General features: G+C 42.2%; 6 protein-coding genes across 11 annotated transcripts in view; 4 read left to right on the top strand and 2 right to left on the bottom strand.

Annotated features, from left to right (window-relative positions):
- LOC133549388 (IQ motif and SEC7 domain-containing protein 3-like) overlaps positions 1 to 41863 on the bottom strand; it is a 147135-nt gene extending 105272 nt beyond the window's left edge. For all 3 annotated transcript variants that reach the window (XM_061894752.1, XM_061894753.1, XM_061894754.1), the window contains exons 1-2: positions 41129 to 41863; positions 9927 to 10001 (exon numbers count right to left, since the gene is read on the bottom strand). In XM_061894752.1, coding sequence (XP_061750736.1) covers positions 9927 to 10001; positions 41129 to 41661 — 608 coding nt within the window. In that variant the 5' untranslated portion in view covers positions 41662 to 41863. The remainder of the gene's footprint in view (positions 1 to 9926; positions 10002 to 41128) is intronic.
- Positions 41864 to 51925: 10062 nt separating this feature from the next.
- LOC133549387 (uncharacterized) lies at positions 51926 to 57762 on the top strand. 3 transcript variants are annotated; one of them, XM_061894751.1, is made up of 6 exons: positions 51926 to 52409; positions 52495 to 52560; positions 52715 to 52786; positions 52845 to 52895; positions 52974 to 53141; positions 53385 to 57762. In XM_061894751.1, exons 1-6 carry the CDS (start codon positions 52403 to 52405, stop codon positions 53510 to 53512), a joined length of 492 nt encoding a protein of 163 aa, XP_061750735.1. In that variant the 5' UTR covers positions 51926 to 52402; the 3' UTR covers positions 53513 to 57762. The 3 variants fall into 3 exon arrangements, with proteins under 3 accessions (XP_061750735.1, XP_061750733.1, XP_061750734.1); XM_061894749.1 differs by having other exon boundaries at positions 51939 to 52409; XM_061894750.1 differs by having other exon boundaries at positions 51939 to 52560; positions 53021 to 53141.
- Positions 57763 to 74635: 16873 nt separating this feature from the next.
- Positions 74636 to 103321, bottom strand: spg11 (SPG11 vesicle trafficking associated, spatacsin). The gene is made up of 40 exons (XM_061894745.1): positions 102946 to 103321; positions 98553 to 98737; positions 98255 to 98476; positions 97983 to 98181; positions 97776 to 97916; positions 97341 to 97705; positions 97114 to 97259; positions 96957 to 97053; positions 96733 to 96888; positions 96484 to 96647; positions 93838 to 94014; positions 93661 to 93732; positions 93461 to 93588; positions 93193 to 93377; positions 92936 to 93131; positions 92667 to 92870; positions 92493 to 92599; positions 92274 to 92419; positions 92051 to 92203; positions 91917 to 91983; positions 89997 to 90159; positions 89719 to 89927; positions 89549 to 89657; positions 89321 to 89480; positions 89014 to 89244; positions 88733 to 88933; positions 88560 to 88667; positions 88325 to 88490; positions 88035 to 88249; positions 87217 to 87955; positions 85721 to 85866; positions 82655 to 82859; positions 82442 to 82576; positions 82229 to 82362; positions 75871 to 75990; positions 75624 to 75792; positions 75478 to 75554; positions 75257 to 75412; positions 75042 to 75193; positions 74636 to 74976 (listed from the first exon to the last, which is right to left on the bottom strand). Exons 1-40 carry the CDS (start codon positions 103140 to 103142, stop codon positions 74802 to 74804), a joined length of 7077 nt encoding a protein of 2358 aa, XP_061750729.1. The 5' UTR covers positions 103143 to 103321; the 3' UTR covers positions 74636 to 74801.
- A 245-nt stretch (positions 103322 to 103566) lies between these two features.
- On the top strand, positions 103567 to 107559 carry ciao2a (cytosolic iron-sulfur assembly component 2A). 2 transcript variants are annotated; one of them, XM_061894748.1, is made up of 5 exons: positions 103567 to 103880; positions 105441 to 105605; positions 105676 to 105725; positions 105801 to 105846; positions 107151 to 107559. In XM_061894748.1, exons 1-5 carry the CDS (start codon positions 103853 to 103855, stop codon positions 107249 to 107251), a joined length of 390 nt encoding a protein of 129 aa, XP_061750732.1. In that variant the 5' UTR covers positions 103567 to 103852; the 3' UTR covers positions 107252 to 107559. The 2 variants fall into 2 exon arrangements, with proteins under 2 accessions (XP_061750732.1, XP_061750731.1); XM_061894747.1 differs by having other exon boundaries at positions 103570 to 103791.
- Positions 107560 to 130659: 23100 nt separating this feature from the next.
- rxfp3.3b (relaxin family peptide receptor 3.3b) lies at positions 130660 to 134207 on the top strand. Its single transcript, XM_061893704.1, has one exon. It carries the CDS (start codon positions 130731 to 130733, stop codon positions 131949 to 131951), a length of 1221 nt encoding a protein of 406 aa, XP_061749688.1. The 5' UTR covers positions 130660 to 130730; the 3' UTR covers positions 131952 to 134207.
- A 3177-nt stretch (positions 134208 to 137384) lies between these two features.
- Positions 137385 to 142500, top strand: part of fem1b (fem-1 homolog b) — a 6553-nt gene continuing 1437 nt past the window's right edge. Inside the window, exons 1-2 of the mRNA XM_061894744.1 lie at positions 137385 to 138096; positions 141347 to 142500. The exon at positions 141347 to 142500 is cut by the window's right edge and continues 1437 nt beyond it. Of these exons, the coding sequence (XP_061750728.1) occupies positions 137849 to 138096; positions 141347 to 142500 (1402 nt within the window). The 5' untranslated portion in view covers positions 137385 to 137848. The remainder of the gene's footprint in view (positions 138097 to 141346) is intronic.

Raw genomic sequence — 142500 nt, 5'->3', positions numbered from 1 at the left:
TATAACTGAATACATTTACATATGCATAAAAATTTGTTTTGTTGTGTATTATTTTTTTTAATGAATTAAGAAACATTTATGATAACCTTTTTTCCAAAACACAATATAGAATGTGAAATATAACAGGATAATTCAATCATTTATCCTTTGTTTTCAAAACGGATACAAAAAAGTGGGACCCCAAAAATTTACAGTGGGACCCCATTTTTATGACTTGATGGGGGTCCCTGGGACACCATCTCGAAAATTCCTAGCGCCAACACTGATAGAGTATTGGTGCATGCAAAACAGCTGGTTGTAATACTAATCAAATAACATCACAGGGGGGCCATAGATAATTCATTCCTTGGGCCTTGACTTTGACAGTGTGGGGTTATTAATAGTCCATAGTGGTGTCATGACCTTAAGAAACTCGGAACTACCAAAAGCGACCCTTTCTCGTCTTTTAAAAACGGAGCAACCAAGCGAGGGAGAGGATGTTTAGTGGTTGTAAACTGTCTCTGGGGACATATAACTGTTATAACATCATGAAAAAAGTCCATTTTGCAGGATAGAAGAGAGCATTAAATTTGCTCATCTGTAAAGATTTTGACAAAATTATGATGGCCGTTCTCACTGACACAAACCATTTTTGAGTTTGTGGAGAATGTTCAACATGAATCAGTTGCCCTTGAGCTTCCTCCCGCTCAATACTCACGCTGTAAGATTTCTACAGACAGAAGGAAGGTTCAAAAACCCGTTCAAGAGTCTACCCTTCAAGTTTCCTTTCATCACCGGTGTAAATATACAATGTTGCGCTCGCGGAATGCGGACCTGGTGGAGCACTGCCTTGTATTTTATAAATGTGGACAGTAACTGGAAAAACACAAAAAAAAAATCTACGTCACGAAACACTAGCACGGCCTCAGAATACATTACAGTACATTATTAGAGGATTTAAATACAGGAGTTGAGCGGTGAGTGCATCTGGACTAGCATCTGTAAGGATATCCGTGCCCCCGCTACACACTGTGCACATGGGACATGATGCACAAATGTACATCTGTCAGATTGCATCACTCAATTACAGTGAGACTTATATACGGTGTGTGTATGTGTGTGTATATATATATATATATATATATATATATATATATATATAGTGCTTCACATGCAGTGAACACAGACTAGGATGCATGGGACGCGGGTAGGGTTCCAGAAAAAAGCGAGTGTGATCAGCTGCGCTGTAGCGGACTCATGAAACATGTAGTCGACCTAAGGTCGCAGCCGCCGTGCAAAGTTAAGCCACGTGATGGAATTTAAAGGGTTACTCGCTTCTTTTCATCCCAGGGTTGCTGCGTGGGCACAGGGATTAGGTCATTACACTGCAAGAAGCAGAACAACCCCACACAGACAGATGGTCGCGTCCCCGGCAAGTTATCATGACGTAAACAGAGACAGTACAAAAGGTGACATCCAATGCAAAATTCCCACTTAATCCAAAGGAAGAGAATGTAATAAGAATGTAACTACAAACCCCGTTTCCATATGAGTTGGGAAATTGTGTTAGATGTAAAAAAATAAACGGAATACAATGATTTGCAAATCATGTTCAACCCATATTCAGTTGAATATGCTACAAAGACAACATATTTGATGTTCAAACAGATAAACTTTTTTTTCATGCAAATAATCATTAACTTTAGAATTTGATGCCAGCAACACGTGAAAAAGAAGTTGGGAAAGGTGGCAATAAATACTGATAAAGTTGAGGAATGCTCATCAAACACTTATATGGAACATCCCACAGGTGTGCAGGCTAATTGAGAACAGTTGGGTGCCATTATTGGGTATAAAAGCAGCTTCCATAAAATGCTAAGTAATTCACAAACAAGGATGGGGTGAGGGTCATCACTTTGTAAGCAAATTGTCGAACAGTCTTAGAACAACATTTCTCAACGAGCTATTGCAAGGAATTTAGGGATTTTACCGTCTACGGTACGTAAAATCATCAAAAAGTTCAGAGAATTTGGAGAAATCACTGCACGTAGGCGATGATATTACGGACTTTTGATCCCTCAGGCAGTACCGCATCAAAAAACGACATCAGCGTGTAAAGGATATCACCACATGGGCTCAGGAAGACTTCATAAAACCACTGTCAATAACTGCAGTTGGTCGCTACATCCGTAAGTGCAAGTAAAACTATACTATGGAAAGCCAAACCTATTTATCAACAATATCCTGAAACGCCGGCAACTTAGCTGGGCCCGAGCTCACCTAAGATGGACTAATGCAAAGTGGAAAGGTGTTCTGTGGTCTGACGAGTCCACATTTTAAATTATGTTTGCAAAATAGAGGACGTGGTGTCCTCCAGAACAAAGAGGAAAATAACCATTCGGATTGTTATAGGCGCAAAGTTCAAAAGCCAGCATCTGTGATGGTATGGGGGTGTATTAGTGCCCAAGGCATGGGTAACTTACACATCTGTGAAGGCCCCATTAATGCTGAATGGTCCATACAGGTTTTGGAGCAACATATGTTGTCATCCAAGCAACGTTATCATGGACGCCCCTGCTTATTTTTAGCAAGACAAGTGTTACAACAACGTGGCTTCGTAAAAAAGCAGTGCAGGTACTTTCCTGGCCCGCCTGCAGTCCAGACCTGTCTCCCATCAAAAATGTGTGGCGCATTATGAAGCGTAAAATACGACAGCGGAGACCCTGGACTGTTGAACGACTAAATCTCTACATAAAACAAGAATGGGAAAGAATTCCACTTCAACAATTACTTTCCTCAGTTCCCAAACGTTTATTGAGTGTTGTTGACAGAAAAGGTGATGTAACACAGTGGTGAACATGCCCTTTACCAACTACTTTGGCACGTATTGCAGCCATGAAATTCAAAGTTAATTATTATTTGCAAAAAAAAATAACGTTTATGAGTTTGAACATCAAATATCTTGTCTTTGTAGTGCATTCAATTGAATATGGGTTGAAAATGATTTGCAGATCATTGTATTCCGTTTGTATTTACATCTTACACATTTTCCCAACTCGAAAGGAAACAGGGTTTGTAAAATAATTACCATTTTAACACTTTGCAGGGCTCAACAAAAGAAAATACTGGCACATTCAACTTAATGGAAAAGAATACTTCCTGTCTAAGGCAACACACTATAGTCTACTGCCATCTAACGTCTGGGAATTGCAATTGCATGCAGATTCTACTAAATAATATGTACAATATAGTACTTGCAAATTACACAAAAGTGTAAGAAAACAAGATAACAACAGACAGCACACGTTACAGTTAAATGTTAAATATTTATCTATTTATATTAACAGATTTCAACACACTAAAATACTGAAAATTGATACTGTTGAGTACCGGTATCAATTCCCACTGGTACCAAATTGATTAAAATGTGAAAGGTAGCCATCCCTGGCTAGGCCCCTTTCATACACCCGCACACACCAAGAGGATAATGTTATTATATGAAAGCAGTGTTTGGAAAAGATTATGTTTTACTCATTAGTTCAACAAGGATATAACAACAGTCAAAGTGTTTGTGTTTAAATGCTTTAATTCTTGAAGATCTCTTTTGTGAACGTGCTCATGCATTTACAGCCAGGATGGACAGCCTGAAAACTACGCATCGTATCTGGCTGGAACGGCAATTTTTCTTCTTTTTCTTGGATATTTATTTGTAGATTTGTTCTCTTAAACCATGAATAAACAGGTCAGTCATTAGTGGTCTTCTAATATATAATATATTTGTTTGAAAAAATAATAATAATGATTTTGACATAATGTGCTGTATGTATGTAAGTACAGTACAGTATTTCCATTTTGCCCATTTTTCATCCCTTTTTATGATATTGATTCTTTTTACACAATTTACTTTAAAAATTAACTCTAGAATAACTACCAATAAATAAATAAAATATATTTGAGTTAAAAATTCAGAATACAAAGTTGTTACGTCCCAGAATCAAAAATGTAAAAAATTATAATGCTGTTTTCAAATTAAAAGCTTGTATTTCCACATTTTGAACAGAAAGTTACTTTTTATAAAATATATATTATATCTACATTACAAGAAAAGAAAAAAGGTCCCAAAAATAACCCTTGCAGGCTACGTTTATGCCTATAATTGGTATAATATATAAATTGTAAAATGTTTGTCATCCTTTTATTACAGCTTTTTTTCATACAAGTATGACTTTCTTCTTGTGACATTTCACTTTCACCCTTATAAACACATATTTATACTTTATTTTCTTTAAAAATGTACTCTCAATAGGGCAACACTTTCCTGAAACTATTGTATTAATAAGAACATGTTTTAAATAATTGTTTTCTTATATTTATTTTTAATTTAATCATGTAAAACACCCCTTGTTTCAATATTCCTTTTCTTGTCAAATTAAGTTTTTTTCTCTTAATATGTCTCCCCGTGCCATTAATATTAATAATAATAATAATAGTGATAATACAAATATTATAATAAGAATAATAATAATAACAATAATAGAAATACTAATAACAATAACCATAATAACAATAGTAATAATAATAGTACATTTAACTAATAAGTGCCTTTCAAAAAACCCAAGGTTATTTTGCAATATACAGATAAAATCATGAACCATTCAACATTATCCTCAAAAAATGAATGCGTTTTCCATAAAATCTAAAACTACAGTATATTTATCATTACAAATAAATTCTGATAACCTGACGTGTTTATTATTGTGTTGCCCCACTGCTATACTTCGCAGAAACATGCTTTTTATTGGACAGTGACCAAAAATATTTCCATCTAAATGAATGAAAAGGAACTGATCTTTTGAATACAACACACATGAATCAACAACCCTTTGCACAGAAAATGTGTATGGCAGTTATTAAAATAAATGGGACACATCAACAGGCAAGCCAATGAAAAATAATGCATGTTGTTTTGTGTTAACTACTGGCAGTAAATCAAGTTTCCTTCAAGGCATAATAAAAATAGCTGAAATGTCCTTCTTGGAGGGGAAAAAAAAGAAAAAAATCAACAGCAAGGTGACATTGTGCTGATGATGAAGGTACGAGGCCAATGACAGGATTGCAATACGGACTTCTATCCTGCTGCAGTGAGACGTTTACGCACAAAATCATTCCGCACAACAAACACAATCTGCCCACGCGCAAACGCAGAAGCCAACGTGGCTCCAGTGGCCTGTGGAATTTCTTGTTCCCTTGTTACTATGGTAGTTGCGTCATCACGCCGTTGCTATGGGCGTTTGTGTATTAATGATATCGGTACTGAACTCTCCAGCTCATTGCTTTGACTCAAGCCTGTGTTCAATACCCTTGAGGCCCTCAGAGCTATTTGTTACACAGTGTTTAATGTGACCACACAAGTACACTTATAGACACACACACATTATTTGTGCGGTCAGCATCATGTATCTCAAACACACACAGAAAATGTATCATATTGAACCATGTCATGGCCATTTTGGAGAATTTTTTGTAGTCCATACTACAACTAGATGATGCAATTCCTGAAGGAGTTGCGTGTGAAAGCGCCGATGCTGAAGTTGAACTGAAATGCTGACAGAATGTGGTAGAACCTTTATTTAAAGGCCTACTGAAATGAGATTTTCTTATTTAAACGGGGATAGCAGGTCCATTCTATGTGTCATACTTGATCATTTCGCGATATTGCCATATTTTTGCGGAAAGGATTTAGTAGAGAACATCCACGATAAACTTCACAACTTTCGGTGCTAAGAGAAATGCCCTGCCTCTACCGGAAGTCGCAGACGATGACGATTGCATTGGGACGGGTTCCGATGTTTTTAGACACATTTAGTAGGATCATTTTAGGAAATCCCTTATCTTTCTATTGTGTTGCTAATGTTTTAGTGAGTTAAATATTACCTGATAGTAGGAAGGGTGTCTCCACGGGTGCCTTGACGCGCAGTGTCTAACGGGAGTCGACGACAGCTATGGACGGCACAAGCTCAGCTTTTCTCCGGTAAAAACTGACTTTTTAACCACAATTTTGTTACCGAAACCTGCTGGTTGACATTCCGTCGTGTTTCATGTTCGCTTGACCACGCTCTGACCCATAGTAAATTTTCACCTCCATGAATTTTAAACAAGGAATCACCGTGTGTTTGTGTGGCTAAAGGCTAAGCTTCCCAACTCCATCTTGCTACTTTGACTTCTCCAATATTAATTGAACAAATTGCAAAAGATTCAGCAAAACAGTTCTCCAAAATACTGTGTAATTATGCCGTTAAAGCAGATGACATTTAGCTGTGTGTGTGCGTAGCGCTCATACTTCCTAAAAACCTGTGACGTCTTGCGTACACGTCACCATTACGCGACGTTTTCAAGACGAAACTCCCGGGAAATTTAAAATTGCAATTTAGTAAACTAAAAAGGCCGTATTGGCATGTGTTGCAATGTTAATATTTCATCATTGATATATAAACTATCAGACTGCGGTGTGGGTAGTAGTGAATTTCAGTAGGCCTTTAACCAGAAAAGAAACCCATTGAGATCAAGATCTCTTTCACAAGGGTGACCTGGCCAAGAGGTCAACAGCACATGTCACAGAGCAGTTTCAAAAAAAGTAATACGTTAAGACATACATTTAAAAATACATAGAATGTAGGATATACATGTAAGAGTAGTTTGAATGGTTTTAATGTTGAAGAGTTTAAATATCCAAGAAAACCAAATTTGGTTTGGAAATTGGGAACATGTGAGTTTAAATGTCCAGGATGAGTGGAATGCGTTGATGTTGCGGAACGGTTCAAATAAGTTGAAAAATATAGGAAATGTGCAACTTAGAAAAATGTCCCATTCGTTTCAATGGGAATTTCATTGAAATTTCGGAATTTCATTGAAATTTCGGAATTTCGGGAAAAGCGGGAATTGTTTTGAAAATACTAACAAATGTGAATGTTATAAATTGGTGTTGGAATTTTTCAAATTGGTCGAGAAATGTTGAAGTAGTAACATTTTTCATTGACAAATGGTATTACGGAATACCTGGAATTTTGGGAAAACCGGGAATTTTTGCAATTAAAATTTGTTTTTTTGTTTTTTTCGTGATTAAGAGGAATGTTTTGACGGTGGAACCGTTGATGTGGAAAATGTGGAATGAGTAGTTAACAGAAAAAGAGTGGAAAAAGGTGTTAAAAAAAGTTAATTCTGGGAATTCCTGGAATTTTTAAAAAATTGGATCGTTTGAATGTCCAGGATGAGTGGAATATGGAAAAAGGTAGAAATGGTGGAAGTTTGAAAAATGGCCAATTCATTTTGAATGCGAAAAATGTCCCTTAAAACCTAAAATGCTGGGAAATCTGGAAATGTGTTAAATTTATCAGGTGACAGACCGTAATTCCCAAATAGGCTGAAAAGTTTTAAGTTGGAACGGTTTGAATAGGATTAAAAATGTGGAAGGTAGAGCGCGCCAAAATCTGGAGAAGAAGGAGAAGAATACTTTGGAGCATTCACACATGATTGTTATATATTTTAACAAGAGTTGCAATGTAATCCATGATTTTTTTATTCTGTTACTTCAATTAAACGTTTAGGTTGCGACTTTTCCAGGGTGTACTCCGCCTTCTGCCTAAATGCAGCTGAGATAGGCTCCCGCGACCCCGAACGGGACAAGCGGTAGAAAATGGATGGATGGATGGAATTAAAATTGATACATTATGAACTGCGCGGAGTGCCCAGAACTTTAAATAAGCTGACATATATTTTTCGCACAGCCATTGCAATAAAGCTCACACTGTTGTTCTTACGTAATAATGCACACGTTAGCGGTGCAGTTTCAATGTTGATGATATGCATTAGTTAGAAAAAAAAAAGAATGAAGGTTATGACAAGCTGAGAAATTCGATTTTCTCTTAACTATGCATTAATGAAATTAAACAATGGATGTCCGCTAACTTTTTGCAACTTAATCCCAAAAACACGGAAATGCTGATTATCGGTCCTGCTAGACACCGACCTCTATTTAATAATACAACTTTAACATTTGACAACCAAATAATAAAACAAGGTGACTCTGTAAAAAATCTGGGTATTATCTTCGACCCAACTCTCTCCTTTGAGTCACACATTAAAAGCGTTACTAAAACGGCCTTCTTTCATCTCCGTAACATCGCTAAAATTCGCGCCATTTTGTCCACTAAAGACGCTGAGATCATTATCCATGCGTTTGTTACGTCTCGTCTCGATTACTGTAACGTATTATTTTCGGGTCTCCCCATGTCTAGCATTAAAAGATTACATTTGGTACAAAATGCGGCTGCTAGACTTTTGACAAGAACAAGAAAGTTTGATCATATTACGCCTGTACTGGCTCACCTGCACTGGCTTCCTGTGCACTTAAGATGTGACTTTAAGGTTTTACTAATTACGTATAAAATACTACACGGTCTAGCTCCAGCCTATCTTGCCGATTGTATTGTACCGTATGTCCCGGCAAGAAATCTGCGTTCAAAAGACTCCGGCTTATTAGTGATTCCTAGAGCCCAAAAAAAGTCTGCGTGCTATAGAGCGTTTTCCGTTCGGGCTCCAGTACTCTGGAATGCCCTCCCGGTAACAGTTCGAGATGCTACCTCAGTAGAAGCATTTAAGTCTCACCTTAAAACTCATCTGTATACTCTAGCCTTTAAATAGACCTCCTTTTTAGACCAGTTGATCTGCCGCTTCTTTTCTTTCTCCTATGTCCCCCCCTCCCTTGTGGAGGGGGTCCGGTCCGATGACCATGGATGAAGTACTGGCTGTCCAGAGTCGAGACCCAGAATGGACCGCTCGTCGGGACCCAGGATGGACCGCTCGCCTGTATCGGTTGGGGACGTCTCTACGCTGCTGATCCGCTTGAGATGGTTTCCTGTGGACGGGACTCTCGCTGCTGTCTTGGATCCGCTTGAACTGAACTCTCGCGGCTGTGTTGGAGCCACTATGGATTGAACTTTCACAGTATCATGTTAGACCCGCTCGACATCCCTTGCTTTCGGTCCCCTAGAGAGGTGGGGTTGCCCACATCTGAGGTCCTCTCCAAGGTTTCTCATAGTCAGCATTGTCACTGGCGTCCCACTGGATGTGAATTCTCTCTGCCCACTGGGTGTGAGTTTTCCTTGCCCTTTTGTGGGTTCTTCCGAGGATGTTGTAGTCGTAATGATTTGTGCAGTCCTTTGAGACATTTGTGATTTGGGGCTATATAAATAAACATTGATTGATTGATTGATAAGGCTATCAAGCGTGTTTTATTCGATTACACAAACAAACTGAGCTGCGATCTGGCCCGTCATATCATTTTATGGGGTCAAAAAATGTGTCAGTAAAATACTTCTTTATCTTTTACTTAATTTCAACAAAAAAAAATACTCTTATCTGATCATGGCAAATATAATATCCTGTACTGTTTAAAAAAAAAAAAAAAGTAGTTATAAATCTGCTTGTGATTTCAAAGCAACAGAAAAAAAAATCTTAATGCAGTAATTAAATGCATCGGTAATTGTGCAATAATATCTTAACATCAGTGTTGTCAAAAGATACTTTTTTTTAATCACCTTTGGAATTCCATTAATCATGATTATTACTTGTTATTTCCTGCATGCATGATTTATTTTAAAAATTAAATAAAATTTAAGCGTCACTCTGAAGGTGGTCATTGTTACTATGACGTGGCCCTCAATGAAAACAATCCTGACACCCCTGATTTGAATTAACTAAATGCTGTCGTTAGTTAATATCTTATTTTTGACATCCTGCAAAAAAAATGTCAAAGCAGCACACCTGCATCATTTGATATTTTTTTTTTTTGTATGCAGTTCTCTGTGGAAGAGGTTAGGACAGCTCTGCATGCACGTCACTCTTATTTTGAAGTTGGAGTGCATGTTTTCGATGGGTGTGGGTCTTACCTGGAAGAGTTGCCCGTATCTACATCAGGATGCTCGGGGGCGGGGCAGCAGAACTGATGCAGCACCGTCTCGTTTCTGTATACGAGAGGGAAAACAACAACGTGACTTGTTTGCCTGCTTTCCCAGGATCCTGTCAACATTGCCCGAAGAACCGGAAAGAGACTTTCATTAAACTCTGGATTATTTGGCACTGATCCCTTGGTAAATACCCGATGTGGGTCAAATCTGGGCTGAGAACACTTTGAGTGCACTGATAGCAGTGTCCAGATGTACTTGTTTATCACTCACGCTGGTGCTGGCGATTTAGCCATTATTCCAAGTGAGAGTGACAGATGGTCGCTGGCAAGTATTACCCTCCTCATACAAACAAACACTTTCATTCATATTTTAGCAGTGAATGAAGAGATCCAAGGGATGAAAAAGACTTAGGAAGACATCCTATTGACGCCCACCTTTTGGATGCTCCATTGGAGTTGAAAAGTGTATGCTGGAAAGGACAGAAGTATAAGGACAGAAGGAAAATGCTTCACACAAGATCTCAACAAACCCTGCAGGATTTGTTTTGCTACACGTGCATAGCTCTAATGAGGCGAGATGACCCGTACTGTGCTGTCGGTTGGATGGGTAACAAATTCACAATTGAACTAATATGGTACCTGGGAATTGATACAAAATGGTCCACATAGTGTGTTTTTTTATGTGATAATAAATGTTAATTGTTAAAAATGAAATATATATAGTAAATGCCAAAAGTTTGGACACGCCTTCTCATTCAAATCGTTTTTCTTTATTTCCATGATTATTTACATTGTGGATTGTCACTGAAGGCATCACAACTATGAATTAACACATGTGGAGTTATGTACTTTACAAAAAAAAAGGTGAAATAACTGAAAACATGTTTTATATTCTAGTTTATTAAAAAATAGCCACCCTTTGTTCTGATTACCGCTTTGCACACTCTTGGCATTCTCTCAATGAGCTTCAAGCACACTTGTGAAGATAAAAACCATTTCAGGTGACTATACCTCTTGAAGCTCATCGGGAGAATGCCAAGAGTGTGCAAAGCGGTAATCAGAGCAAAGGGTTGCTATTTTAAGAAACTAGAATATAAAACATGATTTCAGTTATTTCACCTGTTTTGTTAAGTCCATAACTCCACATGTGTTCATTAATAGTTGTGATGCCTTTAACAACAATCTACAATGGACATATATATATGCAGTATACATATATATGTATATACAGTATATATATACAGTATTTATATATATATTATATGTATATTATATATGTATATACAGTATATATATACAGTATTTATATATATATATTATATATATATTATATATATACGGTGTATATATATACTGTATATATATATATAATATATATATATATATATATATATATATATATATATATGTCCAGTTCTTGTTTCCTAGACTTCTGAGTCTCCTTTGCAAGTGCTACAGTAATAAACTTTGTATTCAATTGCAATTCCAAGACGTTGGTGTCAGGCTTGCCACTGACAGTTTGTTTGTGTTTTAGTTTATCCTCTGTGTGTTTAGTATTTCCTGTCCTTAGTTCCTGTCAAGTGCTCTTATTTTGTCAGCTCCCTGTCTTGTTCCCTGAGTGCTGTGTTCCCACTCAGCTGCGGCTGATTGGCACCTGGCCACACCCGTTGCCAATCAGCCCGCTCCTATTTGTACCTGCTTTGTAATGTGTCAGTTGCTGCATCATTGTATTGTCTTGTCGTTGTCACATTTCGTTCTTGTGTCTTTGCTACCTGTCTTGTCTGGCATCGTTACAGCTACTACTTGTCGTGCTACATTTTGTCCTGGTCGTCGTAGCGGTAAGCTGTTTTTGTTAGCCATTAGCCGTTTTCAGTTTTTCTGTTTGCTACCCACTAGCTTCCATGCTAAAGTTCCTTTTTGTTTTCTAGCTCCCAGTGCTAGCTCCCTTAGTTTGTTATTCCGCCCGCGTGCATGCTTTTTGTTTGTTCTTGTTTAGTTTAATTAAATCATGTTTTCTTGCTCAATGCCTGCCTCCTTCTCTGCATCTTGGGGTTCATCATCAACTAACTTTGACAGTTGGATGGCAGTAGTACATAGACTATGTTGTGCTGCTGTAGTAAGGAAGTAGTCTTTGGGGAACTACCTGTATTAAGCAAAACCAACTTCTTAACTCTTGGTACCCGTTTTTGTATATTGAAATTTTTAATAAAATAATCTTGCCTTTCTTCATACTTCCCCCAAATGAGCCGTTTGGAATGTGCCCCAATTGTGACGTTTTTTTAAAAATGTGAGGTCAGCGTATTTTGTTATTGGACTTTTGTGCTCGTCACGGATTGTCCATAACAAACACCATGTTCAAACATAAGGGTGTCCATATGTGCACTTGGCACCAGGACACCCTTGGCCGCAGTTCCATGATCGACTTTGTAGTTGTGTCATCGGATTTGCGGCCTCATGTTTTGGACACTCTGGTGAAGAGAGGGGCGGAGCTTTCTACCGATCACCACCTGGTGGTCAGTTGGCTGCGATGGTGGTGGAGGAGGCCGGACAGACCTGGCAAGCCCAAGCGCATTGTGAGGGTCTGCTGGGAACGTCTGGCAGAGTCTCCTGTCAGAGAAAGTTTCAATTCCCACCTCCGGAAGAACTTTAAACATGTCACGAGGGAGGTGCGAGACATTGAGTTTGAGTGGACCATGTTCCGAACCTCTATTGTCGAGGTGGCTGACTGCAGCTGTGGCCGCAAGGGTGTTGGTGCCTGTCGAAGCGGTAATCCCAGAACCCGTTGGTTGACACCAGCAGTGAGGGATGCCGTCAAGCTGAAGAAAGAGTCCTATCGGGTTCTTTTGGCTCATAGGACTCCGGAGGCAGTGGACGGGTACCGACGGGCCAAGCGGTGTGCAGCTTTAGCGGTCGCGGAGGCAAAAACTCGGACATGGGAAGAGTTCGGGGAAGACATGGAAAACGACTTCCGGACGGCTTCGAAGCGATTCTGCACCACCATATGCCGCCTAAGGAAGGGGAAGCAGTGCACTATCAACACCGTGTATGGGGCGGATGGTGTTCTGCTGACTTCGACTGCGGACGTTGTGGATCGGTGGAGGGAATACTTCAAAGACCTCCTCAATCCCATCAACACGTCTTCCTTTGAGGAAGAGGTGCCTGGGGTATCTGTGGTGGGCTCTCCTATTTCTGGAGCTGAGGTTGCTGAGGTAGTTAAAAAGCTCCTCGGCGGCAAGGCCCCGGGGATAGATGAGATCTGCCCGGAGTTCCTTAAGGCTCTAGATGCTGTGGGGCTGTCTTGGTTGACAAGACTCTGCAGCATCGCGTGGACATCAGGGGCGGTACCTCTGGATTGGCAGACCGGGGTGGTGGTCCCTCTCTTTAAGAAGGGGTACCGGAGGGTGTGTTCCAACTATCGTGGGATCACATTTCTCAGCCTTCCCGGTAAGGTTTATTCAGGTGTACTGGAGAGGAGGAACAGTGTGGTTTTCGTCCTGGTCGTAGAACTGTGGACCAGCTCTATACTCTTGGCAGGGTTCTTGAGGGTACATGGGAGTTATCCCAACCAGTCTACATGTGCTTTGTGGACTTGGAGAAGGCATTCGACCGTGTCCCTCGGGAAGTCCTGTGGGGAGTGCTCAGAGAGTATGGGGTACCGGACTGTCTTATTGTCGCGGTCCGCTCCCTGTATGATCGGTGTCAGAGCTTGGTCTGCATTGCTGGCAGTAAGTCGGACACGTTTCCAGTGAAGGTTGGACTCCGCCAAGGCTGTCCTTTGTCACCGATTCTGTTCATAACTTTTATGGAAAGATTTTCTAGGCGCAGTCAAGGCGTTGAGGGGTTCCGGTTTGGTGGCCGCGGGATTAGGTCTCTGCTTTTTGCAGATGATGTGGTCCTGATGGCTTCATCTGGCCGGGATCTTCAGCTCTCACTGGATCGGTTCGCAGCCGAGTGTGAAGCGACCGGAATGAGAATCAGCACCTCCAAGTACGAGTCCATGGTTCTCGCCCGGAAAAGGGCGGAGTGCCATCTCCGGGTTGGGAAGGAGACCCTGCCCCAAGTGGACTGGACTCTCGCGACTGTGTTGGATCCATTATGGATTGAACTTTCACAGTATCATGTTAGACCCGCTCGACATCCATTGCTTTCCTCCTCTCCAAGGTTCTCATAGTCATTATTGTCACCGACGTCCCACTGGGTGTGAGTTTTCCTTGCCCTTATGTGGGCCTACCGAGGATGTCGTAGTGGTTTGTGTTGTGGTTTGTGCAGCCCTTTGAGACACTAGTGATTTAGGGCTATACAAGTAAACATTGATTGATTGATGATTGATGTAAATACATTTACATAATAAATTAAATATTGTACTTATTAGACACCAGTTGTTTGATTGTAACATGCATCTTAATTGTAGTTTTCATTACCTCATCCGTAGCTGTTAAAATCGCCATGTAAAATCAATTATGTGCATCTGTTGCATGTATAATCATGCATTATGAAAAGTAGAACCTTACATATTTTATGCATGCTTTCTTTGACGAAATGGAAACTTGCAACCTTCCTTGGAGGCAGTCCGCTACAAATACAAACTATTTTCCCTAAATCCGTGCAACTGGATGTGACATCTCGCAGTACAAAGATATCAAAAAAGGTTCCGTTTGATTTTACGTGACTCAGTAGTAGTAGTATTGACGAAATTTGGTCGGTACCTATAAAACTACAAATGTTGTAATCTGATGGTCGGATCATCACATATTGTAGCTTTGTTCTTTTTTTCACACTCTGTTGTTTGGATTTCCTTATTTCCTGTCTGCTTTGTCACCATGGCTGCATATTGTTTCCACCTGCTACTCTCGGTTCCCGGACACCTATTTCTAGTGATCACTGCCTTATATAAGCCTGCCCCTTTTTGTTCTTCTGTCTCGGATCCTAGTTCGCTTTCACGCATCAGTTGATGACTTGCTTTCTATGCTATTACTCGGTAGCTCTCACGCTACGCTTTATTTTACTCCTAGATTTCATGCTAGTTGTTTTGTTTTCCCTTTTTGTGCCTTCGTGCCAAGTATTAGTGTATCTGTTTGTTTTCCTAGCATCCATGCTAGCGCTTTTTGTTTGCCTTATCTGCTTAGCTCCAGTATTTTTGTTCCTTGCCTTTTTATTAGTTTAATAAATACTTTATATCTTACCTTTACTGTGTTCTTGCCCGACGCATCCACGGAGGAAAAAATCCGGCATCGCAATGCCACATAAGTCTCACAGTAGGATCCGAGCATTGAAAGGTTCTTCCGCGTCAGGCAGCAACGAGGTCTTCGGCGAAGAAACGTGGATGGTGCTCCGAGCGTTGGAAGCAGAGACTCTCCGCTGCGACCCAGGTGATATGATGTGGGGCCTGGATGGTTACCTAGTCCCAATCAATTCCACCTGGTACGGAGATGTCCACTCCCAAGCCGCTCGCGCTCATCGGCGAAGGCGGAAGCCGCAAGAGAAGGGTTCGTCTCGCGACAGCGAATCTCCCGCTCCTCAACATCCCCCTCTAGAACTCAGCCAGGAACAACCAGCCCAATATTCCCCTCAGTTGTCAGGTAATCCAATTTTTTCTTTTTCCAAACTTTCCTCAGGCTGGCCTGTCTCTCTCACAGACAGTAACGGTGACATCAGTTCGGTAACGCCCCCCGGTGATGTCACCAAATCTTTTTTTTTTTTTTTGAAGACTATTTCTATCAGCCTGTTTCTAATGATTTTAACATTAACAATACTTCCAAACACTATCAGGACATTTGTATTAATTCTAGTCATCCTCAATTTATTGTTGACTTTCAAGATCAGCCTCCCATTACTTTGGCCCCACCTCCTATAGCTCAAGCCCCGCCCACTCCTCAACCTATTTCACGTCCTTCCCCTATTTCACCTGATTTTGAGACTGAACGTGAAAAATATAGTCCTGCTTGGATAGACGAGTGGTACAGGAGAGCACTAATTGAACTGGAGCTGGAGGAGCAATTTCTTGCCACTCAGAACAATCATCTCCTTGTCCAAACTAATGGGGTGGAGTTTACCCCCCTCGTGATCTCCCACCACCAACGCCTGACCATAAGGAGGGCGTCTGGGATCCGCCTCTTGAGGGGGGGGCTAGCGCTGGTAACTGTGCTATGGAGGTAGCACAGCTGCGCTCGGCTAGGCCGCAACCTCCATGTAGGCCACCTTTACCTGTTCTTCGACCTGCCAAACCGCAACCTCCTATGCGGCCACCTTTACCTTTTTTTTGGCTCGTCAAACCGCAACCTCCAAGCAGGCCACCTCGACCGGTTTTTCGACCCGCTAAGCCACAACCTCCTGCACGTCCTCCTCCACCGGTGTTCCGGCCTGTCAAACCGCTGCCCACTAGGCCGCCTCCACCTGCACCACGGCTAGCACCTGACCCTTTCCTGGTTCTCACACCAGCACCTGACCCTTGTCTGGTTCTCACACCAGCACCTGACCCTCGCCTGGTTCTCACACCAGCACTTGATCCTTGCCTGGTTCTCACACCAGCACCTGACCCTTGCCTGGTTCTCACAGCAGCACCTGACCCTCGCCTGGTTCTCACACCAGCACTTGATACTTGCTTGGTTCGTCGACAACTACTACGCATGTGTCCACGATGACGCCGCCTTCTTCGGCTGCAGCACCCGCACCTGCTTCCACGGCCTGAGCCTCGCCTGGTTCTCACACCAGCACTTGATCCTTGCCTGGTTCTCACACCAGCAACTGCTCCGGGGCTGTAGCCCACACCAGCGCCTGCTCCGGGGCTGGAGCCCGCACCAGCGCCTGCTCCGGGGCGGGAGCCCACACCAGCACCTGCTCCAGGGCTGGAGCCCACACCAGTTCCTGCTACGACTACTACGCCTGTCTCCACGTCGACGACTACTAGGCCTGTCTCCACAACGACGACTACTACGCCTGTCTCCACGTCGACGACTACTACGCCTGTTTCCACGTCGACGACTACTACGCCTGTCTCCACGATGACGCCGCCTTCTTCGGCTGCAGCACCCGCACCTGCTTCCACGGCGACGACTACGCTTCCGCCTTCTACTTCTACGGCAACGACGACGACGCCGCCTGCTTCCTCGATGACGACCACTCCGCCTCCTGCTTCCACGGCGACGTCGACACTTCCGCCTTCTGCTTCCATGGAAACGACGCCGCTGCCGCATACTTCTATGACGACGTCTCAGCATCCTCGAGCTGGCCTGCTGCGCAAACAGCAATCTGGGGCCTGCAGGCGGCCCCCTCAAAGGTCAGTACATGGACGCCAGTGGTGCAAACAGCAGCCCAACATAAGACTTGGTCTAAGAACTCCACGTCTGCTTAACTCTTGGCGCCACTCACGCCCACCTTCTCAGCGGCCAACGATGTGGCCTTTTCGAGGTCGCCCGCCAAGACCTTTGCGGTAGCGGCGTTCCACCTGCCGCCGCCACCTGACTTGTCCTCGGTTGATTTGGGGACACACGACCTGGCGACCCTCCACCATAGCCTCCGTTTGCCCTTCCTTCGCTTGTGAACTTTCTTGTTGGGGGGGTTGAAGTTTTTGCTTTTTGGGACATCTGGGATCTGTCCTTTTAGGGGGGGATCCTGTTGTGATTCGATGGTCGGATCATCACATATTGTAGCTTTGTTCTTTTTTTCACATTCTGTTGTTTGGAATTCCTTATTTCCTGTTCACTTTGTCACCATGGCTGCATATTGTTTCCACTTGCTACTTTCGGTTCCCGCACACCTGTTTCTACTGATCACTGCCTTATATAAGCCTGCCCCTTTTCGTTCTTTTGTCTCGGATCCTAGTTTGATTTCACGCAACAGTTGATGACTTGCTTTCTATGCTATTACTCGCTAGCTCTCACGCTACGCTTTATTTTACTCCTAGCTTTCATGCTAGTTGTTTTGTTTTCCCTTTTTGTGCCTTCGTGCCAAGTATTAGTGTGTTCGTTTGTGTTCCTAGCATCCATGCTAGCGCCTATTGTTTGCCTTATCCGCCTAGCTCCAGTATTTTTGTTCCTAGCCTTTTTATTAGTTTAAAAAATACTTTATATCTTACCTTTGCTGTGTTCTTGCCCAACGCATCCAAGGAGGAACCAATCCGGCATCGCAATGCCACACAAGTCTCACAACAAAATTCGGAACCTATCTCTAGATGCGAGTGGATTCAGGAGCACAAATCAGACTCTCCTTTTCCCATATGTGCTTTTCTGTAAGTCGGTCGTAAACTTCTCCTGAGCGCAATAAAACAAACATGGCATTGATCATGTGTCTTATTTACGGTTTTGCATTCTTCATTGTTTCAGAGAAATATTTTTTGCGTAGAACTTGCGTCACATCTTCTGCAAACAATTTGCAAAGAGGACAAAAATCTTCGAGCTTCAACACATCAAACTTTATCAGTCAACCACCTGAAATCCCGACTGTGTTTTGAAAGCCTTGGAAGACTAAAGAAGCTGCACTAACACCAGCCTCAAAGAAAGGCTGGGGGTTGTTGCTATTGTTGTGGCATTTTAAAAGAGCATAAAGTTTGCCAGAGAAGTCCTGAGGGCTAAAGCAATCTGTGATTGCACTGGACTAACAGCCTTTTACATCATAGAAGGTATGAAAGGTTTTAGGGGCAAAAAGCCAAAGGATATGAACGGAAAACAATAGCAGTTTTTGCATCATTAACTTTATTTCGCATGGGGAAAAGTTAATTAATAGTATTATTTTGATGCTGTTGTCACATTGTCTTGTATTGTTAATTTTTTCACAATTATGTTTTGTTGAGAAAAAAGTCTTTGTCCTGTGTTTTATTCTGATTATAGTATATTCATGATCAACATATTAGAGCAGGGCTGTCGAACTTGTTGTCATGGAGGGCCACATCGCAGTCATGGCTACCCTCAGAGGGCCGCTTGTAGCAGTGAATGTAATAATTTAAAAGTATAATCAGCTTGTTATATTATTGCTTATGGATTTGGTTATTTGATTTTTGTACGTACAAATTGATGGATAAGTTGCTTTTAAATAGTACGTCAAGGTGACAAGCAGATATTTAAGTATTTATTGTAATTTTTACAAAACATCGTACGGTATAAAATAATTAGGGGTGATTAAAAAATGTTTTTTCATCACATTTGAATCCTGATTTTTTTTTTTGACTAAATAATTCAAAAAACTAAATTCTTTAGGCCATCTCAATGCTTACTTGGTGCACGTATGTGTCATATGTCAGCAACCAAAAGGAGGTTTTGTAACCTGTAAGCTGTTTTGTTAAGGTGTTGTTATTTTTATACCAAATAATACATTGCAAAAACCAGAATCAAAAATCGTGTTGAATCGAGTATCAGTTATGAATCGAATCCCCACCCCAGGAATTAGAATCAATTGGCGAGGTGCCCAAAGATTCACACCAATAACAATTGAATATTTGTATACATATAAAAGTTTAAAACATATGAAATTTCATGTATTGCATCCATATTTTTCTGTCAAAATGGAAACCATTAAACATTTAGTAAGAAAGATGAAGTATGCACATTATTCTCGGGCTTTTTCAGGCCACGTTAAATGACGGGTCTGGCAGGATCTGGCCCCCTGGCCTCAAGTTTGACATGTGTGTATAAGAGGAAGAATCACAAAGTCAATGAATGGTATTGAAAAATCTCAAGTAAAAAGAATTGGTTTCAACAATACAGTGTTGCCTGGATTATTGCAGGGGTTACGTTCCAAACGCACCTGGTAGCGTTGCGCGGTTTGCGGTCTCAACCGCGGAGTCCGCGGATAAACCGCGGGTCGGGCGGGTGACATGACAAAAAAATTGATTTTAAATAGATTCGGACAGGTGGCGGTTGAACCAATTCGAAAAAATATATTGTAATAATCCCAGGAATGTAGGCTCATAAAACTTCTTAGTTTGTCTTGTCTTTATTGCACAAGATGTAATACAACCACACAATAGCTCTCATGTCTCTAACGCAGGGGTGGGCATTACGTCGATCGCGATCGACTGGTCGATCTCAAGCCAGGCATTAAAAAATATACATAAAAATGAGCAATCATCAATCATACCAAGACTTCACTTTCGTCAGTTGTTTGACATTCTCGGCACCCGAGGATCTTGTGAGACGACGCTGGCTGCTGCGAGCTCATATTTAAGAAAAAAATCACTAACAGGGCGGACGCAGAGAAACACATTTTATTTCTAGAGACTCCGTACCTACTGTCAAAACTCTAAAGACCGACTGCACAGTTCCTGTCTTCACCATAAAAGACCTGTTTCATCTTGCCTGTGCTAACAAAATAAGAGTCTCAGAAAGCTAGCGTGCACAAGCTAGCAAGCTACGGAGTTTGATGCCAATGTATTTCTCCCCCGCCCTCAGCGACCGCTTTCTCACTTGCTTGCCCACCCGCACACTCACTGACGTCACTCACCTGCTGCCAGACATTAAAGGGCCACACACATATGCTACTCTCATAACAAAGTGTTTAAAAACGAGTATGCAAGTTGGACAAATGAGATGCCAAATCCAACCACTTTCATGTGGTATTGGACAGAAAGGAGGACTTTTTTTTCCTCCATTTGAAAATGCGGACGTTATCAGCACCACTGTCTAATTCCAATCAATGCAAGTCATCAGAATCAAATACACCAACTTATATTCTTGTCTTCATGAAAGAAAGGAATCTATGTGTGTTAAACATGCTTGTATTATCATTAAACACCATTAACTTGTTAACAAAAATGTCTCTTTCATAAATAAATACATATAAATTATAAATAGGAATGAGGTAGATCTCCTCGACTTGGTCAATTGAAAAGTAGCTCACCTGCAGAAAAAGTGTGAGCGCCCCTGCTCTAACGCTTTTCCAGGGACAACTCGAACTCTCACTTCCTGTTGACAACGCCACTTCCCTATCTCTCCCGGAAGTCCCGCCCCCCCAGCCAAAGTCATTGGCTAACACCCCGTAGCCAGCCGCTACATTATACATAGTTAAATGTTATGTTGAAGATGTTCATTTAGCCTACTGACGTGTATTTATAAATGGTTGATTTATATAGGCTAGTAGGTAAAGTGTTGTACCTGACAACTCTTGATGAAACAATCCATATATCACGTCACAGACAACGTCACGCTAACACAATCCATATATCGCGTCACAGACAACGTCACGCTAACATCACGTGACACCTCTGATGAAGGTTGCAGAAGCAAGGTAGCCCAAACTTGTCAGGTACAACACGTTACCTTACTAGCCTATAGAAATCAACCACTTATAAAGAGTTAAATGTTGTTACCTACGTACGAAAAACGAGCAGCACTCTTTGAAATAGTATGTGGGCATACTTTTATTTTGAAGTGTCTCGTTTGGTCTATCGACGGATGTAACGAAGCTGCTTCCGGGTATGGCCAACGAGGTATTTGTCATTTGTTGGTATTTTACTTGGTAAAATGTTTGATCCACATGCTGTGCATGTTATTATTTTTACGTTTGTAACCTGCTTTATTTATTACAGTTTTCACGGTGAATTTGAAGGGAAAGTAAGCCTTCAAATAAATCAGTTCAAGAAAGCCATTGTGTCTGTGCTATTTGGAGGGAGTTACACTTTCTAACCTCACTAATGCCTTGCATCATCTATATTAGATATATAACAACGGGCGGGTGGCGGGCGGGTGTGGGTTTGATGAAATGTTGGTTCGGGTGGATTGCGGGTGGATGATGACTTTAGTGATGCGGTTGCGGATGATATAACTGCCTATACGCGCATCTCTAGCACCTGGAGTAGGTGAATTTCCCTAAGGAAAGGACACAACTTATTGTCAGATTTTTATGAATATTATCCATCCATCTATTTTCTACCACTTATTCCCTTTGGGGTAGTGGGGGGCGCTGGCGCCTATCTCAGCTACAATCAGGCGGAAGGTGGGGTACACCCTGGACAAGTCGCCACCTCATCGCAGGGCCAACACAGATAGACAGACAACATTCACACTCACATTCACACACTAGGACCAATTTAGTGTTGCCAATCAACCTATCCCCAGGTGCATGTCTTTGGAGGTGGGAGGAGTACATTTAAATTCTTTTAGCTCTTTACACATCTTTAACACACATATAAATACCCCCTGTGCTCTCAAAACACCTCCTACACTCTAAAATCTATGTCATTTAAAAACAAACTTGTATGGGTATTCAGATATCAATGTGGGTAATAGTACTTTAAATCCTTCAAGGCACTGAGACTGCAGTAAGTGAACCATGACGTGGCCTAGGAACACTGTAGTGTTTACTTGGTATCGGTTTGATACCAACATATGACTAGTGGGATCCTTCCTTTTGCAGGGAAGAGTCTTCCCAGAATCTTTACTTCTAAGTTTGTCCAAATACTGGGAGGTGACTACAATTAAAGAATAACAATTTTTTCTGTACAAACATGAGCGATTGCAGCGCTGGTGAGAGGGCAGAGCCGTCTCAAGTCCATAGCCTTCTCTAAAATGGTTGCCCTCCTCACATGCTTTTGTCCATGTTGCAGCAATGCCTTTAATCAATCAAAACCGAAAGTTAATTAGGCGTTTGTGTTGGATATACACACACACATTTCTCCACTCTCCCTTCGTTTCATTCTGGCACAATCTAACACCAATAAAACAAGAGTGAATAATATATCTGTGTGCGCATAGAAAAAAAATGTGGTGAGATCATTGTGTATATCTTTTCAAGTAAAACCAAGGTCAAAGCTAGTAACTTCTACGGCGTTCTTCAAAGGAGGGAAAATATTCCCTTAACATCACCCACCTAGACTTGGTGTTACGGTTAGGTGGTCGCATGGTTATGCGCGTCTCGTTTCCCCAAGATGTAGACGGAACTCTGGAGGCAGTGTGCAGGTAGGAGAATGACATATTATCCATAAATCAGGAAAAAATACAAAAGTACAGGAAGCGTGCTGATAGCAGGGAAGCTAAAGAAAAAGCTAGCGAGAAAGCTTAGCATAGAAACTGCAATCAGAAGCTACGATTTACCAAAGTAATGTTGCATGAAGAAGAAAAAACAGCCAAACCGAGTGTGGCGAAAGTAAGGAATAAATAGCTCTCTGATTAGTGCCCGGGAGCAGGTTAGTGTCCCGAACGCTAATCAGAGGCTTGTGGAAAATAATCAGCACCCATAGCAACCAAGAGACACAAACCCAGGGGTGCTGAAACAGAAATAAGGGAGTCTTAAACTAAAACAACACATGATTCAGGCAATTGATCATCACAACTGGACCACTTACAAAAAAGGCTTGACTTATTTTTACACTTGTTTGGATGCTGTTTCAATTATACTCCAGTTGAATGTCTTTTTATGGTTCCATTATGGGGACGGCTTGACCCTGGAACAAACTATCTACATTTCCTCAATTTTTTATTAGAGAAATTTAATTTGAAATCCATACACATCCATGAATTTATTGTGTTTGATTTTACTGCAGGCTTTTTCAAGTACAAACCCAATTTCCATATGAGTTGGGAAATGGTGTTGGATGTAAATATAAACGGAATACAATGATTTGCAAATCCTTTTCAACCCATATTCAATTGAATGCACTACAAAAACAAGATATTTGATGTTCAAACTCATAAACTTTAATTTTTTTTGGATGAGGTGGCGACTTGTCCAGGGTGTACCCTGCCTTCCGCCCGATTGTAGCTGAGATAGGCGCCAGCGCCCCCCGCGACCCCGAAAGGGAATAAGCGGTAGAAAATGGATGGATGGATGGATGGATGGATGGAAATAATAATTAACTTAGAATTTCATGGCTACAACATGTGCCAAAGTAGTTGGGAAAGGGCATGTTCACCACTGTGTTACATCACCTTTTCTTTTAACAACACTCAATAAACGTTTGGGAACTGAGGAAACTAATTGTTGAAGCTTTGAAAGTGGAATTCTTTCCCATCCTTGTTTTATGTAGAGCTTCAGTCGTTCAACAGTCTGAGGTCTCCGCTGTCGTATTTTACGCTTCATATTACGCCACTCATTTTCGATGGGAGATAGGTCTGGATTGCAGGTGCTCTCTTTTTTTACAAAGCCACGCTGTTGTAACACGTGCTGAATGTGGCATGGCATTGTCTTGCTGACATAAGCAGGGGCGTCCATGAAAAAGACGGCGCTTAGATTGGCAGCATATGTTGTTCCAAAACCTGTATGCACCTTTCAGCATTAAGGGTTCCTTCACAGATGTGTAAGTTACTCATGCCTTGAGCACTAATACACCCCCATACCATCACAGATGCTGGCTTTTGAACTTTGCGTCGATAACAGTCTGGATGGTTCGCTTCCCCTTTGGTCCGGATGACACGATGTCGAATTTTTCCAACAACAATTTGAAATGTGGACTCGTCAGACCACAGAACACTTTTCCACTTTGCATCAGTCCATCTTAGATGATCTCGGGCCCAGAGAAGCCGGCGGCGTTTCTGGATGTTGTTGATAAATGGCTTTTGCTTTGCATAGTAGAGCTTTAACTTGCACTTACAGATGTAGCGACAAACTGTATTTAGTGACAGTGGATTTCTGAAGGGTTCCTGAGCCCATGTGGGTTTATCCTTTAGAGATTGATGTCGGTTTTTGATACAGTGCCGTCTGAGGGATCGAAGGTCACGGTCATTCAATGTTGGTTTCCGGCCATGCCGCTTACATGGAGTGATTTCTCCAGATTCTCTGAACCTTTTGATGATATTATGGACCGTAGATGTTGAAATCCCTACATTTCTTGCAATTGCACTTTGAGAACCGTTGTTCTTAAACTGTTTGACTATTTGCTCACACAGTTGTGGACAAAGGGGTGTACCTCGCCCCATCCTTTCTTGTGAAAGACTGAGTATTTTTTGGGAAGCTGTTTTTATACCCAATCATGGCACCCACCTGTTCCCAATTAGCCTGCACACCAGTGGGATGTTCCAAATAAGTGTTTGATGAGCATTCCTCAACTTTATCAGTATTTATTGCCACCTTTCCCAACTTCTTTGTCACGAGTTGCTGGCATCAAATTCTAAAGCTAATGATTATTTGCACAAAAACAAATGTTTATCAGTTTGAACATCAAATATGTTGTCTTTGTAGCATATTCAACTGAATATGGGTCAAAAATGTTTTTCAAATCATTGTATTCAGTTTATATTTACATCTAAAACAATTTCCCCAACTCATATGGAAACACGGTTTGTAAAAATGCAATTTCCTTGATCGTTTATGATGATATTATGACAATGTATTCATTACATTTTCTAAATCTGCTTTCGAGGTTTCTCTTGGAGCTAAAAAGTCAACGATAATATGAGTCATAAACTGCAGGATAACAACCCAGATGGATTCATCTTTGGTTTATGTGCGGCCATGTCATACGAGACACACACAAACACACACACACACACACACACACACACATTCCACACAAACACAGAGTCCTCTCTCTCCTTCCTAGTGTTTGTACAAGTCCTACACATAATGTCCATCCACATCCGAGGCGGCGTACAAAGAGAGCAAGGTGAATATTTTAAGAGTACACGCCTTCTGCTGTCGGCCCGTGTTTTCTTCCCCGCCTCACACCGTGGCTCACCTCTCTCCTCTTTTGTAAGACGACTTAAAAGCCCCATATGCGCAGTCACCAGCACTAAGAAGGCCACAAATGCAACAACATGGGCTCAGTACATTTTGTGCACCTTCCCAGGCACCACAGGACAGTCCCTCAGTCCCTTCCTAAGTATTGTTCTGCCAGCAGGATAGATGAAGGGAGTAGACGGCTCCATCAAAAATGGAGCCTTTTCTTTTCTTGTCTTGTTTTGTGTCCTGGTCCTCTGCCTTCACCTGCCTCAGCCTCTCTGAGGCAGTCCATTCCAATGTCAGCCTCCAGCTCCTTGCACAAAACTCCTCCGAGGGCCTCCATCAAAGAGCGTTACTGAGCATGCATCTTTCTATTTCTCGCTGCCTCTCTCCCCTCCTGAGAATGGCTGATTACCGTTCGCTCCACGGGCTAAGTGGGCCAGATAGGAGGCTCAGCTGGAAAGAGGGAGAGAGAATGGATGGAGGAGAGAATCTCTAACCCCCACCTCCACCCCCCCGCCACCACATCTTCACTTCCCTTCGAACCCCCCAGAGGCGCATACACGTGCACCGGCAGCGCTGGCAACAATGCAAAATACACACAAAACATGCAGCCAGAAAGCCGAGAGGCAGGGCTACACACAAGCCTGCGTGTCATTTCGATATAAGGCTCAAAATGATGAGATAAACATGCATGCAGTCGAGGCAGCAGGCAATTGTTTAGGTACACCTCCACAATCCAATAAGAGCCAACATGAAGAGCTATATCAAAAAGTCAGCCTTTGCAAAGTTATCAATGTGACGCTGTCACAGAGGAACTACTTCATCATTATATAACAATTGCCATCAAAATACTAGGGACGTACTGTAGATTGCACTTTTTATATGAAAAAAAAAACATGCATAAAAATGTTTGGTACTATTATATAATGCGATTAATTTACAACGTCCATGTACTTTTTTTCTTTTAACCACAAAATGATACAAATTGAAAATCAGGTGCTCCACAGTATCTGAGTAGGACTAGATGTCCCTCACAACATCACACTTTAAATATTGCAGCTTCACTACATCACAGATTTGTAAATGTTTTGGCCTAAATTAATTCTTATTTAAAGGTCTACTGAAACCCACTACTACCAACCACGCAGTCTGATAGTTTATATATCAATGATGATATATTAACATTGAACCACATGCCAATACGGCCTTTTTAGTTTACTAAATTGCAATTTTAAATTTCCCAGGAGTTTTGTCTTGGAAACGTCGTGTAATGATGACGTGTACGCAAGACGTCACGGGTTTTTAGGAGGTATAAGCGCTGTGCACACACACAGCTAAAAGTCGTCTGCTTTAACGGCATAATTACACAGTATTCTGGACATCTGTGTTGCTGAATCTTTTGCAATTTGTTCAATTAATATTGGAGAATTCACAGTAGAAAATGGAGTTGGGAAGCTTTAGCCTTTAGCCACACAAACACACGGTAATTCCTTGTTTAAAATTCCTGGAGGTGAAACTTCACTATGGATCAAGCGTACATGGATCCTATCGAATGTCAACCAGCAAGTTTCGGTGAGAAAATTGTGGTTAAAAAGTCGTCTCTTACCGGATATCAGCTGAGCTTGTGCAGTCCATACAGCTGCTGTCGCCTCCCCTGAGACACTGCGGGTCAACACACCAGTGGACAAACACCTCCGACTATCAGGTACTATTTAACTCACTAAAACACTAGCAACACAATAGGAAGATAAGTGATTTCCCAGAATTATCCTAATAGATGTCTCTAAAAACATCGGAATCCGTCTCAATGCAATCGCGTTTTTTTTTTTTTTACTTTTTTTTTTTTTTTTTTCTAGTCCATCGCTATCAATATCCTCAAACACGAATCTTTCATCCTCGCTCAAATTAATGGGGAAATTTACGTTTTCTCGGTCCGAATAGCACTTTTTGTTGGAGCCTCCCATTAAAAACAATGTGAATATGTGAGAAGCCCCCACACTTGTGACGTCATCGTCTGCGACTTCCGGTAGAGGCAGGCATTTCTCTTAGCACCTAAAGTTGCGAACTTTATCGTGGTGTCCTCTACTAAATCCTTCCAGCAAAAATATGGCAATATCGCAAAATGATCAAGTATGACACATAGAATGGACCTGTTATCCCCGTTTAAATAAGAAAATCTCATTTCAGTAGGCCTTTAAAGCGGTAATTTTTTGCTACATGTGGTCTACATAGCATGTAATGGTGGTTATTTGGGCAAAATGTTGCATAGATTACGTTTTACAGACCATTTTTAAGTCATTTTTAAGCTTCGACAGTGTCTTCTCCCCGCCATCTTTGTTGTAGTGTTTAGCACTTCCATAGCAAGTCTACTGACAGGTTAAGTTAGAACTATACGATACTTTGTATTAGAAATGGCCACAGTGCATGTTGGAGCCCGTCTGCCCCACAACAAGAGAAAACCGAAAAAGGAGTATGTTGACTACATGTGGAATACAATGGGGGACTCGCGCAAAGCACATTAGGTAAATTTATACCATATAAGGACAATCTGCTGAGGGCAGCAATGGCAAAAACTTCAACAGATGAGCAAATTTAACACAGCTCCTTTATCAAAGTCTGAAGGAAGGCAAGATTGTTTTATAAATATCCCCGAAAACTTGGTTTGAATTAACTTTTTCGGGATTTATGTAAATCCCAAATACACAACAGCAAGTACCAATAGGTAAGAAAATTCAGTTTTGTATAAAAGGGTCCTATTAGGTCTTAAATTGAATATGGTGTAAGTGTTTTTCTTATGTTCTATGATTAAGTAGTGCCGATCAACATAGATATTCGCCACGCGGGACTTTTATTTCCAGGTTAAGGGTGAACAATGCTAACAACAATACGGCGGCTAATCTTGGCGCTACTTTATCTTCATTGCGAAAATCAAGTTGACCAACTTAGGATGTACTGCATCTTCAACTTCTACCTCATGAATAACACATCTTCACATTGGTGAGCCTTTGACGTGAGCAATGTCAAAAGAGACGAGATGTCTCGCAAGATGTACCAATGCCGGTGTGCTACCAAATGCTGACAAAACTGCCATCAGCTATCAGTAGCTGAGTCTAGATGAACACTGATGATAAACTTCATCTTCAATATCAGCTCTACATGAAATTGGTGAGCCTTTGACGTGAGCAATGTGGAATGACAACCACACGGAATCTAAAAAACAAGGCCAATGATCGTAGCTGAGACTGTCAAGTAGACTGACTTTCTGCAGGGGTTTTAGCATGTGAGCCCAGTTCTAACTTATAGAGGAATTACCCGACAAAGTATTTCCACGTATTGGTCGTGTTGTAGTAGCAATGATGCTTGAAGGATCCTCCAGGCTACCAGTGAGTACAGAAATCCACAGTAGAGCGCACTCAAGGCTGCTACATTTGGGAGTGTAAACGTGACTATATTAGTATATTTCATGTTTAGGACTCTCTAATTGTGTTTAAAAACCTATTTAGAAGGCCATAAACAGTTTTTCTATGCTCTAACTCATTCATTAATAATTACTTATGGCCTCGTTTTAAACTGCTCTCAAAAATCTAAACAATGGAATTGATCAACTGGCCTCTCAACGAAATTGACAAGATCTCAGCTTCGGGGGAACTTGCCTTTCTTGACGGAGTGGTTGTTGCTCGACACACGACGGACGCTTCAGAGAAGAGGAGTGCCACGTGCCCGGAGACCCTTTCAGTCGAGGACGTTGAAGATATCTACCTATACGTATACGGAACCATGATAACAGGACACCTGCTGATTGGAGTAAGCGACACAATGGAAGACGCTGGAAGCCGTTCAAAGTACCCTAAAGCTGCCACAAATGGTTGGAGGATGCAAGCAGAATTGTGGGCAATAAGACTTTTGGGACTTTGGACCATATTGCAATCTTTGGCAACATCTTGGAGAGGCTGGCTGCATTGATGATGAAGTATGGAGGATTAGAGCACCAGAAACAGACAATTAAGTTGATAAAAATGTTTTGCTTGCTGAAACAGAAACATTCTAATCTGGATTGTTTTCCCTGGCTCCAAGTGACATGCCAAGATTATTGCATTGAGACTCTCCCAGAGGACAGTGCGGTAAAGACGCAACAAATTCCTTCTCTGTCTCTCATGGACACACACCTGTTGTTGTTGACCTTTGTTGGAATGACTATCGCGTTTGCGAGCGCCACGGTCACAGAACAGAGACACGCTACAGCAGGGGCCGGGAACCTTTTTGGCTGAGAGAGCCAAAAAGCCAAATATTTCAAAAGGTATTTCCGTAAGAGCTATATAATATTTTTCTTAACACTGAACGCAACTAAACGAGTGCATTTTTAAGTAAGACCAACACTTCTAGGATATTAGAGGTCTCTTATTCTTTGTAATAAAATTGTTATTCTGAAGCTAATTGTAGAGGGGGCGTGGCCTGCGGGCCTGCAGCGAACTGGGGTGTGCCAGGACAGGCCTCGAAATCAGCGAAAGGTGCGTAGATGGTCCACCTGGGTCTTGTTATCTAATCACCTGTCGCTCTGTTCATAGGCAGCAGCCAGTAGGAGAGACGGGGTTGGGGCTGGAGCCAGAGCGCGAACGAGAACGAAAGAAAAAAATACAATTGCTGGACACCAACTGAGAGACTTATTGAAAAATAAAACAATATTGTAACCCTGAAACATGCTCTCATTTCGGTGCATGGTGGTCTGAAGAACCCCCAGAGGGGCAAATCCACACTAACCAATAATAAATAAATAACTTCTTACCATTACGCAACTTTTTGAACAGGTGCGGTAGAAAACGGATGTATGGAATAAAAATGCATGAGAATGTTTTATATTTTTTAATACTGTGATTACAAGTGGAATCATTCACTACTTATCATGTTAAGCAATGTCAGCTCGGATTTATCCTAGAGCCAGATGCAGTCATTAAAAGAGCCGCATCTGGCTCGCGAGCCATAGGTTCCCTACCCCTGCGCTACAGGCTTAATCACACATACGCATCCACGAAAAATACATGCCACAGACACACGTACCCCACCCCCCAACTCACGCCTTCAACGCTTCACCCCACGTGGTATGACGGAACACGGAGCAGCGCCCGTCTGAAATCAACATGTTTTTACTCATCTTCCCCCAGTGTCTACCTTTTTCCCAACTTTGTTGGGCCACCGTAAGTGGCGACCAATCAACGTTCCTGTTCTGTTCTCTGTACAATTCTGTTTGTTTGTCTAATCTTGAACGGTTTTGCGGTGAAAATCAGATTTCGTTGTTCTTGTGCAATGACAATAAAGGGCATACCACACATACTATGATTCTACTTTGCTGAAATCTGTCTATAACGGTCAGGCCTGGAGCGAATTGCTCGCGATAAATGAGGGACGACTGTACTCACATTTCACTACAGGTTATCTTCTTATTGGATAACCCAAAAATAAACTATAGAGCAGTGTGTACATCTTATATAGCAGTATTTACTATCCACAAATGAATCAAATGTTCTAAATATCTAGCAACATATAATTGATTCCTTCCAAAAGTCAAGCAGGTGGTGGTAGCATCATGGTCTGGGGCTGCATGAGTTGGTAGAGAGGCCGTGCCAGCAACTCCAGGTTCGATCCCCATTTCTGCCGTCCTCGTCACTGCCGTTGTGTATTTGGGCAAGACACTTGATGCACCTGCCCCCAGTACCATGTTGACAATGGGTTTCACTATGTAAAGCGCTTTGAGTTTATGAAGAAAAGCACTATATAAATATAATTGACTTCACAACCTTGAATTCCAACATACTATATCATTGTAAAGAAGAACATGGAGCCTCATAGAATGTGTCCAACATAAAAACAAGTCCAATAACCTCTGTGAAAACAAGTGCCTTGCAGAGGAAGCAGAAAGTGATGGAGTGGCCAAGTATCTCTTTAGACCTGAATTCAATTGATCACTGTGAGGCATTCTCAAACAGAAGGAAAGAAGGTGAATTTGTTCAAACATCCACCAGGTCCAGCAGTCATCATGGAGTAGCGGTTGAAGACTTTACAGTCATACCAGCATAGGGCCCCAAATGTAGTAGCAGAGGTCCCAGATTTTGCCCAGTGAGTACCACAAAAATGGTAACATCCAAATTACAATTCAAATAGGATAAAAAAAAAAAGTAGTGCTAGATAACAGTGGTGCTCACACTAAATAGAATAGAATAGAAAGTACTTTATTGATCCCTGGGGGAAATTCAGCACCACAGTTCGCTCACAATAAACAATAATAATAATAAATAATATATGCAATATATTATATATATATAATATATAATATATGAATAATATAAATATATTCTACATATATTTTACATTTAAGTGCAATCAAAAAGGAACATATGCATTATACACTGTGATGGCTGTCGGTATGAAGGACCTCCTGTGTCGTTCCGTGTTGCATTTTGGGAGTCTGAGCCTTTCACTGAACGTGTTCATTCTCTCCGCAAGGTCCGAGTGTAGTGGGTGGGAGGTGTTGTCCATAATGACTAGGAGTTTTGCTAGCCTTCTCCTCTCTGACACCACCGCCAGAGAGTCCAGCTCCACTCCCACCACGTTACTGGCCTTCTCTACCAGCTTGTCCAGTCTGTTGGCGTCCCTCGCTCTCAGCCCGCTGCCCCAGCAGGCCACGGCGTACAAGAAGGTGCCCGCCACCACCAACTCGTAGAACATCTTCGACATCTTTGTACGTTGAAGGATCCTAGGCTCCTGTCCTTTCTTGTAGAGGGCCTCAGCGTGTTTTGACCCATTTAGGTTGTTGTCGATGTGTACTCCGAGGTATTTATAATCCTCAACCATGTCCACATCGACCTCCCTGATGGAAACAGGGGTTGCCGGAGTACTCCTCCTCCTTCCCAGGTCCACAACCAGCTCCTCGGTCTTCGTCACATTGAGCTGGAGGTGGTTCTTTCCATACCATGTGACAAAGTCCTCCACCAGTGTCCTGTATTCCTCGTCATCACCATCCTCAATACACCCAACTATCGCAGAGTCATCAGAAAACTTCTGAAGGTAGCAGGACTCTGATTGATAGTGAAAATCGGTGTTATAAATGGTGAAGAGGAAGGGGGAGCGGACTGTGCCCTGCGGGGCCCCGGTGTTGCTGACCAGCCTGTCAGACACACAGTCCTGCAGTCGAACGTACTGTGGTCTGTCAGTCAGGTAATCTACAACCCAGGACACCAAGGGGGCCTCCACCTACATCCTCTCCAACTTCACACCCAGTAGCTCAGGCTGTATAGTATTGAAAGCACTGGAGAAGTCAAAAAACATGACCCTCACACTGCTCGCAGGTTTGTCCAGGTGGGTGTGGGCTCGGTTCAGCAGGTAGATGACCGCGTCCTCCACTCGCAGTCGTGGCTTGTAGGCGAATTGGAGTGGGTCCAGGTGGGGCTTGATTGTAGGGCGGAGTTGTTCCATGACCAACCTCTCCATGGTCTTCATGATATGGGAGGTTAGCGCCACCGGCCTGTAGTCCTTTGACGTGCTGGGTCGCGTGCACTTGGGGATGGGGACCACGCATGAGGACCACGCATGAGGTTTTCCACTGTGTGGGGACATTCTGCAGTCCAAGGCTCATGTTGAAGATGTGCTGGAGCACACCACACAGCTGTGGGGCGCAGGCTTTGAGCACCCTGGGGCTCACAACGTCAGGACCCGCGGCCTTGCCTGTGTGTAACCTATTTAGCTGTGCATTCACCTGTTCTGCTGACAGACACACTGGGGGGTCTCAGGTGGTTGGAGGAGGGGGGAGTAATCATTCTGAGGGTGAAGTATGAGGCGGAGAGGGGGGGGGGGGGGGGGTTGCTGAAGTTGCCAGGGGCCCGGCTGGCATGCTTTGGGGGGGCAGGAGCTTGTCGGAGCCATTGTGTCAAACCTGTTAAAGAACTGGTTTAGCTCATTGGCCCTCTCTTTGTCTCCGTCCACCCTCCGACCCCGCGATGGATTGAGGCCGGTGATGGTCTGCATACCTCTCCAGACCGCCTTCATGTTGTTATCCTTCAGCTTCCCTTCCAGCTTCCTCCTGTAGTTCTCCTTGGCCTCCCTGAGTTTGGTCTTCAACAGCACCTGAACTCTTTTCTCCTCCCAGTTACCAGCATTGAATGCCATCTTTTTCTCATTCAGTATGGCTTTGATGTCTTTGGTCACCCACGGCTTGTTGTTTGGGTCGCAGGTGACCGTCTTTGATGGGACATTTGAGTCAACACAGAAGTTGATATAGTCTGTGATGCACTCTGTGAGCCCGTCAATGTCCTCACCATGAAGCTCCATGAGCACCTGCCAGTCAGTTACCTCAAAACGGCCATGTTGTGTCTCTTGGACCCCTTCTGACCACCTTCTCACAGTTTTTTTGGTCACAGGTAGTCTTTTGACCAGAGGCACATAACAGGGGTTGAGGTAAACAAGGTTGTGGTCCGACCGGCCCAGCTCTGGGAGTGCTATGGCGCTATACGCATCCTTGATGTTTGAATACAGCAGGTCCAGGATCTTATTTCCTCTGGTGTGGCAGCTGACACACTGAGTGAAGTTGGGGTGTGATTTGTCCATGGTAACATGGTTAAAATCCCCCGAGATGAGGATGAGAGCTTTCGGGTGCTGGGTTCGTAGTCTGGCTATAGAGCTGTGGATGACGTCACTGGCAGCTGCAGCGTTAGCAGAGGGGGGAATGTATACCGCCATCATTATAACATGCGGAATCTCCCTGGGCAAATAATATGGTCTGAGTCCTACAGCTAACATCTCTATATTCACCATTTGGGGATTATTTGGACATGATTACTGTGAAGTGTAGACAACAATGGCTGTGTGATGTAGAGTCATTTTCAGTCGATAGTAAATATGTACTGTAATGCAAGCTGTACACTGACTACTCTTAATTTATAAAAATGTTTCATTTCTGACTATTACTACCTTACGAATTAATGTTAGGGTGTAGAAATACTGAATGTGACGGTATCAATCAATACTGGGCGTTAATATCCTTGCAAGGACATATTGTTTGCATCAGATGTACCTAATAAATTGACCAGTGAATGCATGCATCATCATCATTGTTAATAACACACGTTGACAAGAACAAAATGCTGAGCGTTGCGGCACCGGAGGACACATCTGAACTCTGCTCGGCTTCACGCAGAGGATGCAGCAGGCAATGACAGGAAGGTGAACTCTTACACACACACACACACACACACACACACACACACACACACACACACACACACACACACAAACACACACGCTAAAGGCAGAACATGACTAAACAACAAATTCTTGTTTTTATTTTGTTTTTAAATCAATTGAACTGACGTGTGAATGTTGGGAAGTGAAGCTGGACATTAATCAACTCTCTGTCACCACTACAGGTGTGCAGTATATCAACAATGTAACTATATGTAACCCTTCCTGCAATATAACACCCCCCCACACACACACATATATTTTATATGTACATATATATACTGTACATATATACTGTATACACACACATACATGTATAAACACACGTGTGTATATATAAACACATATACTGTATGTATATACAGTATATATATATATATATATATATATATATATATATATTCATATATACACACATGTATATGCATATATACACACACCCATGTATATACATATATATATAAACACACACATATATGTACATACATACTGTATATACACACACACACACACACATTTATACAAACCCCAAAACTAGTGAAGTTAGCACGTTGTGTAAATTGTAAATAAATCTAGATACAATGATTTGCAAATCCTTTTCAACCTATATTTAACTGAATACACTGGAAGGACAAGATATTTAATGTTCGAACTGAGAAACGTCATTTTTTGCAAATATTAGCTTATTTGGAATTTGATGCCTGCAACGTGTTTCAAAAAAACTGACGCAGGTGGCAAAAAAGACTGAGAAAGTTGAGGAATGCTCATCAAACACTAATTTGGAATATCCCACACGTGAACAGGTTAATTGGGAACAGGTGGGCGGCATGATGGGTTATAAAAGCAGCTTCCATGAAATTCTCAGTCATTAACAACTGTGGATGGGGCGAGGGTTAACACTTTTTGAACAAATGCGTGAGCAAATTGTTCAACAGCTTAAGAACATTTCTCAACAAGCTATTGCAAGGAAATTAGGGATTTCACAATCTACAGTCCGTAATATCATCAGAATATTCAAGGAATCTGGAGAAATCACTGCATGTAAGCGATGATATTATGGACCTTTGTTCCTTTAGGCGGTACTGCATTAAAAAGCGGCATCAGTGTGTAAAGGATATCCCCATATGGGCTCAGGAACACTTCGGAAAACCACTGTCGGTAACTACAGTTTGTCGCTACATCTGTAAGTGCAAGTTAAAACTACTATGCAAAGCGAAAGCTGTTCATCAACAACACCCAGATACTCAGCCAGGTTTGTTAGGTCTGAGTTCATCTAAGATGGACTGATGCAAAGTGGAAAAGTGTTCTGTGGTCTGACAAGTCCAAATTTCAAATTGTTTTTGGAAACTGTAGCTGTCGTGTCCTCAGGACCAAAGAGGAAAAGAACAATCCAGTATGTTCTGGGCACAAAGTTGAAAAGCCAGCATGTGTGATGGTATGGAGGTGTATTAGTGCCCAAGGCATGGGTAACTTACACATCTGTGAAGGCACCATTGATGCTGAAAGGTACATACAGGTTTTGGAGCAATATATGTTGCCATCCAAGCAACGCTATCATGGACGTCCCTGCTTATTTCAGCAAGACAATGCCCAGCCACGTGTTACAACAGCGTAACTTCATAGTAAAAGAGTGCGGGTACTAGACTTGCCTGCCTGGGTATGTTGAATATTCAATAACATGGCAAATTCCTGCATCCAGCACACCTTACAACAGTGGTAATAAAAGATGCAACCTATGCTTAAAAGAGAAACTGTTTATTATATATCATCCAGATCTATCATCCCTCAACCAGCGCAGTGAAATCATTTCAACATGCCGCCACAGACGGAAACACCTCCTAGGTAACACATGAGCCAATCACCACGCCCCTACGCCTCCCTGTACCCAACCACTCTGTGCCCTATATAAACCATTGTATGTGAATGCTTCCATTAAAATCTCCTGATGATTGAGGGAACCCTTCATGAAACAGTTCTGTAGAGATGAAGTAGTCTTGTGATTTTTCCCACACCTACACATATATATATATATATATATATATATATATATATATATATATATATATATATATATATACGTACATATATTCATAAACATACACATATACCTATATATATATCCATTCATCCATTTTCTACCGCTTATTCCCTTTGGGGCGGCGGGGGGCGCTGGTGCCTATCTCAGCTACAATCGGACGGAAGGCGGATTACACCCTGGACAAGTCGCCACCTCATCACAGGGCCAACACAGATAGACAGACAACATTCACACTCACAGTCACAGACTGGGACCAATTTAGTGTTGCCAATCAACCTATCCCCAGGTGCATGTCTTTGGAAGTGGGAGGAAGCCGGAGTACCCGGAGGGAACCCACGCATTCATGGGGAGAACATGCAAACTCCACACAGAAAGATCCCGAGCCCAGGATTGAACCCAGGACTACTCAGGACCTTCATATTGTGAGGCAGACGCACTAACCCCTCTACCACCGTGAAGCCCCATACATACATAAACACATATATAAACATATACCTACAGTATATACACATGAATATATATACATATTTATATACATATTCCTACATATATTTATATAAATACACACGTATAAATATACACACATATACAGTATATATACATATATACATACATATATACATACATATACATATATACATACATATATTTACACACATATACATATACACGTATATACATATGCATATACAAACACATATATACACATATACATATATACGTATGCATATACATACATATACATATTTACATACATATATTTACACACATATACACATATATACATATGCATATATAAATACACAAATATATATATATATATATACACACATACACATATACATATATACAAATATACATGTATACACACAAATATATAAATAAATATACACATATACACAAATATATATACATATACATAGATATATATACACATATACAAATATATATACACATATATACACACACATATATATATATAAATATATATTTATACATCCATCCGTTTTATACCAAATACATACATATATATACACACATAAATAAATATGCATTTGCATACATATATACATACACATATATATACTGTACATATATTTATTTATATACGTATATACATACATACATATATATACACACACATATATATACATACATATATACGTATATACAAATATACATATATATACACAAATATATGTAGACATACAAATATACACGTATACACATATATACGTATACATATATACATAGATATATGTATACATATATACAAATATATATACACATATATACACACAAACATATATATAAACATATATATACATATCCATCCATTTTATACCATATACATACATATGTACACATATATAAATACAAATATATACATATGCATTTGCATACATATATACATATACATACATATATACATACATTTATTTATATACGTATATACATACATACATACATATATATACACACATACATATATATCATATATATACATATATATACATACATTTATATATATACACATACATATATATCATATATATATACATAGATACATGTACATATATATATACATATATACATACATATATATACACACATACATATATATCATATATATATACATAGATACATGTACATATATATATATACATATATACCTATACATACATATATTTATACACATATACTTATAAAAACACAAATATATACATACATACATATATACATGTATACACCTATACAAATATATATACGTGTGTGTGTGTGCGTGTGTGTGTGTGTGTGTGTGTGTGCGCGTGTGTGTGTGTGTGTGTGTGTGTGTGTGTGTGTTCATATATATATACATATATATATATATATATATATATATATATATATATATATATATATATATATATATATATATATATATATATATATATATATACAAACCCCGTTTCCATATGAGTTGGGAAATTGTGTGAGATGTAAATATAAACGGAATACAATTATTTGCAAATGCATTTCAACCCGTATTCAGTCGAATGCACTTCTAAGACAAGATATTTGATATTAAAACTCATAAACTTTATTTTTTTTTGTAAATAATAATTAACTTGGAATTTCATGGCTGCAACACGTGCCAAAGTAGTTGGGAAAGGGCATGTTCACCACTGGGTTACATCACATTTTCTTTTAACAACACTCAATAAACGTTTGGAAACTGAGGAAACTAATTGTTGAAGCTTTGAAAGTGGAATTCTTTACCATTATTGTTTGATGTACAACTTAAGTTCTTCAACAGTCCGGGGTCTTGTTGTCGTATTTTACGCTTCATAATGCGCCACACATTTTCGATGGGAGACATGTCTGGACTGCAGGCGGGCCAGGAAATTACCCGCACTCTTTTACTACGAAGCCACGCTGTTGTAACACATGGCTTGGCATTGTTTTGCTGAAATAAACAGGGGCGTCCATGATAGCGTTGCTTGGATGACAACATATGTGGCTCCAAAACCTGTATGGACCATTCAGCATTAATGGTGCCTTCACAGATGTGTAAGTTACCCATGTCTTGGCCACTAATACACCCCCATACCATCGCACATGCTGGCTTTTGAACAATCCGGATGGTTATTTTCCTCTTTTTTCTGGAGGACACCACGTCCACAGTTTCCAAATATAATTTGAAATGTGGACTCATCAGACCACAGAAAACTTTTCCACTTTGCATCAGTCCATCTTAGATGAGCTCTGGCCCAGCGAAGCCGGCGGCGTTCCTGGGTGTTGTTGATAAATGGCTTTCACTTTGCATATTACAGTTTTAACTTGCACTTACAGATGTAGCGACCAACTAGTTACTGACAGTGGTTTTATGAAGTGTTCCTGAGCCCATGTGGTGTTTTCCTTTACACACTGATGTCGGTTTTTGATGCAGTACGGCCTGAGGTATCAAAGGTCTGTAATATCATCGCTTACGTGCAGTGATTTTTTCAGATTCTCTGAACCTTTTGATGATTTTACGGACCGTAGATGGTAAAATCCCTAAATTCCTTGCAATAGCTGGTTGAGAAATGTTGTTATAAAACTGTTCAACAATGTGCTTACCAATTGGTGACCCTTGCCCCATCCTTGTTTGTGAATTACTTAGCATTTCATGGAAGCTGTTTTTATACCCAATCATGGCACTCACTTGTTTCCAATTAGCCCGTGGGATGTTCCAAATAAGTGTTTGATGAGCATTCCTCAACTTTATCAGTAGGGGACGGTGTGGCGAAGTTGGTAGAGTGGCTGTGCCAGTAATTTGAGGGTTACTGGTTCAATCCCCACCTTCTACTATCCTAGTCACGTCCGTTGTGTCCTTGGGCAAGACACCCTTGCTCCTGATGGGTCCTGGTGAGCGCCTTGCATGGCAGCTCCCGCCGTCAGTGTGTGAATGTGTGTGTGAATGGGTGAATGTGGAAATTTTGTCAAAGCGCTTTGGGCTCCGTAAAAAGGGGTAGAAAAGCGCTATACAAGTACAACCCATTTACCATTTATTTATTGCCACCTTTCCCAACTTCTTTGTCATGTGTTGCTGGCATTAAATTCTAAAATGAATGATTATTTGCTCAAAAATATATATATATGTTGTCTTTGTAGCATGTTCAACTGAATATGGGTTGAAAATTATTTGCAAATCACTGTATTCCGTTTATATTTACCTCTAACACAATTTCCCAACTCATATGGAAACGGGGTTTGTGTGTGTGTGTGTGTGTGTGTGTGTGTGTGTACATACATACATATATACACATACATACACATATACACATACACACCCACACACACACACACACATACATATATATATATATATACATATATATATATATATATATATATATATATATATATATATATATGTATATATATATATATATGAAGATGGGGCTTCTCTCATTAGACGATGTAGTGGTGTTCTGTGAGGAAAGGGGATGGGGCGGGGGGTCTCACATCTATAACACAGCAACATCAGAGGCCCATCCGTCCCCCCTAGAGACCTGCACAACCCGCATGGTAATTAACAGGGAAGCCAGCATGCAGCAAAAAAAAAAAAGCATCACCGTGGACGTGGACTCATGCATCTCATCACACGCGAGGATGCCCCTATGCATGCGCGCGCACACATAGTACGCGCGTGCAGCTGTTTGTTACGTAACGAGCCAGTGACGACGCTCCACTTTTTTCGGGCATCTTTTTCAACACACCTTCTTCTCGAACTGTCATCGTGTCCAACGACGACGGTCGTGGACATGATGGCGCACGAAATAAACAACAAGCATATGCCTACTCACTCGGACGTCTTAGCGAGGGCCAGGGATCTGCAAAGAGTAGTCGGAGTCATCGGAACCAAAGAGCGGCAGCCGGTGAAACTTCCGCAGTTTTCCGGGTCACTTCCCGCCGGGGAGACCATGGTCGGGTCGGCAGGAACCAGCTGCATGTCCCCTGGGTCCAGTGCGGGGGGTTGGACCACCACGTCACCCTCGTCCTGTTGCACCGGCGGAGCGTCCTCGTGGTCCGGCTGAGAGCTTGCAGCGGTCTTGGTCTGGAGGTCCTGCACCAGGTGGAGATGGTGGAGGCAGCCCGGGTCGGGGTGATGGTGATGATGAAGGAGATGGGGGAAGGACGGGTATGGATGCTGCTGCTGCACGCGGACGTCGCGCAGGTGCCTGTTCTCGCCGATGAGCTCATCCACCCGCCGGTCCAGCTCCTCTATGCGGGAGCGCTGTGTCTGGATGAGGCTCTGCTGGTTTTGGACGATGGTGGTGAGCTCCCGCAGGTACAAAATCGCCTGCACGGGGTTTTCCAGCAGGCTGGAGCTCATCATACACACGAGAGGATAATAATAAAGAACAAAAAAAAAACTACAAAAAAAAAAAAAACAAAGAGGCCGGAGCAACAAAACAAAAAAAAGGAGGGAGGTGGAGGATCGCCTTCTTGATATTTCGGATCGTAAATGAAGGATGCTGCGACCGCGCTCGCCTCCACTCGTGGTCCCTCCCTCCTGTCTCCCTCTCTCACTGCGATGAGAGGTGCTGATGAGAGAAACTAGATCCAGCTGTAACGGGAGGGAGGAGGGGGCGTGCGTCATTACGCACGGTAACCATCAAACTCCGGAGCAAACGCGCACCCTATCGGCTGTTCAACATCACAGCAGCCTCTCCAGATGAAGGTTAGTAGTTTGTTTTTGGGTTTTTTTGCATCCACACCAACATTGGCTACATAGCACCGCTAAAGTTAAAAAAGGCTCCAAAAAAGCGTACCCCGTGGTTTACAGAAGAAACTAGAGCTCAGAAATTATTATGTAGAAAGCTGGAACGCAAATGGCGCACGACTAAACTTGAGGTGCACCATCAAGCATGGAGTGATAGTTTAATAACTTATAAACGCATGCTTACCTTAGCTAAAGCTAAATATTACTCAAATCTCATCCACCGTAATAAAAACAATCCTAAATTTGTGTTTAGTACGGTAGCATCGCTAACCCAACAAGGGACTCCTTCCAGTAGCTCCACCCACTCAGCTGATGACTTTATGCAATTCTTTAGTAAGAAAATTGAAGTCATTAGAAAGGAGATTAAAGACAATGCGTCCCAGCTACAACTGGGTTCTATTAACACTGACACGATTGTATATACGGCGGATACTGCCCTCCAAAATAGTTTATCTTGTTTTGAGGAAATAACATTAGAGGAATTGTTACAACGTGTAAATGGAATAAAACAAACAACATGTTTACTTGACCCACTTCCTGGGAAACTGATCAAGGAGCTCTTTGTATTATTAGGTCCATCAGTGCTAAATATTATAAACTTATCACTTTCCTCGGGCGCTGTTCCCCTAGCATTCAAAAAAGTGGTTATTCATCCTCTTCTTAAAAGACCTAACCTCGATCCTGACCTCATGGTAAACTACCGACCGGTGTCTCACCTTCCCTTTATTTCAAAAATCCTCGAAAAAATTGTTGCGGAGCAGTTAAATGAACACTTAGCGTCTAACAATCTATGTGAAACCTTTCAATCCGGTTTCAGGGCAAATCACTCCACGGAGACAGCCCTCGCAAAAATGACTAATGATCTATTGCTAACGATGGATTCTGATGCGTCATCTATGTTGCTGCTCCTCGATCTTAGCGCTGCTTTCGATACCGTCGATCATAATATTTTATTAGAACGTATCAAAACACGAATTGGTATGTCAGACTTAGCCCTGTCTTGGTTTAACTCTTATCTTACTGATAGGATGCAGTGTGTCTCCCATAACAGTGTGACCTCGGACTATGTTAAGGTAAGGTGTGGAGTTCCCCAGGGTTTGGTCCTTGGCCCTATACTCTTCAGCATCTACATGCTGCCGCTAGGTGACATCATACGCAAATACGGTATTAGCTTTCACTGTTATGCTGATGACACCCAACTCTACATGCCCCTAAAGCTGACCAACACGCCGGATTGTAGTCCGCTGGAGGCGTGTCTTAATGAAATTAAACAATGGATGTCCGCTAACTTTTTGCAAATCAACGCCAAAAAAACGGAAATGCTGATTATCGGTCCTGCTAGACACCGAACTCTATTTAATGATACAACTCTAACATTTGACAACCAAACAATTAAACAAGGCGACTCGGTAAAGAATCTGGGTGTTATCTTTGACCCAACTCTCTCCTTTGAGTCACACATTAAAAGCGTTACTAAAACGGCCTACTTTCATCTCCGTAATATCGCTAAAATTCGCTCCATTCTGTCCACTAAAGACGCTGAGATCATTATCCATGCGTTTGTTACGTCTCGTCTTGATTACTGTAACGTATTATTTTCGGGTCTCCCCATGTCTAGCATTAAAAGATTACAGTTGGTACAAAATGCGGCTGCTAGACTTTTGACAAGAACAAGAAAGTTTGATCACATTACGCCTGTACTGGCTCACCTGCACTGGCTTCCTGTGCACTTAAGATGTGACTTTAAGGTTTTACTACTTACGTATAAAATACTACACGGTCTAGCTCCATCCTATCTTGCCGATTGTATTGTACCATATGTCCCGGCAAGAAATCTGCGTTCAAAGGACTCCGGCTTATTAGTGATTCCCAAAACCCAAAAAAAGTCTGTGGGCTATAGAGCGTTTTCATTTCGGGCTCCAGTACTCTGGAATGCCCTCCCGGTAACAGTTCGAGATGCCACCTCAGTAGAAGCATTTAAGTCTCACCTTAAAACTAATTTGTATACTCTAGCCTTTAAATAGACTCCCTTTTTAGACCAGTTGATCTGCCGTTTCTTTTCTTTTTCTCCTATGTCCCACTCTCCCTTGTGGAGGGGGTCCGGTCAGATCCGGTGGCCATGTACTGCTCGCCTGTGTATCGGCTGGGGACATCTCTGCGCTGCTGATCCGCCTCCGCTTGGGATGGTTTCCTGCTGGCTCCGCTTTGAACGGGACTCTCGCTGCTGTGTTGGATCCGCTTTGGACTGGACTCTCGCGACTGTGTTGGAACCATTATGGATTGAACTTTCACAGTATCATGTTAGACCCGCTCGACATCCATTGCTTTCCTCCTCTCCAAGGTTCTCATAGTCATCATTGTCACCGACGTCCCACTGGGTGCGAATTTTTCCTTGCCCTTATGTGGGCCTACCGAGGATGTCGTAGTGGTTTGTGCAGCCCTTTGAGACACCAGTGATTTAGGGCTATATAAGTAAACATTGATTGATTGATTGATACTCGGTTATAAATGGGTTGTACTTGTATAGCGCTTTTCTACCTTCAAGGTACTCAAAGTGCTTTGACACTACTTCCACATTCACCCATTCACACACTGATGGAGGGAGTTGCCATGCAAGGCGCTAACCAGCACCCATCAGGAGCAAGGGTGAAGTGTCTTGCTCAGGACACAACGGACTTGACGAGGTTGGTATTAGGTTGGGATTGAACCAGGGACCCTCGGGTTGCGCACGGCCACTCTTCCACTGCGCCACACCGTCCCCAAATTGTATTTCAACATCATTTTGCATTACACGTTGCACATGCTGCATCATAAGGCCAAATAAGGTAACAGAAGCTCAGTGTGACGCAGTGTAGTAATTAAAGGCCTACTGAAACCCACTACTACCCACCACGGAGTCTGATAGTTTATATATCAATGATGAAATATTAACATTGCAACAAATGCCAATACGGCCTTTTTAGTTTACTAAATTACAATTTTAAATTTCCCGTGAGTTTCGTCTTCAAAATGTCGTGTAATGATGACTTGTACGCAAGACGTCACAGGTTTTTAGGAAGCATGAGCGCTGCACACACACAGCTAAAAGTCGTCTGCTTTAACGGCATAATTACACAGTATTTTGGAGATCTGTGTTGCTGAATCTTTTGCAATTTGTTCAAATAATATTGGAGAAGTCACAGTAGAAAGATGGAGTTGGGAAGCTTTAGTCTTTAGCCACACAAACACACGGTGATTCCTTGTTTAAAATTCCTGGAGGTGAAACTTTCCTATGGATCAGAGCGCGGTCAAGAGAACATGGATCCCGACCACATGTCTACCAGTAGGTATGGTGTTCTTGGGATGCAACTCAGTATTCTTCTTCCTCCAAATACGACGAGTTGAGTTTATACCCAAATGGATACATGGATGATACAGCAGAGGATTGGGAGAATGTCATGTGGTCAGATGAAACCAAAATAGAACTTTTTGGTATAAACTCAACTCGTCGTGTTTGGAGGAAGAAGAATACTGAGTTGCATCCCAAGAACACCAAACCTACTGTGAAGCATGGGGGTGGAAACATCATGCTTTGGGGCTGTTTTTCTGCTAAGGGGACAGGAAGATTGATCCATGTTAAGGAAAGAATGAATGGGGCCACATATCGTGAGATTTTGAGCCAAAACCTCCTTCCATCAATGAGAGCTTTGAATGGTTGACCAAATACTTATTTTCCACCATAATTTACAAATAAATTCTTTAAAATTCCTACAATGTGAATTCCTGGATTTTGTTTTCACATTCTGTCTCTCACAGTTGAAGTGTACCTGTGATGAAAATTACAGACCTCTGTCATCATTTTAAGTGGGAGAACTTGCACAATAGGTGGCTGACTAAATACATTTTTGCCCCACTGTATTTTAAAAGGCATCGTTTTAGGCAGCAGCCTTTGCATTGGAAGTCTTTGAATTGAGCGGGTATACCTAATGGTGTGACTTACTGCTTTGTTGTCTTCTTCACTCTCATCCATCCGAACACATCATATATAATTGAGAACAGAAGCATCACGAGATGTTCCGCTTTAGGCTGCATACGTTTGAATATAAACAACGTTCACACAAATTTAAAAATGCTGCTCAGGGCTTGGAATGAAACGGCGTAATTAATTGGGTGCGAACATGTCATTTTATATTAAAAGATAAGAACCCAAATTGTATGTATTACACAAAAAAATGTTGACTAAAATCCAATATTGAGCATACAACACAACGGTAGCAGGTGTCAGTGTTCATTAACACTTTTTTCCGGATTATTTTGACAACATCAAATTTTACTAGGGGGCCCAATGAGAGGCCAGTGTTTAACCACAGGAGGCACAATAAAATATATAGTTTTATAGTACAAGAATATAAACTTTATTTTACATGAAATCATACAAACAATAAATAAACAAAAGTCCATGTACAAAACCTAAAACCAGTGAAGTTGGCACGTTGTGTAAATAAATGGTAAAATGGGTTGTACTTGTATAGCGCTTTTCTACCTTCAAGGTACTCAAAGCGCTTTGACACTACTTCCACATTTACCCATTCACACACACATTCACACACTGATGGAGGGAGCTGCCATGCAAGGCGCCAACCAGCACCCATCAGGAGCAAGGGTGAAGTGTCTTGCTCAGGACACAACGGACGTGACGAGGTTGGTTCTAGGTGGGATTTGAACCAGTGACCCTCGGGTTGCGCACGGCCACTCTCCCACTGCGCCACGCCGTCCCTGGTAAATGGTAAATGGTAAATAAAAAAACAATACAATGATTTGTAAAGCCTTTTTAACTTACAAACCCCGTTTCCATATGAGTTGGGAAATTGTGTTAGATGTAAATATAAACGGAATACAATGATTTGCAAATCCTTTGCAACCCATATTCATATGAATGCGCTACAAAGACAAGATATTTGATGTTCAAACTCATAAACTTTTTTTTTTTTTTGCAAATAATAATTAACTTAGAATTTCATGGCTGCAACACATGCCAAAGTAGTTGGGAAAGGGCATGTTCACCACTGTGTTACATCACCTTTTCTTTTAACAACACTCAATAAACGTTTGGGAACTGAGGAAACTAATTGTTGAAGCTTTGAAAGTGGACTTCTTTGTATCACACCAAATACTATATTTTTTACACCAAAATAAACTCACCTTGAAGGGGAACTGCATTTTTGGGGGAATTTTGCCTTTAGTTCACAATAATTATGGGAGACAGGAAGAAAACGTTTTTTTTTTTCTTCTTTTGCATTTTAACATGTAGAAATCGGCTCATTGTATGTAGGTGGCTAGCAGTGCAGCTAATGAGAGCAATCAAACCTACCTCTAAATTACTTTCAAAATACATTCAAAATGTGTCACCAATAGTTTATATACTTTCCATAAGCTGAATGATAACCAAGCTAAAGCGACATTATTATTGTAAGAGGGAACACCGAGGAACAATTTTTCTGTCATGCTTTAGTATTAGCTGTAAAAGCTAACTACGGCAAGCGATACGCTCGTTTCTACGTCGCACAAACGTGTTTGAGTCTGTAGTGCACAACACTGCGATACGACACCACTTTGTAGTGACTGAAAAACATGAACAATCATATTACAGTACCTGTAAAGTATTAGCCTGCATTTCATGTTTTGTTTGTACACAGCTAGCCAGACAGTGTATGTACTGTAGTTTAATAACACGCATGACATGTTGCGTGTATCATGATCAATATTAAAGTGACTCACTTTAAGTCCAGCTGGCCGGGGATGTTTCCTGTTGATTTTGGCCACGCACTCCATTTATGTGGCAATAGCTCGCCTCCAAATTCCATATTTGAAGCTTCCAGTGACTTTCACCTCAATCTATCATTTTCCGTCTGCTCCAGCTTTTCACCCTCTTCTTTGTGCTCGCGTATATAAGCAGCAGTTAATCCTCAGTATATTCACCTTCAAAAGTATAATGTTGTAAATCTTCATTCGTCCAAAACTAGTTGTCTTTGTTTTTCTGTTACCAAGTCTGCTGTGATTACAACACACACTCGATTCCGGAAGAAGGAAAACACGCGTTGCCAGAAGTCAGACGTGCGTTGCTATGGAATCAGAAATCAATGCGCGGAAGAAATGAATCCTGGAAATTATTAGAATGAATAAAATAGGGTAAATATTGAACATACTGTATATTGTTATAAACAGAAGGTACACGGACCATTCAATATGTGTACGGTTTATTATCTGATAAGTCGACTATCAAAATAATCGTTAGTTGCTGCCTTCGTGCACAGGGCCAAAGCCAACCTGGTACCCACCCCACCCCACAGATATCACACTCTGCATCCAGTCCAGAAAACAGAACATTTATTAACTTCATATATAAATTATACTAAGTTTCCTTTTTTTCCCCTTCTTACCTTTCTCTGTAAAACAACAGCAGCCTCGTGTTATTGCCAAAAACTTTGCGAGGAGGCGAGTGAGAAGAAGCACCGAGGTCATCATTCCGTCCTGATTAAGGAGACACCCCATAGTCAGCACAGAGGGGTTTTTTCTGGAATGTCTATTCTGACAAGTTGACGTATACCTGCTGCTCCAAGTCACCATCGCCCTCATCCTCTTGCTCTCCTCCGACAGAAGCAGGAGGACCGAGTGCAGATATTATTCAGCCGAAGGAACTGCTGAGACAAGTTCTCCTGCAGGTGATGGTTCAGTTGACAGCTGGTCCAAGACAAAATAAAGAAAAGGTATGCACATTTATTCAAGGTTTCACCCTGATGCCACTTACCAATTGCCGGTAACTCCAGGGCCTTTGCATGTTTACCTGGTAAGGTTTGGGGGTTTTGGGACACATTTTGTGCACATCAAGCTTAAATCAGAATCAGAATCAGACATATTTTATTAATCCCAGAGGGGAAATTAAAATTTTCAGCACAATCCCATTCAAGTTCAGATAAACATTACAAGGAGACAGAACAGGATCGCTGACGGGTCTGCCTACTTCCGGGGCCCCTTACAAAAAAGGTGAGATACAGGCCAACAAGTAGGGTGCCATGGGAGAAAAAAATTAAAGATTAAAATTAAATTAAATTAAATTAAATAATCGGTCTAAGCCTGGGCCCCTGGAGAGGGGGTCCAGACTGAGGCCAAGGGGAAAAAAACAACTCATACCCATAGTACACATCCCTCTTACATGTGTGTAGGAGGGAAACATTAAACATCAAAGAACAGAAAGGACATGAAATACATTGAAGTACCAGAGCTGATGCAACCAGACACTTCTACATACAGCTATGAATAAAAAGTAAAATAAACATATACGCTGTGGTTGCTTCCGCGGTGTTCCACGCCATCGTCTGCTGGGGTGGACAGAGCATGGCCAGAGAGAGGGAGCAGACCCAACAAAGCAACCAAGAGAGCAGGTTTGAATTGCAGGTTTTTAGAAAGCCAAAACATTCCGACGGTCTAAATACCTATCTTTTCTGATTGTAGGGAGCACAGTATAGTTTCTAATATTAATCAATAAAACCATTAAAAGAAAAAAACAATGCTCGTCAAAGACTATTTCTATGACAGGAGGAGCACTGTGGGTTTTTTAAAGGGGAGCACAACTTTTTTGTGGAATTTTGCCCATCATTCACAATCCCTATGTCCATCCATCCATCCATTTTCTACCGCTTATTCCCTTTTGGGGTCGCGGGGGGCGCTGGCGCCTATCTCAGCTACAATCGGGCGGAAGGCGGGGTACACCCTGGACAAGTCGCCACCTCATCGCAGGGCCAACACAGATAGACAGACAACATTCACACTCACATTCACACACTAGGGCCAATTTAGTGTTGCCAATCAACCTATCCCCAGGTGCATGTCTTTGGAAGTGGGAGGAAGCCGGAGTACCCGGAGGGAACCCACGCATTCACGGGGAGAACATGCAAACTCCACACAGGAAGATCCCGAGCCTGGATTTGAACCCAGGACTGCAGGAACTTCGTATTGTGAGGCAGACGCACTAACCCCTCTGCCACCGTGAAGCCCACACAATCCCTATGTAAGACAAGAAAATAAAACATGTATTTTGCATTTTATGCATTCTAAGTCGTTAAATACGGCAAGAATGAGGTGGCTAATAATGCATCTAATGCAGGAATGTCAAACTCAAGGCCCGGAGGCCAGATCTGGCCCGCCACATCATTTTATGTGGCCCACAAAGGACTGGAAATAATATGTGTCGATGAAGTACTTTATCTTTTATTACTAAATGTATTTGTTCTTTCCATTTTAACAGAAAAAAATGCAGGTACAGCATGACATTGCATGCCTTGTAAATTTTAATATTATCCAATATAGCAAAAAATAAAGTATTGTAATTTCCAAACATTTTGTTTTGTCAAATACTTACATTTCTGCTCGAGCAAGTTATCCATCAAATTGTAAATACAAAAAATTACAAGATATTTTACTGTAAAATTTGCAAGTTTTTTTTTACGGAATATTATTGTAAATAGAAAAATCTCTACCACTGTTTTTATACGGGAAATTCTGTTGACTGAGCTGCCAGTGTTATTACTGTAAGATCTATGGTTGTTATTTTTACTGTTAATGGTAAAACAATATAACAGTTTTTTTTAACGGTAAAAAATTGGTAGCTCATTTGCTAGAATAAAATAAAAACGATGGTAAAGTTTTTCCATTTACTGTAATATGTACCCCTCCGTCCGCCCAAATGCAGCTGAAATAGGCTCTAGCACCCCCCGCGAGCCCAAAAGGGACAAGCGGTAGAAAATGGATCGGCTGGATGGTAATACAGTAGAGAAGTTAAGTCCCTACCTTTAGTCAAAAGTGATTTATGACCCCCCATAAAACAATGATTTATGACCCTCAAGGTCAAAGGTCAATGATTTATGAGGGGTCAAGTTCAAAGGTTAATGATTTATGAGGGGGTCAAGGTTAAAGGTCAAGGTTAAAGGTCAGGTTCAAATGTCAGGTTCAAATATCAAGGTCAAGTGGGTGTGGCTTACCCGGAAGAGGGTGGAGTTAAGACCTGCGGTGGGAGTGGTTAAACCAGGAAGAGGGTGGAGTTTTAAACAGAAAGAGGGCAGAGTTAAGACCTGCGGTGGGAGTGGTTAAACCAGGAAGAGGGTGGAGTTAAGACCTGACAGGGAACAGAGGAGGGATCAGTTTTTTTTAAGAAAGCAATGTCATCTGAGCAGCATGTGACCATATATTTGATAGTTTAAATGTTTACGATCGTTTGAAACAACTTCCAGATTTCGATGTATTGATGGCTGGGAATGTTACGTGTGGAGATGTGGACACGCACGCACTTCACACACACACACACACATGCACACACACACACACACACACACACACACACACACACACACACACACACACACACACACACGAGGGGTACAAAAGGGCAGTGTAAGGCTTAGTCATTATTTGGAGCTTTATACGTTAGCGTAAAGACTTTGTTCGATTCGGTCATGATTAGTGAAACGCCTGTTTCGATTTATAAAAATAATAAAACTTACATTGACGCTCCGCAAAAAAGTCGAGTGTTTCTAAATCGTATTCAGATGCCGCCGACCGAATCTTTGCGTGAGAAATGGGATTTGGAAGGGGAGGGATCTTTTGGATTTGTATTCAGATACGAAATGGGGGATATCTGCTTATTTCAGCTAAAAGAAAGAAGAGACGGAAGCCCTTTCTCGATATTTTCATCGTTATCTATCGTGGATTGGGAAGTTTTTGGTGGACACGCACACACACGCACACACACGCACACACACACACACACACACACACGCACGCACGCACGCACGCACGCACGCACGCACGCACGCACGCACGCACGCACGCACGCACGCACACACGCACACACGCACACACGCACACACGCACACACACACACACACACACACACACACACACACACACACACACACACACACACACATTCGTACGCACTGAAACAACTTCCGTACCTCACGAAAACATATTTAAACAGATGGAAAAAACTATCGCAGAACACAGTGTCACGTAGCAACTGGTCTTTACGGTCGTTTGAAACAACAGGTCAGTTTGGGGGACAAAAGGAGGGTTCAGTTTTTACTGACCTCCCATCTGACAGTTTAAATGTTTATGACCGTTTGAATCAACAGGTCAGTTTGGGGTACAAAGGAGGGTTCAGTTTTTATGGGAGCTTGAGAATTTCGTATGAATAGAAACTGGCCACCCATTTGACCGTTTAAATGTTTACGACCGTCTGAAACAACTTCCATACCTCACGAAAACATATTTAAACAGATGGAGAACTAGAGCAGAACACAGTGTAACCGCGATTTGCAAAATGAAAGGTAATTTCTTTTTTTTTTTTTTTCATTCCTTGTAACACGTCTGTTTAATGTTACTATAATAAGTATTTATTCGAACTAAAAACAGTCGAACATCGAGTTGAAATTCACCCACCACCAAGGGATCTCCTAACAGAGTCTCCAATCCTTTTGTGTAAGTACCGATTTTTTTTTTTTTTTACTGTATTCATTTCATTACCTCCGTTTTTACCACATTATTAGACAATGGTTTAACTCCGTTTAAGCATTTAAACGTTAAAAGCATTGCACGTGTACGACGATGTAATACCTTTTTTTTTTTTTAACAGCCGATGACGACGAAGTGAAAGACGAAGAACTTTGTTTGATCGATCTTACAAAGTTGGAAGATGATTATCGAGGTGTGTTTAAACCTTCGAATTATTTAATATTGTGTGTATTCATTATTTTGTTTTATAGAGGATTCGCCGGAAGAGACCAACGCGATCCCTTTAACCCAATCGCAGTCTGGTGAGTCAAATAATTCTCATTTTTACAAGAAAAAAAACATGCGGTATACGATACATATATACATATATTTACTTACAGATTTTCCGTTTACATCTCTTGCTCACTGGTCTCCCTTAACGCTGGAGGGTCCGTCAACGGCCATTCCAGGCAGAGAAGGCTTGATTGCGCCAAAGACTCCAGACATCGAATCCTTGCTCCGTGGGGAAATCATCGAAAACGACGGTGAATGTCCAACAGGCACCCGCTGTAAGTTTTTCTCGTTTTCTGTAAGCTTTTTAAGATTCTCAGGAGCTTTAAAGAGCTCCTCTCATTCCAATGTCTTTCGCTCAAATGAATTTCGCGCCTAAGGGGAATGGGCGGGGACTGATTCCGGAGGTGGGCGGTTGTTTCCGGCTATGCTTGCATGAGTGGAGATGACAGCGCCACATGTGGTTAAAGCCGGTATATATTAATTTTTTTTTTTTTTTTTTTTTTTTTTTTTTTCCACAGGCAACAAACGCAGGAGGAAGCGTAGATGCGCCCGCCAGCTCGACAAACATGATAGAAACAGAAGAAGGCTGAAACAGTACTATCGTATACTGGCTCGCACTCTCATGAAGATGGCAGACATGATTTGATACATACTGGTTTGTTATATCTGTTCCATTCGAATTATTTTTTCTTTTTTTTCTTTAGAGAAATATAATGGGTGTAGTTCCATCTGAATTAGATGTAGTTATTGAAGAAGATGAAGACGTTTGTAATCATCATTTAGATCCAAACAACCAGATAGAATGGGAACCAAACAATGATCCGTCTTTGCAAGATGATATTAATGTGTTAAATTCAAACACAAACACACAAGCCTCTACACAGCATCACGATGTGTTGGGAGGGGCGACACCCTCGGGGGAATGTTTGGATTTTTCGGAGGTGGTGGGGGTCATGCAGAACCAACCGTCAACGGCTGACCAATCAATTTCAAATGAGACCCAGAGGGGTGATGGGGTAAATGTCTTGAGGAGGGAAACATTCAACAATATACAACTATCCAGCGTTTTAACTTTTCCTCAAAACAACGATGTAACAGATTACGCCACATTTTACCGCGGAGTCTTGGGGAGCCTTAAAAAGCTGACACAGATGGTAACTAAGGAAGCTAGACCCGGCGATATCATTCAATTGGAGTTATCCGGTGAAAGTGCAAATCAACACACTTCATTTACATTTCGAAACGATGCCGGGGCTGTGATGAATGCTTTTCAAGATGTGTTAGATCTGTTGGTACAATCAAACGTTGAAATATTGAACGATGAAGAAATACAGGTGATGGTCCAGGTGATACATAACCCTCGAGGTGGTGTAAGAAGAAAAATCGAAACCCTTTTGGAACATGAAATCCGCAGAAAAAAAGCTCGTTATCTTTACAATCCATTAAACTCGAATAATCAACTATGTTTTGCCATTAGCCTAGCAAGTCTGTTACATCCTGAATTTACAGATAGCCAGGCTGTGGCGGAGGCTGAAAAAATACAGAGAAAAGCGGGCTTAGACGAACAGACTTCCGTCACTTTCAGTCATATTCGTGAATTTGAAAAAGTGGTACGTCGTAAAATTGTCATACTGTACAGAGAAGAGGGCCAACGACCCCTCTCACGGTTCGAGACGGATTACCCCAAATCAGAAAATCCGTTGTATCTGTATTTATCTCAGAATCATTACAGCGGTATCATTAACATTAAAGGTTTTTTGTCAAAACCGCACGTTTGTCACTACTGTTACCAAGGGTACGACAAACCCGACAGACACAAATGCGACGGCTATTGCTTGGTCTGTACACAAAACGGGTGTGTAAAAATAGAGGGGAAAACTGTGCTTTGCAGGGATTGCAACATGTGGTGTCGTTCTCCTGCATGTCTCCTCAGACACAGGGTAAAACACCGGGTTATGGAAAAACTCGTCAGCAACTGCGATCGGCGAAAGAAATGCCTTAAATGCAACCTATTTTACGATGTACCTGTGGCTACAGGTATCGCTAAACACACGTGCCCTAAGTTAAAATGTCAAATATGTAAAGAAGAGCTACCTCGCAGTGACTCAGAGACACCTGAAACACGACATCTTTGCTATATACAACCCCAACCACGTGAAGTAAACCACAATGATAATATCATATTCTATGATTTTGAGACGTTTGTCGATGACAATCACACTCACATTCCCTTTCTAGTCTGTACCAAGACGCTGCAAGGAGAAGAGTGGTGTGCTTTTGGACTGGATTGTGTTACAGTTTTCCTCAATCATTTCAGGAAACCTCGTTATCTTAAATCTACATTTATAGCCCACAATTCGAGAGGATTTGACGGTTACTTGATTCTGAGAGGCATGGTACGGCTGGGTATAGCACCCTTAATTATCATGCAGGGGAGTAAAGTTCTCTGTTTTAAAGACCCTGATTTTTTGCAAAAATACATTGACTCGCTTTCCTTCCTTACCATGCCGCTTAGCGCTATGCCAAAAGCGTTAGGACTCGGTGATTGCTGGTCCAAGGGGTATTTTCCTCACAAATTTAGTTCGGAGGAACATTTAAATTATGTCGGAAAATACCCCGCAATCAGCAATTACGGTGTAGAACGCATGACACCTGTTGAACGCACCAAGTTTGAGACGTGGTATCAAAATGAGAAAAGCGAGGTCTTTGATTTTCAAAAACAAGCGGTACACTACTGTAAAAACGACGTCAATGTTCTTCGTGAGGGTTGCATCAAATTTAGAGCCGAGTTTACGAGCGAGACGGGTGTTGACCCCTTCTCCCGTATCACCATAGCCTCGGCCTGCATGAAGGTGTTTGTGACTAATTTCCTCGAGCCGCGTTCTCTAGCCATACCTTCCCCGGATAACTACCGAGGGTTGTGTAAAAAATACTCACACACCAGCATCCAATGGTTAGAATGGGAGTCGCATCGTCGTGGTATTTTCATTCAGCATGCTTTAAACAAAGGCGAAAAACAGATGGGGGCATACTTTGTGGATGGGTTTGCTATAATCGGTGGCAAACCATTCGTCTGGGAATTTCAGGGGTGTTTTTATCACGGATGCCCGACGTGTTTCGAACCCGGTGCTGTATGCCCTTTGACAAACACACCGTTCGAGGAGTTGCACAAGGCTACCGAGAAAAAAATGAAAGCGTTAAAGCGTGACCACAAGGTCAACATCATCGTCATCAGAGAGCACGAGTGGAATGAAATGAAAAAATCAAACCCTAGGGTAATAGACTTTCTCAAAACACGCAATTACCCCGCACCTCTCATGCCTCGAGACGCTCTTTATGGAGGTAGGACAAGCGCCTTTTGCTTGAGGCACACGGCGGGTGAGAACCAGCGTGTATTGTATGAGGATGTCACCTCTCTCTACCCGTACGTCAACAGCGCATTTCCTTACCCCCTGGGTCATCCTGTCATCATCCACACGGATTTTGACGATGTTGGAAACTATTTCGGTCTGGTCAGAGCCGTTGTTCACCCTCCTCGAGGTCTCTATTTCCCTGTGCTACCCTACAGAACGGTCAAGGGTAAACTAGTGTTTACACTTTGCCGCACATGCGCAGAAAACAATAACCAGCAGGAACCCTGCGAACATGATGAGGAAGGAAGGGCATTGACGGGAGTCTGGGTCACGCTCGAATTCAACAAAGCTTTACAGTTGGGATACAGAGTCGGTAAGATTACGGAGGTGTGGCACTTTGAAGAACGGAGCGAAACCGTTTTTACGGGTTATGTTCAAACTTTCCTAAAGGGTAAGCAAGAAGCTTCAGGGTATCCCAAAGAAGCCGTCGATGCAGAAAGCAGGGAAAAGTACATTCGTGAATATCGTGAAAATCAGGGAATACAGCTGGATGCTGAAAAAATCGAACCCAACCCTGCCAAGAGACAAATGTCAAAACTCTGTTTAAACAGCCTTTGGGGAAAGTTTGCGGAGAGGTGCAATAGAACTCAGACCACCTTGGTGAGAAAAAGTGAAGTATTTTTCGACTTTGTATTTTCAGGAAAATATCAGGTTGAATATTTTTCCTTTCTCAACGAGCAAATTGCTATGGTGCAATGGCAATACAGTAAAAACAGCGTGGTGCTTCCCGGTAACACAAATAATGTATTTGTCGCTGCTTTTACCACCGCTTACGCACGTTTGAAAATGTACGGTTACCTAGAGGGGTTGCAAGAGAGAGTTCTTTACACAGACACCGATAGTTTAATCTACACGGTAAACGAGGGGGAAGTTTCTCTGGAGACGGGGTCCTATCTAGGCGATTTGACGGATGAGTTGGGAGGAGACAGCATTCACGAATTCGTCTCCGCCGGTCCAAAGAGTTATGCCTACCATACCCTGCAGGGTAAAAAAACTGTGCTGCGTGCCAAAGGAATCACTCAAACCCGCGAGTGTTGTGAGAGGGTCAACTTTGACAGCGTTAAAGATTTGGTGGAGGGCTATCTGGAGGAAGACAAAACAGGTGCGATCTACACCCCTCATCACCAAATTGTTCGTGATAAAAGGGGGTTCCTTTTAAATAACTCGTCTTTCGAAAAAAAGTTTCGAGTGGTGTATGACAAAAGACGTCTCTTTCCCGACGGGAAAACTTTACCTTTCGGGTATTAGAGAGGAAATGGAAAAAATGGAACGAGTAGACTTTGATCCCAGATTTCATACACCTTTTTCATGCCTGGTTGTAGGACCTAGTGGTTGCGGAAAGACTTTTTTTGTAAAATGTGTATTGGAAAATTGTGAACACGTCATGAATTCTATACCCGACAACATTGTGTGGATTTATACATCTTTCCAACCCATGTATGCTGAATTAAAAAAGATGAATAAAAAAATAAAATTTGTTGAAGGACTGCCTGATTCCTTTGAAGATGAAAACTTGTTTCCGGACGATCAGACCCATTTGGTGATTTTGGACGATGTTATTTTTCAAGCCTCAAATCACCCCGAAGTGGTTAAAATTTTCACGCAGTATAGACATCATAGAAATATGAGCGTTATGATGCTGACCCAGAATGTTTTTCATCAGGGAAAATTTTCACGCACCATTAGCTTAAACTGTAATTATATGATACTGTTTAAGAATCCGCGGGACAGATTGCAGATTAACGTGTTGGCACAGCAAATGTTCCCCGCACAAAAAAGTTTTTTCTTGGAAAGTTTTGCGGATGCTACTTTGGATGCTCATGGCTATTTATTGGTCGACCTGACACCTTTCTGTCCAGAACAATACAGAGTGAGGTCGGGCGTGCTTCCGCACCAGTGGCCCGTTGTCTACGTGCCAAAAACATAATGTCAAAGCGTGTAAAGAGGAACGGTCCCATGTTAAAAGCTCTGTACCATGCCACACCACAAAAACGTCGAGATATTCTGAGTCACGGCTCACCAGACTTTATCCAGACGCTGTGTGAAATTGCTTTAAACATTCTGAAGGGTAATGTGCCCTTATCACCGTCTCAATTTGCTCAGCTTAAAAAACAAAAGAAAATCATCCGACTGCTGGCTGATAAAAGGACTGGACTGAAACGCAAACGCCAGACTCTGATGAAACAGTCGGGCGGTTTTCTTCTACCCTTACTGGCCACCGTCGTACCGTTTATAGGGAATCTTATCGGTGGATTGAGCGGAAAAGGTTGAAGATGAAAAAGGCTCAAAAATTGTTTCTCCTATCCCCCCAACAATTAAATCGTCTGACTCGCCCGGAGCCGACCATCAGAGACTCGGCGGAGGATGATCTAGATGTTAAAATGAGAGCCGTCTTAAACGAACCCGGAATGAATCCTCATGAAAGAATAAAAATATACGATACCCTGCTGCAGAGATATCTCGGCCTGTTGAAGCAGGGGCAACGGGAGGAGAAAAGGATGACTCTGACTTTACACAAGGATTTGCGGGGTGAACCATGGAATGACTCTGAGGATAAACCGGAGGATAAACCAGAGGATAAACCGATGGATAAACCGGAGGATAAACCTCGGAATACTGGCGGGGGGTCAAAGGATGTCACGATGATCGAAGTTCTGAAAATCCTCCCCCGACGCGACCGTAACAACGCCGAGTACATTATGAAAAAATTATCCGAGAATGATAAGGGGTGGACCTCTAAAGGAGAGTTTGTTCAAAACGGTACACCGGTGCAGGGATCTCATATGATCGATTTACTGAAACACCTGATGCAACGGTCCAAAAATCCACAGACCCGCACGCCTGAGGGTTGGAGAAAATTTTTAACAGCGTTGACGGAGCTAAATGTCCCCACATCGACCATTCATAACCCCAGAGCACGAGATCAATACAGACGTCTGAAAGCGGATGGAGAGTTTGAATCAGAATGGGTGGAAAAAGAAACATTTCTATCCCCCGAGAGGAAAAGAAGAGGTAGAAAAGTGACATTGTCCCCACATTGGTTAAACCTTGAATGAATGATGACAAAACTCTTGTTTCAATAAAATGTTTTTTTATTCATCAAACGCAGTGTGTACAGCATTTTCATTTCAACGGTTCAAAAAAGTTTCTAAACAACAGACGTCTTGTACGCCACAACGACTACTATTATTCTTATTCGTGCTAGTACAACATTGAATTTTTTTAACCAGGGTATATGCTTCAAGATCATTTTTTACTACATCATCTGTGTATAAAGACAAAACTTGTTCAAAAGACAGTCCGCAAAATCGATGGTGCAGATAATAAACGCAGTGTTGACCGCACACTGTGGACAAAGGGTGTTGAAGCTGTAGGTTGTGGTACAATATACGGTCAGAACGATTTTCCAAAAAGTTCAAGATGCTCCGAGGGTAGTAATCAAAATCGGGAGAAAATCCATAAGAATCAAAAAAAGTGGCGGTCCCATCTTCCTCCAGAGTCATCGATAACCAGTGCTCCCCCGGTCGATGTCCTTCGTGGGTGTTGACGATAAAGTAGGAGGGTGGGGTAAAGGAGCGAGTCAGTGAGGGGAGTTGGTCGGAGGCCCATACACCACAGAAAACATTCCCCAACACTCGTCGCAGAAGCTTCTCCAGTTGATGGTTATTCATCTCCGTCGTCAATAATAATCCACCAGCACTTGTCGTTTGGAATCAATTTCCAAAATAGAATCGTAACATGCGTAAACCACAAGAGTGACCGTGTTGGGTAAGGGTACTCTGAATCTCATTTCCAACCTCAAAGTGCCATTAGAAACCCGAGACAATGCGTCGCTGTCCTCTCCCGGATTGAGATTGAACACAAACAGCGAATAACCCCGTTCAAAATCTTGTCTGTTGATGCACAGAGGTAAATCTTTCATATGCCTCCCTGTAGCGGTAAACATGTTGTAAAACTCTCTGACCGAAGCCCCCTGGTTAAATTGCGGTTGGAAAGCTTTGGAGGGAATTTGTTTTCCCGCGTGACAGAGGGTGATGTATTCAGCGTTAAAATGCTGGAAATTAAAGGGTGAGAGATCTCTTCTTCCTGTGAAAGCTTCATGATTTACCATACCCAAAACAATGTATTTAGGCATCGTGCCCAAAAACAAATTTTCTTGTGTGCATACTCTGGAATTTTCAGGGATAGAGTAGGTTTTCACGCTGACCCGTGACAAAGGGTAGAGTGCGTTTCCTTTGAGTAAGGCCGAGGCGTGCCCCAATCGTACGGCCGGCGAAACGGTGACCTTTTTTGTGAAGAGAGAGGCACCCAGCACTTTCAGACGGAAAGTACCGTCCGCAGCCCCTGTGAGACAAAAGGCGTCGCTGGCACGCGTGAGTTTGATCCTCAGATCCACCGAGTTGAGAAGGAGTCTCTCGCTGAAAAGAATGTCTGCGTGGAGGGGTCCTAGTAGCTGAACCTCTTTAGATTCAGCCGTGTAACCGGCTCTGATGTTGAGTCCTTTGTTTGGTCCGTTCGCTGTTTCTATAGAGTCTATTGAGCCGCCGGTGTCTTTGTGGAATAACCCGGCTGAGAATTGACTTCTGAGTGTGGCTTCAGAATAGTTTAGTAGCGTTTCAATTATCGCCCTGTATGGGTGTGTGGCGCTGGATTGAGAAATCAGTCTTTCCCCGAGCATAATGTCGCATTGGCTGAAGATGGTGTTTAGAGGATAATTGATGAGACCCACATTGGCGTCGTTTGGGATATTTGATCCATCGGCGCGGGTAATTTTAACCCGCAGGTAAAGTAATGTGTCATTCAGATCCAAGTACTTTTCACCTTCTCCCGGGATGAAAAATTCAATAGGACCCCCGTCAGTGATGGCGGATAGCGGTAGGACTTCTGTGTAGGATTTATCATCGATAGACATCTGAGTCATAGGAGCTGAAAATAAATCCAGCTCGGCCATCGTGCATTCGGCCGAATTTTGATGTAAAAGAGCCATCTTTTTTCTTTTTTTTTTAAAATATATCGTGTGAGGGAACGACGGTCCTTCTCTTTGAAAACCTTTTACCGACTGATTTTCTTCTCCCCAGATGACGGCGTTTTTTACCACTCGTTGAGAGACGTCGTCCCGGGGGTCTCTTTCGGGGTTGTCTAGCCAGGACCATTATTCCTCCTGATCCGTCTTGTACCCCACTACCCATTTTTCCAACGGCATGACTGAATACGTCGGAAGCGATATTTTTTGCCGCTGTTTTAAGATGAGGTTTGACCAGGGCAAAACCTCTTTTCACCAGAGGTGATACAAAACGAAACAACCTGGAAAACACGGAGCCTATCCCACGCCCGTACATCACAGGTGAACCTGTGAAACCGGGGAGGGAACCCCCCACCTGGCTTTCGTAATAACCCACTAAACGTAGAGGGTCGTGCATGGGTTGACTCATTCTCATTGTTGTTGGTTTTACTTTCTAACGGGTCTAAAGTGGAGCTTCGCGATGGTCTTTCCAAAGGTGAAGTCGACGTGTTTGTTCTGATCAGATTTAATCTCCACCCTGATGTTTTCAATGTGATTTTTCGAGACGGGTAAATAGTAGGCGGGGTTAAAACACTTGGTGACAATCTCACCGTAAGCTCCCTCTACACTCACGATTCTCAAAAGAGGAGCATAAGCGTCGCCTACTATCTGAGGTCGCACCACGTCACTGTAACAGTAGAGATGGTAGAAACCGGCGTTTATATCCGCGGGATAGGGGGCCGACCCCCGGTCAAAGTTGATCCACTTTCCAGGTTTCACTCCCATGATGTAAGCCAGGGAAGGGGAAAAACGAAAATGAGTTTGACCCCCTGATTGATAGGAGATTCGCTTTTTAACATCGTCAAAGGCTATCCTCACATCGTTGTCAATTTTTTGTAAAGATTCATTCAGTTCATTTATGAATCGTGTAATGTTCTCATAACATCCCCCTCTCAATTCTTGACGGTAAACTATCCCCATTCCAGGATTGCTTTCAGGTCCCACCGGTGGAGGTCTCTTTAGCCATTCATAAAATGCTCCGTTAGAAACATTATACCATGAGCGAGGGTATGAAATCTCTGTTAAGGCCACCTCCCATGAGCCTGCTAAATCTATATGTTGACTTAAATCTATCTGGTAATGGGAACTTTTGTTTTCTTTAAATACGTTGAGGCTGGCGTTGGAGGGTAAGGTGAGGTAAAAACCCTCGTTGCAGGAATGATCCATAATGCTCGATGATCTTTAGACTGTGAGGCTCATCAAAGGCATCAGATTGTTTTATACATTTGTAAGGAGGTCAGCGTCCACCCAACTGTTGAATTTTTCGGGCCAGTTTTTCCAGTGCACTAGAACTTGTTTTTTGCCACCGACCGTACGTCGTTTTAGAATTTCCTCCACATGATAGCGCTTGTCCTCGCTCTCTTTTACTTTCTGCAACTCGGCTTCGTAAAAAGAACCCTCTATTATTTCACCGTCAAAATCTTTCAGTCTGTATGCCGGGGGAGATCGATGGAGACGTCGTGTTATTGTAAACACCTCGTCTGTAAAACTCTGTTCATATTTTTTATCAAACACTCCTCTCACTTTGGATATTCTCACCATATCTCCCGTGGCAAATTTGTATTTGCGTTTGAATGCTGTGAATGAGCCGTAGAGATTCTCAAACACTTGAGGGGTATTTTCCAAAGTCACATCCACCGGTTTCATTTTAATACTGCTGTGATATCCGTGATTGTAGCTTTTTACCAAGTCTTGTAAGACGTCTAGGTAGCGCCTGGTGTTGTTGGCTGTAAAATATCTCCACATTCTCCCTTTCAGAGTACGATTAAATCTTTCAACCACCGAAGCTTTGAGATCGCTGGCCGTAGAAAAATGTACAATATTGTGTTTCTTCATCAGAGCTTGAAAACTCTTGTTAAAAAATTCTTTTCCCGCGTCGGTTTGGAGTTTGCGAGGAATCTGACTTTCCCCCAACACCGATTGAAACGATTCAACCACCTCCACGGACGTCTTTCTCCTCAAAACCCTCACATAGGCCTTCTTGGAAAATACATCTATGACCGTTAATAAATAATTATAACCGTCGTTATATTCAGCCAAGGCTTGCATGTCACAGAGGTCGGCTTGAAACTGGGTTAAAGGTCGCGGGACAAAGACTCTGTTTCTTGGAAAATGAATGCGAACCGGTTTATGGAGTGTATAGGCGTCCTGTCCCGTTAAATATTCTTGAACTTTTTCTTTTGTGACACGTTGCCCCGTTTCATCCTGCACAGCTCGACGGAGTCGATCTACCCCTCCAAAACTACCCGGGTGTGCGGGTGTATGGTATGCTTTTTCCATAGCTTTCTCCATTGTGGAAAGACAAAGAGAAATGAACTCGTGTTGCTTGGTACACATTTCTTTTATTCATTCATGGAAACAACACAATGAATCTAAAACAGTTTGTTTTTATTCATTCATGGACACCACACAGCGAATCTAAAACAATTTTTTTCTATAAACTATAAACTATAATCAAGGTTTGATGTAAAACAGGTATACCGTAGGTGAATTTAATCGCTTCGTGCAGTTTTTGTAGTTCAAACAAAACGTTGACGGGGATGTCGCATCGTAGACGATACATCGACATATCAACAAACAGAGCATATAAAATGAACACGTGATAAGGAGAAGGTTGAAAAGACTTTTCTTTAGACCATTCCTTCAAAATTGATTCAAAAATGTCAAAGTCAAAAGCATGAGAGACAACGGATTTCCAGGTAGCTTCCCAGGTAGGCTTAGAGCGGGCATAATCAAGAATAATTTGTAGTTTTTGAGGTTTGTCTCGTTTTAGAACATACGCTTCCATCGCGTCAATCAACGGGTAAATAACAGCGTGGTTCTCGATGGAGTTTACAAGTTTTCTCCAATAATTACCCATCTTTTTTGTAATTATTCCAACACTCTGTCACCATATCCAGATGTCTCAAAATCGTTTCATCACCCCGTACCAACTCGTTGTACACGTCATCTATGGCCCACCAGACATTTCTCTCTGATTTCAGCTGAGACAGCAGAGAGTCGGCGTAGGATTCGACCCTTGAATCCTCAGCCTCGATGCGACGAAGCATCAGCAAGCGTTGAATGGCTTGAATGAATTTAGACGTACGCAGAGTCTTGATGAGTCCGTCGTAGTTGTACAGGAGAAAGTCCTCTTCATAGGGTTCCAGGCACGGGTGGTTTCTCTGGCTCGGATGGTTCACCCGACAACCGTAACATTCGCTCTGCCTGAACTGGCGGATGGCCTCGTTGAGGAGATGAAACACGGCCGTTTTCACCGTGCTGGTGAAAAGCAACCACTTCCCCCCATCGGTTTCATCATCGATGTGCAACGGGGGGTCCAAGAGTGACAGGGATGGTGACGGGGGTGGTGGCGGGGACGGCGGAGGTGTTATGATGATCAGGTCATTCTCCTTTTCCTCCTCCTTCCTATCGTCATCTGGCAAAGACTGCGTAGCGTTGTCGGTTTTCACCCCCCATCTGCAGAAACATCTGCCGAAGCGACACGTCTCATCGTCGCTCACCACCTCCGATCCAGCCGTCGTTTCAGGAGGGTTAAAGATCTCGGCCATGTTTGCTTCATCAGTCGTGTTTACGGATGGTTTGAAATCGTCCTGTGGTATAAGACGGGTCTTTACGCGTCTGATGGTCTTGTTTGCCATTTTCTTGTTTGAGATCCGTGCGTTCAAAAAAGGGAGCCAATATGGTCTGGTCGAAAAAAAAATTGCAGGGTGGGGGTTGTTTTTATAGGGAGGGTCGAAAAAAAAGTCTCGACCAATCAAACTAACGCTATGATTTTCAAAGGGTATTGGACGAGTCGGTGGAGGGGGTGTTTCCTTGAAGGTTATTGGTTGAAACTGAAGCGGGGGAGGTCCTTTCGTCCTCCGTCGGGGGTGTGGTCTCAAAGGACAACTTTCTTCTCGTCGTCAGCATGCTTTTCCATTGTCGACTGCTTCGGAACAAGTCGTTTATTTTCTCCTTCATCGACGCCATTCGCTCTCGCCATGCCACGATGGGTACGACCACCAACGGTGTAAACACCCCGCATTCATCGTTGAAAGACTCCAGGGAAAAGACATCGGGCTCGGTCCACTGAGCCGTATAGGTACCGGTGATTTTTGGAGCACGGAGACTGGCACGTAAAAACCAACGACCCGAGGTTGAAGATTTCGTCTCCCAGGTAGCGCTGAACAGAATTCTTCTCTCATTCAACTCATCCATCGTCGGGTAAGTAAACAAGCTTCCTTTTACGCGTTTATCCACCGGTGAAGGATCACGCCACAGGAAATCGGGCATTGCCAGTCTTAAAACTTCCCAATCCACGGTAGATAACGATGAAAATATCGAGAAAGGGCTTCCGTCTCTTCTTTCTTTTAGCTGAAATAAGCAGATATCACCCATTTCGTATCTGAATACAAATCCAAAAGATCCCTCCATCCCGTACGCTTCCAAATCCCATTTCTCACGCAAAGATTCGGTCGGCGGCATCTGAATACGATTTAGAAACACTCGACTTTTTTGCGGAGCGTCAATGTAAGTTTTATTATTTTTATAAATCGAAACAGGCGTTTCACTAATCATGACCGAATCGAACAAAGTCTTTACGCTAACGTATAAAGCTCCAAATAATGACTAAGCCTTACACTGCCCTTTTGTACCCCTCGTGTGTGTGTGTGTGTGTGTGTGTGTGTGTGTGTGTGTGTGTGTGTGTGTGTGTGTGCATGTGTGTGTGTGTGTGTGAAGTGCGTGCGTGTCCACATCTCCACACGTAACATTCCCAGCCATCAATACATCGAAATCTGGAAGTTGTTTCAAACGATCGTAAACATTTAAACTATCAAATATATGGTCACATGCTGCTCAGATGACATTGCTTTCTTAAAAAAACTGAACCCTCCTCTGTTCCCTGTCAGGTCTTAACTCCACCCTCTTCCTGGTTTAACCACTCCCACCGCAGGTCTTAACTCTGCCCTCTTTCTGTTTAAAACTCCACCCTCTTCCTGGTTTAACCACTCCCACCACAGGTCTTAACTCCACCCTCTTCCGGGTAAGCCACACCCACTTGACCTTGACATTTGAACCTGACATTTGAACCTGACCTTTGACTTTGACCTTTAACCTTGACCCCTCATAAATCATTAACCTTTGAACTTGACCCCTCATAAATCATTGACCTTTGACCTTGAGGGTCATAAATCATTGTTTTATGGGGGGTCATAAATCACTTTTGACTAAAGGTAGGGACTTAACTTCTCTTACAGTATCACAGTTTTTTTAACGGTAAAAAAATGGTAGCTCAGTTGCCAGAATAAAATAAAAACGATGGTAAAGTTTTTCCATTTACTGTAATACGTACCCCGCCTTCCGTCCGAATGCAGCTAAGATAGGCTCAACATTCCAGCCTTTTCTCACTACGGTATTTATTTTGGCTCTTTTCTTACATCTTTATTTTTTTGTTTAATTTTACTCCAAAAAAATTCAGCTTGCTAACGAAACTTAATCCATGGGCCGCAAATGGCCCCAAGGTCTTACTTTGGACACCCCTGAATTAGCGTACTAATAGCTGTGTTTCCTAACCATAGGGCCTGGGGTCCATTGTTGGAGCACAAGCGCCCCCTAGAGGGCCGCCAAAATCATGTTTCTCCGCTGTAGTCAGTATGGGCTGCAGCGGTATTCAGTTGTAATACACTTTTCCACCACTTGTGGCAGTAATGACAAGCTCAAACAAACAGAAGAAGTCTGAAACTAAACTCAAGTGAAAAAATTATGACTTTAGACTTTAGTGACATTTTTCTAAGAAACATATTTTTTTATATTAATCCATCCATCTTCTTCCGCTTATCCGAGGACGGGTCACGGGGGCAGCAGTCTGAGCAGGAAAGCCCAGACTTCCCTATCCCCAACCACTTCGTCCAGCTCCTCCTGAGGGATCCCGAGGTGTTCCCCGGCCAGCCGGGAGACATAGTCTTCCCAACGTGTCCTGGGTCTTCCCCGTGGCCTCCTACCGGTCGGACGTGCCCGAAACAACTCCCGAGGGAGGCGCTCGGATGGCATCCTGACCAGATGCCCGAATCACCTCATCTGGCTTCTCTCGATGTGGAGGAGCAGCGGCTTTACTTTGAGCTCCTCTCGAATGACAGAGCTTTTCACCCTAAGGGAGAGCCCCATCACCCGGGGGAGGAAGCTCATTTCGGCCGTTTGTACCCGTGATCTTGTCCTTTCGGTCATAACCCAAAGATCATGACCATAGGTGAGGATGGGAACGTAGATAGACCGGTAAATTGAGAGCTTTGCCTTCCGGCTCAGCTCCTTCTTCACCACAACGGATCAATACAAAGTCTGCTTTGGTGAAGATGCTGCACTGATATGCCTGTTGACCTCACGATCCCATTTTCCCTCACTCCTGAACAAGACTCTGAGGTACTTGAACTCCTTCACTTGGGGCAAGATCTCCTCCCCAACCCGGAGATGGCACTCCACCTTTTTATGGGGGAGAACCATGGACTCGGACTTGGAGATGCTGATTCTCATCCCATTCGCTTCACACCCGGCTGGGAACCGATCCAGTGACAGCTGAAGATCTTGGCCAGATGAAGCCATCTGGACCCCTTCATCTGCAAAAAGCAGAGACCTAATCCTGCAGCCACCAAACCAGATACCCTCAACGCCCTGACTGCGCCTAGAAATTCTGTCCATAAAAGTTATGAACAGAATCTGTGACAAAGGGCAGCCTTGGCGGAGTCCAACCCTTACTGCAAACGGGTCCGACTTACTACAGGGAGCGGACCACCACAATCAGACAGTCCGTTACCCCATACTCTCTGAGCACTCCACACAGGACTTCCCAGGGTACACGGTCAAATGCCTTCTCAAAGTCCACAAAGCACATGTAGACTAGTTGGGCAAGCTCCCATGCACCCTCAAGGACCCTGCTGAGAGTACAGAGCTGGTCCACAGTTCCACAACCAGGACGAAAATCACACTGTTCCTCCTAAATCCGAGTTTTGACTATCTGGCGTAGACTCCTCTCCAGTACACCTGAATAAACCTTACCAGGAATGCTGAGGAATGTGATTCCACGATAGTTGGAACAAACCCTCCGGTTCCCCTTCTTAAAGAGAGGAACCACCTCCCCGGTGTGCCAATCCAGAGGTACCGCCCCCGATGTCCACGCGATGTTGCAGAGTCTTGTCAACCAAGACATCTCCACAGCATCCAGAGCCTTAAAGGGGAACATTATCACCAAACCTATGCAAGCGTCAATATATACCTTGATGTTGCAGAAAAAAGACCATGTATTTTTTTAACCGATTTCCGAACTCTAAATGGGTGAATTTTGGCGAATTAAACGCCTTTCTGTTTATCGGTCTCGTAGCAATGACGTCAGAACGTGACGTCACCGAGGTAATACATCCGCCATTTTCAACACATTACAAACACCGGGACTCAGCTCTGTTATTTTCCGTTTTTTCGACTTTTTTTTGGAACCTTGGAGACATCATGCCTCGTCGGTGTGTTGTCGGAGGGTGTAACAACACTAACAGGGAGGGATTCAAGTTGCACCACTGGCCCGAAGATGCGAAAGTGTCTGCCGCCAGACCCCCATTGAATGTGCCAGAGTGTCTCCACTTTTTACCGGCGATGCTAAGACAGACATAGCACAGAGATGTATGGATAACCTGCAGATGCATTTGCAATGATTAAGTCAACTAAATCACAAAGGTGAGTTTTGTTGATGTAGACTTATGTGCTAATCAGACATATTTGGTAGCAGCATGACTGCCAGCTAATCGATGCTAACATGCTATGCTAATCGACGCTAACATGCTATTTACGCTAGCTGTATTTACATTTGTAACTAGATACCCACATTTAATGCGAAAAAAACACGTACCAATTGACGGATTTAAGTTGCTCCAGTGTCACAAGATGCGAAAGTCCTGATCGTTTGGTCTGCACATTTTACCGGCGACGTTAATGAGGCAGCCATGCTATGGGCCACTTCATTAGGTACACCCATGCTATGGCGGAATATCGTCAATAGCTATTCGCTCAATAGCTTCAGTTTCTTCTTCAATTTCATTTTCGCTATCTGCCTCCATACTCCGACCATCTGTTTCACTACATGCGTAATCTGTTGAATCGCTTAAGCCGCTGAAATCCGAGTCTGAATCCGAGCTAATGTCGCTATATCTTGCTGTGGTAACCGCCATGTTGTTTGTATTGGCAGCACTGTATGACGTCACAGGGAAATGGACAGTCTCAACGCAAATAGCGAAAATCAAGAACTTTAAAGCTTTTTTTAGGGATATTCCGGGAGGTGTAAAATTTTGAAAAAAACTTTGAAAAATAAAACAAGCCACTGGGAACTGATTTTTATTCTTTTTAACCCTTTTGAAATTGTGATAATGTTCCCCTTTAAGGAACTCCGGGCGGATATCATCCACCCCCGGGGCCTTGCCAGCAAGGAGCTTTTTAACCACCTCAGCAACCTCAGGCCCAGAAATAGGAGAGCCCACCACAGATTCCCCAGGCACTGCTTCCTCATAGGAAGACGTGTTGGTGGGATTGAGGAGGTTTTCATAGTGTTCTCTCCACCGATCCACAACATCCGGAGTTGAGGTCAGCAGAACACCATCCCCACAATACACGGTGTTGACACTGCACTGCTTCCCCTTCCTGAGGCGGTGGATCGTGGTCCAGAATCACTTCGAAGCAGTCCGGAAGTCGTTTTCCATGGCTTCTCTGAACTCCTCCCATGTCCGAGTTTTTGCTTCCGCGACCACTGAAGCCGCACACCTCCTGGCCTGTCGGTACCTGTCTGCTGCCTCCGGAGTCCTATGAGCCAAAAGAGCCCAATAGGACTCTTTCTTCAGCTTGACGGCATCCCTCACCGCTGGTAACACCAGCGGGTTCTAGGATTACCGCCACGACAGGCACCAACCACCTTGCGGCCACAGCTCCAATCGGCCCCCTCGACAATAAAGGTACGGAACATCGTCCACTCAGACTCAATGTCCAGCACCTCCCTCGTGACATGTTCGAAGTTCTTCCGGAGGTGGGAATTGAAACTGTCTCTGACAGGAGACTCTGCTAGGCAATCCCAGCAAACCCTCACAATGCGTTTGGGCCTGCCAGGTCTGTCCAGCATCCTCCCCCACCATCGCAGCCAACTCACCACCAGGTGATGATCGGTAGAAAGCTCCACCCCTCTCTTCACCAGAGTGTCCTAACATGAGACCGCAAGTCCGATGACACAACTACAAAGTCGATCATGGAACTGTGGCTTAGGGTTTCCTGGTGCAAAGTGCACACATGGACACCCTTATGTTTGAACATGGTGTTTGTTTTGGACAATCTGTGGGGAGCACAAAAGTCCAATAACAAAACACCACTGTGGTTCAGATCCGGGTGGCCATTCTTCCCAATCACGCCTTTCCAGGTTGCCAACATGAGCGTTGAAGTCCCCCAGAAAGCTACCCTCTGGTCCACTGGGTTGAATTCCAACGTGCAGGGTTTGAGTCAGAGGCAACAAGAATTGCGACTCCAGCCAGTTGTCTCTCATTGCCGGCAATGCCAGAGTGGATGAGAGTCCAGCCCCTCTAGAGAGAACCGGTTCCAGAGCCCTTGCTGTGCGTTAAAGTGAGTCCAACTATATCTTGCCGGAACTTCTCCACCTCGCGTATTAGCTCAGGCTCCTTCCCCCCAGTGAGATGACGTTCCACGTCCCAAGAGCCAGCTTATGTAGCCGAGGATCGGACCGCCAAGTCCACTGCCTTCGGCTGCCGCCCAGCTCGCATTGCACCCGACCTCTAAGGCCCCTGCTATGGGTGGTGAGCCCATTGGAGGGGGGACCCACGTTGCCTCTTCGGGCTATGCACGGCCGGGCCCCATGGGAACAGGCCATCAGGCGCTCGCCATCGTGCCCCACGTCCGGACCTGGCTCCGGAGGGGGGCCCCGGTGACCCGTGTCCAGGCGAGGGAAATCTTGGTCTTTTATTGTTATTCTTCATAGAGGTCTTCGAGCTGCTCTTTGTCTCATCCCCCACTTGGGACCTGTTTGTCTAGGGTGACCCTACCATGGGGCAAGTAAGCCCCCGGACAACATAGCTCCTAGGATCATTGGGACACGTAAACTTCTCTACCACGATAAGGTGGCAGCTCAGAGAGGAGTTTTTATATTAAGCATTACTTTTTATATTAAGCATTATGGTACTTAATTGAATGTAAATTTGTTTTTCACCAGTTATTTGTCCTTTCTTATGCAGTGTCTTATATTATTTATTTTTGTAATCAGCCATGAGAATAATCTTTGTGAATGTGATAAACACATGCTTTCATATCATTTGACAAGGTTGAAAATTGTAAGTAGGTTATATATAATTATTGAATGAGAATAAAATCAAGAGTAAGATTATTAATTCAGTGTTAATATTTTGTTTTGGGGGGAACTCTGTAGACAAAAAGTTTAGCCCTGAGGTCAACAAGGTTAAGAACACATTTTATAGTCCATAGTTTTATTTATTTTTTTAAATAATGCACACATTTGTCTTGCACCATTCACTTCCTTGTCAAAATGTGACCTATTTAAACTGTCATTGAAATGTGTTGTTTTAAAAAGTCAAAAATTAAGGGTCTCCAAGTATCAAAGTCTGCAAGTAGTCCTTGGAAATGGCCTCGCCAAAATTGGCGCTGCAATCCACAGTGGGAGGTGACAAGCGACCAGACACAAGCCAGCGACAATAGACAGCAACAAACTTCCACTCGCTGTACGCCTTCTCTTGCTAGTTTGTAGGTAACCGGCAGGACGTGCCACCCACCTCATAAACACCCACAGCCCCCAAAAGATCATCAAGTCTACTTGGATGTTCCTCCAGTGAAGTTCCAGAAGCCTCTCATTGACTCTTTGAGTTTGGGCTCCCTCATCATCAGCACTAGTCTGTAGCAAAGTTACAATTCCACTTTGCACATCTGCAATGAGACAATCAGCACGCACGATGCATAGGAACAACTACCTTATTCATCTCTTAGGGGTGCACAAATTAGAAATGATTCACATCCGAATCACGATTCTTATTCATCTCAATTTTAAATGGATTTATAACAAAATTTGATTAAAAAATACACACACAGCTATATATCTATATACACATATATAGATATACCAGTATATACACCTATATAGATATATATATCCATCTATCCATCCAGTTTCTACCGCTTTTCCTTTTCAGGTTCGCAGAGCCTATCTCAGCTGCATTCTACCAGAAGGCGGGGTACACCCTGGACAAGTCGCCATCTTATCACAGGGCCAACACAGATAGACAAACAACATTCACACACACACACACTAGGACCAATTTTAGTGTTGCCAATCAACCTATCCCCAGGTGTATGTTTTTGGAGAAGGGAGGAAGCCGGAGTAGCCGGAGGGAACCCACGCAGTCATGGGGTTGACATATAAATACATATACATATTATATATATATATATATATATATATATATATATATATATACACACATTTGTATATATATCCATCCATTTTCTACCGCTTATTCAGCTACAATCGGGCGGAAAGCGGGGTACACCCTGGACAAGTCACCACCTCATCGCAGGGCCAACACAGATAGACGGACAATATTCACACTCACATTCACACACTAGGGCCAATTTTAGTGTTGCCAATCAACCTATCCCCAGATGCATGTCTTTGGAAGTGGGAGGAAGCCAGAGTACCCGGAGTGAACCCACGCATTCACGGGAGAACATGCAAACTCCACACAGATTCTTATTAATCTCAATTTTAAATGGATTTATAACAAAATTCGATTAAAAAATACACACACAGCTATATATCTATATACACATATATAGATATACCGGTATATACACCTATATAGATATATATATCCATCCATCCATCCAGTTTCTACCGCTTTTCCTTTTCAGGTTCGCAGAGCCTATCTCAGCTGCAGAAGGCGATGTACACCCTGGACAAGTCGCCACCTCATCACAGGGCCAACACAGATAGACAAACAACATTCTCTCACACACACACACACACACACACTAGGACCAATTTTAGTGTTGCCAATCAACCTATTCCCAGGTGTATGTTTTTGGAGATGGGAGGAAGCCGGAGTAGCCGAAGGGAACCCACGCAGTCCATTTTCTACCGCTTATTCCCTTTTGGGGTCGCGGGGGGCACTGGCGCCTATCTCATCTACAATCGGGCGGAAGGTGGGGTACACCCTGGACAACCCACCACCTCATCGCAGGGCCAACACAGATAGACAGACAACATTCACACTCACATTCACACACTAGGGCCAATTTTAGTGTTGCCAATCAACCTATCCACAGATGCATGTCTTTGGAAGTGGGAGGAAGCCGGAGTACCCGGAGGGAACCCACGCATTCACGGGGAGAACATGCAAACTCCACACAGAAAGATCCCGAGCCTGGATTTGAACCCAGGACTGCAGGAACTTTGTATTGTGAGGCAGACGCACTAACCCCTCTGCCACCATGAAGCCCTTTGTATGTATACATTTATTTATTTATTTATTTATATATATATATATATATATATATATATACACACACACACACATACACACACACACACACACACACACATACATACATACATATATATATATATATATATATATATATATACATATGAGGCTTCACGGTGGCAGAGGGGTTAGTGCGTCTGCCTCACAATACGAAGGTCCTGCAGTCCTGGGTTCAAATCCAGGCTCGGGATCTTTCTGTGTGGAGTTCGCATGTTCTTCCCGTGAATGCGTGGGTTCCCTCTGGGTACTCCGGTTTCCTCCCATCTCCAAAGACATGCACCTGGGGATAGGTTGATTGGCAACACTAAAAATTGGCCCTAGTGTGCGAATGTGAGTGTGAATGTTGTCTATCTGTGTTGGCCCTGCGATGAGGTGGCGACTTGTCCAGGGTGTACCCCGCCTTCCGCTCGATTGTAGCTGAGATAGGTGCCAGCGCCCCCCGCGACCCGAAAGGGAATAAGCGGTAGGAAATGGATGGATGGATATATATATATATATGTATATACATACATACATTTAATAATATTTTTTGGAAGTTTTCAGGCTATGTCCGTGAAACCAGAAGGAGCTTTTCTAACCTGTAACCGGTTTTGAAAAAGTTTCATTATAAATATAATACCAAATGCTATATTGCGAGAATCGGTTTGATTCGAGAATCGATTCAGAATCAAATAGTCACCTCAGGAAACAGAATCGGATCGAATGGTTAGGTGCTCAAAGATTCACACCCCTGTCATTAGAGTAATGTATTTCTTGTATAATCAAATACTATATTTTTATATTATTATTAGTAGGGCTGTCAATGCATCAGAGACCATCCAGGTCAATATGACCAGAATGCTTTATGATAACATTCTTATCAGGGCCAAGTGTGACTTAATATTCTGCCAGACAGTTTCAGCGGCTGATTTTGTCGTTGAGATAGCTGGACGTGGTGGCGTCCTGCAGCAGCGTCTTGGTGACATCATGGAGGTTGCGTTGGTACGCCAGCCGGTAGCGCACGTACACGTCGTCGCAGTACATCAGCAGGCGCCGCACGTTCGCCGTGGCGCCACTCGGCGCACCGTCCAGCCTGAAACGCACATTGTCGACATCAGCAAGGTAGCGGTTGGGAGGGGCTCGACGTTGCCGGCTCACTTATTGAAAAGGTCCTGGAAGAAGCTGGAGGTCAGCGGGCGATGGCGCTTGAGCTCCTCCAGGTATGCAAAGTCAGCTTTGAGAAGCACCTTGTGGTACACGATCTCCACCCAGTCCGGACTGTAACTGTACGCCTCCGACACAGCCAACACCTGACGCCATCGGCATCATTATCACCCATATCGTGACCCTAATTACCACCTGCAGAGACCCACCTGGTAGCATCGAGGCAACGCCATGACAACCTGGAGCATGTCAGCAGGACGCAGGTTGACCACGCGGAGGTCGGAGCCTTGATTCAGGAAGTGGAGCTGAAGAGTGACCAGCTTGGCCATGCGCACGCAGCGACTGGCCTGGTGCACGCACGCGTCCTGGCCGTACACACACACAGTCAAGAAGAACACAACAAGAGTGGATGGTGATGGCGTTACGTTACCTTCGAGAAGCTCTCTGCGGCGTCTTTTAGGAGAGACAAGACTTTGTACAGAGAACTTTTCAGCTCGGGAGACACCACTGTGAACAACAACTTGCTCAGCGAAAACACCACTTATGGGACACGGCGACGTAGGAAGCGGTCCTCACCCCATGGCTGAGACTCGACGATCTTCAGCTGCGTCCGGGCCGCCATCTCGTGGTTCTCGCCGATCTCCCGCCTCATGCTGAAACACAGAGCCACCATGTTGTGCTTCTCGCTGTCTGCGGGCAGGCAGCGCTTGATGTAGTCCAGCAGCGCCGTCTTTAGGCTGGAGCTCTGCGGGAGGGGGCGGAGTCATTGTGGCTAGGTGCTACATCCTGCGTGCTCGTGTGTGTGTGAGAGTGTGAGTCCTACTTGTCCTCGGTCTGTATCCATCTTCTTCCTCAGCAGCATCTCAAAGCGATGGTTCTGATGCAGCAGGTCAAACACGTATGTCATCTCATTATATCTGCCCATTCCTGTCAGCAGGCGCACCTGTACACACCAATGCTTAGTTCAGGGGCGTTCAAAACATTTTCCAGCGAGGGTCGCATAAATAAAAATTGAAGGATGCGGGGACCACTTTGATATATTAAAGATTGTAACACTAAACCAGTACCGTATTTTTCGGAGTATAAGTCGCACCTGCCGAAAATGCATAATAAAGAAGGAAAAAAACATATATAAGTCACACTGGATGATAAGTGGCATTTTTGGGGGAAATTTATTTGATAAAACCCAACACCAAGAATAGACATTTGAAAGGCAAATTAAAATAAATAAAGAATAGTGAACAACAGGCTGAATACGTTATATGACGCATAAATAACCTACTCTGTGGCCTACTGGTTAGAGTATCCGCCCTGAAATCGGTAGGTTGTGAGTTCAAACCCTGGCCGAGTCATACCAAAGACTATAAAAAAATGGGACCCATTGCCTCCCTGCTTGGCACTCAGCATCAAGGGTTGGAATTGGGGGTTAAATCACCATAAATGATTCGCGGGCACGGCACCGCTGCTGCTCACTGCTCCCTTCACCTCCCAGGGGGTGATCAAGGGGGTGGATCAAATGCAGAGAATCATTTTGCCACACCTAGTGTGTGTGTGTGTGTGTGTGTGTGTGTGTGTGTGTGTGTGTGTGTGTGTGTGTGTGTGTGTGTGTGTGTGTGTGTGTGTGTGACAATCATTGGTCCTTTAACTTTAAATAACCAACGGAGAACGTGCCTGGTATTTTAACGTAACATATTATTGTAAGAGTCATTCAAATACTATAACATATAGAACATGCTATACGTTTACTAAACTGTCACTTCTAATTGCTAAATCCGATAAAATATTACACGTCTAGTGTCTTACATGCACCTGGGGATAGGTTGATTGGCAACACTAAATTGGCCCTAGTGTGTGAATGTGAGTGTGAATGTTGTCTGTCTATCTGTGTTGGCCCTGCGATGAGGTGGCGACTTGTCCAGGGTGTACCCCGCCTTCCGCCCGATTGTAGCTGAGATAGGCGCCAGCGCCCCCCGCAACCCCAAAAGGGAACAAGCGGTAGAAAATGGATGGATGGAATATTGGATATTTTACGGTAATGTGTTGATAATTTCACACATAAGTCGCTCCTGAGTGTAAGTCGCACCCCCGGCCAAACTATGATAAAAACTGACACTTATATACCGTAGTTTTCGGACTATGTCACTCAAAATATGCTAAACTATCTGAACACAATATGCAAACAGGTAAAATTATATACAAAGTAAACTATAACCTGCTACCCAAGAATATACAACAATTCTTCTCAAAAAAAAGAGGAGAAATATAATCTTAGAGAAAAATGTAATTTAAAACGTTTGTATGCACGTACAACACTGAAGACCTTCAGTGTATCTGTATGTGGAATTAAATTATGGAATGGATTAAGCAAAGCAATCAAACAATGTACTAATATAATCCACTTCAAGAAACTCTTCAAACTTAAAGTGTTTACAAAGTACAAAGAAGAAGAACCATGATAAACATTCTGAATTTATTTCATCCATTCTACATCAAACATCATTCATTCTCAAAATAATCTTACTCATCTCATCATATGAAATATAACTTACTTCACCAATTATTATTTATTTATTTATTTTTATTGTGATTACTTATGGAGTATATTGTGAATGAATTGAGAACAGGAAGTGAACAAAAGTTTTAGCAACTGTTATGTATAAAGAAAAGGGGTAGGATTAAATAAGCTCTGCTTCTTCCTACTCCTTTTTAAACATGTTGAAAACAGAAAAGTGGAAATTCTGATGTAACATTTTGTATGCTTGCATGTTCGAAATAAACTCAAACTCAAACATCCATAACTTACCTTTGCGTATCAGTTGCCCCAAATTAAGCATAAGCATTTTCAAGCATAACAATGACTAAATGAAGTACAAGTACCAATACTACAGTAGTATTGGACACTGGACAAGACCAAAACAAAGAGAGTCTGCTGTTCAGTATCGTGGCCATTGATTGGCTCCGCCCCAGGCAGCATTACTAAAATTAGCGTGCTAACATTTTAGCCAATTTTGCAGCCAAACGCCTCAGACTCTTATAACTTATAACTTGACACAACGTTAACTGTTAGCACACTAGCGTGTTAACATTTGTGTGCCAACTTTCAGCCAGTTTTGCAGCGGAATGCCTTAAACTCATTTAACTTGGTACTTGACACATTAACTGTTAGCATGCTAACATTATTATTTAAGCGTGCTAACTTTTTTAGCCGATTTCACAGCCAAACAACTTAGAGTCATAACTCAGTACTTGACATATGCAAACTTTTAGCATGCTTACGTTAACTTTGTGGCATACCAACATTAGCATGCTAACATTTTAAGCCAATTTTACAGCCAAATATCTCAGTCACACAACTTTTTACTTGATAAATGCTAACTGTTAGCGTGCTAAACATTTTTGTCTAATTTTACAAGTGTACGCTTCATAGTTATATGCCTTGGTAATTGACACAATCTAACTCAGGAGTCACCAACCTTTTTGTAACCAAGAGCTACTTCTTGGGTACTGATTAATGCGAAGGGCTACCAGTTTGATACACACTTTAAATAAATTGCCAGAAATAGCCAATTTTCTCAATTTACCTTTACTCTATGTTACTATTAATAATTAATGATATTTATCTTTGTGGAAACACTGATCATCTTAAAGGCCTACTGAAATGAGATTTTCTTATTTAAACGGGAATAGCAGGTCCATTCTATGTGTCATACTTGATCATTTCGCAATATTGCCATATTTTTGCTGAAAGGATTTAGTAGAGAATATCGACGATAAAGTTCGCAACTTTTGGTCGCCAATAGAAAAGCCTTGCCTGTACCGGAAGTATGTGCGCATGACGTCACGAGTTGCAGGGCTCCACACATAATCACATTGTTTTTATTGGGAGCCACCAGCAGTAAGAGCAATTCGGACCGAGAAAGCGACAATTTCCCCATTAATTTGAGCGAGGATGAAAGATTCGTGAATTAGGATATTGATAGTGAAGGGCTAGAAAAAAAAAAGGGAAAAAAAGCGACGGCTCCGGCAGTGTGAGCGTTTTAGATGTAATTAGACACATTTACTAGGATAATTTTGGAAGATCGCTTCTCTGCTTATTGTTTTAATAGTGTTTTAGTGAGATTTTAAAGATGGTAAAGACATACCTCGAGGTCGGGTGGCTGCGGTGAACACGAAGTGTCTCAGAGAGAAGCCGAAGAGCAAAACTCACAGCTGCCTTTTAAACAGCTGCTGCAGGACGACGAATAATCCAATGATTTCTCCGGTAAGATATATATCACAATTTTCCCATCCAAAACATGCTGGTTGACGTCGAAAAAACATGTTCTCTTGACCGCTCTGTGTTAAAGCTTCACAACAAACAAAGAAACACAGGCTCTGTCTCAGTGCTAAAGACAGCTGCAATCCACTGCTTTCCACCAACAGCATTGTTCTTTATAGTCTCCATTATTAAATGAACAAATTGCAAAAGATTCAGCAACACAGATGTCCAAAATACTGTGTAATTACGCCATGAACAGAGACGACTTTTAGCCGTGTTTGGTGCAGCGCTAATATTTCCTTACAGTCCGTGACGTCACGCGTATGCGTCATCATCAAATTTAAAATTGCAATTTAGTAAACTAAAAATTGGCATGTGTTGCAACGTTAATATCTCATCATTGATATCTATCAGACTGCGTGGTCGGTAGTAGTGGGTTTCAGTAGGGCTTTAATGATTTCTCACAATAAATATACCGTATTTTCCGCACTGTAAGGCACACCGGATTATAAGGCACACCTTCAATGAATGGCCTATTTTAATATGTTGTTCATATATAAGGCGCACCGCATTATAAGGCGCATAGAATAGATGCTACAGTAGAGGCCGGGGTTACGTTATGCATTCTTTAGATGGAGCTGCGCTAAAGGGAATGTCAACAAAACAGTCAGATAGGTCAGTCAAACTTTATTAATAGATTACAAACCAGCGTTCTGACAACTCCGTTCACTCCCAAAATGGATAAACAGCTGTTTTATTATTTTCCCCGATTCAATAAACACGTAAAAAACAGTCTGATACTGTTACGGTAAATCAAACGTTAGTGCAATCACAATATAGTAACACTCAAAATAGTGCAAAGCAATAATATATCAATAACTCAACGTTGCTCAAACGATAATGTCACACAACACAACAAACAAAATAAACATGTAAAACTCACTTTATTAAGTTATTCCTGATCCACGAATCCCTCAAATTCTTCTTCAGTGTTCGAATCAAACAGTTGGGCGAATACGGCATCCAACATGCCCGGCTCCGCCTCGTCGAAGTCGTCATTAAATGACTGTTAATGTTAAATTTTCTCGCTGCTGCTCTATTCCCGTGTTCTATTGTGTGACTGATCGCCTTGAGTTTAAACTCTGCGTGGTAAGCGTGTCTCTTAAAAAGGAGCCATTTTGGGGTCTTTACATAAACAGCACGCCTACCGCAGTCATCGATCCCAGCATGCACCGCGCACTTCTTCTTCTACGGGGGAAAATGAAGTTGGCGGCTGCTTACCGTTGTTGCGAGACCTCCATCCATCCATCCATCCATTTCTACCGCTTACTGTGGTTCAATATTGGTCCATATATAAGGCGCACCGGATTATAAGGCGTACTGTCAGCTTTTGAGAAAATTTGAGGATTTTAGGTTTGCCTTATAGTGCGGAATTTTCGGTATATAGAAACAGATAAATATCAATATGCAACACTTTATTTTTATATTTTCTCTTAGTGCACATTTTTCAAATTGAACATTTTCAAATGATCACTTCTAAGACAGTCTTGTGAAATTCCAATATCCCATCTTAACTAGCTAGCCACTAACATTTTTTAACAAATCATGAATTACTTTGCACCATGTTTGTACAAATAATAACTCATGTAAAATACAAAAGTAAACTCTCAATTTTTTAAATAAATCATGTCACTCTTTGAACTGGACACCAAATCTGTTATCTGTTTCTTTGTCAGTTAGTTGGAAGCTTGGCATTGCATGCTGTTAACTAGTGTGTTGTACTCTGGTGTGTAACTTGACACTGTATCTCTGAGCGAGTCTTGCAGATGTGCATCAGTGAGGCGTGTTCTGTGTTTGTTCTTGATGAAGTTCATGTCAGAAAAGGCTGTTTCACAAAGATAAGTTGAACCAAACACGCTTGCAACCTTCATAGCTGCTGCACATACACCACTGTACGTTTCTGTGTCAACAAGGCACCAAAAGTTTGGTGCAGCCTGGTGGGCTTTACATTTTAAATTGTCAGGAAAGAAGAGGAAGGAATTTAAAAGGTAAAAAGGTATGTGTGTTTATGTATTTTTTCTCTAAAATTGTCTTTCTGAAAGTTATAAGAAGAAAAGTAAAAAAATAAATGAATTTATTTAAACAAGTAAAGACTAAGTCTTTAAAATATTTTCTTGGATTTTCAAATTCTTTGAGTTTTGTCTCTCTTAGAATTAAAAATGTCGAGCAAAGCGAGACCAGCTTGCTAGTGAATAAATTAAATTAAAAAAATAGAAGCAGCTCACTGGTAAGTGCTGCTATTTGAGCTATTTTTAGAACAGGCCAGTGGGCGACTCATTTGGTCCTTACGGGCTACCTGGTGCCCGCGGGCAACGCGTTGGTGACCCCTGATCTAACTGTTAGTATGCTAAAGTTTTTCAGCTAATTTTACAAGCGTACGCTTCATCGTCATATGACTTGGTACTTGATAAAATCTAACTGTTAGCATGCTAACTTTTTCAGATAATTTTACAAGCGTACACTTGAAAGTCATACAGTATGAATGGTTACTTGACACATTCTAACTGTTACCATGCTAAATTTTTCAGCTAATTTTACAATTGTTCGCTTCATAGTCCTTGGTACTTGACAAATTATGTCAGCATGCTAGCATTAGCATTTTAATTTGGCTTGCACATTTCAGCATTTACACGCAATTTCTCTCAAAATTGCACAGTCTAGCTTTTTTGTGTAATGTTCATCAAGAATGTTTTAATTTTGTCTCTAGAATGGGTCGCAGGCCAATAAAAAAACAAGCTGCAAGCCGCAAATGGCCCCCGGGGACACACTTTGGACAGCCCTCGCTTAGTTAAATGTCTACAACAAAAGTGGGACAATTCAGTGTTGGTACATATTTAGAAAAAGGACAGGAAGTGGTGCTCACAAGCAGGCCGTAGTGCTCGCCGGGCGCCAAGTAGGCATGGCTCAAGTGCCGTGCGGCTTGAAGCACTCTGACGATTCCTTCCATGTTGCACGTCAGACTGAAGCAGTCGTGGGCCACAATCAGTAACTCGACAACTACACAACACAAAAAAAACATGAGTGGCCACCAGTCAGTGTGTGTGTGTGTCTGTGTGTAAATGGACATGTGCCTTACTGCAGCTCAGGTCCCTCAGTGGCACACTCTTCAATTTTTCCAGAACTTTCATTCCCACCAGGTTTGGGTCTTCACACAATGTGATCAGCTGGATCAGAGATTCCCGACCCTCTGACGGCCTGAACACCTGCCTCTCTGGCCACACACACACACAAACACGTGAATGTGAGTCAGAGTGAGCTCATGTGCGTATCAACAGATGTCCCCTCGCACCAGGTTGAAGCTCCTGGGCGGTGGCCTGCAGCGCGTGTACCAAAGCGGAGGCCACCAACTCGGCCACCACTTCGGCAGAGAAGCTCTGAGCTTTGATGAAGACTTGAGCATTCCGGAAGCGTTCAGGATGCTCCGACAGCAGCAGCTTCTCCAACACTGAGTGTGGGTCTTCCCTGGTCATGTGGCTGAAGGAACACTGCAGCTCCTGTCAACACACACACACCTTTGTTTTTTAAAGATTCTTTACCTTCTCCTGTTATGGAAAATGGACCCCTTTTCTTCACGGGCACTCTACTGTCTCTGACCAGCCTCTAGCTCAGGCCTTGGCAATTATTTTGACTCGGGCCAAATTTTGAGAAAAAAATGTGTCTGGGTGACGGTATATCTATTTTTAGGAACACTAATACAAAACCTCAAAATAACGTCTGATTGAATACTAAAAACGTTATGACAGACCATCTTAAAGAACTAATGGAATTTTAATTTTTTTTACTGAATGAGAATGTACATGAAAATAAAGAATGTGGGGTTTACAATATTAACTATGAACAATAAAACATTGAATATTGACAACATATGAGCGTCACGCCCCCTCTCATCCACATATTTTTTCAATCAACAAAAATGCAACAAAAACAGCAAAGGGTAAAAAAAAACACCTACAGTCTGATACATCTGATACATCACTAAGCTTTAGAACTTTGTTTTAAAAATCTTCTTCCGCATCTGTCCCTGACATTCGCATTTCAGGCTGGTCACTCTAGAAACACTCTGTGGAAACGAACCCCACCCACACTGCTTGGTACCTCATTTGAGCTGCTGTGACATAGATTACCATAGTAACTAGTATATTATGCAAAAGCGCAGATTCCAACCATTGAAATACTTTGTATAGTTCAAGACTTACGGTATTTTGAAAACATCACTGCACATCATAATGGCAGCTATAGTTTCCATCTTGAAAATGTAACAATATTATTTGGGAATGTCTGGCGGGCCGGATTGAAAACCTTGACCTGGGCCTTAATTTGCCCAGGTCAGCTCTAGCTAGATGGGAGAAGGGAGGCTTCACTATACATCTTAAACTTCAGCCTGGAATTCTGACCAGTGTTTTTTGTTTAGTTTTTCTCTCTCTGCTTCTTTTTTAAGCAAACCTAGCATTTTGTTGCTGTTAAAATTTAATAACAAACACTGATAGCACAATGCTAATAGTTGTCCTCCTGTCCCACTCTTTAATGTTAAATTATTGTCATATATGACATATATTGTGTCATGTGCAAAAATTATAGTGTATATTTAATAAGTGGGAATGTGCAGATCCATCAGCCACCGATCAGTATCTTCCGATTTTCATTAAAAAGTATGAGGTCGCTATGACTTTCAACGCCGATCACAAACAGGGCTATATTTATTTTTAAACATCCATCTGACCAGATGTTTCTCCATACACAGTGTGTAGCCACTTCCCGAAACAAAATAAACTGCATTTCTTAGTGATTTAAGTATCGTGATCAGTTGTTAATATCACTGGAGGACGTGTTTGGACCTGTTACGTCAGGGGTGTCAAACTCATTTTTGGCTGCCCTTAGAAGGCCTGCCCCTTGTAACATTCACACAAGAAGCATACATGTATAAAGATTAGCCGCACATTATTGTCACACGATTACCTATGCATTTGATTAGTAAATGTATATTTTACCTACACTGTAAGAAAAAAAAAATCTCCGGATTTTGTGGTCAAAAGAATGGCAGAATTTTACCATAAAATTTACAGTAAAATGGTCACAGTCTATTTTACTGTAAAATTCTGTTGATTGAGCTCCCAGTTTTTTGTTAGTTTTTTTGCATGAAATATCTGGTTGCTGTTTTCACAGTGTATTACTGTATATGTAAAAATGGCACCACAGTTTTTTTCTTACGATAGGACTTTGAAGACGAAGCTGTTTAAAAAATATATATATTTATAGTTTATAGTGTACAATTTGATGGATAACTTGCTTTGAAATCATAAGGCTAAGTAGATATTTATGAATGTTTTTACCCCGCAAAATGTTCAGAATGTATGATAAAATATTATCTGTTGCATTATTAGATAAAGTTTAAAATATATATACTGATGTATACAAATATACATGAGATATGTTTTATTTCTGTCAAAATAGAAAAAGAAAGAAAGATAAACTACTTCATTGATGCATATTATTTCCAAGCTTTCATTTATTTCATACACACACAGAGATAACTGCTAAGCTAACTTTACACAACACAAACAAATAAGTGCCTGGTAAAGTTGAAGAAGTGTAAATGGAATTATTTTACAACGGAAAGTAAGCAGCTGTTAAAAGGAAATTAATAAGTTGATCAATAAGCAGTGTGACCCGGGGGCCATTTGCACATTTGAAATCTTTTTTTTTGACACCCCTAACTAGTTTGTGCTTTTGCATAGTTATTGTGTGCTATTGACTTTTTGTTGATCAACAAATTGTATGTAGTAATATAAATAAATAAACCAATTTTAATATTGGGTTGATATTGTTACACTGTTTAACTGCAATAAATAGAAAAATGTACAGTTAAAGCAGCAATATCAGTATTGGTTTCTGCCCATATCCCTCATAGATGATCGGTATCAGAATTGGCGGCATAAAACCATAAACGGAACATCCCTGGTAAACAGTGGATAAAATGCACAATAGCGCTTCTTGGAGACAAACACGGCTCATTAGCATTGAAGCTACAGCCATATAATAAAGTATTATTAAACTAGTATCAAGACCCTGATACTTATTTACAATTAGTCAAATATGGCATCTTTTAATAAAGTTGTGGTGAAAGCTCATGTCTGCAATGTTCCTATTAAACAGCAGGGGACCATACTTCTAAAATTATCCTGAGATTGATGTGTCAAAACTACGATTATAATATTAGACAGTGCTTGTGAGTCATTTTCATCAAAGGCTCAGCTGAAGGCATCATTTACTTCTGACATGGCATGGTCTCGCATGCAATATATTCAGCCACAGTACTTTGCTGATGTGAGTGAGCCACGATGGACAGGTCGCTTACCTTGGACAGCTGGTAGAGGCTGAGGACTTGTTTGCAGTAATTACTGCCATGGCGACACTGATCCGCCAGCTTCTGGAGCTGCACCGCCAGCTCGTCTTCAGGAAGGGGCAGCATCACGAAGGACGACAAGCTGCTCAGCGACGGCGCTACGACAGAAACAGTTGACAGGATGTTCAATACGAAATCTTTGCTTCCGCCGTCCAATTATTCGAGAGTGCTAACACTTGAATGAATAGGCCTGACACTGGTTATTCTTTTGTGCGCAGCTGGAATTGTCACCAGTGATCATAATCATAATAAAAAGAATTTGTTCAAGTGATTCAAAGTGCTTTACGATGAGAACCCATCATTCATTCACTCCACAGTCACACATTAGAGTGGGTATGCTACATTATAGCCACAGCTGCCTGGAGCAGGGATGTTTTTACCATTATTTGCTTTGGGCCCCGAGATTTCCAGGGTTCCCAAAATATCACATAAAAAAGTATGTTGGCCTATGTCAAGAGCTCTCTTTTTCCCACCAGTCACACACTTCCAGCCTCAACAATAATAGCAACAATGGCTTACGCTTTTCTAAAATATTAATGTTCCCATCAATTTAGTAAAGGTGTTACGATTAGTGATACTAATTGCGTGGCTCGCCAACCTTTAATGAGCAGCTCACATGTCAGTTACTACAGACAGTGGTAAAGTACAGTGGAACCTCGATATACGCACGCCTTTCGGTTTATAAACATTTAGATCGTGTCAAGTATGCCTCTGTGTGCGAACAGTCAGCGCTTCATTCATTCATTTTGTGGTCCCCTGGAAGCCAATTTATATTTGCATCTATTGAACTTTTTTTGAGAAAAGATGCCAAAGCGTACTTATTTCACAGTGGAGGAGAAGGATACCTCTCAAACAGCGGTGCCTTTTCCAAGAGCACACTCCTCTGGCAAAGGAGCAGCTCACCAGAGGACCATTGCTGATGTTAATGTACTTTAAGTGGATTGTACTTTTTATAATGTTTATTTTTGTAGCAAAACAGTTGTTATTGTTAAGGATTTGTGAGATTTCTGATCGTTTGTGAGGGCAACAAAGGGACTTCTGTGTGTGTGCGCAAGTGGCAGGGCAGCACATAGAGGACAGCTCAGTTTTGTTGTTGTTGTTGTTTTAGTTTGTCAAAAGAAAGTTGATTCATCCCCTCATTGTTATGTTTGTCTGATGTGCAGTACTGTATAGCAGTTTATAATGTATTTAGTGTACAAACCTTCACAAAAATATGGATTTTTATCGAGCCTGGAACCAATTATTTATATTTACGTTGTTTCTTATGGATACATTTGCTTCACTATATGAACTTTTCGATTTACGAACTATGTTCAACAATCAATTAAGTTTGGAAATCAAGGTTCGACTGTACCATGTTGTTTTTGTTAGGTGGAGGGCCACAGTTACTATGTTTGCAATGGGGCCCCAAGTAGGTGAATACGCTCCTGCCCCGCCATGTTTCTTACAGGTGTGGAGGAGCATGGTGGGCGTAGCCTCAGGCACATCTTGCCTTTTTTCTGGCCTGAGTTCTCCGGACGCCAGGCCTCTGCAGCGTAGAACCAGCCAGACGTCAGGATGATACAAGGAGAAGTATCGGCACACGCGGCTGGCTTTATGGATGCTTCCTTCGTCTAACAAGCTATCAACCAGCACGGCCAGAATGTTCTTTTCGGCTGGATTCAGAACTGGATCCACATCCAGATGTTCCTCAGCCGGGCCAGGGAGTCCTTCCAGACTGAGGAGCGTGTCGCTGTTGAGCTCTGGTATGTTGGAGAATGAAAACTCCTTCATGAGGACTTCATATGTGTTCATTTCAGGTGTGGCGGCGGGTGGCGGCAGGTTGAAAACGCTCTGCCTTCCCATGGCGGCCACCAGTGCGTGCTGCCGGACTTGGCTGATCCACAGTTTCTTCTCCAGGCTTTCTATCTGTTCTGCAAGAGCCGAGCTGCACAGGGAGAGCCAGTGAGCGGCAATCCCGAGCAGCAGGCAGCGCTCTCGGACCGCCAACAGCTCAGACTGATCCTCCGGTACCGCGGAAGACTCGGACGTCAAAGACTCCGCTTGTGACTGGAAGAAGTGGGAGGCTGATTCGGGATCTGCACTCTCGGCCCGCAGCTGCTGGTGACACCTGTGCCAAAAGGTCACACGGGTCTCCAATCTGGACCACTGACGCTTGGACCTTTGACACTGGACTTCCTGCAGCAGCTTCATTTGGAGGAATGATAGAGGCATGAAAACGGCATGCAAAACTCTAACGTTGTTAAAAATGTTCCAAATTTCACACCTGACACAGCAGCAAACGGTGGACAGGAAGCCCTGCCAGCACCGCCACCTGACGGGCCTGTGAGTAGAAGCGCCGCGACTGTAGAGAATCCACGATGGCCTGGAACTCCACCTGCTGGACGGAGGAGGAATCGCACTGGAGCAACCTTGGAGAGATGCTGACTTCGGACCCTTGCAGAATTTGACTCAGTTGACTCAGCTTTTTAAAATCTGCACCTGCAACCACACACACACGACAGTATGACGATGGCGCCTGGAGACAGGACGAACTCAAGCGGCATGACCTCTCACCGTCAGTCTTAAGGAGTGTGTCGACATCAGCGAGGAGCAGCAGTAGGCGGTGGAGGTGGTACTGGGAGGAGCAACGCTGCAACATGATGATGAGCAACGTGGAGGCCTGACTCTCTAGCCATTGCAGAGGGAGGCCACCAGGGGGCGGCTGGTCGCTACTCCTCAGCTGAAGAGGAGAAGTTCACTAATGAAGATGATGACCGAATGGTGTGTGTAGCATGGTCGATATCCTCACGGTGACTAGCGTCCTTTGGAAGTCCAGAAGCTTCACTTTGGCTTCAGAGAAGTTCTTGTAGTCGCAGCATAACTCGAACATGCTGAGCACCGCCAGCAGGGGGCAGGCCTGAAACCACGACAACACTTGCTGGATCAGGAAGCTCCAGGAAGAAAACGTTTTTTTATCTTTACCCTCTGGAAAAGTTGGAAGCCTCGCAGGAGTGGCCTGACAAGGCCCCGCCCCAGCAGGGTGCTCCAGATGATTGACAGGTCATGAAGGGTCCACTCATGGTGCTCGGGGGTGTCAGCCAGGTGGGAGGTGGCTTCCTTGGTGGTAACATCATCGATGGAGGTTAATAGCCACACACACAAGCACCGGAGCAGCTCCGCCCCCTGTCAATCAAACACTGTTAACATTGTCCAGGGTGCAGGTAGAAAGCCTGTGGTTTAGTAGTAGACGGGCCTAAGGTCACCTGTGTACAAGAGGCCAGCACGGCTAACGTCGGGCAGCGTTTTCTTAAAGCCTCCCCCAGCAGGTACCTGCTCGGCCCCTCCTCTTTCTGGCTACTCAGAAGCACCTGGAACAGCCCACAAGGAGACTCCCGCTCCCCCGAGGACCCCTGATTGAAGACCTGCAGATTTTGAAAGGCGAGCCTCAGGTGGTCCTGGAGGGCGGGCCCAAACTGCGACACCAGGGATCCAACCTGGCGTGACAGGAAGTTGAAATATGGTGATCGGAAGGACAAGCAACGCCATCGGTGGCGGCCGCTCGTTACACACCTGCTGCGTCGGGAAGTGGTGCAATTGGACAAACAATAGGAAGTGGATGTACTGTCCGTCACGTGCGCAGTAGGCGGGGTAAACAGAGCTGAGTGGTAGAGCGTGGAGATGACAAAACTGCACAGGCAACTCCCATTCCTGAGCCGCCTCCCACGACGACCTGGAGGAAGCAAATTTTATGATAGAGAAGATGATGATGATGATGATGATGATGATGATAAGGCTCACCTGCATACAGCCTTCTCTTCTAGGCTGTCCGTCACTGCAGCTTCCAGGTAGCCAATCAGCTCCTCTGCTGCTCCTGGCTCCGCCTCCACCATGTTGACACCTTTGGACACTGACAGGCGAGTGTGTTTACCACCTGTGTTTGCGTGCATGTGTGTATAATGTGTGCTTACCCAGCGTGTGTAGAGGTTGTGTGTAGCCACAGTGTGTGTTTGGTTGTGTCCAGTGTGTCAAGATGGCATTCAGGACCTTGACATCCACTCTTAGTTGGAGGCTGCTGACTCCTAACAGCTCACAGAAACAGACAGCAGCCGCTGCCACCGACGCCATATTGAAATTCTGCACAGCCAGCCTGTGCACGTGCTGCTGGGCCTGCTGCAGACTGATGCATATACACGCACATCATTAACACCCGTGCTTAGAAGTAGCTCCGCCCCCGAGAGCTACTCACAGCCGGCCGACATGGTCACATCCAATCAGCTGCTGCAGCAGGAAGGTGGCGAAGGCAAAGGATGGTCGGCCATGTTGCACGTAGTACAAATAGTCTAAATTGTCCACCAGAGCAAAGCTGTCCACCAGCTGTGGGCTGGAGAAGTGGGGCAGCTCAGTGGTTTCTATGGAGACACAGCACACGTGAAAACCAGTGGACGATTATGGGAAAAATAATAATCACTATTTATTTATTTATATTAAAATAGTGATTAATAACAAAATTGTTAATTAATTTCAAAACATAAGTATTTAATTTACAACCAAAACTCAACTGTAAATATAAATACATAAAAAAACAATGGATACAAATTAGTAACAAATAAATAAGTAAAGCAATCATAACACGTTAACAAAAATAAATCAAAATAATAAAAGCCATTTTAAAAGAAACTAAAAAATCAGTTTTTCCATTTTCTTTTTTTTTTATTCTGTTTTTTACCTTTTACACTTATTTTACCACTGTAGAGTGTATGCGTTTTGTGTCATAACATTCAATAAAACGCAAAAATCTTCATATTTTCTGGTGCAATACATATTTAGACAATTTTGACCAATATTTTAGGTAAGAGCAGAATATTTTTTCAAATGCATCAATAAGTGCTCTTTAAGTACATTATGCTTGTGTAAGGTACTTTTTTGAAACCTTTATTTTGTTGCGCACACCGCTGGTATTGTGAAGGGCAAAATTGTGCTGCTTTTCTGAGCTTTACAATTTAGGAAACAAATTTAGGCAGTTTGAAAACAAAAAAAAGAGCCTTTCAAGTTGCAACTGCTGTCTTGTTAGTACGTTGATCTTACATTGGTGATGTTGTTCACAACAACAGACGAGATATGTTGAGTGTGTATGGATTTTTGTTGTTCGCTTTAGCTTCATACTGTAGTTACGTCGGCGTTTCAAGTTGCCATCTGGACATTGTTTAGTTCAGTACACATTTCAGAGATGAATGAGTAATACCGGACACATTATTTTCCCTAACAAATGTTCCTTCTCTTTAAAATATCAAAATTTTAATCACATTTTTGTCAATTTCCCTGATATCCTGCGTTTAACAGTGAATTCCAATTTATTGGCCATTACTCTGACTTGGTCCATAGGTACGCGAAGGTGGAAATCCAGTACTTCTTTTTTTTTTAGTTTTGTAATTATTGACGAGGCATACTAGCGTTGTCGAAAAAAAGTAGCAACCATGGTGAGATCCCAAACTTGTTTTCACTCCACTGCTCACTCATCCGTTTTACTATTGCAAGCTCAGGAATTTGCATGTAGATTGCGTGACCAATTAATGTTTTTTTTAGATTATAATATTTTTATGATCATGACAAAACGAAATGGATTATTGGCCATCAGATGATACCCCATGCGGGTACCCTCTAATGACCACCAGAGTACCAGTCTAATAGTATAATAACGCAATCTTGTTTACACATGCAGTACCAATGGGGTGTATATAGCTATTGGATGATACCCTTGTGGGTACCATCTGATGGCTAATACACTGTACACTGTGTTATGTGGACTTTGAAAAAACTGTTGCACTTAATATACTTCTGCATTTTAAATGATGCTGCTAGAATACTTTAACTTGACGGCACACTGATTTGTAACTTGCACTTTCTCTATGTATTGAATTTGTATTTTAAATTGCTTTTTATTATGTAATTTCAATCTTGTTATGTATTTTAACTCTTGTGTAATTTTAAATGTGCCATTACAGGACTACGGATTGAAATTAGCATGGTGCTAATTCTGGTGCAGCCATCTTTTTAATGTACTGTAACTGCACATTGTCCTTCAAATAAATAAACCCAACAACAGCAAGCCAAAATCTAAATTCGATAAATTGTCCAGCGCTAGGTTTTACAGATGGATGCCACCTACTGCTTGAGTTGAGGGAGTTTGCCGTCTGCCAGCCGAAAAGCCTGGAAGGGTCGAGCGGATGGAGCGACTGTAAGAGACACAGAACCGTGTAAGAAGACCCGACATGTTTGTCTCCGAGTGGACTGTGGACACACCTGCAGCAGGTGGTAGATGGAGACGTCAGAAAACAGGCAGAGTCCTCTCGGTCCTGCGGGGAACAATGCGGCCTTCAGTTTGGGATACGCCGTCAGTGCCATCTTCATCAGTTGAGGATCGACGGAGCGCGTCCTTTCACCCTGCAACACCACCTGACAACCAGGAAGGAGATCAGAGTTCAGAGGTCAGGAAGCATTTTTATTTTTTACACCTGGTCTTTACCTGGTCAACGCCTCCAGGGGCGAACATGATGGTGGCGAGGGCGAGCAGACTGTGACCCTCCAGAAGAAGGCTGCTGAGGGACGGCGGGCTACCTGGTAACAGAACCTGAGCGCTGGTCAGACTGGCCTGGAAAATCAGTCCTGGGTCTGGAGGAACACACGGGAAAAAGCCCTGAATAAGACTAAAGCCGTGAAGGCACTTTGTACGTGTGCTGTCCACCTGTTAGGTCTCTGCTGATCTCCTGGATCTTCACCAGCATGTCAGACCAGGGTTGAGTTGGGGTGGAGCCACCAGCAGCCAGGAGAGGACAGTTCCTGGGCGTTAGGCTGCAGAGGAACCATATGATATGCTATAAGCAGCTAGCTTGATATGGGGGCCTTTTGGCGAGCGCACCTGTAGTGCTCCAGGTAGGCGTAGAGAAGGTACTGCAGACCACGCTCCAGACACCAGCTGATGACCAGAGCGTGGAGGTCCAGACCAAGCGACGAGCGGTACTGTGGGAGGGGAGGGACGGCCGCCATCAACCCTCCCCCCTGAGCTAGCCGCCACAAAAGCTGCTCCAAGTCTGCGAGCTCATCCGGGATGAACACGCCCCTCCTGCAGGGAGAACACAAGAGGTCAGCGAGTCGTCTGCATGGTTGTGGTGAAAAACCCTGACCCACCTGGCCAGAAGGTCCTGGATGACCTCCTTCAGGAAGAAGCTGCACAACGTGTGGTCGTTCACCACTTCTGGGGTTAACTCCGGCCAGTGGGAGGTATCAGAGGCCTCGATGCTCCCAATCCAGTCGACAACGCCGCAGTGGTTGTGGAGGGCGGTCATGTGACGCCATAAGACGGCGGCGTCACACTTGCTCAAATCTAGAAAACAGACAATGCATCCTGAATTTGCAAACAATCCAGCCCCCAAAACATTTTCTACCTGAGGGCCGGCGTCTGGACAGCAGGATGGCAGTTCTGCTGATCTGGTTCCAGTTTTTCACCCAATCGAGTCTTATATTATTCCTAAGCCCCACCTCCCCATCCTCCACCCCGGATCCCTTCTGTCCCAACACCTCCTCCATAACTTCCCTGCCTGCAGATTCCCTGAGGAACATCTCCACCCCCCTGCAAAGGAGTGGAATGTCATAATCAGGATTGTGTTGTGGCCATGTTGCTATGGCGACCGGAGAGTAACACAGGATGCTCACCTGCTGGAGTAACGGACCTTTGGATGGCGGGAAGCCGGAAGTAACAAAAGACGCTTCACCTCCTTGATAAATACAACGCTTTGACTCTCCTCTTCGGAAAAGTGGGCCCGTCTGGACAGCTCCTCCCCCTGAGGAGCCAGCCAATCAGAGACTCAGCCGAGGCAAAGAGAGGAAGTGATGACAGGAAGTAGAGGACTCACCACAAACTCCCGCAGGTCCTCATCATCCGTATAGATGCAAATCCGATGCAGTTCCTCCTTCACGTTGAATCCCTGACAAACAAGTAGGCTGATGAGTTTCTGCACATTGAATGTGTTGGAGGCGGAGCCAAAACATCTGGAAGTGAGTGAGGTCGTGTGTCTTGAGCTGACACTCACCATGTTGGTGAGGAGCGTGTTGGCGGTCTCCAGGTCTTGCTGTTGCAAGCAGCAGAAGACCTGGTGCAGGCCCACCGCCCTGATGGCCGACAGACGCCAGTCTGGACGACCCCGCCTCCTCAAGGCCGCTTGAGCTCTGGGAATGTCATTTGTCAGGACGGACAGCCGGACCAATTCCTGCAACACACACACACAAACACACACACACACTTACATATTAGAGCTGGACAATCCATCAAATTTTGATTATGGCTTCTCACAGTTATGAAAATATAATAATTGAAAAAAAGCGATTAAACGGTTGTGCAACGTGCATCCAAATTCCGAAGCTTGTGACGATGAAACAGAGGAGGAGGGAAAGAGTGGGAGCAAGGATCTCTACTAGACGGTTGTGATCTCACCATGGTTGCAAAGCCTGTGAATCTTCGGACACCACACGATTTAATTCGATTCGATTCTCGGGGGTAACAATTCAATTCAGAATCAATTCTCGTTCAAAATCCATATTTAACTTAATAACCTTGGGTACCGGTTCTATGATAAACTAAATTCCTCCATATAATAGATAAACAGCTCTGATAAATTCATATTACTTAAAAGAAAACTGTTTTCTTAAAAAAATGCTACCCGAACACTTAATAAAGTAAAATACAAAAAAGGCAACAAGAGAAGTATCCAACACTTCTCTTTTCTTAAGTAAATCTGTACAGCAGATATGATCAACAACAATATGATTTGATGTATTTTAAATCCGGTCCACCCAGCCATGTTTTGGTTTTTGCAATTTATGTTTTTATTTGATTTTTTATTGTTTTTAAACGATTAACAATTGTTACAAATTATAATTGCGAGTAATTACAAATTTCCATTTTTTACACCCCTATTGGTTGCTTCTTTTTGTCACAACACTAGGATGCATTATCAATAATCACTAAACTCAACAAAAACAGTAAGGCAGGTGATGTCCTCATTCACATAACCGCAGACGGAATCAAATAATTGGCTATTTAAACAGAATCCACCATTAAACGCAAAATATCAGGGACATTTACATAAATGTGAGTGAAATGTCGTCATTCTAAGGAGAATAAACATTTGTTTGGGTAAATATTGTGTCTGGGAACGCTCATTCTTCCCCAAAACACGTCCTGAACTAAACAATGTTGAGAAGGTCACTTTGAAACAGCGACTAAACTACAAATTTAAAGCATGCAAGAACAATCCATACACCCAAAACACATCTCATCTGCTTGTGTTGTTGTGAGCAATATCATTGATGTAACAATAACGTATAAACAGCAGTAGCAACTTGAGAGGACCTCTCTTTTTTCTTTATTTTTTGCCTCAAGTCGCCTTTACTCATCAAGTTGAAGACAACAGCGCAACACATTTCCCCCCGTCACAATAATAGCGAGGTGCGCCACATCTGGTCTGACTGCGCTAACAAAATAAAGTACCTTACACAAGCCTAGCATACATTTACACAATTATTATGTATTGACCTAAAATACTGATCAAAATTGTCCAAAGATGTATTGCACCAATAAATGTGAGTAATTTTGCATTTACTGTAATTAACAAACATTTTTTTTAAATTGTATTTGACAAAAAGAGCACACAGTCAATGGTGGTAAAATAAGTGTAAAAAGAATAAAATGGAAATAAAAACAAAACGGAAAAACTGAATCTTATTGTTTGTTTTTTTTTGTTATTTTCATTTAAATATATTTTATTACTATTATCATTTTACTTGTTGTGGTTTATTTGTTATTAATTTATATCTGTTTTTTAACTATATTTAAAGTTGAGTTTTGGTGATGCAATAAATACTCATGTAATTAATCGTGGTTACAATAGCAATTAAAATAATTGTCATTATTACTTTTCCCATAATCACCAAGCCCCAACATATATTGTCAATATTCACTACTCTAGAGTGCAAGGAATTGTTGTATTCATTTTGAGGTGTCAGCTTAACATTAGGGGTTTAATCTCTTTGGGCACCTAACGTTTCAATTCTATTCCGATTCCTGGGGCGATGATTTGATTCTGAATCAGTTCTCGAATCAAACCGATTCTCACAATGTATTATTTTTTACAGTATTTATCATGAAACTTTTGTCAAAACTGGCGAAAAGTTAAAAAAAACTCCTTCTGGTTGCAAGAAATGGCCTAGAAGTCTTTTTTTTAATTTTTTTATTTTTTTTATTTTTTTATTTGTCATGAAAAATGGACGGTTTTGTTATGAAAAACAGAGGTTTGGTGGTTGGTGCACTAATTGTAAGTGTATGTTGTGTTTTTTATGTTGATTTAATAAAAAAAATAATTTTCTTTTTTTTTTTTAAATAAAAATGAATAAAAAATTCTTCTGCGGCCAATCGGGTACCTTTCGGGCCACGGCCCGGTGGTTGGGGACCACTGGCCTAAAGGCATTTTTTTTTATTGATCTTATATAATTAAAAAAAAAAAAAAATATATATATATATATATATATATATATATATATATATATATACGTTTTCTTAAATTATGAATCAATTAGGAATCGGGAAAAATAATTGTTTTTCTGGTGTGAATCAATTTTTTTGTGCATTCCTACTTAAGATGCATGAACTTTGTAACGTTGACCAAATGACCATGAGTCACCTCAATGGGCAGCAGCTCCCACTCGTCCTCTTCCGCCTCAGCAGGTACGTCGCCTTTGTGGGTGTCTCCCCCTGCAGGCCACGGATATTTCTTCATGAAGGTGCGAAGCTCTGCGAGGTACTCGTTCAGGACGTCCACGCAGCTCTGCACATCTTCTTCCTCATCTGCGCACACCAATACACACTCACTCAGGAAACACACGGTGCTAAAGTAGCATTGAAAACTATCAACTTGCTAATGATGTCTTACAGTGCATATGATTGAGTATGTAACGTATCTGAGCGTTGACAAAGTTGAGCGTTATGCTGAGCAGCTGTTCAGAGAACTGCCGGCTCTGAGCGTCACTGTTGGATTCCCTGATGGCGGAGCAGAGCAGGTCCAAGGCGGGACACAGCGTCTGGACGCCTTTTGTGGATGAAAACAACTTTAAGGTGTATTGAAAAGCACACCACGAGGAGGTTCGCATGTCATACGTTCTTTCAAGCTGGAGGCGCTCGACGTCTTCAGGAGGTTTTCTTTGCTCTTCAGGTAGAAATCCACCGTGTCCAGCTGACGATTCTTCACTCCCGCCTGCGATACATGACAACGATTGTGAATGATGCACAGAAAGCACAAAAGTCTGTCTCCTACCTTCAGGGAGTGGATGGGGATGGAGCAGCGCCCCCAGCTGTTTAGGTGACAAATTGCGTCGACGGTGGCCGCGCTGCCAAACAACATCAGCCTGGTGAGCAAGTCGTGCTGGGAAACGGAGAACAAGACCTGGAAAATTCCCACTTCTGCAGAGGAAGACGATGATAATGTGGGAATAAGAAATCCAGAACTTTAATATTTTAAAGTAAGCCAAGAGGAAGGTTTACTCTTGAGGAGCAGATTGTGATGCCTCTCGCCACAAAGCTCCACCGGCGCCGCCTGACCCTCCGCCTGGTGGTACCTCACATTCCTGGACTCCAAGTCCCACAAGACACCAATGGTCCGCATGTTGCCGGGGGAGACGAAGGTCAACATGGCGGAGAACTCGGAGACGAAGAGCAGGGACGGGACGGACGATTCGGGGACGGCGAAAGCGACCACCGCCCCGCCGGCGGGAACTCTGCTGTGGATCGGAGGCTGATGGGACCCTCGGCCGGGGAGCGAGGAGGACCAGGAGGTGACGGCGTAGAAGGAGGAGGGAGACGGCTGCTGGGCTGTGTTGTACATAGAGGTCAGACGAGACCCCCAAGAGCTGCAGAAAAAGTGGCAAGTGAGTAGAACTACTTGACGAGGGTCAGGTGGCGTGACGTGTGCAAGTTTACCGGTCAGAGTTAACGCTCCATCCCAGCGAGGCGAGGCTACAGCCGGAGCTCGCCAAGCTGTCCTCGTCAGCCGGTTGCTGGGATCGAAGAAGTGGCGCGTGAGTGGTGGTCGCCTCACACAGCAGGCGGTCTGGGTGCCGCCTGGAAGAAGAAAAAGACGATAAAGGGTACAGTATTGTAAAACTCAACACAGGCGAAGCCCAGCACCTGAAGTAGTCGTTGAGGTCTATGGCGATGGCGGCGTGAGCCTTAGTGACAGCCACCGCTGTGCTTAGATCTGACGACACCTCCAGGAAGCAGAAAGAAGAGGAAGCGGAGGCAAGCTCTTCCTCCATTAGGCCTTGGCTGAAGTAGGCCGGAAGGTCGATGGTGGCCAGAAGGACACCATTAGGGATATAATAGACAGCTGGAGGCGGAGTTAAAGAAGTTATGTAACAGTGATGATATGTTTTAACGCAGTGTCAGCGTGTTAAGGATACAGATGAGTCCGCTCTCGCCAATGGCGAACGCGCTGTCGTCACGTACGCAGCAATGGGCCACGGCGGTGGCGTCCGTCGGAGCGATGCGGCAGCAGCTCAGCGTCTGCGACATTTCCTGCGTGGGCGACCACATGAGCTGCAGAAGCCAGATGGTGTCCATCAACAGGCAACCGCGGCCCGAAACGAAGGAGAGCACGCGCACCACCTTCAAGCCGCACACGCCTGCACATAGAGACACAATCAGTGACCACAGTGTACTAGACCGGCCTGACCTGACGTAGTCCGCGAAAGCACTCACTCTGGTCCTGCTCCGACACAGCCTGTTGGAGGCGCTGTGCAGGACATTCATCGACATGCATGGAGAGGGACGGTATTCTCTCTGCGTCCACCTCCAGCACAACCAGCTCACACTGAGAGCCAACAGCCAGCAGTCGCAAGGCTCCACCCGCCACATGGTGGCTACTTGGCTCCTCCCAAGAGAAGCTGCACAGGAAACATGTTGTACACAATTCAAATGTTATGATTACATCCATAACGGTGTTTGGAGCTTGTCAACATTAAGCGACTTTATATTGATAAGGTCTCTGCCTGGTCGACATGTACAGAAAGGTAATGTAGGGGTCACTATAGATGTAACCTTTGCGAACGAGTCAAGTCTTTTGAAAGGCTCTTTTACAGTGCAAAGTATTCACAGCGCTTCACTTTTTCCACATTTTATATCACAGCCTTGTTGCAAAATGAAATCAATTCATTGTTGTACTCAAAATTCTACAGACAATACCCCATAATGACAATGTGAAAAGGTATGCCCTTCATCCATTTTCTACCGCTTGTCCCTCTCGGGGTAGCAGGGGCGCTGCAGCCTACCCCAGCTGCACTCGGGCGGAAGGCAGTGTATATGTTTAAACCTAGAAATCTTGGATTTTGATACTTGGCAAAACATTACAATTATGCAAATGTATCTGTTATCATGCTAATGTTAACATGCTAACATGTTATCTTTGCATTTTAGCTAATTTTATTCATTTGAACCTAAAAAATAGGGATTCTGATACTTGGCCAGACGTTACCGTTAGTATGCTAACATTTTCTGCCAGCAATTTAGCTAATTATGTGTATGTTATTTTATACATATATATATTTAGAATTTTAATAATTTATTCTAAAGTATTGACAGCATTTGCTCAATACTTTATTGATGCACCTTCGGCAGAATTTGCAGCCTTAAGTATTTTTGAATACAATGCCACAAGCTTGACACACAAATCTTTGGGCAGTTTCACCCATTCCTCTATTCAGCACCTCTCAAGCTCCATCAGGTTGGATGAGAAGCATTGGTTTTCACCCAGGATGTCTCTGTACATTGCTGCATTCATCTTTCGCTCTATCCTGACCAGTGTCCATGTTTATGCTGCTAAAAAACATCCCCACAGCATGATGCTGCCACCCCCATGCTTCACTGTAGGGATGGTATTGGTCTGGTGATGAGCGGTGCCTAGTTTCCTCCAAACACGATGTCTGGCATTCACGCTAAATACTTCCATCTCTGTCTTATCACACCAGATAATTTTATTTCTAATGGTCAGAATCTTTCAGGTGCATTTTGTCAAACTTTTACAAAGGAATGGCTTACGTCTGGACACCATACCATACAGGCCCGATTGGTGAATTGCTGCAGAGATGGTAGTCCTTCTAGAAGGTTCTCCTCTCTCTTCAGAGGACTGCTGTAGCTTTGACAAGAGTGGCCATCGGTTCTTCGTCCCCTTCCTGAGTAGACTAAGATGAATGCAACAATGTACAGAGACATTCTGGATGAAAACCAACGCTTCCCATCAAATCTGATGGAGCTTGAGAGGTGGTGGAAAGAGGAATGTGCAAAGAGGAATGTGCAAAACTGCCCAAAGATAGTGTGCCAAACTTGTGGCCTCATATTCAAAAAGCCTTGATGCTGTAATTACTGCCAAAGAGGTGCATCAACAAAGTATAGTTTGAAGAGTACATGTGATTTAAAATGTTTCAATTTTTAAAACATTTGCAAAAAAAAAAACCTTCACATTGTCATTATGAGGGTATTGTATGTAGGATTTCAAAGACAAAAATAGATGTATTATATTTTGGGATAAGGCTGTAACATAAAATCAGACGTGCTGCAAATCTTCCGAATGCACACTAAGTGATCGATGAGAACCGAGGTACAGTTGGGAAACATTTGTTTGAGAGACATTTTTTATGCAGATGCAGATACATACGGAATAGAAAATTAGTCACGGTTGAAGAAAACAGCAGTGTTTGGATTCGCTTTTTTTAATTATTTTTACTTTTAAGTGTTTGTATTTGTGTCCACTTTTCTGGGTATCTGATCTCATATGTAAATTAATTCAAGAAGCCACACAACAAGTGGGGTAATACTGTATGTTTTTATTCACATATTTATCATTTATTAATTTTTTTTTGTTTTATTTGTACTTTTCATACATAAATACATTTTATTCTTACTCATTAGTCGTTTTTTTTTTTCTGTATTACAAAAATGCTCTTGTTCTACAAAGTGTTTAAGGTGGGCTGAGCAAAATCTCTAAATATTGATGTCACTGTCAAAGCATATTAGACTGTCTCAGAAAATTTGAATATTGTGATAAAGTCCTTTATTTTCTGTAATGCAACTAAAAACATGAACATGTCATACATTCTGGATTCATTGCACATCAACTGAAATATTGCAAGCCTTTTATTATTTTAATATTACTGATTATGGCATACAGCTTAAGAAAACTCAAAAATCCTATCTCAAAAAATTTGAATATTTCCTCAGACCAAGTAAAAAATAAAAAGATTTATAACAGCGAAACAAAATCAAACATTTGAAAATGTCAATTAATGCACTCAGTACTTGGTTGGGAATCATTTTGCACGGATTATTGCATCAATGCGGCGTGGCATGGACGCAATCGGCCTGTGGCATTGCTGAGGTGTTATGGATGGCCAGGATGCTTCAATGGCGGCCTTCAGCTCATTTGCATTATTGGGTCTGGTGTCTTTCAGCTTCTTCTTCACAATACCCCACAAATTTTCTTTGGAGTTTAGGTCAGGAGAGTTGGCAGGCCAATTGAGGACAGTAATGCCATGGTCAGTACACCAGTTACTGCTGGTTTTGGCACTGTGAGCAGGTGCCAGATCATGCTGGAAAATGAAATCATCATCTCCATAGAGCTTTACAACAGATGGAAGCATGTACACAGCTGCATTGACTCTAGACTTGATGAAACACAGTGGACCAAAACCAGCAGCTGACATGGCTCCCCAAACCATTGCTGACTGAGGGAACTTCCGTTGTCTAGAGTTCAGGAGTGGTTTGACCATGGGAATACGGCTTTTGAAGCTGTATCTGTTGAAAAGCTCTATGGAGATGATGATTTCATTTTCCAGCATGATCTGGCACCTGTCCACAGTGCCAAAACCACCAGTAACTGGTGTACTGACCATGGCATTACTGTCCTCCATTGGCCTGCCAACTCTCCTGACCTGAACTTCATAGAGAATTTGTGGGTTATTGTGAACAAAAAGATGAAAGAGACCAGGCCCAATAATGCAAATGAGCTAAAGGCCGCTATTGAAGCTCCTGGGCATCCATAACACCTCAGCAATGCCACAGGCCGATTGCCTCCATGTCACACCGTATTGATGCAGTAATCCGTGCAAAAGGATTCCCAACCAAGTACTGAGTGCATTAATTGACATTTTCAAATGTTTGATTTTGTTTTGCTGTTATCTTTTTTTTTTACTTGGTCTGAGGAAATATTCAAATTTTTTGAGATAGGATTTTTGAGTTTTCTTAAGCTGTATGCCATAATCAGCAATATTAAATTAATAAAAGGCTTGAAATATTTCAGTTGATGTGTAATGAATCCAGAATGTATGACATTTTCATGTTTTTAGTTGCATTACAGAAAATAAAGGACTTTATCACAATATTCTAATTTTCTGAGACAGTCCTGTATGTGACTATGGCACCACATTTAATACAACTTTAGGCTACATTTTAAAATAATTCCCACCAGTAAACAAATATTTCTGTAAATGTAAACTATTCAGTTCTACATTATCTAATAATTGCTGCTAGTGATTGTTTTCTTGATTTTTTTTTTTAAGAACTATAATAATCGGCAAGTAGTTTGAACGACTCTTTGAAAGGAACAGCTCCTCAAATCGGGCTTCACGGTGGAAGAGGGGTTAGTACGTCTGCCTCACAATACGAAGGTCCTGCGTAGTCCTGGGTTCAATCCCGGGCTCGGGATCTTTCTGTGTGGAGTTTGCATGTCCTCCCCGTGAATGCGTGGGTTCCCTCCCACGTCCAAAGACATGCACCTGGGGATAGGTTGATTGGCAACACAAAATTGGCCCTAGTGTGTGAGTGTGAATGTTGTCTATCTGTGTTGGCCCTGCGATGAATTGGCGACTTGTCCAGGGTTTACCCCGCCTTCCACCCGATTGCAGCTGAGATAGGCACCAGCGACCCCGTGACCCCAAAGGGAATAAGCGGTAGGAAATGGATGGATGGATGGCTCCGTAAATCCCATCTCTATGGGCCTCTACATGAATTCATGTTGAAGTATGGATATAAAAAGTTCTTATATTATAAAAAAATATATATATGTATAATTTTACATTGTAATAGACAGAGGCGAACTCACTCCTGGTAGCAACCGTCTATCGTGACCGGAGCGACCTCATTGTTGGCTGGGTCCCACAGCACCAGCGTCCCGCCGACCTCCAGACACCCGAGCAAAGTTTCACCGGGAGCCAGCTGAGCTTTGATGATGTTACCCACCTCACGGCACTGATGGTTCTCTGGAATGAGCGCTACCTCGATGGAGGAGCTCTCCTCCATCTTGTCATTTAGCCAAATGCCTACTTCCTCTACGCGAATGTTTCCGGAAGGGTTTTAACTGCCAAACAGCTCAAACATATTCTAATGTCTGACTTCTTTTTTTTTTTTACCTCTTCTTATCAAACAGTCAGCCATAGCTGTCACGTGACAGCCATCCAGTCATCAGCTGACTGGGTTTGCCCAATAAGAAAAAGGAAAGGCTACTTAGTCAAACGACGTCATTTCGATGTAGTGTAGTTTGGTTGCTAATATTTTTTTTAGTTGTCTATCACCCTTGATGTAAATTAAACCCTATTAAATTGCATAATCATCATGTATATAATTATTAATGTTGGATAAAATGGCAATGTTAATTTGTGATTTGCACACGACCGATCTGGCATCGATTGCTTTTTCCAGAAACAAGATATCAACCAATATGAGTTGAGCTGATCTCAGAACGGTTGAGTTGTCTCTTTGGAGATAGGTTTTCTTCCGCTGACATTCTCTTCGGTCTGCTTCCATTTGGTGCTTGTAGACCTTCTTATCATGAGACTCGCACACTGTGCCCGGTCTTGTTAACGGCCAACTCTCCTCCTCGGAAAACATTTTCGCCCTTGGAATGTATCGAGAAGCACGAATATGGAAGAAAAGGCGTTAGAAGTGTACGGTGAGTGACTGCAAACTGACGCCAGACTCCGTTGACAAACTGCCTGTTTTTAAGCACGAATATGGAAGAGAAGGCGTTAGAAGTGTATGGTGAGTGACTGCAAACTTAACGCCAGACTCCGTTGACAAACTGCCCGTTTTAAGCAGACGTCAAGTTACGGTAGTTGGAGATGCGTTGATAGTCTGTGTGACAGGTGACATAGATCGATGTAAAGTCGTCGGAGATATTGCTGTGTGCGGATCCAGCTTTTGAACTATTAAATGCACGATTTCCCTGTTAAAGTTAGTGCGTGGGTTAGTTCTTGTAGGACAGGATGGTGCTCATAGTTGTGGATTAAATAATCAAATGTAGTAATGTTTCTCTAATGCAGGGGTCACCAACCTTTTTGAATCCAAGAGCTACTTCTTGGGTACTGATTAATGCGAAGGGCTACCAGTTTGATACACACTTAAATACATTGCCAGAAATAGCCAATTTGCTCACTTTACCTTCAATAAATATATATATATATATATATATATATATATATATATATATATATATATATATATATATATATATATATATTATTTAAAAAATTGGTATTTCTGTCTGTCCTTCCGTCGTACATTTTTTTTCTATTTACGGAAGGTTTTTTGTAAAGAATAAATAATGAAAAAACACTTAATTGAATGGTTTAAAAGAGGAGAAAACACGAAAAAAAAGAAAATTTAATTTTGAAACATAGTTTATCTTCAATTTCGACTCTTTAAAATTCAAAATTCAACCGAAAAAAATGAAGAGAAAAAGTATCTAATTCGAATCTTTTGGAAAAAAAATGTAAAATAATTTATGGAACATCATTAGTAATTTTTCCTGATTAAGATTAATTTTAGAATTTTGATGACATGTTTTAAATAGGTTAACATCCAATTTGAAATAAAATTTAAATTTAATTCTACAGATTTTCTAGATTTACCAGAATATATTTTTTAATTTTAATCATAATAACTTTGAAGAAATATTTCACAAATATTCTTTGTCTAAAACACAGAAGGTAAAATGAAGAATTAAATTAAAATGTATTTATTGTTCTTTACAATATATATGAAATAAAAATACTTGAACATTGATTTAAATTGTCAGGAAAGAAGAGGAAGGAATTTATAAGGTAAAAAGGTATATGTATTTAAAAATCCTAAAATCATTTTTAAGGCTGTATTTTTTCTCTAAAATTGTTTTTCTGTAAGTTATAAGTAGCAAAGTAAAAAAATAAATGAATTTATTTAAGCAATTGAAGACCAAGTCTTTAAAATATTTTCTTGGATTTTCCTATTCTATTTGAGTTTTGTCTCTCTTAGAGTTAAAAATGTTGATCAAAGCGAGACCAGCTTGCTATTAAATAAATAGAATTTAAAAAATAGAGGCAGCTCACTGGTAAGTGCTGCTATTTGAGCTATTTTTAGAACAGGCCAGGGGGCTACTCATCTGGTCCTTACGGGCTACCTGGTGCCCGCGGGCACCGCGTTGGTGACCCCTGCTCTAATGTAACTAATGCATTAAGCAATTACACTCGGCTGTGGTGCAGAAACATCAACATTTCAAATAATTGAAATACAACAGCAAAAAACTTCCAGATCCACGACTTGATTTTTCATGTGTCGTGTCAGATGTGATCCGGTCCATCCGAGACCCTGAGAAACCCAACACCCTGGAGGAGCTGGAAGTGGTGACAGAGAAGTGTGTGGAAGTCCAGGAGCTCGGAGAGGACGAGTACCTCATCATCATCAAGTTCTCACCCACCGTCCCTCACTGTTCTCTGGCCACCCTCATCGGTCAGCCACTTCTTTGCAAACACTTTATATTTGTGTTGCGCAATCCTGAGTGTGTTGCGATTGTGTGCAGGTTTGTGTTTACAAGTGAAGCTGCAGCGATGTCTGCCCTTCAAACACAAAGTGAGTGTACAAACTGCGTGTTCGCACGTTGTTGCATGTTGTGTTGGTGCCGCTCATAAAAGTGTCTTTTCTCAGCTGGAAATCTACATTAGCGAAGGAACCCACTCAACAGAGGAGGACAGTAAGTCTCCCGCCAGTGCCACTAAAAATGTGTACAGTGAGACCTTGATTTACGAACTAAAATACTTCTTGAACATTGTTCGTAAATCGAACAGTTTTTAAATAGAATCATTGTTACCCGTTAGAAACGATGTGAACATAAAGAATTGGTTGTAGACTTGACAAAAGTCCCTATTTTAGTGACATAATGCCCACTTTAAAGACAATATATATATACTGTGTATATATATATATATATATATATATATATATATATATATATATATATATATATATATATATATATGTATGTATGTATATATGTGTGTGTGTATCTGTATATACAGAATGTGTGTGTATCTGTGTGTGTATATATATATATGTGTGTGTGTGTGTGTATATCTGTTTATGTGTAATATATATTTGACATATATATATATATATATATATATATACGGTATGAATGCTTGCATGCTAAGATAGGCTCGAGCACCCCCTGCGCCCCTGAAAGGGAGAAGCGGTTAAAAAATTATGGATGGATATACGCACAGAAAAATCACTTTGGTGCTCTCAACGGCAAACCATACCTTCAAAGCACGCACACACACTACAGTCCCTTCTGTGCTCTCAAAAACGTTAAGAACTATGTTGCTACTGTTATTTTATTTTTTTTTAAAGTCAAAAAAATTTTTAGCTTGCTGCCCACGAACAGCAGACGATATGCCGTCACAAGGGGTTGAAGGGACGGCAGACAGGGAGAGGAGGGAGGGTGGGAAGTGTCTGTGGGTTCCCTCTCCTCTCTAAGTTTAAGTCCACAGTCAATCCTTCATTCTTTCCTGGCTGCTTTGTTGCTATTTTTGGACCCATTTTGAGTAAGCAAAATAGACAAAACTTGGTGAATGTCGAGAAAATAAACACACACTGAAGCACTTGGACTGAGAAAACAGAATGTGACGTGAGGGGTTTCGCCTCTCCAAAATGGCTGCGCCCCTTGTGGACTGTACTGCACAGGAAGTGATGTCTTCAAAACGGCTTGCAGTGGGACACAAAAATAATGAATGAATTAAGTGTTCGTACACAAAGACATGGTTAGCACACAGAGGCGTATCTGGCATGATATAAAGGTTTGTAAACCAAAAGATTGAATAGAGGTGTTCGTAAATCTCGATGTCACTGTGTTGGAATGTTTTAAGTCATTCTTAACTCTCACACAAGTGTAAAAATAAGTGAAGCAGTGTTAGTAGTATATTTAGTCCATCTGTGATAACGAGTTCACGCCGGCATTTTCCACGTTAACTTGGTCATGGTCCCTCTGTTTGTGTGCAGTCAACAAGCAGATCAACGACAAAGAGCGTGTGGCGGCTGCTATGGAGAACCCCAACCTGAGGGACATCGTGGAACAGTGCGTCATCGAGCCGGATGACTAACGTCTGCTGCCGGTGCCTTTTTGCCACCAGGTGTGTGCGTGTGTACGTGCGGGGTCATGAACGCCGGACTGTAGGCAGCAGCCATGTTGACCGTATGTGTCAGGAAACAGGAAGTGAGCCCCGTTGCCATGGAAGGCAAGTGTGATCACTTCCTCATCAGCTGATTGGATGACTCACTTGACTGTTTAGTGAACAACCGTTTGATCTTTAAAGTACACAAACGTGTTAATATTTTTGTGTGTTGATTTGCTGTAAAGAAATAGAAACATGTTAATAAAACCACTTAATAAAAAAAATAAAAAAATCAAGATTGCCTTTGTGTTTAATGATGGTGCTGCACCTAACGGGGGTGCTATTGGTCTGCATGGACTACAAACAGGGCCTTTCTTCTGTAGAAAACTGCATGCATTATAGGGGTGTGGGAAAAAAATCGATTCGAATTCGAATCGCGATTTTCACGTTGTGCGATTCAGAATTGATTCTCATTTTTTAAAAATCGATTTTTTTTTTTTTTATTAATTTTTTTTTTTTTTATTAATTTTTTTTTTTTTTTTAAATTAATCAATCCAACAAAACAATACACAGCAATACCATAACAATGCAATCCAATTCCGAAAACAAACCCGACCCAGCAACACTCAGAACTGCAATAAACAGAGCAAATTAGAGGAGACACAAACACGACACAGAACAAACCAAAAGTACTGAAACAAAAATGATTATCAACAATAGTATCAATATTATTTACAATTTCAACATAGCAGTGATTAAAAATCCCTCGACATTATCATTAGACATTTATAAAAAAATGAACAATAGTGGCTTACACTTGCATCGCATCTCATAAGCTTGACAACACACTGCGTCCAATATTTTCACAAAGATAAAATAAGTGATATGTTTTTGGTTTATTTAATAGTTAAAACAAATTGACATTATTGCAATCAGTTGATAGAACGTTGTCCTTTACAATTATAAAAGCTTTTTTTAAAAATCTACTCTGCTTGCATGTCAGCAGACTGCGGTAAATCCTGCTGAAATCCTATGTATTGAATGAATAGAGAATCCTTTTGAATCAGGAAAATATCGTTTTCGGATCGAGAATCGTGGTGAATTTAAAAAAAAAATTAGATTTTTAATCGAATCGTGACCTCAAGAATCGATATTGAATCGAATCGTGGGACACCCAAAGATTCACAGCCCTAATGCATTGTAAATGACATGCATACACATTGCTTTGTCAATTGAGAATTATTGTAATGGTTGACCAATCACAATAGAGAATATTGTCAGCTGACTTCAAAGAGGATTGACAAGAATTCCATTGTGTTTTATTCGGCAATTGTACGTGTCTCTTCACACTGAACTCTTTAGCTTCTTTGAGGTTCTTTTAGTTTGTTAAACTGAAAAGTAGAAGTTCTATCTGTCGCCGGTTCCATCTCCACAGGCGTGGTGTGAACGCAGCAGATTAAAAGATGCCAGCATGCTAATCTTGCCAACTGTTCATACAGAATGCTGTCTGTTGTGTGTGCGACCCAACTCACAACCGTGTGTTTTTAGTCCTGGAGGCTAAAGTGTTGTCCAATCGGCTTTATACTTGCTGTCTTTTCCCTCTTACAAAAATACAAATGATACACCAAGTACTATCAGCCCTGTTTGGGATTAATCTGTGTTTATGTTGACTTGCAGAGGCTGACACACTTAGTTAAAAAGAAAAAAAAGCTTTGTCTTCATCACATCAGTCTTGATTAGCTCCAGTTGGTACTGACTCAAGTGAGTACATCTGCCTCGTTACCTTGACGATAGCTTCCGCTTGTCATAACTGAACAGGGAGGTCTAATCAATCATTGAAGCGCACGCTTAGAGACGCACACAAAGCCACCTTATCAATATTCAAAATGATTCGAGTACCTGTGTTGTCATACCAGCACACATGTTAAAGTAAAGTTAAAGTTAAAGTACCAATGATTGTCACACACATACTAGATGTGGCGAAATTATTCTCTGCATTTGACCCATCACCCTTGATCACCCCATGGGAGGTGAGGGGAGCAGTGGGCAGCAGCGCTGCAGCGCGCGGGAATCATTTATGGTGATTTAACCCCCAATTCCAACCCTTGATGCTGAGTGCCAAGCAGGGAGGTAATGGGTCCCATTTTTATAGTCTTTGGTATGACTCGGCCGGGATTTCCAAAGTGGACTGGCTTAGGGTGGAGGACAGAGTAAAACAACTTGCACTGAGCCTAGTCTATAAAATCCGCTCCCTGATACCCAAGTACATGTCAAACTACTTCCTTAACGTAAATGACCGCCATAACCACAACACCAGGAGGAGCTCCACAAACCACGTTAAACCCAGATTCCGATCTAACAAAGGTCTTAACTCATTTTCTTTCTATGCCACATCAATGTGGAATGCACTCCCAACAGGTGTAAAAGTAAGTGCATCCCTATACTCCTTCAAAACCGCTCTAAAACAACACCTCCAGGCAACTTCAACCCTTTACTAATACCCTCCTCCATTCACATCCCATCTCCCTGGATTATAAATAACCTAATGTAAATAATCAAATGTACTTCTAATGTATATACTTGCTCTTATGCTATCTGAACTCACTATGTTCTCTGCTGGCTGTACATATCCTACTAAGTAAGACCTACACTGTTTCAAAGTCCATTTCTCTGTTGATGCAATTGTTGATGACTGAAGTACTGATATCAACCAAAGCTCCTCATCCCACCCCCGTATTGTAAATAATGTAAATAATTCAATGTACATACTATGATGATAACCTGTGTGATGACTGTATTATGCTGATAGTATGTATTTGTACCATGAATTGATTAACGTGGACCCCGACTTCAACAAGTTGAAAAACTTATTCGGGTGTTACCATTTAGTGGTCAATTGTACGGAATATGTACTGAACTGTGCAATCTACTAATAAAAGTATCAATCAATCAAAAAAAATTGAACTCACGACCTACCGATCTCAGGGCGGACACTCTAACCACTAGGCCACTGAGTAGGTATGTGATGGCATTACTCTTTTATTTACATTATATGATTTGTTTTTGAATATTTCAATGATTCGAACAAAACATTGTATAAAATCTTTTATTTTGACTTTAAACATGTGGCCTCACCTTGTGCTAGTTAGCCTTGTTTAGCCGTGTTTATTAGCTCCAAAAAATGTGAAAAAAATTCAGATGAATAGATGTAGGTCTTGCTATGGTGACAACTAATTATTTATATGTTTTGAATAAAGAAAAATATGTCTTTGTAGATGTTTACCTCGCATTTTAAGTGTTATGCAAATGAGCAGCTTCTTATGACTAGAAATGAACTTGGAGCGACATGCAGTCTTTTTTTGCCTAAGATGCTAATGGACCGAGCTTCACGCTGATTGACACTACACAAGCGCAAAGAGCTCTAACGAGGCAGCAGGTCAAAAAGCGTCAATCCACTTGGCACCCGAGCGGCGACACAAATACAAATGCGATCATTCGCGTGTGAGGTGCAACTCCGTCAAGGGGGACTCGCTGTCACATGTAGATGGCGACCTTTTGGTAGCTGACTGGAACAAATGTCAAAAGTGTCAGATAAGAGAGTAAACAAATACAGATGCACAATGATCACCATAATCAGCACGTGCACACGTGTGTACGGAAAGGTTTTTCACTGAGCTGGCGTACCTCAGGGATCCACAATAGGTTCACATCTGCATGTACAATATGTCACAAAAGTGTGTACCGCACTCAAATTTTAGCAAGTATTTTCTTGAATATTGTAAATACTTTAGAAAGAAACTTGAATTTAATCAGTACTGTAGCGCACACTGCTCACAGCCCATAGCTCATAAACTTACAATAAAACATGCTTTTATTTTGTGAAATTATATTTTCGCGTCCGTATTTGACGCACTCTGCTGCTACATTCTGTTAAAATAATTCTATCTAAGTTATCACAAAAAATATAGTGTTGAAATGAGTTCCCTGCGGGAAGCAAAAACATGTCTTTGAACCTACCAAGAAGAAGGCTTGTAAAACTCCTCTGTGTAGGATGGAAAGCAACGTGAAGGTGTTCTGTTTCGTTCATGTATTGTAATCAACAGAAGAACTACAAAGCGTAGAGGAAGCAGGGCCTGACTCCCCTACAGGCACCGCTTTTGTAAACTCTTTTACGAACCTCTTTTTGAACTCTTTTACGACCTCTTTTTTTAACTCTTTTACAACCTCTTTTTTAAACCAACCTTTTCTTTTGAACTGTTTTGTAATCAAAGGCGATGGCTGTTTGCGACCCCGTTCCTTCGGAAGCAGCTGTTGCCACGTGGTCATGGAAGGTCCAAATAAATGAAGGTGTACAATCTTTTTGGCAAAGCGTGTTGAGACACTGTCCAGACGTTTCTCCTCAAATTGAGTCAAATTTAATTGTTTAGTTATTGTTTAGTTCTTTGCTTCTTGTCTTGTTTAATAGATGTCATCAGTGTCTGAACCTGAGACATTACTGCAGTGTTTAGTGACCAAAAAAAATCTAATTTTACCCTCAGCGTAGCTCGGTTGGTAGAGCGGCTGTGCCAAAGACTAGCACATATGGCGTAATACTGACATGATGTCCACTGTACTATTGGCACACATATTGCGTCTCTAATGGTGATGTTGATCTTAAATAGCAGACACTATCAAAAAGTGATCTTGGATTGCGTTACAAACATGACGCTACTACCAAGAATGGGCCGAAGCAACTCCGAAGCAATGAAAGATCGGCGGATGATTTTTTTTCGAAGGAAGTAGTTGCCACCATGCTAAATTACCATTACTAAGATGATTATATCATTTTTGATTTGAGCATTGAAAGTCACAGAAGAGAGCCAAGGCAACATCTGTATGAAATTTCTCGTCTTTGAGCTCAGGCCAGCGAGTGAAAGCCAGGGCAATGTTGATCCTGACTGTCCTCTTATCCGGGTAAGCTCTGTTTTACTTTTTCTTTGTCTCCTCAGACAAAACTTTTTGTTTCTTTGTTTGTTTTGGATCTTCGACCATGATAGCAGTAATTGCATTTAGGCATTCTTTTTCTTCTCCTTCTAAAGCAAGTCAGCACATTTGTAGTATTATGCAAATAATCTGATTTGCTTACACCTGTGGAATATAATTTCAACAAGACAAAAGACCTCTGTGTGTGTGTGTGTGTGTGTGTGTGTGTGCGTGTGCGTGTGCGTGTGTGTGTGTGTGTGTGTGTGTGTGTGTGTGTGTGTGTGTGTGTGTGTGTGTGTTTGTGTGTGTGTGTGTGCGTGTGTGTGTGTGTGTGCGTGCGTGCGTGCGTGCGTGCGTGCGTGCGTGTGCGTGTGTGTGCGTGCGTGTGTGTGGTCCAGGTACATGCAAACAGAACATCTAATTTTTCCGTTCTCCATCAATGGAATTGATGATTGAATTTTCTCTCTCTCTCTCTCTCTCTTTCTCTCTCTCTATCTTTCTCTCTCTCTCTCTCTCTCCCTCTCTCTCTCTCCATGCTGCTCTTTTATCTGACACAAGCTAAGAAATCTGCAGTACGCCATGTTTATTTTGGTCAACAGAAGCGAAAAGTGATTGCGGGCGGGGCCTCCTCAATGGACACATTGTCCTCCACAAACCAATCTTCATCCACAAGAAAAAGCCTATAGACCGGCTGTTAAGTACATTCCATGCAGGGCTATTTTATTCAAAGAAGCAATGACGGACAGAACTAAAACACATTGGAAAAAAAACAAGATTTTGGATGATAAGTTTCAGTGTGTGCGTGTTTTAATCATGCTCGTCATTGGTCGGTAATAAGAGGTTGGAGGGGTTTTCGGCAGCAACGAGTGTTTTCATCTCAAATTAAAAAGAGAGCGAAAGCTTGTGTGATTAATTTCCTGCGTGAGGGGAAGGGAAACAACACAATCATGTGATGCCCTCCCCCCACCCCCACCTCTTTTATTCATCACATGTTTGGTTTAGCCGACGCCGCTTAATGAGCAAACAGCGATAAGGAAGCGGCTAACACCTGTCTTCGGAAAAAGTAGCTATCAGGTTGTGTGTGTGTGTGTGTGTGTGTGTGTGTGCGTGTGTGTGTGTGTGTGTGTGTGTGTGTGTGTGTGTGTGTTTGTGTGTGCGTGCGTGCGTGCGTGTGTGTGTGGGCGGGCGATAAAGCGACTTCCTCTTCGCCAACCCATAAAGTGGGAGCTTTAATAACCCTGAAGGATGCTGGGAATTCTCCCCCCTCGGGCTCAAAGCTGGAAAATCTTCATCCTTGTTACCGACAAGTCAGCTTGTACAGTCCCACATATGACCTTCAACCTGATGAAAAGGTGTCAGTCATCTGTAAGTGTGATAGCAAGGGCTTACAAGATCATGATCAATCAATCAATCAATTAAAGTTTAGCCCTGAATCACGAGTGTCTCAAAGGGCTGCACAAGCCACAATGACATCCTCGGCTCAGATCCCACATCAGGGCAAGGAAAAACTCAACCCAATGGGCTACAATGAGAAACCTCGGAGGGGTCCGCAGATGTGGAGACCCCCCCGCCCCCAATTTTATGTGGACTGTGAAACCTGGAAATAATATGAGTTAATAAAATGCTTAATCTTTTCTTACTAAATATATTTTTTAATTCCCTTTTGACATTAAAAATCACTTGCATGTATCATGTATGTGTTGGTCATGCATGATGTATTTTTGTTATTTTTGTTCTTGATGTGTAGCGTCTAGGGATTTCCGATTATATTGGACTGCCTGTTGCGATCCGTGTCTCGGATCTTCAAATATTATTGTTTATTTTTCCATCTTTGTTCTCATTCTCCGTCTGATCCGTTTATTTCCCGTTTAGTCCATCACCATGGTAACTTATTAGTTTCAGCTGTTACTCCCGGTTCCTGCACACCTGTTCTCTGCTAATTACCTTTCCTTTATAAGCCAGCCTCTTCTGTTTATTCTTTCTGGGACTCTAATTTGCTCACATGCAACAAGTAACGTCAGGTATGTTTTTCTCGCTAGCTCATTAGCTAAGCCACTTTGTTGTCATCTTTAGCTCACATGCTAATCATCTTTGTTTTCATTTTTTGTGCCATCGTGCCAAATCGTAGTTCTTTATATTTCCTAGTTTTCACGCTAGTGTCTTTTGTTTCCCTTTTTATTAGCTCCAGTGTTTTTGTTCAGAGCTCACTTTTTGTTAATAAATTTGTTAGATCTTACCTTTGTTGTGTTCTTCGTTTGACGCATCCTCGAGGGAATCGAACCCGGTACCACGATGCCGAACCGGCGTTACACTGCCGCTTTAAAATGTAATATCGGAAATTATCGGTATTGGTTTCAAAATTATCAGTATCGGTTTCAAAAAGTGAAATTCATGGCTTTTTAAAACGCTGCTGTATACACGGACGTAGGGAAAAGTACAGAGCGTCAATAAACCTTAAAGGCCTACTGAAATTAGATTTTCTTATTTAAACGGGGATAGCAGGTCCATTCTATGTGTCATACTTGATCATTTCGCGATATTGCCATTTATTTTGCTGAAAAGATTTAGTAAAGAACATCCAGATAAAGTTCGCAACTTTCGGTGCTAAGAGAAAAGCCCTGCCTCTACCGGAAGTCGCAGACGATGACGTCACATGTTTGATGGCTCCTCACATATTCACATTGTTTTTAATGGGAGCCTCCAACAAAAAGTGCTATTCGGACCGAGAAAACGACAATTTCCCCATTAATTTGAGCGAGGATGAAAGATTCATGTTTGAGGATATTGATAGCGACGGACTAGAAAAAAAAAAAAACGTGATTGCATTGTGACGGATTCCGATGTTTTTAGACACATTTATTAGGTTAATTCTGGGAAATCCCTTATATTTCTATTGTGTTGCTAGTGTTTTAGTGAGTTTAATATTACCTGATCGTCGGAAGGGTGTCTCCACGGGTGTCTTGACGCGCAGTGTCTCAGGGGAGTCGACGACAGCTATGGACGGCACAAACTCAGCTTTTCTCCGGTAAGAACTGACTTTTTAACCACAATTTTCTTACCGAAACCTGCTGGTTGACATGTGGTCGGGATCCATGTTCTCTTGACCGCGCTCTGATCCATTGGAAAGTTTCACCTCCAGGAATTTTAAAGAAGGAATCACCGTGTGTTTGTGTGGCTAAAGGCTAAAGTTTTCCAACTCCATCTTTCTACTGTGACTTACTTCTCCAATATTAATTGAACAAATTGCAAAAGATTCAGCAACACAGTTCTCAAAAAAAACCTGTATAATTATGCCGTTAAAGCAGACGACATTTAGCTGTGTGTGTGCGCAGCGCTCATACTTCCTAAAAAACCTGTGACGTCTTATGTAAACGTCATCATTACTCGACGTTTCGAGAACAAAATTTAGAAAACTAAAAAGGCCGTATTGGCATGTGTTGCAATGTTAATATTTCATCATTGATATATAAACTATCAGACTGCGTGGTGGGTAGTAGTGGGTTTCAATAGGCCTTTAAAAGCACTGCCTTTGCGTGCCGGCCCAATCACATGTTACCTACAGCTTTTCACACACACAAGTGAAAGCATGATTGGTCAACAGCCATACAGGTTAAACTGAGGGTGGCCGTATAAACAACTTTAACACTGTTACAAATATGCGCCACACTGTGAACCCACACCAAACAAGAATCACAAAACATTTCGGGCATCCGCACCGTAACACAACATAAACACAACAGAACATATACCCAGAAACTCCTTGCAGCACTAACTCTTCCGGGACGCTATAACATACACCCCCGCCCCTCTCAGGGAGAACATGTCTCAAATTCCAAGCTGCTCCTTTGAGGAATGTTAAAAAAATAATGCAGTTTGTGAATACAATAATAAATATGGCAGTGCCATGCTGGCATTTTTTACCATAACTTGAGTAGATTTTTTTTGGAAAACCTTGTTACATTGTTTAATGCATCCAGCGGGGCATCACAACAAAATTAGGCCTAGTAATGTGTTTATTCCACAGCTATATATCAGTATCGCTAGATATCGGAATCGTTAATTAAGAGTTGGACAATATCGGAATATCGGATATCGGCCAAAAAGCCATTATCGGACATCTCCAATAATGTCTATTGTTTAAATGTACGGCAGTGAAAATTAATTTCCCCAATGGAGACCAATAAATAAAATCTAAATCTAAAATCTACTGCATGCAATTGCATATCTTTTAAAATTCAATATTATCAAAATATAAATATTATATTATCATGTATTCCAAAAATATTTTTTGTTAAGACAAAGATAAATACTGTACTTAAATATCTGCTTGACTTATGATTTCAAAACATATTATCAATCAAATTGTAGACTCTAAAATTGACAATATATTTGATGGTTCAATTCCGCCGACTGAGTTTTTTCCCTTAAATCAACTTTGGTACTGTTTTTTTTTCCATATACAGTAGGACACTGAAACATTAAAAAGCAAACCAAAAAAAAAAACATTAAAAAAGCTAGATTTCACGGTAAAAAAAAAAAAAAAAAAAAAAAGGCAGCTCTGTTGTCGGAATTTTACCACTAAAAACAGTTGTATTGTTTTTCTATTCCATTCCATTCATTTTGTATATGCTGTAAAAAAAAAACACTGCTTTTGCTGTAAAATTTTGGTGGGTGAGCTGCCAGTTTTTAAAGTAAAATGTAAATGTTTAGTTTTTTTTGCAGCTTATGTAAAAAAATATATTGGTAATATGTTCTTTATCCATCCATCCATTTTCTACCGCTTATTCCCTTTTTGGGGTCGCGGGGGGCGCTGGCGCCTATCTCAGCTACAATCGGGCGGAAGGCGGGGTACACCCTGGACAAGTCGCCACCTCATCGCAGATATGTTCTTTATATACATGTATATTCATGTATTACTCATCGTTAAAAACGGTCCTCTGAGGGCAACAATGACTGCAATGTCGAGTATGACACCCCTGTACTACAGAGGGGATGAAGGTAAGAGGGGGAAGGGAAGCGTCCGCCTTCGTTGAGAGCCAGGGACAAAAACAAATTAATTTATTATTAATGAGATGTATTATTTGAAAATACACATGTATTTTCTTTGTCAGATGAAGCAAAGATGTGGATGTTTTGTTCAAATAGTATAGCATAAATTGACCTATTGGATTGGCTTTAATTACCTAAGCATATCAAGGTGACCCAATTCGCAATTTTTTCTACATGAGTAAAAAGTTTGACCAAAAAGTGCGCGTGAAGATCATTGTGCATTGTGCAAACTAGCTGTAACATGCTAATAAAGTAATTAATCATCGCGCAATCAGGTAGGGATGTTGTCATGGCAATACTGATTGATTGCTTACATGGCCCTGACACCAACGGAACATCTTTTATAACTCCTGCATTACAGCACACAGAACTACATGACCTGTCTGATGGATCAGAAACAAATAGTACCACGCACGTGGACCCCATAGACAACAAAGTCAAAACCATCATCATCATCAGCATCGTGAGGACAGATGTTCCGCCTACGTCTTTTTTTAATGAAGACGCTCGGCTAAGTGCTAATATTTGGACAAGGAGCACGCGTGAAGTCATCAACAATGACAGCAAACAAACGCACTGTCATCTTTAAGTGGTTGAACACCGCTTCGTGTTTTTAATTTAGATAGAGGCTGAGGGTGTCCTTGGCCAGCTTCGTAAACAGTTCACATGATTGAAAGGAAAAGAAACGCATAAGAAGCTCATTAGCAATGCCCCCTATGGTTCACGCGATGATTAATCCAGGGCTTCATGAGGGTTTAACGAGTATCCACCGGCACGGCAAGGCTTTTCAGTTCTTTTGTGTCTTGTGCATGTTAAGAATTTCCATTTCCATGTGTGAAGACACGAGTGTGAGGTAATTGCCAACATTACACTCGACTTACGGCAACATAAAAGACCGTCACATATGCGGCTTTTACCATAACAACAGTATCTTTAAGACAATTGACAACAACAATCAGTGAAAGTCGATTTAGCCCAGGGGTTGTTGAAAGAGCCATATTGAACCCCAAAATTTTTTTTTTTAAATCAGTCTGGAGCCATGTTAAAAGTGTTATAATAAAGGCAAAACATTATGTAAGTGTCAATATTAGATACAGTGGTGCAAAAAACTATTTAGTCAGCCACCGATTGTGTAAGTTCTCCGACTTAAAATGATGACAGAGGTCTGTAATTTTCATCATAGGTACACTTCAACTGTGAGAGACAGAATGTGGGAAAAAAATCCAGGAATTCACATTGTAGGAATTTTAAAGAATTTATTTGTAAATTATGGTGGAAAATAAGTATTTGATCAATAACAAAAATTCAACTCAACACTTTGTAATATAACCTTTGTTGGCAATAACAGAGGTCAAACGATTACTATAGCTCTTTACCAGGTCTGCACACACAGTAGCTGGTATTTTGGCCCATTCCTCTATGCAGATCTTAGAATAGAATAGAATAGAATAGAATAGAGTTTTATTGTCATTATTGCAATGAACAGGTTCAAAGAACAACGAAATTGGAGCAGCTCCTCCTAAGGTGCATATACAATATACTTCTCGAGAGCAGTGATGTTTTGGGGCTGTCGCCAAGCAACACAGACTTTCAACTCCCTCCACAGATTTTCTATGGGGTTGAGGTCTGGGGACTGGCTAGGCCACTCCAGGACTTTCAAATGCTTCTTACGGAGCCACTCCTTTGTTGCCCAGGCGGTGTGTTTGGGATCATTGTCATGCTGGAAGACTCAGCCACGTTTCATCTTCAAAGCTCTCACTGAGGGAAGGAGGTTTTGGCTCAAAATCTCACGATACATGGCCCCATTCATTCTTTGCTTAACACGGATCAGTCGTCCTGTCCCCTTAGCAGAAAAACAGCCCCAAAGCATGATGTTTCCACCCCCATGCTTCACAGTAGGTATGGTGTTCTTGGGATGCAACTCAGTATTCTTCTTCCTCCACACACAACAAGTTGAGTTTATACCAAGAAATTTTATTTTGGTTTCATCTGACCACATTACATTCTCACAATCCTCTGCTGTATCATCCATGTGCTCTCTGGCAAACTTCAGACGGCCTGGACATGCACTGGCTTAAGCAGGGGGACACGTCTGGCACTGGAGGATTTGATTCCCTGTCGGCGTAGTGCGTTATACAGAGAGTAAATGAAACAATGAAAAAAAGAGGATTACCTCCAAATTCTTCAGGAAAACCTAATAATCATCAACCCGAAGGTTAGGTCTTGGGCGCAGTTGGTTGTTCTAAAAGGACAATGACCCCAAACACACATCAAGATTGGTAAAGAAATGACTATATCAGGCTAGAATTAAAGTTTTAGAATGGCCTTCCCAAAGTCGTGACTTAAACGTGTAGACAATCCTGAAGAAATAAGTCCATGTCAGAAAACCAACAAATTTAGCTGAACTGCACCAATTTTGTCAAGGGGAGTGGTCAAAAATTTAATAAGAAGCTTGTGGATGGCTACCAAAAGCGCCTTATTGCAATGAAACTTGCCAAGGGACATGTAACCAAATACCAACATTGCTGTATGTATACTTTTGACCCAGCAGATTTGGTCGCATTTTCAGTAGACCCATAAAAAATTCATAAAAGAACCAAACTTTATGAATGTTTTTGTGACCAACAAGTATGTGCTTCAATAACTCTATCACAAAAAATATGAGTTGTAGAAATTATTGGAAACTCAAGACAGCCATGACATTATGTTCTTTACAAGTGTATGTAAACTTTTGACCACGATTGTACATACAGCTTGCCTAAATGGCATGTTAGCATGGATTAGCTTGCAGTCTTGGACTGACCAAATATGCCTGATGAGCACTACAACAAATCAATACACACACAGCTTAAAATATTTGGTGGACAATTTGAGACATTGAAGGACAGGCATAAAACACATATTTCTGTGGCAACATCGGAGAAAGTTGTACATGTAAACAAACTACAATGAGTTCCAGGATCTCTGAAATGAGAAGGACAAAACGACACTTGCCAAATACTCTCATCAGTGAAGTATGTACAACATAAACAGTGGGTTTTCTAACAATTAGGAAGATTTGTGTCATGTTTGTTCTCCTACAGAGAATATATTAAAACAAAAAAATGTTTTTTTCTTCATCTTTTTCACACATCTCTGAAAGAAGTCCAGGGAGCCACTCGGGCGGTGCTAAAGAGCCAAATGCGGCTCTAGAGCCACGGGTTGCTGACCCCCAATTAAGCCTGATACGAATGGATGATGTAACAAAAACAACAGCCTCCAACAGGTGGCTCTGTTCTTAACGGTGTGTGGACTAAAGCAGGTGTGTGCTGCTTGAGAACAACAAGAAACTCTTGGACTATTTCTGTTCTTCATGACTGATTATGTAAAACCGATGCCATGCATTCCCGTCGGATCCCCAGAGGCCTCGAACAGAAGGGAACATCATTTCCATTCCCGTGCACCTCCGGAAGGAACTCGCTGCCACGCTGCTCTGTCAACATCATCAAATTACAGCAGGCACATCTTAGAATGTCGCAAAAGAATCCGCAGCATCCAATCAGTTGCGCTCTTATCGCACTGCATGTTAGCTCATATACATATACCGACACAACAGGGGCGTCTTGGAGTTCAAATACATGCTTCTGCCTCCAAAGTGAGACTTCAACCCAGCAATGAAGAAGAAAAAGGTGATGATAACCATAGAGCTTACTGCGCCACAGGAAAGAGAACCTTCAAACACACGTATTCCACACTACAAAACTTTATAAACAATACATAACGGCATCAGGTGACTGTTCCCTGTCCAATTAGTTTATTATACAGCCCTTAACTTCTTTTTACACTTGTGTGACAGATAAGAACGTTAAAATGTGACATAAAATGTAATTGCTTGGACACTTGATAAAGATTGTGGGATGGCTAGAGCTTGACGTTGGAACAAATCAATTCATTGCAGACAGATGAATTCACTTTTTGTATTGTTTCCTCCTAAGCTTGAAAGTGTGACGTTGTAATCGCAATGCATTGTGGGTCTTGCAGGCCACTGAAAAGCTTATTTACTATGTGCTTAAGTTTTGTTCTTTTCTTTAAGAAGTTCGAAACATGGCGCGAAGATATGGCGTCAACAACTGCCTCAATCGTCATGATCGCTTCTGGAAGAAAAAGAGATTTGGTGAATATTTTCTCATTTCTAGCGCGAAAGTGAAGACAAGAAACTCGGGTTGTGAGCTGATAAAGAGACGGTGAAAAGCAGACAATCAAACATGACTTTTATCGCCATCACCTGGTAGATGTTGGCAGTGATGGGCAGTAACAAGCTATACATCCATCCATTTACTACCGCGCGTCCCTTTCAGGGTCGCGGGGGGTGCTGGAGCCTATTACAGCTGCATTTGGGCGGAAGGTACATGTAGCGAATTCCCCAGTAGTTTGGAAGAAGCTTCACTCCTTTCTGAAGGAGTAGCGATTTCTGTAGTTTAGCTATTTTTCGACCCATGTAGTGAGGTAGCTTACATCACAGCTACAAGGAGAAAAATGGTCTGCGAAAATAGTTTTTTAAAAAATACAGAGAAAATAAAAAGACCTGGATGATGAATACATAGGGAGAAAATCTGTGATGATTGCTTTGCGTTTGTATGATGAGTCACAAATGGCTAATGTTAGTGCGAAACATTACGGACTAGTCAATCAGAGGCAAGATACGGCAGGTAATCGAATCCAGGAAGCAAAATCGTAACAGACACGCACTCATGTCACATGACCAAAAAAAATGATGATGATGAAGACGACGTCCAGGAAAAAACCCCAATATTGCGTGTCCTTGGCCTTATTCAGACACATACATGTGTTTAGAGAAAACATTGCCCAAAACCTTCCTTTTTAGTTGTTTAATTTGTAAACCAAAATCATAATTGATTTTTTCATCCAAGACGTCCAACATGTAGCTGAGATAGGCGCCAGCGCCCCCCTTGACCCCAGAAGGGAATAAGCGGTAGGAAATGGATGGATGGATGGACAATTAAGATGAGTTGAGTTCATGAAAAGTTTTACTGCACATAACCATTACCAAATGTTCCCGAACAACACACTAGTCGTTTTTTTGTTTTTTGTTTTTTGTCAAGATATATAAATATAGTAGATGTTGTTTTGTTTTTTGTTTTTTAACTATAGGGCAGGGGTCTCAGACATGCGGCCCGCGGGCCGAGACGTTATTTTGCGGCCCCCACCTTAATATGAAATTTTAATATTAGTGCGGCCCGCAAGTTTTAAATGAATGGCGCTTGACAGCGTTGTGTGCGGAGCTGAAGAAATCTACCAATCACGGTGTGATAAGTGGCTCTCGAGGGCTGATGCAAGCAGAAAAACGTTTTAACAACCCCCCGACGATTTTTGTTATTTGGGTCCAAAATGGCTCTTTCAATGTTCTGGGCTGCCTACACCTGCCTCAGTGGAAAAGCGGCAAATGAGTGAAAGCAACAGAAACGTTGCCATGGAAACGAGGGGTTTCTTACGCGCCTGGCTGCAGTCACACCGCGACACCTGTCCGTCAGTAATAACAGTCCCCAATAACCTGGACCAATTCAAACCGTTATTTGTTTTTTTTATTGTTTAATTTGCATTGCCTCACATTACTTAATTCTCATTTTGTTCATTCATATTTTGATTTTATTTTGTGTGTAAAATAAATATAAAGACATTTAGAAATATTTTTTTAAGAAATATTTTTTTAAGAAATCTTTTCTTGCGGCCCCCGCCCCACCCGGACTCTGCATCCAGTGCCCCCCAGGTAAATTGAGTTTGACACCCCTGCTATAGGGCATAAAAAATGATATTGGTGTGTACAGGGGTGGGCCAAAGAAAATGCAAACTACTTTTGTAAAATAAATACATACAGTGGAGTGCGGGGAGGGACCCTCAGATTCATTTGTAGATTCTCAGTTACATTAACATTGATGTTATACATGTGGGCCCATAGATTTTAAAATGGTGTTAAATGGAGATCTGTAGCTTAATGCATGTCGTACTGGGGGTCATATATACAGTCATGGTCAAAAGTTTACATAAACTTGTAAAGAACATAATGTCATGGCTGTCTTGAGTTTCCAATAATTTCTACAACTCTTATTTTTTTGTGATAGAGTGATTGGAGCAGATACTTTTTGGTCACAAAAACATTCATGAAGTTTGGTCGTTTTATAAATTTATTATGGGTATACTGAAAATGTGACCAAATCTGTCCCTTGGCAAGTTTCACTGTTATAAGACAATTCAACCAGAAGCTTCTGGAAAGCTTCTGGTTGAATTTTTGACCACTCCTCTTGACAAAATTGGTGCAGTTCAACTAAATTTGTTGGTTTTCTGACATGGACTTGTTTCTTCAGCATTGTCCACACGTTTAGGTCAGGACTTTGGGGATGCCATTCCAAAACCTTAATTCTAGCCTGATTTAGCCATTCCTTTACCACTTTTGACATATGTTTGGGGTCATTGTCCTGTTGGAACCACCAACTGCGCCCAAGAACCAACCTCCCGGCTGATGATTTTAGGTTTTCCTGAAGAATTTGGAGGTAATCCTCCTTTTTTATTGTCCCATTTAAAGCAACAGTTCCATTGGCAGCAAAACAGGCCCAGAGCATGATATTAACACCACCATGCTTGACGGTGGGAATGGTGTTCCCGAGATTAAAGCCCTCACCTTTTCTCCTCCAAACATATTGCTGGGTATTGTGGCCAAACATCCTAATTTGTGTTTCATCTGGCCACAGAACTTTCCTCCAGAAGGTCTTATCTTTGTTCATGTGATGTTGTTGAGATGTTTTGCCACACTACCCAGCAATATGTTTGGAGGAGAAAATGGGAGTGCTTTAATCCCAGGAACACCACACCCACCGTCAAGCATGGTGGTGGTAGTATTATATTCTGGGCCTGTTTTTCTGCCAATGGAACTGGTGATTTAAATGGGACAATGAAAAAGGAAGATTCCCTCCAAATTCTTCAGGATAACCTCAAATTAACAGACGGGAAGTTGGGTCAAAAGTTGTAAAGGAATGGCTAAATCAGGCTAGAATCAAGGTTTAAGAATGGCTTTCTCAATGTCCTGACTAAAACGTGTGGACAATGCTGAAGAAACAAGTCCAAGTTAGAAAACCAACATATTTAGCTGAACTGCACCAATTTTGTCAAGAGGAGTGGTCAAAACAAAAATTCAACCAGAAGCTTGTGGATGGCTACTAAAAGTGCCTTATTGCAATGAAACTTGCCGAGGGACATGTAAGAAATATTAACATTGCTGTATGTATACTTTTGACCCAGCAGATTTGGTCACATTTTCAGTAGACCCATAATAAATTCCTAAAAGAACCAAACTTCATGAATGTTTTTTGTGACCATCAAGTATGTGCTCCAATCACTCTATCACAGGGGTGCCCACACTTTTTCTGCAGGCGAGCTACTTTTCAATTGACCAACTCGAGGGGATCTACCTCATTTATATATATCATTTATATTTATTTATTTATGAAAGAGACATTTTTGTAAACAAGTTAAATGTGTTTAATGATAATACAAGCATGTGTTACACATATAGATGTCTTTCTTTCACAAAGACAAGAATATAAGTTGGTGTATTACCTGATTCTGATGACTTGCATTGATTGGAATCAGACAGTAATGATGATAACGCCCACATTTTCAAATGGAGGAGAAAAAAATTTGTCCTTTCTGTACAATACCACATGAAAGTGGTTGGTTTTTGGCATCTAATTCATCCAGCTTCCATACACTTTACAAGAAAAACATTGGCGGCAAATTCCGTAGCTTGCTTGATTGACATTCACGGCACCCGAGGGTCTTGTGAGATGACGCTGGCTGCTGCCAGTTCATTATTATGAAAAAATGACAGAGAGGAAGGCGAGAAACACTTTTTATTTCAACAGACTTTCGCGCCGTCCCTTCCGTCAAAACTCTAAAGGCCGACTGCACATTTCCTATCTTCACAATAAAAGCCCTGCTTCTTGCTGCCTGCGCTAACAAAATAAGAGTCTCGGAAAGCTGGCGTGCACAAGTGATGTGCACGCCAGCTTTCTGAGGGATCGCTTGTGCACGCCAGTTTTCCGAGACTCTGTATTTAGTTAGCGCAGGCAGCATGAAGCAGGGCTTTTATTGTGAAGATAGGAAATGTGCAGTCGGCCTTTAGAGTTTTGACGGAAGGTACGGCGCGAGAGTCTGTTGAAATAAAGTGTTTCTCGCCTTCCTCTCGGTCATATTTTAATAATAATGATCTTGCAGCAGCCAGCGTCATCTCACAAGACCCTCCGGTACCGTGAATGTCATTTAAGTGACGTCTTGGTGAAGATTGATGATCACTAATTTTTAGGTCTATTTTTTTTAAAAGCCTGGCTCGAGATCGACTGACACAGCCCCCGCGGTCGACTGGTAGCTCGCGATCGACGTAATGGGCACCCCTGCTCTATCACAAAAAAAAAAAAGAATTGTAGAAAATATTGGAAACTTGAGACAGCCATGACGTTATGTTCTTTGCAAGTGTATGTAAACTTTTGACCACGAGTAGCTTTGATGTAGCAAGCTACTTTTGCCGTGGAGTTTGTAGTGTAGCTTGCTGAAATTCTTCGGGGATAGCTTCCCTTTAAGCTTAGCAACATTTAATCAAGAGTAACTTGTAGCTTACTACATTTTTCATGTAGCTTGCTCATCACTGCATGTTGGTGTGTTGGCGGCATTTTCAGACAGGTACGTTTGAATCAAAGCATGTTTTATTCTGTTTCCCACATAGCATTTAGTAGGCTCCTGCTCCTGCAGTTACCTAGTTGCTAATACACTCTGATCACTAATCTAACAATAAACACGTAAGGCCTATAAAACTTCAGTAAAGGTCTAAGGCCAGATGATAAATTAGCTCGCCGAGTAATAACAGGAGGGAAGGACAATAAATAAACGTACTCATCTGAGCGTGTGAACATTGTGTGAGTACGAGCAGATGCAGGGGGGAGCACACAGGAGGAGGAGGGGGATGAGAAAACAACATGTGGCCGCTGGACCGTGTTGAGCATATCAACATTAGCATGCGGCACCTGCTTGCAAACAATGGCAATCATGTATCAATTCTTATGGGACACCAGACAATTCTGCACAGTTGACATTCGCACCAGATTTGCATGCAAACAATCCGATCCAATCCACTTTATCTATATAGCACATTTCAGAAAACAATAGACGTTGCGCAAAGTGCTGCACATAAGTTAAGACATGCATACGAGAAGAGTCAGTAACATAAAACATTTAAGTATAAAAAGAATAAATAGATAAAATACATCAGAGAAAATTAAAATGGACTAAAATCACACGACTCTCATGCTGGTTTAAAAGCCAAAAGTAAAAATACCTCTTAAGACGTGATTTAAAACTAATTTAAGAGGGAGACGTTCGAATCACTGCATCACTGCATGTTGGTCCATTCGCGGCATTTTCAGACGGGTAAGTTTGAGTAACAATATTTATAATCTTAGCACTGGGAGTGTTAATGCGAAGAATGCAATTGCCGGGCTAACATTGGACATTGGCTTCAGCCACTTTAATGAATGTGTAAATAAACATACGTACTAAATAGACCAGGGGTGTCAAACAGCTCGTGCTAAGTATAAAAATTTGCCGAAATTTTGGAATGAAAGAAACTGCTGTTCTAAATGTGCCCACTAGGTATCGCAATAGCATGACTTGACTAACGAGAACCCCGACCTAAACAAGTTGAAAAACTTATTCGGGTGTTACAATTTAGTGGTCAATTGAACAGAATATGTACTGTACTGTGCAACCCACTAATAAAGGTTTCAATCATTCAATCAAAAAAATTTTTGTATCTTTGTAGATTATGCTACATATGTAAAATAAAATAAACCACATGTTCGTGTAAAAAAAAAAACAACATTATGATTTCTACATTTTTAGAATGTGCTTTTTCTATTCTTAAACAAAGAAAACAATCTGAAGTTGTCTTTATTTTTAAGTTATCAAGCCTTGATTTTACCAGGGAGTCGATTTTTGTCCATGTGGCCCCCGATCTAAGATGAGTTTGACACCCCTGAACTAGACAAAGCAACAAAACAAAAAAATTCCTGATTATGTACATGTGTGATTTATGTACTGAACAGTGACGTGCTTTTCAGGGAAGGCAAGTGAGGCAGTGCCTCACCTTGCCAACAGGTGGCTCAACCATGAGATGTTTAAAAAACAAAGTGATAAAATAAGTTTAAATATTTATCTTTTGGTGTATGATTTATATGTGATTGTGGTGTGAATACTGTATATTTTGACAAATTTCATGCTCAAAATCGCGGAAATTCCGTGTTTCCTGATGAAAATAACCCGGCAGAGGAGAAGTGAGGCAGACACAGGTGGTGCCTCCACGGGGACACACAAAATGTATTGAGTATGTGCGTGCAAGGGGGCGTGTGCTTGTTGCCACAGGGAAAAGGCAGGCCCTGAGACAGCAAGTACCTCTACCTCAAGGTAGGGGGCGATATATTGTCAACTTGCAGTTGAATGCCTCTGCAGTACTCCGACTCGCCACACTGGTAAAAGTTTGGGCGCTCAATCTAGCAGACACATGTCTCTCCAGCAAAGCCAGCCTTTTTTCCTTTTTCTTTTTAACTATATTTATAACAAACATGGCATTTTTATAAAGACTAAACCAACGTTTGTGGGTGTTTTTTGTCAGATACAAAAATATTGTTTTATAGCTTGGAATGAAATTGGATTAAATGGACGTGTATGCCAATATGGAGGATGATATACTGTATCTAACATTAAATACTTCTCTAAACTGGACTTTTAGACAAAATGAATGTGATCATACAAAGTACATTTTCATGGAGGATAGCTATTGCTGCTTCTGATACAAAAACATTATGGTAAGATACACTCAAAATACTTGATTTATTTTGTTAAAAGCAAATGGGACCAAAAATCCCACCTAGTACCAACCTCGTCACGTCCGTTGCGTCCTGAGCAAGACACTTCACCCTTGCTCCTGATGGGTGCTGGTTGGCGCCTTGCATGGCAGCTCCCTCCATCAGTGTGTGAATGTGTGTGTGAATGGGTAAATGTGGAAGTAGTGTCAAAGCGCTTTGAGTACCTTGAAGGTAGAAAAGCGCTATACAAGTACAACCCATTTATTTATTTATCAAATACTTTTTGGACCCATTTATCATATCGTAATATCAGTATGATAAAGTTTTTACGAAAGCAAATAACTCCCTTCTTTTTCCTGTTATTCTAATGTGCAACCTAAGTCAACAATGATTAGTGCTGCACATATGAATTTAAGTAAAAAAAAAAAAAAAAGGAGGGAAATACTCCAAAAGTATCTAGTTCACCGCACATCACTGATACTGGATTATATATTTCTATATCTACAGTTTGTTATGTTGGTAACCCTTTAGTGTGGGGAACATGTTCACCATTAATTAGTTGCTTATTAACATGCAATTAGTCACATATTGGATCTTAATTAGTCATTATTAAGTGCTTATTAATGCCTTATTCTGCGTGGCCTTTTTATACAAGTCATAGTCTTCCTTCAATAACCTCAGAATTATTGCTTGTATTAATAACCTTAAATCCTTACCCCATGGTGTGGAAAGAACCACCTCTAACTCAATTTGACGAAGACCAAGGAGCTGTTTGTGGACCTGGGAAGGAGGAGGAGTACTCTGGCGACCCCTGTTTCCATCAGGGAGGTCGATGTGGACATGGTTGAGGATTATAAATACCTCAGAGTAAACATCGACAACAAACTGAATGGGTCAAAACACGCTGAGGCCCTCTACAAGAAGGGACAGAGTCGCCTCTACTTCCTCAGGAGGCTAGGATCCTTCAACGTCTGTACAAAGATGTTGAAGATGTTCTAAGAGTCGGTAGTGGCGAGCGCTTTCTTGTACGCCGTGGCCTGCTGGGACAGCGGGCTGAGAGTGAGGGACGCAAACAGACTGGACAAGTTGGTAGAGAAGGCCATTAACGTGGTGGGAGTGGAGCTGGACTATCTGGCGGTGGTGTCAGAGAGGAGAAGTCTAGCAAAACTCCTAGCCATTATGGACAACACCTCCCACCCACTACACTCAGACCTTGCGGAGAGAATGAACACGTTCAGCGGAAGGCTCAGACTCCCTAAATGTAACACGGAACGACACAGGAAGTCCTTCATACCGACAGCCATCAGAATGTATAATGCATATGTTCCTTCTTGACTGCACTTAAATGTAGAATATATGTAGAATATATTTATATTATTCATATATTATATATTATATATATGTCATATATTATTTATTATTATTATTGTTTATTGTGAGCAAACTGTGGTGCTGAATTTCCCCTAGGGATCAATAAAGTACTTTCTATTCCATCCATCCATTTTCTACCGCTTATTCCCTTTTGGGGTTGCGGGGGGCGCTGGCACCTATCTCAGCTACAATCGGGCGGAAGGCGGCATACACCCTGGACAAGTCACCACGTCATCGCTCATCAGCTACAATCGAGCGGAAGGCGGCGTACACCCTGGACAAGTCACCACCTCATCGCTCATCAGCTACAATCGGGCGGAAGGCGGCGTACACCCTGGACGAGTCACCACCTCATCGCAGGGCCAACACAGATAGACAGACAACATTCACACTCACATTCACACACTAGGGCCAATTTAGTGTTGCCAATCAACCTATCCCCAGGTGCATGTCTTTGGAAGTGGGAGGAAGCCGGAGAACCCGGAGGGAACCCACGCATTCACAAAGAGAACATGCAAACTCCACACAGAAAGATCCCGAGCCTGGGATTGAACACATGACTGCAGGACCTTCGTATTGTGAAGCAGACGCACTAACCGGTATAGCTCGGTTGGTAGAGCGGCCGTTCCAACAACTTGAGGGTTGCAGGTTCGATCCCCGCTTCCGCCGTCCTCATCACTGCCGTTGTGTCCTTGGGCAAGACACTTTACCCACCTGCTCTCAGTGCCACCCACACTGGTTTAAATGTAACTTAGATATTGGGTTTCACTATGTAAAGCGCTTTGAGTCATTAGAGAAAAAGCGCTATATAAATATAATTCACTTCACTTCACTAACCCCTCTGCCACCGTGAAGCCTCACTTTCTATTCTATTCTATATGTTGCCCTAGTGTCCAAATAACTACAAATTAAGTCTTTGTTACTTAGAAAATGTTCTGCATACTAAAGTGTTACGTTATATTGATGTCAACTTATAGTTGTTTGTGGTTTGTCCATACAGGCACGTCCCCTATCGTCCACGCGCTTTTCCGTCGTGCACGCGCAGCGGTATAAAGTGCCTGGCGGTGGCGAAGAAAGCGCAGGGCACTTTGAAGCGCGTGTATGATATATGATGTGAACGTCGTCCTGGAAATGAGCGGAAACAACTTCGCGCACGACTCGGTTCGGCCGCGGAGCGCATGGCGGAGCTGTGGAGCGTCAACGCGAGCGCGCCTTGGAACGACTCCGAGGCGGGCAAGGAGCGCGTGAGCGGCGCAGACTTGCCCTCGGACGGCTCTCCCGCTGTGCGCGTGCTCGTCTCGGTGGTGTACTCGCTGGTGTGCGCGGCGGGCCTGGCGGGAAACCTGCTGGTGCTCCTGCTCGTCAGGGTGCGCGACCGAGGCGGCGGAGGGAAGCGGCGCGCCACCATCAACCTGTTCATCGTCAACCTGGCCGTGACCGACCTTCAGTTCGTGCTGACGCTGCCTTTCTGGGCGGCGGACACCCTGCTGGACTTCAGCTGGCCGTTCGGCCACGCCATGTGTAAGGTGGTGCTCAGCGTGACCGTCATGAACATGTACGCCAGCGTCTTCTTCCTCACCGCCATGAGCGTGACGCGGTACTGCTCCGTGGCATCCGCGCTGCCGGAGCCCGCCGCCGGGCAGGGGCGTGCGTGCGGCGCGGTCTGGGCGGTGGGCGCGCTGTGGGCGGCGGCCACCTTGGCCACCGCACCTACCGCCATCTTCTCCACGGTGAGGCAGGTGGCGGGGGAGCGTCTGTGCCTCCTGGACTTCCCGGAAGGAGAGACGTGGCTCGCTCTCTACCACCTGCAGAAGATCCTGGTGGCCTTCGTGCTCCCTGCCCTGGTGGTGTGCGCCTGCTACCTTCTGCTCCTGCGCCTGCTGCGGGCGCGCACTTTGAGCGGCAAGCAGGGGAGGCGGCGAGCGCGCGTCACGCGCTCCGTGACACTGGTGGTCGTGTCCTTCTTCATGTGCTGGATGCCCAACCACGCCATCACGCTGTGGGGGGTTCTGGTCAAGTTCAACCTGCTTCACTGGGACCGGGCTTACTACCTGGCGCACACCTACGTGCACCCGCTCAGTGTGTGCCTGGCGCACACAAACAGCTGCCTCAACCCGGTTCTCTACTGCCTCATGCGTCCGGAGTTCCGCGCCAAGCTCAAGGACATGTTCTGGAAGATGGCGTCCCCTGCTGCACCCCGATCCGCCGCCACCGCGCGCGCACGACCCAGTGACGTCGCCGTTCCGCTTAACAATGTGGACACGGAGAACTGCCGTCTGTCCGTCCTGACGATTCACTGTGACCCGGTCCTGACGCTGGAGCCGCACGCCAGGGAAGGCGGCTCAGATGTGGATGTTTTGATGATGAACACTGAAATGTTTGGACAGGAAGCAACTTAAAGTTAAAGTACCACTGATAGTCGCACACACACTAGGTGTGGGGAAATTAACCTCTGAGTTTGACCTATCCCCTTCTTCCGCCCCTTGGGAGGTGAGGGGAGCAGTGAGCAGCAGCGGTGGCCGCGCTCGGGAATCATTTTAGTGATTCAACCTGCTCAGTGGCCTTGTGGTTATAGTGTCCGCCCTGAGATCGGTAGGTCGTGAGTTCATACCAAAGACTACACTGTAAAAAAAAATTCGGTAAAAAAACGGTCATCCACTGGCAGCTACGGCTGCCAAACGAAAACCATAAAATTAAAGTAAAACATTGTAGACCAAATAATGATCAAAAACATTATATTTACAGAAATTTTCATGAATCGTTTTGCAGAAAAATATTGTCATTTTGCAGAGTTCTACTAAATGATTAAGCTCAACCACCTTTAATAAAGTGACTATGCAAACAGTTCTGCAGAAAAATACCTTTATTCTACAGTTTTTCCAAATTGTGACGATCAACCACCTTTAGTGAAATGACAATGATGGCAGATCCGCAGAAAAATACCATTATTTTACCGATTTTTTCTGAATCGTTAAGATCCTTTTGAAGATTAACATGACTTTGAAAGTAATTTTAGAAAACAGAAAATTCTACGTATAACCAATTTGTTATTTTTCTGTTAAAATTTTTTTAAATATACATAGTTTGTCATTACTGGCATATTACTTAAAATAACAGGCGGGATATTTATTTACGGATAATATCTTAAATTCCACAGTTTTATAACCTATTTAAAAAAAATAGAAAAATTACAGTATAAATTTAGAGTAAATTAACCATAAAAATATGATTTTTTTTTGTACAGTGTATAAACATGGGAGCCATTGCATCCCTGCTTGGCACTCAGCATCAAGGGTTGGAATTGGGGGTTAAATCACCAAAAATGATTCCCGAGCGTGGTCACCGCTGCCGCTCACTGCTCCCCTCCCCTCCCTGGGGGTGAACAAGGGGATGGGTCAAATGCAGAGGTTAATTTCACCACACCTAGCGTGTGTGTGTGTGTGTTTGTGTGTGTGTGTGTGTCAATCATTGGTACTTTAATTTAACCCGCAATTCCAACTCTGCTAAAGACGTCACACCTGAACCCGCATGGGGCCTTCCAGACAACAGTCGGACATTTTTAATTGAGGATTGGAGGCAGAATTTATGCTCACAAACTCGCTGAGATGTGAAGTAGGAATGCGGTGTCACAAGTTAATGGCGGCGGAAGATGCAAAGTGTATTTATTGGTTAGAATTGACCACAAGCTGTCCTCTCATCATGTGTGAACTTTATAAAAAGGAGGCTGCTAATAAAAATAATGTTTTGTGCTCGTTTTACTTCAACTTGTATTGGATGATGTCGCTCACCTTGTTTGGTGGTGTGATGAGTTCAAGAACTACGATTTTAGCTATTGGTCAGCATGTCCGTCAGGAAGAAAATGAAGACAGAGATAAACAATCAACATAATGTAACGAACAAATAGTTGTAAAGACCAAAATTTAGCATGTTGATGCGGAACAGGACTTTTTTAGACATTCTGAAATTCTTCACAGTTATAAAAACTGACTCCAGGGACGAGATTTAGGCAAATTTGACTTCAACAGCTGACTTAAATCTCTCGACCATTGGACGGGCTCATATGGAACAATTTCCCCAATTTTACTAATTTATATTCGGTAGTCTCAGTACAGTCCTTCAATTTTTTCATTTTGTACGATCTATTTCTATCCAGTTTGTTGCTCTCTCTAACATTACTGAGCGTACAGGACAGTAATGTAAACCAAAGCTTTGGCCAACAAAAATGGCTACGGTCAATTGAGGGTTAAATCACAAAAAAAGGATTCCTGAGCACGGCCACCGCTGCTGCTCACTGCTCTCCTGCACCCACAATGCAATGCGAAATAAAATACCCTTTTGAACCCTATGGGGGGGGTGGAGAACTTCAAACTCAACCTGGATTATTTTTTACTTTGGAGTTTCAAAAGTTGCTACACATCAGGGTTGTACGGTATACCACTAATGGTATATAGTATCGCAGTACTAATGAATCAAAAATGGATCTATACTATGTTTGAAAAGTCATGACATTGCTGGTTTTATGAGCAGAGGAGCATGTTCAGCAGCGCACATAAAATGAAGAAATAGATAAACAATCAACATAATGTAACGAACAAATAGTTTTACGGACCAGAATTTTGCATGTTAATTGGGAACAGGACTTTTTTACGCTTGTTGCCTATCATTCACAATATTTATGTTCTTATAGTAGCAAAATCCAAAATCCTTACTGAGAAACATCCAATTGTTTTTTTTTTGGTTGTTTTTTATGAATCCGAAATCATAAATAAACGTTAGCAAAAGTCAGCTAACAATGGAACAAATATGAATCGCCTGTATTTTGCCTATAAAGCACTCTAAAACACATCCATCATGCACATTCTTAATAACATGTCATACTAACATATACTTCCAGGCAGCACGGTGACACAGGGATTAGTGCTTGTGCCTCACAATATGAAGGTCGTGTGTTTGATCCCCAGTCTCAAGGTCTTTATGTGTGGAGTTTGCATGTTGTACACAACATGTAGATGGAGTTTTTTGAATGTTTTGGAGAAGGCCTTTTGAGTCCCATTAGCTTCATTTGTTAGCCTCCTTGTACGTGCCATATATTACGAATTAGAATGCATTACATATGAATTGTGAATGCTAGTCAAAATTAAAACAAAAAAAGTAGGTTCCCTTTTAACATTACAAAGTTTAGATTAAAGCTGATCTCTTATCTCTTTGCTGGGTTTATTTTTCAAAAATTGGAAAGAGAAAAAGAAAAATGTCCTATCCTTTGCCTGCCATCTTTGGTTCCCCTGTGGAGTAGTAGAAACAATACCGCCACTTTCTGTATTGGAACTCACACAAATACTTATTATCACCATTAGTATGAATTAAATTGTAAAATTCCATGTTGATGCATTCTTGCAGTCTTCTTATTATCTTTTGTTTAGACTGTATATTTTTATTCTACTAGTAAGATACTAAATTATGACATGTCAAACCCGCGAGAGAAGTCATATCCTATTCAAGTAAAAAGGTAACACTATGGTATGGAATCAAAAATTCATTTGTTTCAGACATGCTTAGCAATTCACATTAAGGAAAATTGCATGGTAACACCAACCCAGCAGGCACAAGACATTGATACAACCTTGATTATACCTACATGTCCTTTAAAACTGACATTGAAATAACGTTGCAAAATAGTTGCATTTGTAAACTGAGACAACGTTGATGTCACGTTGAATCCATGTTGTTGGTTGGGAAATGACCACATTTAAATGGTCAAATCAACGCCACAACCTGGCATTGAATAAACGTTGTCAAATAATATTTAGTTTCAACGTGGCATTTGTGTCGTGAAATATTGGTCGGGAAATGACGAAAATTCAGTGATCAAATTAAAAATGTCACAACCCAACATTGATTAAACGCCGTCGCAAAGCATGTTGTTTCAACGTTACGTTTGAGTTGCTCAACGTCAGGACCTAATTCAACAAGTTGTCAATGTTGTTTTAATGTCATGTGCCTGCTGGTAACACAATGTCCGAAACAACATCATTGTTTTGGTTTAATCTCATGGCCGCTACGAATTTAGTATTGATATTTTTTGTTTATTTAGCCATTTCTATGTTTAAAAATGCGATGTGGTGAAGCCACAATATTTGAAGCGCAATGAAGCAAGGGACAACTGTTGTGGTCTACATTTTGCCATAATATGATACATATTTTTTAAATATTTTTGTTGAATTGGTAAAGGCTCCAAGACCCCCGCTACCCCGAGAGGGACAAGCGGTATAAAATTAATCGATGGATGGGTGAAGTTCGTTATCTCTTGTTTATTGTGTATGTCAAAGTCAGCTCCATACATGTAGTACAAAATATACATACATATGTATCTTCATTGAACAGTCTTGTGCTCAATGACAATAATATTGTTTCACAGAAAAGAAAAGAAAATTGAATTAAGAAAATTGAATAAATCAAAAATATCTCAAAAAGGTAATGGGAAGCTTTTTGAATCCCCCCTTTTTACACAGTTACTTTACTGATATGCAGTTTTCTCTGGCTTACAATTATCAATATATCATCATAAGTAAGTTGTATAAGTCATTCTTACTCATATTCAAAATAAGCCTAGACCTCACTATACCGAACCAAAATTTTAGATTTGTACAATTTCTGAAAATGCTCAAAGTGAGCTCATCACTCAGGCTGTTCCATATTTTCACCCCACAAACTGAGACACAAAAACGTTTCCTTGTGCTGACACGTGTTTATATTTTGCCGTTCATGTGAGGTTACACCCCACATCCCTTTCTATGAATAAACTTTGAAAATTTGCAGGCAATTGATAACTTCTTGCTTTAAACATGATAAGCCCTGTCAAATATTCTACTAAATCGGGAAATTTTAACAGTTTTGACTTTAAAAATTAGCTATTTTTGTGCTTATCTTCTCAAGTGGTGATGCCTGCCAAAATAAAAGCGATACAGGAGCAATAGCATCGGTACTGTGAATTGATTAACATGGACCCCGACTTAAACATGTTAAAAAACTTATTTGGGTGTTACCGTTTAGTGGTCAATTGTACGGAACATGTACTGTACTGTGCCCTCAACCAAAAAAAAGTGTCAATCAATCAATCAAAAGTAGTAGGTAAAAAAATGGTTGTTGACTAAACAACCATTAATCATCAGGACTCCTTTTCCTCCTATCCAGGAGATCCAGGCCTCAGAAAATCTGCAAAGACTCCTCCCACCCCCACCAAGGACTGTTTTCACTGCTGGACTCTAGGAAGAGGTTCCGCAGCCTCCATAGCAGAACCTCCAGGTTCTGCAACAGCTTCTTCCCTCAGGCCGTAAGACTATTGAACGCATCATAATTAAATTATCCCCTCAACTCCCTCCAAAATGGATTAACTCGCTGGAATAAAAAAGACAATATAAAATACATCCATAAACCTGGATGCATATGAAAAAGTGAATTGTATTTATCTGTACAGTAATCTATTTATTTATATCTGCACCTTATTGCTTTTTTTTTATCCTGCACTACCAAGAGCTAATGCAACGAAATTTCGTTCTTATTTGTACTTTAAAGTTCAAATTTGAATGACAATAAAAAAAGAAGTCTAAGTCTAAACAGCAGTAAAAGTCACTGTAATGACAAATAAAATTGCTCTTTGCAAATATAAGACGATGGCGTTAAACGCCATGTTTTTATATTACTACTTTAACTCCAGTTTGGTGGTTTTAAAACCAAAATACATTTTTAAAAGTTTAGTTAAACTCGAGCGGAAGTCACTTACCGGAAGTGTACGTGTTAAACATGGAACTGATAATCCAGTCGGAAGTATTTTTACGGCGGACTTCACTTCCGGCAACCCGATAGTTAGCGAGAGGGTACAGTGGCTGTGCTTTTTTTGTTCATGTTTTACTCGCTCTTTATTTTTTTTTATTTACAAAGCGAAAAGTTACTACGAGATTTATTTGACGGCCGAAAGTGAGATTAACGTTTTGCTTGTGTTTTAAAAGTAGTATTTGGGGAGGGGGTTTGCGTCTCTCTCGATAACGTTAGCAGGCTAGCCAGCTCGCTCAGCTGCCGTTTGCTAAAGCAGAAGCTGGAGGAGCGCCGAGAGCGTGTGGAAGTCACGTACCCTCGGCGCCATCCATTCACGCTGACGCTCACAACGGAGACCGTACGTTTTTCATGCGATCACCGGAGTCTGTTCGGACATTTTAATGGGAGGCGGCTGGCTCCGGGGTGGACATTGCGGGCAGCAGTCTCCAGCAAAGCGGAGCTTGTGGCGACTAGTCCGGCTCACATGGAGTCCTTGGCCGGGTACGTGTACAAGGCGGCGAGCGAAGGTCGGGTCCTGACCCTGGCTGCGCTGCTACTCAACCACTCCGAGGTGGAGACCCGCTTCCTGTTGGGCTATGTGACCCAGCTGGCCGGCCAGAGGTCCACACCGCTCATCGTCGCCGCCCGCAACGGCCACGACAAGGTAGTCCGCCTGCTCTTGGATCACTACAGAGTGGACACCGAGCAGACGGGGACCGTAAAGTTCGACGGGTACGTCTAGTGGACTTCTTTTTATTTCTTGTTGACGAGATTCTAACCTCTGACCTAGTAATGTGCAATCAAACTAGGGGTCGATACCGTTACCTTTGCCTTGGTCGTTTTTCCAAAACATAACATTATTTAGGGACTTTTCGCCATTAGCTTGTTTATAGTGAGTGTAAAAAGAATAAATTAATAATTATTGTGTCCACAAAATCATTAAAGGGGAACTGCACCATTTTTAAATTATTTTGCCTGCTATTCACAATCGTTATGTAAGACAATAACACATTTGTTCTATTTTAAAAGGCATTCTAAGTTATAGAAAATCGCTAGCAAAAGTCAGCTAACAATGGGGCCAATGGTAGTCGCTCTATTCCGCCTATGAAGTGCTCTAAAAAAATATCCAAAACCCTCCAACTTTTTATATACATAAATGCTGCAAGTACAGTATATATGTAATGTAGTAACAGACATTGCTGGTATTGCCTCTTTTTAGCATCGTGATATTTTTAGGCCATATCGCGATATACGATATATATTACGATATTTTGCCTTGGCCTTGAATAAACACTTGATCCATATAATCACAGCAGTATGATGATTATACATGTATACATTAAAACATGTTTCTTCATACTGCATTCATATATGCTACTTTTAAACTTTCATGCACAGAGGGAAATCACAACCTAGTCAATTGACCAAAAGTGTATTTATTAAAGTTATCAAGCAATAGCACAAACATTCAAGTCATTTCCAAAACATAAAGTGCAAGATTGTCAGAGACATTTTAAGTGTAAAATAAAAATGAGCTGCATAATAGGAAATCAAAGAGTATTCGTCCTTCATCATGTGGTATGTTACTAAAGTTATGAAATTCTCTAGCGAGTGACTTTTCAAATGATGCTACATATTAGCAGTAATGCTACTTTTTATAGTAACGCTTTTTCCCCCCACATTTGACAAATTATGGTTGTCTGTTCGACATATTACCACTCGAAGCCGAACCACCGCCAGACGCTGGAAACCCTGCTGTATTTATTGGGAATTAAGTCTTCATTAGTTACCAGATCCGCAGCATCTTTCTCTCGTACGGCTACGTTAGCAGCTAACGTAGCCCAGTCTGCTACCTAACTGCTCTGTGAGGGCGTATACGTATGTGACGTATGACGTGACGTATATAAGAATGTTCGCCTGCTTGTCTGTGAGAAGGAAAGACAGGAAAGAGTGACAAGAGCCTGAAGTGTAATGCCCGCAGCTAAAAGCAACTGTGTGGGAATGTATACTCGAATATTACGATATAGTCATTTTTTATATCGCACAGAGACAAACCCGCGATATATCGTATGTATCGATATATTGCCCAGCCCTAATATGTGTATTTGGTCATTTCAAGCATACGACGGCATATTCATTTCACAGGCATACCACAATGTTTGCTTTTCCACCTGCCTAGTGGCCTTGTGGTTTGAATGTACGCCCTGACATCTGTAGGTCATGAGTTCAAACCCCGACTGAGTCATACCAAAGACTATAGAAATGGAGCCGTTACCTCCCTGCTTGGCATTCAGGGTTGGAATTGGGGGTTAAATCACCAAAATTATTCCCAGGTGCGGCCACCCCTGCTGCTCACTGCTCCCCTCACTTCCCAGGGGGTGAACAAGGGGATGGGTCAAATGCAGAGGTTAATTTCACTACAAGGAGTGTGTGTGACTATCATTGGTACTTTAACTTTTCCCTTCAACAACAACAATACTACTAATCATGGAGACTTCATGAGGGATTACTAATGAACAAATGGTGATCCAAAACCTTGTATTTTTCAAGCTGAATATACGGAGGATGAGCAATAACTTTCATAAGCTACATGCTAAACAGATCTGGCTTCAATGAAACACTTTTGTTGAACAAGATAAACAAACCACAAACATTTAAAACATTAACTTAAGGTACAATGTCTGCTCGCATTGGAATGCCGACTAATGGGATGTTTATATCTTCCTGTTTTGATTAATTAATACTCCCATAGAGCTACAAAAAATGCAGCAAAAGATTTTTTTAGTGTCTTTCTCGCCATCTCCGAGTCAAGTTCAATGTCAAAGTTGACAGACTTATCACTTCATGACACATTCCTCTGCTATACAGGTGAGACGCATGATTTATAATTGAGAAAATAACGTTCACCAACTCAGATTTGATGCAGCAGCTCACCGGCTCAACATGCCTACATCAGCGTTTTTTTTTTAACAATAACAGTAATGCTAATACTTGGCTAACATTCAGGTCACAAGATCAAAATGGAGTATTGTTGGCTGGTTTTGGATGTTTTTTTTTCCAGGCCAAATACACACAATAGATTACTCTCATGAGCTGCATCTAAGCCACCTCGTACTTGCCTTATTTTACTAATTAGAATGAATAAAAACAAGAAAAACCTGTGTTCATGTATTATATAAGGAATATGAATGATAGACAAAATTCCCCATAAATATATAGATATTTTATACAACATATTTGTGCAACACAATAAAAACACACGTTAGGTAAAATGTTACTCAGTGGAGTAATGACGGATACTGTCTTGCCTTTCATTAATAATAAAAAAATTTTTTGGATCAATCTGCAGAAAATACAAATAATAAAACTAGTCATCTTGGGTTTGCTTAATATAGTTTTACTGCAGATCATTAAAAAGCATTAAAAGTGATTACTTTTTTTGTGAAAATGAAGGCATAAATGGCCTTAAAAAGCATTAATTTCAATTACCAGGGGCATTAAAAACATTTAATACAGGTGTAATTACACACACTATTAGCTAAGCACAAGTCTGTGATTAAAGGCAGGCAGCAGTTTACGGTGCCAAATTTCTTTGGTGTGACAAGCAACTTCTGCTGTCGCCACGTTGCCGTGGCAGCTGCCACTAGAGAAAAATAAATGAATAAAAATACATTCTCAGATTACACAGTCTTGTGAGTAACAGGTAATGCCAACGTCTCAAGATTATCATTGTCAATTGCTTACAATTTTGCATACACAGACAATATATGAGCAATAAATCTGAGTTAAGTGGCATTAAAATCATTCTTTAGATTGACTGATATCTACAGAAACCTTGTAATAGTGCTAAATGATGGCTATAGCTTGTGACCTATGGCCCGCTTGCTATCATTGTTGGCTGCCAAAAACTCGTAGAAACTGGTTTGTTGACCACACCCATTCTGATGTCACCACTAAATGACAAGTGACCTTTCACCCACAGCTATGTGATCGACGGAGCCACGGCACTGTGGTGCGCGGCAGGGGCGGGACACTTTGAGGTGGTGCGTCTGCTGGTGATCCACAACGCAAATGTCAACCACACCACCATCACCAACTCCACGCCGCTGCGGGCGGCATGTTTTGACGGGCGCCTGGACATTGTGCGCTTCCTGGTGGACCACGACGCCGACATTAGTATCACCAACAAGTACAACAACACCTGCCTCATGATCGCCGCCTACAAAGGCCACGCTGACGTGGTCGGCTTCCTGCTGGAGCACGGTGCAGACCCCGACGCCAAGGCCCACTGCGGCGCCACCGCTCTGCACTTTGCCGCTGAGGCGGGCCACCTGAGCATAGTGGCAGAGTTGGTGAGGCGGCAGGCGGTCATGGCCGTGAACGGACACGGGATGACGCCGCTGAAGGTGGCGGCAGAGAGCTGCAAGGCGGATGTGGTGGAGCTGCTGCTGGCGCATGCTAACTGCGAGCCGCGGGGCCGTATTGAAGCACTGGAGCTGCTGGGCGCCTCCTTCGCCAACCACCGTGAGAACTACGACATCATCAAGACGTACCATTACCTACATACTGCAATGGAGGAGCGCTATCGGGACCCGCACAATGTCATCATCAAGGAGCCGTCGCCGCCCATTGAGGCATACGGCGGGCGCCACGAGTGCCAAACGCTGGCGGAGCTGGACGCCATCCAATCAGACCGCGACGCTTTGCACATGGAGGGCCTGATGATCCGCGAGCGCATTCTAGGTTCGGACAGCATGGACGTGTCCCACCCCATCATCTACCGCGGCGCAGTCTACGCCGACAACATGGAGTTTGAGCAGTGCATCAAGCTGTGGTTGCACGCCCTGCGCCTCCGCCAGCGAGGTAACCGCAACACCCACAAGGACCTTCTGCGCTTCGCCCAGGTCTTCTCGCAGATGCTTCACCTGAAGGAGCGGCTGGCGGCAACAGCGGTGGAGCAGGTCCTGGGCTGCAGCGCGCTGGAAATCCGCCGGAGCGCGGCGCGCGTAGACATCGCCGCCGACAGCGAGCTTCCCCAGGCAGCGGAAAACTATGAGTCCAACGTTTTCACCTTTCTCTACTTCGCCTGCATCGCCACAAAGACGCCGTGCGGCGACGAGGAGCGCGTGCGCATCA

The sequence above is a fragment of the Nerophis ophidion genome, linkage group LG03 (genome assembly GCF_033978795.1).
Source record: "Nerophis ophidion isolate RoL-2023_Sa linkage group LG03, RoL_Noph_v1.0, whole genome shotgun sequence".
In the NCBI taxonomy this organism is placed as follows: Eukaryota; Metazoa; Chordata; class Actinopteri; order Syngnathiformes; family Syngnathidae; genus Nerophis; species Nerophis ophidion.
Note: the sequence above shows the minus strand (reverse complement) of the source record. Positions and strands in the feature narration are given on the sequence as shown.

Bases quoted from the DNA above. Each gene is read 5' to 3' on its own strand.
- ciao2a (XM_061894748.1), top strand. From the start codon at position 103,853: ATGGAAGAGAAGGCGTTAGAAGTGTATG. The intron at 105,606-105,675 runs GTCAGCCACTTC...GATTGTGTGCAG, and splicing joins TTCTCTGGCCACCCTCATCG to GTTTGTGTTTACAAGTGAAG. The intron at 105,847-107,150 runs GTAAGTCTCCCG...GTTTGTGTGCAG, and splicing joins CCACTCAACAGAGGAGGACA to TCAACAAGCAGATCAACGAC.
- rxfp3.3b (XM_061893704.1), top strand. From the start codon at position 130,731: ATGGCGGAGCTGTGGAGCGTCAACGCGAGCGCGCCTTGGAACGACTCC.
- LOC133549387 (XM_061894749.1), top strand. From the start codon at position 53,580: ATGGGTGTAGTTCCATCTGAATTAGATGTAGTTATTGAAGAAGATGAA.
- spg11 (XM_061894745.1), bottom strand. From the start codon at position 103,142: ATGGAGGAGAGCTCCTCCATCGAGGTAGCGCTCATTCCAGAGAACCAT. The intron at 98,477-98,552 runs GTGAGTGCTTTC...CTCTATGTGCAG, and splicing joins TGTGTCGGAGCAGGACCAGA to GCGTGTGCGGCTTGAAGGTG. The intron at 93,733-93,837 runs GTGAGTGTCAGC...CTTGTTTGTCAG, and splicing joins ACACGCTCCTCACCAACATG to GGATTCAACGTGAAGGAGGA.